Source organism: Cucumis melo, chromosome 12, assembly GCF_025177605.1.
Source record: "Cucumis melo cultivar AY chromosome 12, USDA_Cmelo_AY_1.0, whole genome shotgun sequence".
Classification (NCBI taxonomy): Eukaryota; Viridiplantae; Streptophyta; class Magnoliopsida; order Cucurbitales; family Cucurbitaceae; genus Cucumis; species Cucumis melo.
In genome coordinates this window covers 14,078,360-14,222,538 of record NC_066868.1, presented here as the reverse complement: position 1 = coordinate 14,222,538, position 144,179 = coordinate 14,078,360, and the positions used below count along the sequence as shown (strand labels likewise).

The following is a 144,179-nucleotide window of genomic DNA, read 5'->3' as shown; positions in this document are numbered from 1 at the left end:
GAAGGTAGCGGAGCGGGAATTCATTATTGTCGAAAGTGTTGGAAGGAATGGGAAATGATTTATGGGAATGGCTTAGGGGGGATGGGTTTAAGGGTTAATTTATAGGGGTTGTTAAAGGACGCGGAAACCGGAGGGAGCACTATAAAATTATCGCACAGGATTAAAACGACTTTCTTCCTTTCCTTACCTACCCTTCATTTTTGATCCAAATCCATTTATTCACAACCCTCCTTTTACTTCCCGTCAAATAAAAAATACCACTTTTTTCCCCCCTTAGATTTTGAACTTAGGATGCATTTATGGTCTACCTGCCATCCAAATTCGTTTTTCTCCTAAACTTCCAACTCAGATGATTGAAATACAAAGGATATATCGGTAAAGTATCAATATATATAAATCACCAAATTTATAAATTTTCTCTACATTTTAAAATATGTCGGAGATATTCATGTAGACACATATTTTGAAATTTATGTATTTACAATAAGGAAGTTATTGAAATTTAGGTACTACCTAGGGTTTGGTCAAGTGGATGATCTAGAAAAAATTTATACATATAATATAATAAACCACAGCCACTACACTACAACTATTACAATATATTATTATATTTATAATAATTTTGATGTTTTAGCTATTAAAATTTTTAGTTTATTTTTAAAAATTGGGGTTTAACTTAGGCAGACCGGTTGTGGTAAAAAATAAACTATTAACTTGTGGTAAAACTTAGGCAGAACGGAAACATGGTTATAGTTAAAAAATAATATTAAAATAAATAAAAGAATAATTTTAAAAAATGGTAAATTTGACAAAATATTTACAAAATATAGCAAAATTCATATGCTTCTATGAGTCATATTAATAGACAATAATAAAAGTCTATTAGTGTCTATCATTAATAGAATCCAAAATTGTAAATATTTTATTTTATTTTACTATATTTAAAAATATCCCTAAATATATAATATATAAATAAAATAAATAAATAATAATTAAGAAATTAAGAAAATATAAAATCCTCCAAAAATTCCACTCTTAAATTTCTTTGGAATTTAAACCAATATAAATTTATTACAAAATTCGTCAAATGTCACTACTTATAGATAATTTGGCAAGCATAAGGTGGATTATGACATAGCTACTAAGGATTGGTACCTTTTAAGACACGATGCAAAATAGTTCGATGTGGAGGGGAGTGACACATGACAATGGACACTAAGCATAATGGGGCATCTATTTTTAGTAATATTGATACTACTCCCCTTTAGAAACTCATTACATATACGCAATATGTGATAACTTGTAGAAACTTAGAAGCTCATTACATATATGAAATATGTGATAACTTGTAGAAATTCAAGCTATTATAGACTTTTAAGTAGAATAGTGATTTTGCAATATAAAGAAGAATAATGCATGATAACGTATGTGAAAGTAAGAGTCATGCGATCTACAAGTTACAAAAGACAAAACGTCTATTTATCACGGATTTTCATGTTTTGATGCAAGATTATAGCAAAGAGAGGTGAAACTCGATATGAAGAAACTATCTTAGGCTAGCATTGCTCACATCAACAAACAAGGGGATATAACAAAAAGACATCTAGCGATATGAATCGCTAGAAGACAAGTGAGTTGATGAGACTGGCACAAAATGACATCTTCAATGTTGCATGACAGTGTTCAAAAGTCAGAGGAATTAATGGCACATCATGTGCAATCTCATCACAAGAACGCCTATAAATAAGACAACATTTCCTTCATTTTGTGTGTGTGATTCCCCTCGTGAAAGAGCTTCAACTTCATTTCCAACCTTTCTTATTTGTACTTAATAAGAGCTTAGAGTGAGAGTTGTAAATACCATGCTCCATTCTCTCTCATTTTGTAATAGGCATAAATGGAGCCAAAGAACACAAGAGATTATGTTCTACGGCTTGACACATTTCTTTTCCCCATCATTTGTAATCTTTATTTTTGTTGTTTTGATAATATAAACTACATGGCCAAGAAGTCTAAAGCTTTTATGATGAATGCAATATTATTTCTGTTCATTCACCATCTCTTCACTTGTCGCATACATTAGTTCGCTATATTATGAATGAAGCACAAAAGTACTTAATTTCTTGAGAAATTTGGAAGGTTGTAATATTTATTAGCTTCATTCAACTCCTAATTCTATACAAGAGAATGAATTAGGTATTGAGAATTAACTATTCGAGAGAGCAAGTAACTGAAACCTCACTAAACAAGCGTTGAAAGGATTTTAGGTATAAAATCAATTCTACAAATTCCTCCTTAACATACTTATCAGAAATGCGAGTGTATGTGGCAACAAGACGCTGAGAGGCTGCTTGCCTTGAGAAAATGGTGGAACATAAATCTTACGACCTAAAAGGTTTAGATCTGAATTAATGTCATGATTTTAGTATTTTCATCCTAAAAGACGAACAAGTACGCCAAAAGCACTGATAGGTTGTCTGCCTTAAATTGGAATTAGTTATGAAGTTTATATTGCCTCAAGAAATTGCAATTGTTCTATGTATTGCATTGTAATATAAAGAACTTTCCTTCATATTTTTTGCCCTTGATGAATAGAGTTTAATATTATGCATGACTTTCACGTGCACTCCCCTTTCATCACACACCTTTAGTGTACATAACAATAGAATTAAATAGATGATACGGTAAATATAATTTACTTTCGATACCACATAAGATCCTTATAGGCGTTTTAATCTAAAGTTATTTAGAAATCTCTGTGTTTGACCCTGTCTTACCCAAAAAACCTTTCTTTTCTCCTATAGTACTTGGGTAGGAGAGAGGAAAACTTATCCGCAATTGACATATTCATAGAGTTAAGCAACAAAGAAGATTAAGTTTGCCCCTTTTATTGCATGACCTTAGTCTTGTCACCTACCTTAGTCGCAAACTTAGAGCCTAATTGTTACATTAACGATAGAACTAAAACATATTATACAAATCAGCAAGCAATATGCATTGTTAAAACCTTACTAGAAAAAACCCACTGGAAAAAAAAATTCCAGCTAATGAAAGAAAAAAGTACATATTTCATATAATGTATACACTTACAAAAGTACAATTTACTCTCCAAATGGAAACATCACTTGAGATCTCTGAGTTGCTGCATTCCAATGTTGTGCATTATTTTTTCAAAGACTGCTGTAGGTAATGATTTTGTAAGTAAGTCTGCCAAGTTATCCTTCGAACAAATTTGTTATACTATGATGTCGACATTTTCTTCAAGATCATGAGTGTAGAAAAGCTTTGGTGAAATATGCTTTGTTCTATCTACTTTAATATAACCTCTTTTTACATGTCGTGTTGTCTTCATATAGTATCCTTAAAATATTTTTTCTACAAGATAAACTACATGTTTCACGAATGTATGTTGAGTCATTGATCTTAGCCATACACATTCTCGACATGCTTTGTGCCTTGTAAGAATTTCAACATGATTTGAGAAAGCATATGCTATTATCCATTTCATTGATTACCATGATATAAGAGTTCCTTCACATGTGAGTAGATAACTTGTTTGAGATCTATGTGAATTAGATAAATATCTAAGTCTAAATTTGGTTTATTTGAATAAAACAAACAAATATCAATTGTTTCTCGAAGATAAAGAAGTACATTTTTAATTTCATTCAAATATCTTTTTGTTGGAGAGGAACTGTATCTAGCTAATAAATTTACTAAAAATGTAATATCTGGTATTGTATTGTTAGCAAGATAGATAAGTGCACCAATTGCACTAAGAATATGGTACTTCTAAACCAAGAAGTTCTTCATTATCATCTCGAGGTTGAAATATATATTTCTTCACATCTAATGAACAAACTTGCGTCCGAATGTTCAATGGATGTGCATTATCCATATAAAATATTTTCAAACATTTTCCTGTATTAAGTTGACTGATGAACAAATATCTCGTCTGCTAAATACTCAATTCACAAACCAAGATAAAATTTATTTTTTTGAGAACTTTTATCTCAAATTCTTTCTTAAGATATTCTATTGTCTTTAAAAGCTCTTCAAAAATTTCATTTTCTATAGGTGAATAAGAGAGCTAAAAAGTTTAAGAAAAGTGGTTGCCCACATTATGAAAAGGTTGTGAGGATTTTTGGAGATACTACTACAACAGGGGTAAATGATTGCCCATTAACAAGACTTATTTTAAATTATGAAGATGAAAATAAAAATGATGTTGTCAGCAATACAAACTTTGGTGTTCAAGAAAATGATAAAGAAAAAGGCAAAAAATAAGTTCAAAGAAAGAAAAGCAAATTTGCCAAAAACAATTTCTACATTCATAGATGTATATGCTGAGAACGCAAAGAGAAAAAATGACATCCTTGAGAAAAGGTCTTTTGATTGTAAATCTAGTCAAATTGATGAGAGCCAAACATCAAGCAAAAAAGATAATTTCGATGAAGAGTTGATGGAATATTTCAACATTTTAAATACAATGGAGGATGTTGATGGAGAAGCTTATTCCAAAATACTTAAACTCTTGCATGGAGATCTTGCTTGGAGAAAACTATTTTTTCACTTGTCCAATTCAAGGAAGAGAGATTTCATAAATAGTCTCTAGATGTCACTTAGGTATGTTTTACGATTACGTCATTTACTTTTTAATAATAGACTTGAACATAGATTTTGTATGTTAGACTTTATGGTTTTGTGTTGTTTTTTAACATGGTTACTTTTTTTATGATGAAATGGATTTGTACGTTTTTTGTGTTTAATTTAGGGATATACTAGTGAATTCAAATGGACTTGATTCAAACCAATCATTTTGAGGATTTTGATTCTGACGACAATGACGGTGCAATTTGCATCCTTTTTCATTTAATTCTACATGAGCTTGCACAAGATACAACCTTCTATACAACCATGTAGAACCTCTACACTTAGAGGACATGATTATGTGATCAGTTGTTAAATGAAAACGATAGTAGATACTTTGATTGTTTTAGGATGAAAATAGTTACATTTATAAGGTTTGTGAAGATTTAAAATCCAAGACAAATTTGAAAGCATCTAGGTACCTCACCGTTCAAGAAAAAGTTGTTATGTTCTTATTAGTCATATCACATAATGAAAGCAATTGTATAGCAATAGAAAAACTTCAACATTCAGGTCATACTATTTCTCTAGCTAAACCTTGTTTTGAGGAAGGTTTTTGCAAGCTTAGATTAGAAAATTATTAGTCCACCCAATATCAACACTGTACTTATGGAGATTGTATCAAATTCAAAATATTACACTTTCTTTAAAGGTAATGTGTTTGTGTTTAAAATTATCCTTTAGGATTGTATTTGTGCTATTGATGGCACTCACGTTGTTGCAAGTATTTCCTAAAATGAACAAATATTGTTTCTTGGAAGAGAAACTAACACAAAATGGAATATAATGTGTGTCTGTTCATTTGATATGTTATTCACATATGTCATGTATGGTTAGGAAGGATCGGGCAACGATTCTTGCATACTTCTAGAATGTATCAAGAATCCCGAGAATAAATTTCCTATACCTAAGAAAGGTAAATAATTATGTGTTTTTAGAACTTTAAATGAAATGGATGACTTTATGATAATTATTTTATTTGCTTTATTATATGGAGATCAATACTATCTTATCAATTTAGGATATTCAAATATACCAGAATTTTTAGCATTGTTTCATAGTCAAAGGTATCATTTACGAGATTTTAGAGAAAGGAAACATCGCCCTCGAGGTAGATAAGAAGTGTTTAACTATCGACATTCTTCATTGTGAAATGCCATTGAATGTTGTTTTGGTGTGCAACATTTGAAGGATAGATGCAATTTTACATTTATGTTATTATTTTTATATTTAATGCAAGACAAGTATTTTGTTTAATGTTTAATTGAATTCAATATGAATAAAATAAAATTAATAAAATAAAAAATAAATCTTGAAGAAAAACAAGAAACAGTTTCAACCATATTTTCTGTTTCTGTTTTTTTTTCTATTTCTTTTTTCGAAAAAAACAAGAAACAAAAATAGTTACTAAACGCATTCCTGTAATTCCTTTTCTTGTTTCTTGTTTGAGAACAAGAAAAAAAAAAAGAAACAAGAAACATGGAACGGTAATGAGAACGGGAACATTACCAAACGGGCATATTGATGTTCGATTTTTGTTTTTCGAAATATTCTATTTAATTAGTAGAATTTTAAAATATAACTCTCCCTTGAATATAGATTTCTAATATAAGAGGTGAAAATTAAAGAAAAAAAAGTCTGAGATAGATATTTTAAAAGATGAGAGGAAAAAATGGAGTAAAATGGTGTCATATACTTAAAATTAAAATAAAATTTAAATTTAAAAATCAAATGATGAGATTTAAATCTCAAAATTAAATCTAGGATGGGAGGGTAGTATTAGTCCAACATAACTCATTTAGCATAAATTATGCATCACATCATCGATTCACTTCCGTTTGTTGTTGAATTTTAAAAATAAGGAGAGAATGGCAAGAAAGGGAAACATAGATATGATACTCACACTTAATCGTATATGGGGTCTTTTCAAAAATATAAAAAAGCGATAAAGTATTTATACTGTATAGAATAATTTCGAAAATTGAAAAACCTCATAGGCCACTATGTAAAATACCAAAAATGCGCCGTCACAATGCGCGTAATATATTTGGTAACGCGATTTGGTACACGATCGTGTAGATTTGACTATTATTTGGTACACTATCGTTTAGATTTATTTTTTCAATTCTATCATTTAATTTGGTTACAAGATTGTTTAATTAATTAGGTTACACGATCGTTTAGATTTGATTTTTTTTCAAAATTTGGTATACGATCGTTTAAATTTATCTACACGATTGTTTAGATTTAGCTATCATAAATCTAAACGATTTTTTTTTTCAAAATTTGGTATAAACGATTTTTTTTTCAATATTCTTTATACACAATTATTTAGTTTTGGTTACCCTAATTTAAATGTGTAACTAATTTTTTCAAGATTCTTTAATTTGATTACCTAATCTAAACGCTAAAAAAGAAAAGAAGAAAGACGATACGATGCATGCAGTGAATGAAAAAAAAAAAGAAAAAGAAGAAAGAGGAAGAAAGACATGCATGTAGCTAAAAAAAGAGAGAAAAACAAGAAATACGATATAAAGAAATAGATTTGGTTACCCAAATCTAAAAAAAAAAAAAAGATGGAAGAAATCGCATCAAAAGTAGAGAGGAAGACCATAAAGAAATAGAGAAAAGAGAAAAAGATGGAAGGGCAAATCTGAAATACTTAAAAATGGCTAAATTTATGGGATTTGTTACACGGGCCGTAAATATTTCAGTTATATTTAGGAAAGTTTCCCATAATATAACATATTTATTCAAATAACTAGGTAGAAGACACATGCGATGCATTTCATTAAAAATCTATCGATATCAAAATTTGGAAGTTGAAATTTCAATATTATTGGATGTAAATATTGTGTATTCATTTTAAATAGTAATATCTGAACTATTTAAATATCAGTTTGAATTATTGTTTACACATTCGTTTTACATGGTTGTTACTACTTGAAAATGTATAGATGAATATAGACTTTTCATTCTCTATTAAATTTTTAAGTAACAAAAGAGACAAGAAAAATGAGAATAGAATTAACATCCGTATATGATGTAATTACAACTAAAGCTCTAAAATGATTTCATTTTACATAGTTTTGTTATTACTTAAAAGTTCTTAATCTAAATTACATTGAAATTTCTCTTGATAATGCAACATAGAGTTATCCAAAAATTTAAATGAATCTCACAAATATTTTCAAAAACTAAGGTCGTGAAATGTTAACTTTACAGAAAACCTCTACAAAAATATATCCAGAGAAAAAGCCATTTATGAATATTTAAAAGAAAATTGTAAAAAGTTTTGAAATTGTTTTTCAAAAAATCGTGGAGAATACCTATTTAAAATTAAATTTGTAAAACCTATTCTTTGTTTCCACAAAAAAAAGTTCTAAGCTCTAAAAATGAAATTGCACAACATTAATAGTCAAAATTTAAAATTAAATGCAATAATATAACATTGTTGAACAAGAAATTTTGGCTAATTAAATCGCGCCACATCATCATAGCAAAATTGTGATAATTATATTTTGATTGTATTTGGATAGTCAAGTTTTCTCATATCCAAACCTAAACCCAACAAGCAAATGGGCCCAAGCTCACCTAAAACCCATTAAATTTCTCTATAAATAGACACCTTTGCCATTCATTTGGGGATCTTTGGTTGAAGGAATAATTGAAGCTATGAAGAACTGAAACTCTGAAGAACTGAAGCTCTAAAGAATTGAAGACAAACTTCAAAAAAGTTCTCGTAAGTTTTTTATCAACCTCGAGATCATCATCTTCTGAAAGATTGAAGACTTGGAAGATCAAACTTTCCTAGAATTCCAGAAGATTGAAGCTCAAGTTAACTTGCAACTACAACTTCCTGAAGATCAAAGACCAAGAAGTTCTAAGTTTAATTTGTATTTGAGAGAAAGAATTACAGAAGTAAATACTAGAGATTGTATCCACAACACCAGATAAATCAATACACAAGGTTCAATTCCATGAATTACATTTCTTCGAAAATCTCATGTGAACAGTTTGGCACACCCAGTGGGACCGTCTTTACCTTTCATCTCTTTCTCTTTCGAAAAACATCTAAAGAAATCATGACATCTCAAGGTTACACTTCCAAAACTCTAAGTGACATCAACAAGCAGTCGAATACTCGCAGCCGCTCAAGAGAAACTCAATCATTTGACGATATGTCACCCTTTGAGGTCGCACGAAATATTTGGAAACAAATGTCCAAGCCACCAAAAGGTGGAATTGTAATAAAAGAAAACCATGAGATTGACAAATACAACTCGTCCTCTAAATGTTCATGAGGAGGTACCTCATCCAAATATAATGTTCAGTTATGATGATTGACGTGGATACGAGCAAAGACAAAATGGCAGAGCTCGAAAAGAAGGTTATCATGGTCAAGAAGATGGTTTAAGAAAGGGATTACAAGATTGCATCTCTTAAAAATCATATCAGGAGTCTTGATGCTTCTGAATCAAGTCATGTACATACTATCACGAATGCTAATAAAGGGAAGACAATTATGCAAGAAAGTCAACCACAAAATTCGACCTCAATCACATCGTTGTAGGAAATGATAGCAAATTCCATCAAAACTCAATATGGTGGACCTACCCAAACTTTCACTTTGTATTCTAAGTCATATACGAAGAGGATCGACAATACGAGAATCTCGAATGGGTATTAACCACCTAACATTGCTCACTTCATCGAAACATGTGAAACTGCTGGTACGTAAGGAGATTTGTTGGTCAAGTATTTTGTTCGAACTCTCAAAGGAAACGCCTTCCATTGGTACATCGATCTTGAACTCGAATCCATTGATAGTTAGGAGCAGCTTGAGAGGAACTTCTTAACCACTTCTACAGCACTTGACGTATCGTCAGCATGATGAAGCTTACAAACACAAGACAACAAAAGGAAGAGCCAGTCATCAACTACATCGATCAATAGAGAGCTTTGAGTCTTGACTGTAAGGATCAACTCATCGAACTATCTATAGTGGAGATGTGCACCCAAGGCATGCATTGGGAACTTCTCTATATTCTGTAGGGAATAAAACCCCGCACATTTGAAGAGTTGGTGACTCGTGTCCATGATATAGAATTGAGTATTGCCAACAAATGAGCAAAAGATTTCTTGGTTCCAAAAATTTGGAGTGGCAAGAATGAAATCAATGACACTAAAAAGATCACAAATAGAACAATAAATGAGTCTATGGTTGTTCATGAGACTCTATCACAAATAGTACCATAAATGAGTCTATGATTGTTCATGAGACTCTATTGAAATCTTTCTCCAAAAGAAAAGAAACAAAAATTGAAAGAAAGCTTGATAACGAAGAGAAGCATCGTCCAACTCTTAAAGAAAGGCAGGAAAAAGTATATTTATTTTCTGACTCCGATGTTGCAGACATGTTAAAGCAGCTACTAAGAACCAACTTAGTCATCTGCCAAAATGTTAACAATCGGAACAAGCAGTGAAAGTAGATGATCCTAAATACTACCCATCGGGTCATTAGTCACCAGCTTGTTGAAAAGTTTTCATGTTGAAGGAGTTGATTCTAAAGTTGGCTCGTGAAAAGAAGATCGAGTTGGATATTGATGAAGTAGCTCAGACGAATCATGTTGTGGCCGAGATGACTTTAAGTGTTCTACCATCAACACACAATTTTATGATTAAAGAAAAAGCTTAATTCAGTTTGGGACTTTCGAATCAATAGTTATCTAATTATAATAAAGGATTGTGATGATAGGCTCCCAAAACAAAGAAAGGTATGTTAAGAATGATGGCAAATGATGGATGGTCGTGACTTGTCGAAAAGGGAGACAACAAAATTTCATTCAAAATGAGTTGTCATTCCATCAAAAGCATGCAAAAGAAAGCATCTCTCATAAAAAGAAGGGAAAAATGAACAAGAAGATGTGGAAGCCTAAGCCTATCAAAGGAAAAGACAAGAACTTCATTTGAGCTCGACGGTCGATAACTTTGACAAAATTTCTCCCAAGAAGCTTCTTTGATGATCATCTAGAAGAAGTATTAGAAGTCACAACATGTCATGCTACCAGTATCGTAGAAGTCGACAACAATTATGCATCTTCTAAAGAAGTCGATAATTCAAATGAAATTAACCAAAGGACATCTGTCTTTGATTGTATCAAACCTTCTACTACTCGATCGTCAGTCTTTCAAAGATTGAGTATGACCACGAAAGAAGAAGAAACCAATGTCCAACGTCTACTTCCACTTCCACTTAAACTTCAACTTTCAAAAGGCTAAGTATCTTCACATCGAAGAAAGATCGACCTTCAACATCTACTTTTGATCATCTAAAGATGACAAACAACCAACATCAAAGAGAGATGAAAACTTTGAAGGAAAAATCATTTCATGAGAAAGAATGACAATAAGATTCACAGTCATATCTTATTACTCATGAAGAGGAAGTTGTTTGTTGACATAAATATAAAAGGCTCCTTGATCGTGAAGCCAAGATTTATTATATTCACCAATCTTACAAACAAAAGAGATGATCAAATCCTTGATGAAAAAAGAGTTGCTAAATATGTAAAGCTCATTACCACAAGAGCCTAAACTGCATAGTACTCCTAGCCCACAAGAGCTTAAAAGGTGAATAGCAAAAAAAAAAAAAAAAAAAAAGTTGAACTACATTATGACTTAATCCTATGTTATAAAAATGATACGTAGGCAGCTTAAAATTTACTTTAAGTTCAGTCGAATGCAAAAAAGAAAAAAAATTATGCTTCATTGTGATCTCTTAGTAAAGAAAATGTAAGCAATACATAACGAAATTCATGAGTAGCCACACTAGAATAAAAAAAAATTATCTTGCATTTACAAGAATTGCAATGAAAGAAAAAAAAAGAATGAGGGCAAAAAGGGGGCAAAAAGGGGCAAAGTCAAAGCTTCCACTTGAAGTTCTTAAATTCTTCGCATGCAGCCTCCATACTCTTATGAACCATAGCTAGGGCTTTGGTGGCTTTTCAGGCAATAGCAAGGGTGTTTAATTGTCTACCCTCTTAAGGTGGACACTTAAATATTCTGCAAGGGGATCAAGTCTTCCTAATTCCCAAAGGCACCGTTATTAATTCTAGTCTAAGTCTTGGGATATTCAAGGTCAAAGGCTTCGTCTTCCTCAAGACTCCAAAGCTTCATCGATGTTTCCTTATATTCATACTAAAAGGTTTCGTCTTCCTTAAGCTCAAAAGGTGTCTTTACTTCTTCAAACTCAAGTTCGAAGGCTTTAGGCTTCATTGAGGGAGCAAGTTTTGCCTAATCTCTAATGTGTTGCAACCGAGATGACCATCATCTTCATCTTTAATGTGTTGTAGCCGAGAGGACCATTATCATCATCTTCAGTGTGTTGCAACTAAGAGGACCATCATCATCATCTTCAATGTGTGGCAGCCCAAATGATCATCATCTTATCTTTGATGCATTGTTGCCGATAGGATCTTTAATTATCTTCATATTGATCTTCAATGCGTCGTTGTCGAGAGGATTTTCATCTTTTGCCATATGTTGCAGCCAAGAGGATCATCATCATCATCTTCATCTTTAATGTGTTGCAGCTAAGAGGATCATCATCTTCGTCTTCAATACTGTTGCAGTCGAGAGGATCGTCTTCATCTTCGTCTTCAATATAACCGCAGTCGAGAGGATCATCTTTATCTTCGTCTTCAATGTTGCCACAGCGGAAAGGATCATGATCTTCATTTCCGTCTTCAATGATGTCGTAACCAAGAGGATCATCTTCATCTTCATCTTCAATACGGAGGAAGTCGAGAGTATCATCTTTACCTTCATCTTCAATGTTGCCGCAGCCGAAAGGATCATCTTCATCTTCGTATTCAATGTCACTGCAGCTGTGAGGATCATCTTCATCTTCAATGTGGCTCAGTCAAGACGATCATCATCTTCATCTTCGTCTTCAATGCGACCACAGTCGAGAGAATCATCATCATCTTCATCTTCAATATGGTGCAACCGAGACAATCATCATCGCATAGATGATCATCATCTTTATCTTTAATGCGGTCGCAACCGATAGGATCATCATCTTCATCTTCAATGCGGTTAAAGTTGATAGAATCATCATCTTCATCTTTAATGCGATTGAAGTCGATAGGATCATCCTTTTTTATGTGCTGCAGCCGATATATTGGTGTAGTCTCGCTTCTCCATCTTCAAGTTTGTTCAAGCATTCCATCTGCATACTATTATAGCTTCACTCCTATAAAAAAAATTAGAATAAGTTATTATTAGGAAAAAAAAGAAAAGAAAAAAATTGGAGAGTAAAAAAAATGGGGTGAAAGAATTGCAAAAAAAATGAAAAAAAATTAGCTTGAAAGTAAAGGTGGGATAGAATAGTTTAAAAAAGAAAAAGAAAGACAAAGAATGAAAATGAAAGAAAAGAAAACTTTTTTTTTTTTTTTGAAAAAAGGAAACTAAAAAAATGTGTAAATGAGAAGAAAAAATGAAATAAAAAAGAGAAAAAGAAGTAATCGAGAAAAAAAAACGAAAAAGAAAAGAAAAACAAACAAACAAAAAAAATGAAAAGAAGAAAAGAAAAATAAAAGGAAAGAAAAAAAGAAAAGAACTCTTTTAGAAATTTAAGAAAAATATATATATATATATATATATATATATATATATATATATTTGGCTCTTGCAAATATGACAATTATAGTATCATAAATTAGGCCAATAGCACATCATTTTCACATTTGCAAAAATAGAAAATTGAAACTCAGCCCGCATTTTAAAAATATGAAATTACAAAGCTATCCTTCAGTCATTACTGATACCAATATATACGGTTGATAACCCAGTATATACGGTTGATACACCAATATATACCGTTGATACACTTGATTTGTTTTGCTGATGTACTGCTCGTACACTTTTTTTTACTCTCTAATACTTCACTTATACACATTATTAGTTTAAAACACTTGATATGTTGTTGATACACTCAATCAGTTAAATACACTTGAAGCACTAAGAATGATACACTTTATATATTGTTAATACACTTGTTATTGTTTCCTAATACACTCGATAGATTTAATACACTTAATCACTTGCTAAACTTCATTGATGCATATTATTAGTTTGATACACTTGATATGTTGTTGACACAGTTGCTCAACTGTTGATATGCTCAATCAATTAAATACACTTTGATGCACTAAGAATGATACGCTCTATATATCGTTGATACACGTTATATATCGTTGATACACTTGTTATTGTTTGTTGATACACTTGATAGATTTAATACACTTAATCACTTGCTAAACTTCGTTGATACATATTATTAGTTTGAATCACTTGATATGTTGTTGATTTGCTCGACTATTGATGCACTCAATCAATTAAATATACTTGATGCACTAAGAATGATACACTCTACATATCGTTGATACACTTGTTTGTTTGCTAATACATTTGATAGATGTAATACACTTAATCACTTGCTAAACTTCATTGATACATATTATTAGTTTGAAACACTTGATATGTTATTGATACACTAACGAAACTGTTGATACACTCAATTAATTAAATACACCTGATGCACTAGGCATGATACACTTTATGTATTGTCGATCCAGTTGTTATGGTATGTTTACAATCTTAATAACATGTTGAATACCATTATCGCCTATAGTCAACAAATTAAAACTGAAAGTTCAATACATGACTCAACCTGAATTTCAGTATGAATCAAGTTCACAAAAGAATCAAATGATGATATCACTCCATCAACCAAAACACAATTTGTTTTGTAATCCACGTAGTAATGTTGTTCATCCCATTGACCACTCTGAAAAACATTTACTGCCAATTTAATCATAACTACAATAAACTACAACAATTTTGGGAAAATAAAAAAAACATAGTAAGTATATCAGTTAACTAATACATATAATATAAGTATATCATACCGTTGATATAAAAAACTGATACAAATTAAAGAAAAATAAAACGAACGTAACTAAATAAAACCAAACTGATCTATGAAGTTTCTTTTGATAAAATATATTAGGAACAAATAAAAGAACAAATAAAAGATATGAGGAAAAACAAATCGTAGCCCTAATTTTAATAAATAATATATGAGGAATTCACATAAATAATATTAGGGCTTCAAAAAATGGGAAGAAATACATACATAATTCTTGTTTTTCCTAAAAAAAATGAGGAGAATAGGAGAAGAAGGCGGGGAGAAGATGATTAAAAAAAAAGAAGTCGACAAAGAGGGAGAAATCTAAAAGAACGAAACTGAAGAGAGATGAGAAGGACGATGGAGAAGAGGCAGAAGAAGACGAGTTGAAGAGAAGTAGGTGAATAGGAGAAATGGTGAAGAAGAACGATAGAGAAGAAGAAAACGAAAAATGAAGGAAAACAATAAACAAAAATGAAAGAGGAAGAGAAAACACAGAGAAGGGCAATTTTGGAATAATGAAATAATAAAATAAGAAATATCAACCAAAATTAAAAAGTTGCTATATTTGCAAAATTGAAAAGGTTAGTGCTAATATTGCTAAATTAGATTTTTATTGTCACCCAATACAATTTTCCTTTTTTTTTTTCCTTTTTTCTCTTCTTCAGCCTCTACCGCCACTCTCCTTTCTCTTTCTCCATTTCACCATTGATCCCTTCTCATCCATCTTTCTGGCAACTTTTTAAACAAAAAAAAAACACACACACACAGTAGACAAAGACATCGACCCCAATCCAAAGCATCATTTTCTCTTGAACTTATCTCCCTCTTCCAGAATCCATAACCCAAAAATCTAAATTTTAATTTTCAGATGAGAAGAAACAAAAATCAACCGAATCGATTTTCTTCATTGATTTAGGGTCTCTTGAAAAAAAATAAATAAATAAAAGAGGGACGGGAAGCATTAAAAAAAAGTTTGAAGATAATCAGATGAATAAGAATAATGAGACATTGTAATTGAGATGTATATGAAATTTCCAAGTATTATCTTGTATTTATACTAAAAAAAGAATCAAATCACACCATCTTGAACCAAATTTTCACAACAAAATTTTTAATTTTTGTTAACTTTTTTAACAAATTTTTGTTGCTAAATTTAAGTTGGAGGTTATGCAAAATTAAAGGAGATTTTCTTTTTTACTAATATGGTAACTTTAAATTATCCTATAAAAAAATCAAATTTCGGTTATATTTCAATCTTTACCTATTGAAATATAACTAATTTTAAAGCTATAAAGTTAATTTTGGCATGCTTCAAATACTATGTTAAATCAAATTTGAGAATTGAAACAAAAACCATATTCCAAATTTAAGTTAGGTTTTCAAATACCAAAAATTTTTTAGCCCAAAGACAAAACCTTCGCATTATTAAAGTGTTACCTCAAGCCAAATTAAGGGTATACTCTCATCTTCACCAAATAAAAATCGAAGGCAAGAGAAGTCTTGGAGAGGTCAAATTTCTACTCCAAATCAAAGTGGAAGTAAAGACAATAATGAGGTCAAAATTATACTTCAAATTTGCATCAAGAATCGAAAATATATTCTAACTTTGAAAAAAGTTGGTATTTGGGATGCTACTCAAAATTCAATGTGCAATTAAAATGGAGCATAAATTCTACTTTAGTTCAAATTAAAGTCCACTCTCCAACAAGAGAGCTAAAGATTAAAATTCATCCTTTGCATACTTGGAGTAAAATTTGTCAAGCCAATAAAATTTCAAACAAAACATTTTCTTGGGTTATATTCCATCAAAGTAGAGAATCAAAAGCTACAAATTATTTTTCGAGATTCACCCATCCATACACGTGCACGAATCTCGAAAAGGGAGCATTTGTTAAACAAAAAATTTTGATCAATTAAATCGCATTACGTCATCGCAACAAAATTGTGGTGATTATATTTTGATTGGATTAGGGTAATCAAGTTTTCTTACATCCAACTCAATTCAAGCCCTTGATGAAAATTGGGCCAAAGAAATAATTGGTTCAGGCCCGACAAACAAGTGTGCCTGAGCCCAAGCCCACCAAGCAAATAGGTCCAATCCCACTAAAGCCTATGAAAATTTTCTATAAATAGAGACCTTTGCCATTCATTTGGGGATCTTTGGTTGAAGTAAGAATTAACGCTGTGAAGAATTGAAAACAAACTTCAAAGAAGCTTTTAAGGCGTGCAAGTTTTTATCAACTTCGAGATCATCATCTTCTGAAAGACTGAAGACTTGGAAGAACAAACTTTCCTAGAATTTCAGAAGATTAAAGCCCAAGTTGACTTGTAACTACAACTTTCTAAAGATCGAAGACTAAGAAGTTCTAAGTTTAATTTGTATTCAAGAGAAAGTATCAAAAAAGTAAATACTAGAAATTGTATCCACAATACCAAATAAATCAATACACAAAGTTTAATTCCACAAAGTACATTTATCTGAAAATCTCATGTGAACAAACATTAATAACATTGGTGACCAAAAGATAATATAATTTGTAAACGGATTAGCACAAGTGATGGTGTCAATCATCTGAATAACAAAAAGAGAAAAACGGATTAGGGAGTGATCTTTTACATATTAAATGTACATGGTATATAAAATAAACAAATTTATTAAAATGATGAGAGGAGAAAAATATAATTAACGAATAAACAAATTTAACAAAACTGAATCACCAACTAAAATAAGAAAGAGAGAACGTAAAAGAGTTTCGTCCTAAAACAATGGAAAAAGTTGATTGAATAATGTGAGATCTTTCATAACTGTATAGATGCATTAACTAAAAAAACAAAATAAAAAGTCAAAAAATATAAAAATAAATAAATAAAACATACAAACGAATATACCAAAAAAATATGAACAAACAAACATATATTGTAGCAAAAAAACAAAAAAATGAAAAAGATATCACAAAATTTTGAGATGGTTTAAAAATTCATAAAATTTGTATATCAAATTTTCTTTAAGAAAAAATAGAAGAGTTGGAGAAATGTAGATTTGTTAATATTTCATCATGCGCGTGCCACCGTCGTCGTTCATCTGGTTGATGCGTTGAGACTTTGTAATGCAACGTGTTGAGATGCAATGCATTAAGACTTTGAGGTGTTATAAATCTCGAACGTTAATGCTCTTATAAACGTTGAGGCGTTACAAAACCTATAACTATATATAATCATTTCACTCTTCTTATTTCAATCATCTAGAAACTAATATCTTACAAAACTCTCTTAAAACTCCTCTTAGTTTTCTTGATTTCAAGCAAGGTCATTCAAAAGTGTTGGTTTTCCAATCCGTTCCAATGCAGCTTCGATTGAGTTTTCTAGTTGTTTTATCTTGAATATGATATGACAATACCAAATTGTTTATACTCCGACCAGAGCTGGGAAACGTCTTAAAGAGAATGTGACTCGCGACTCAACTTTTTATCGGATAAGTTTTTATTTTGCAGTTAAGCATTTCAATCCAAGCATCCACCATCCAAGTGATCAACCAAGTTTTGGGCGTTTTTCCCATCTAGACGTTCAAACATTAAGAGGACTTATTAATGCTTCTAGTACCTGCTTCATTGTAACTTCCAATATCAATTCCAACAATAACTGCTACAAAACCTTTTGAAACAATTCTTACAATTTGCATCTTAATATCTATAAATGGTATAAAGAATAATAACTCCTGAAAAAAAAATCGTATATAAAGAATCTTGAAAAAAATCATTTAGATTGAAGTAGCCAAATGTAAAAAAAAAAAAAAAAAAAAAAAAAAAAAAAAAAACATCGTGTATAAAGAATCTTGGAAAAAAAACCATTTGGATTGGAGTAGCCAAATATAAACGATCGTGTAAAAAAAGTAAACGATTGTGTAAAAAAATCTAAACGATCATGTACCAAAAGAATTTAAAAAATCGTGTACCAAATTTTGAAAATAATCAAATATAAACGATTGTATAACCAAATTTAAACGTAACCAAATTAAATGATCGTGTAACAAAATTAAATGATGGAAATGAAAAGATAACTTAGAGACATATCTAAACGATCGCGTATAAATTGTAGTCATATCTAAACGATAGTGTATCAACCAATAACTAAATCTAAACGATCACAAATATATTACGCGCGCGTTATTGACAACGTGGTTGGCAGAGCATTTTTGGTATTTTACATGGTGGGCTTCTGGCTTTTTCCGTTTTTAGAATTGTTCCATAGAGTGTAAATATTTTACCGCTTTTTAATATTTTTGAAAAGATCCCTTATTATTATTATTTTAAATTAAGAGATTTATTATTATTATTATTTTAAATTAAGAAAATTATTATTATTATTATTGTTATTGTTATTATTATTATTTTAAATTAAGAAAATTATTATTATTATTATTGTTATTATTGTTACTTTAAATTAAGAAATTTATTATTATTATTATTATTATTATTATTATTATTATTATTATTTTAATATTATATTTCAAAATAGAGTTGTTAGATATAATTGACGTTCATCGTTTAACTGCATTCGAAAAAACACATTTGTTTTTCGTATTTCATTTCGTTTGAATGCTATTATGTTGGTCGTCGTTTTTTTTTAAATCGATTGTTAACAATACGTAATTTCTTGATATTGCACTTACAACATCAATTTAAAGAAAATACGTGTAATTGTTTTTGCACATAACACATCAATTAATTTTTTGGCACAGAAAGCTTACGTACAAAACGTTCAAAATTGACATCGTATTTACGAAAGCTAATGAAACATGTTTTTTCGATAAAAATTCCAATTTTCTTTAAATAAAATATGAATATTTATGTATTGAATTACAATACGATTTTTTTTAAAAAAAATACATTTATACAAATTTTTAAAAAATCATAATATATTTTTTTTAAAATCGATTGTTAACGATATGCAATTTCCCGATATTTCACTTACAACATCATTTAAAGAAAATACATATAATTTCTTTCACACGTAACGCATCCATTAATTTTTTTGGCACGGAAAGCTTGCGTACAAAATGTCCATTAATTTTTCCGATAAAAATTTCATACTTTGTTAAATAAAATACGAATATTTGTGTATTGGATTTACAATACAAATTTTTTTAAAAAAAAAATACATTTGTACGAATTAAAAATAATAATAAATTTTTCTTGCCATAATCATTCCCACTTATTTCTTCCTCAAATATGAATTATAAATAATCTTCTATAATCCTCCCACTTATTCTTTCCTCCAAATAAGGATCATAAATAATCACTTATAATTCTTCCACTTATTCTTTCCTCCAAACAAGAATTATTATAATTTTTTCATTTTCATAATCTCCCTTTTCCTTATTCTTTTCTCCCTTATTTCTTTCCGTATTACTCATTTTTGCATTGCTAACTTCTTTAGAGTGCAATAAAGGTGGAAAATTTTGAGATTTTTGGTAGTGTCATATATTCATACATATTGAGTTATGTTTATTTGACGTATTTCAATTACCACACATACACATAATTATAATAATTAGTATTTTTAACTATTATAACAATATTATTATCTTAAATCTTACTTTGTTATGGTGTTTACTACATTTTGTTTTTCCCATCGCCTCTTTTTTTTTTTTTACCATGTTTACCTTTTCTTATCTTAAACTAAAGAAGTATGTACCCTAAACATAAATTATTATAATTCATATACTTCAAATATAGATTATTATATATTATTATTCACTATTATAATTGAGGGACTATAAGAAATAATTGAATGCAATATAACACTTTTGCAGTACTTTAAACAATTAAGCTATGGTCAAATGGATAGTAATTTTATATATTATATATATATGATTAGTTAAAGAAAATACAAGTTGTAAGGTGGAAGTGGAAGTATGTGCGTTGATATGATTGAGAAGAAATGAAAAGATATTGTATATTAATAATTTTGAGTGGGAATGTGGGAAAAGCGTAGTGGAGTAAAGTTGGTGAGTGAGTAGAAGTGAAAATTGGACCCACCACAAAACAGACCGAGTGAGGCCCACAGTTTTAGGTAGATTGGATAATATCATATGCATGTGCTCTGCTGGCAGAATGTTCTAGAATTAACAACATGAATCTTCCATTTTATAAATAATATTTATTGTATTCCCACGTTTATTACGCATATCTTTTAAAATCAAAGACTAAAATTTAACTAACTTGTGGAATGAGCGAGAAATTGAGTACAAAAGCACATATGAAATCATTTTTAAAAAAATTAGTGTATTACCTACCACTACCATGTACATTTTTCTTTTGACGTGAAGTTTAAGTTGATTTGTTCACAAATAAATGTTTTAAATTCTTCGTATTTAATTTGCTAAATGCTTACAAACGGTTTCAGTTAATGGAATGAGTTAAGTGTTGACATAAACATGAAGATTAATTGGAAATTAAATTAAAGTTTAAAGTAAAATATAAAGATAAAAATATTTAAAAGCTTTAGAAAATATACAAATATGTTGAAATTTTATACTTTATTGCAATTTTGGTGGTTAAGTAGATGTATGTATGTCTCAACTCATCCGGATAAGTAACTAAGAAGATGACTAATGAAAATGTTCGAACCATTTTTCTTTTTTGCTCTTGCACTTATAGTGAATGTTCTGAAAGAAAATTTCCAGTTTTTAAGACTAATATTATTCCAAATCACTCAATCCTCATTTATGCAAACAAAAAACTGAAAAATATATAGTACAATCAAGCATAGACAGATATCCTCACAAATATTAGAATTCTGAAATTTCTACCAATATATAATAATCCTTTTTAACGATCAATAACTGATTTTTCATGGAGCAGAAAAGAAATAGTGCATAAGAAAAGAAAAAATCCCACAAAGCCAAAGCCAGGCTTTCAAAGTCCAAAACTAGTGAACGAAGAAGAAGAAAAAAGGAAGGGAAGTTTCCTCAAGGATTAGATGCATGGAAGAGGATACTATATAGAAAACAACAAAAAATTTCAGGGACCTAAAGAAGACAACAACCGACGACTGGTGGAGGTAGAAGAAGGTTTCAATGTATGTCTACCACCGGTTGACCAACCAAAAACGCACAGCTTCAAGGTTCTACTGCACCTAAGGCCAGATATGTATTTCATTTTAAATTTTAATTTACTCTTCAACTATATATCTAATACAACTCATACATTCACGTCACCACTTGATTGTTTAGTAAGCTAGCATTCTATCAACTTAAAGCTAAGTTCGGAACCGTTTAGAAGCATTTAAGAAATATCATATTTACTATTATCTTTTTAATATATTTTTTCTTAACGTCACTAGAAAAATAGGTTTTAATGATACTACTAATCAAGACATTGTATCGTTAAAAATAATAAAAGGGATGGATGGATGGAGTAAAATGTATTTGAAAATAAAAAATGCAAAATTTTTCTTGACATAATTTTCGCGTCGTTAATTAACGACATATTTTTTGTGTCATTACAAATATTTTTTAAATAAAAAAATACTTATATTCTATAAAATTGTTAAATTTTCTTTCTCTCACAATTAAAATAATATAATATGATTTTAATTCCTCCTCTCTCTCATGCAAAAACGAAAAACTTCCTCCATCTGGGGTTTTGCTGTCGAGGAATAAAACGTTGTCATCGAAACAATCCTCCAGCCAAGTTAAAATCTAGCCGTTGTCATCGAGACAATCCTCCAGCCACTGCCATCGAACTTTGGAACGTCACAACGTCGTCGAAATCTTGCTTCTCTGTAATGGGATTGGGGTAATTATGTCAGTTGTGGAATTAACAAGCTTGCTTCTATTCGGCGATATGGGAAAACTCGCGATTGATTTATTAGGGTTTTTTATATTTACTTTTTATTGTGTCTTGTTATTAATTTAATTTCTTCATTTTTGACTAGTTATATTCCATTTGGAGTGTTAAAATTGCTAATAAGTCGAATAATCAGATATTTTGATTTTATCAATCTCTTCCATTTTTCTACGTTACTCGTTTCGTGTCATTTTAGAACAAGTCTTTGGAATACTTCTCCATGTTATATATAGTTTCAGCTATGTTGTTCTTGATATTTGTAGAAGTTGGTAACCATGTCTCTTTATTTGCCACACTCCTTTGAAGCCATGGATTTTTGTAATTTTTTCTTTTAATAACAGGTTATCCACAAAAAGACTGCATCAATTTTGTGTTTAACAATAGTGAAGAATGAAGATAAGATGGAGTTTAGCAGGATCCTGGAAGCCATTAAGGTGACTTACACACACATAAAACCTAGATATGATCCAAGTTTATTTTATAGCATCCGTATTAGACTCATATCTAAACAACTTATTTGTTTTTTTGTTTTATGTTAAGGCTAATTTCAACGACAAGTACGAAGAATAAAAGAAGAAGTGGGGCGGTGGAATGATCATGAGATCCAAGTCTCAGGCAAAAACTAAGGCAAAGGAGAAATTACTGGCCAAAGAAGCTGATCAAAGGATGTCTTAGGTAATCAGAGTTGTTCTTTTGTAACTCTGCTGAATTTTATTTCATGAGAAAATTTGAGATACCAATTCTTTTTGGTATGTAGTTTAACTCAAACAGTAGAATTTGGAAGTTTTGTTTACTTTTAAGAGAACTTGATGTAGTATTTTCTCCAGGTAAACCTCTACTTATTTTAGTTTTAATTTTGAATGTTTCATTGATAAGCTAGTTCTCACTACCCATTTTACTAAATAGTTTCATCAAAATTTTCGTGAAGGTTTGGGAGTGGAAAACCAAGTAGTATGGTACAATTTTAAAGCAACTGCATTGTATGGTTTCATCACTATCCATATGGTTTTATGTTTGTAGTCCGTGACACTATATAAAGTTCCGTTCATTTAGATTTTCCATTTGCATAACCAATGAATCAATGTATTTTTTTAAAACAAAAATGTGTTGGTTTTATTTGATATGTTGTTTAAGTTTTGTATTATGTCATCAAATTTAATTCAATCAAATATAAGAGTATGAAAAAAGTTCAAAATTCAAATTTTGGATTCACCTTATTGTTTTTCTCTAAACTTTCGAACATATGATTAACAGAATATATGGTTTTATTTTTGTAGTCTGTAACGCTATATTATTTAAAAGCTATTATATCGAAGTATTTTTTGTGTATCATGAATATGGTTGATCATTTTGAGAAAGGGGCAGAAGCCCTATCTTTTGGCTTTTGAGCAATGATGGAAGGCAAATTTGAGGGTGAGTAAGCAAATTTGGTGCTACTCTTTTTCGATAGGCATAAGAGAATAGTATTGGTCTTTTATACTATGTAAACAAAAGTTGATGGTGACCATTTTGAAGGAATGGAATTCCCAAAGCGAAAGCGTATGAACGTCCTGCAAATGAAATTCAATTTGTAAAACCCAAAAACAACTATTCAGAGAAAAAAAAAAAAACTCAAACCTAAGCATGCTATGGAGAAAAAAGGGTAAAGAAACTAACCTTTGTAGAACCTTAAACAACTCTGCTTTCAAGCTTTCAAGAACGCCACGAAGTCTTCCTCGTTATTCTCAAGAAAATAATCTAACAGAGAGATGTGGAGCTTCTACAATTTTGGTGAGGGAAAAGTTTGGGAGATAATTTTTTTTTCTTTTTAGAACACAGAGAATCGAGCAAAGCAGAATGAGAATACAAATATCATATATTTCAACCAACTTAAGAAAGATAAGGAAAGTTATCAAAATAACTCCTTCACTCTCTCTACACGTATTTTATTAATTAAATATATATTAATAAAATAAAATTAATATAAATTTAATTCATATTATATCTCATATAATATAAACTTTGTATTATATCATATATAATATAAGCAATGGTTTAAATCTCTCATATAATTTATAGTACTAATATGAATCAAATCCATATTACACTACAAAAGACGGGATACTCCCGACGTCAAAAAACGTCGGCAAAAATGAAAAGTACGTCGGAAAAGGTTATCCCGACGTACAAAACGGCTCGGAAAGAACGTCGGGAGAGGCTTTCTCGACGCCGTACCAATACGACGTCGGGAAAGCCTCTTCCGACGTCGAACTACGCGTCGACATAGCCTGCATCGGGAATACCTCTTTCTTGACGCAGACTATGCTGGCGCACCTTCCAGCGTCGGGAAATCCTCTTTTCCGACGTTTCTTTACGTCGGGAATTCCTTTTTATATATTTTTTTAATATTTTATTTCTACTTTTTTCCTTATAATATTTTGCTCAAACATTCACAATGATGTTATGATTGCTCAAAAAAATTTCCTGACGTTTGGATTAAATTAAAACAAATTGAATATAAATTAAAATAAATTAAGAAATATACAAACACAAATTAAAAAAATAGAATTGAAATTAATAATACGAATAAGTTCACTACAATAAATATAGTTCTCAAAATAGAAAAAACATAAACATAAGAAAAAGTCTCCCAACGAGGTGCATATGCGCGACATTCTACACCTTCGGTTCTAAAAATGATATAGAAATAACTAAGTTTAGTACATAATCATATATTTGCAAAAACTTGAGAATAATAGAGACATATACATACCGCAGAGCTAGGGATCATGTGGTGGTCCCTGTTGTGCACAAGTTAATTATTCTATCATCTTTTTCATAATGGCTATGGACATAGAAAACAAACATTCAATAAGATTGTTTGTTTGTAATGACAATGAATTGTAAAAGACTTCGATAGTGCATTTGAGTGTTACATTATGTTTTATATATAGGATAGTACAATTTTTATACGATTAAAATTAGTTTCAAATGAATAAAGGCATGTTTTTTTTAAAAATGTTAAAAATGAATTTTAACAATTTCAGACTCAAAAAATGATTTTAAAAACATTCAAAATTATCTCAATTAGACAAGGTGGGTCGAAGTGGATTGAACAAATTTAGGAGTTATAGTTTTAGATTAGATGATAGTGAAGTCACTTATTATATCTATATATAAAAAAGGGTTATTCTCTTTCTTCTTTAACAACAACACACATATCCTCAACTATTGTTATATTAATTCCACATGATTGAAGAAGGAGTGGGGAAAGAGTATTAAAAAACAACAAAACAAAACAAAAAGTTGTCTTATTGTTTCACAATCTTTTGTTACAATATAGAGATTTGACATTATACATATTGGATATTTGCAAGGTAAGGCAAATGGGATGAGACATAGCTTTGGGAAAGAGGGTAGAAGTTGGTATGGTAGTTAATTAGGGTAGACCACAACGAGAGACCTTAAACCCAATATAGGAATAATGGTGTAGTGACCAAAACCAACAGCTAAGAAAAGAGTGTTCCGTTCTTTCTCATTCCTTTCTCTACCACTGAAAGTTATCATCATTAGCACATCACAACAAAGTTGAGTTTCAACTGATGATTTCTTCATTTGTTCCTACTCTTTTTCCAACACCATCTCTATTATTATTACTTTCCCTCTTTCACCTCTACTTGGAATTGCTTCTTTACATTTCTTCAATATCTTGATGCTTTCTTCATCATTCCAATTGTGTAGAATTGACTAATAATCAAACACACACCCCAAAAGTGGAAGGCATATTAAGTACTCTCTCCCTCTAAACAATCTTATACAATCCTTACAATTTACATGACTTTCACCATGTGTGCATAAAGTTTAATTAATTTCAAAATGTATTTAATAGGTACATCATTTCAAAATGTATTCAATGGGTACAAAGATACACACATTCTATACAGAAATACATTTAACAAACAAAAATTTATTCCAAAAAAAAATCATAAAACAATTTTCCTAAAAAAAACCCTAAAACATAACTTTAAACTAAACAAATTTTAATTTTCCACTTACCTAAAGTGGAAGACGGCGGTAGAACGGCGGCGAGGGACGGCGGCAGAACGGTTTCTTCCTCTCGGCTTCGACCTCTCTTTTTCCCTCTCTTCCTCTCTTTTTTTTCTCTCGGCTTTCAGTTTTGTAAATTACAGAACTGAAACGAATAAAAAAGAGATTTCCCGACGCCGTGTCGACGCGTCGGGATATCCCCCAAATGGCGTTGGAAAAAAGGTTATTCCTGACGCTCATTAAACGGTTTTTCCGATGCCGCACAGTGCGTCGGAAAATCCCCTATTTCCGACGTCGTTCTCGATGCACTGTGCATGGCGTCGGGAATAATGTGTTTTTTAAAATTAATTTGGCATTTTTTCGACGTCACGTGGCCAACGCCTGTTTGATGCATCGAGAAAAAGGTTTTTCCCGACGCTTCTCCTGACGCAGTCTCGACTGCGTCGGGAATATCCTTTTTCCCGATGTCCGTTATGCCGACGTCTTTTTTGGCGTCGGGAATGCTCCGTTTTCTTGTAGTGTTAATTTAACCTATAGTTTATTTATGAATCTTATTCATATTATTATTATTATTTGAATCATATTCAAATATTAACTTCTCTCATCAAAATTTTATATTATAATGTGTCAAATACATTATATTAATTGTATTATATACAATTTATTCCCTTTAATCAATTTGAACAATTCAAATTAAACCAAAATAAATTTGATTCTATCCTTATTGAGCTAACAAGAGAACCTTATGGACCTACCAATTGAAGCTCCAATGAAATGAGATTAATTAATTAATTAAACTCTTTAATTAAATTAATCTCTATACTTTAATTATTAGTCATTCCACTAAAGACTAATAGTTGCACTCTTCTTACTGTAGATATATTTCTGTGTCCATTAGATATAACCAATCAATAGTGCAATGACCCTTCACAAATTGCTCATAAGTACAACTAGGCCAAAAATTACCGTTTTACCCCTGTAATTACATCTAACTTCTTAAGTACCACTGATTCCTTTAATGAATAATAATTATAGTCTTTACTATAACTGAACTCCTCTTAGGCTAAGAAAGGGTGTAGCGCCACATTGTTCAAGCCCTGGAATCAGCCCTTAAGAGAGCAATTTCTCTACTTACTCTATTTATAGAGAATGAGTGATTTCTTTCTTGTGTAGCTGTGTTCCCAGCTCCCCAATCAGACGAATCCCCAAAATGGTAAGCATATTGGGTTGGCGGCATAGGTCACTCTCACCCATGCAAATTAAAGGACTGCCTTCATAGGCAGGAGTTCACAACTCACTCAGGATTCAGGTCAAGACACCTATGGTCATCAAGGCGAAATGTAGTCTCAACTAGTAACGGTGTTAATAAGAGAGACTATTCATTTCATGGTCCAGTCTTATACAAACTCTTTGTATAGAATACCCTGCTCTAATGTCTCAACATGAATGATTAGGATCAAATCATTTATAACACTTTAGAACAATTGTAACAACTACAAAGCATGTCGTATTCGTAATGTCACCAGAATAAGGTATTTAGCCTTATCCATTTACTACAGACCATTTAGGTTATCACTTAAACATGATCCACTTGTATGTTTCCACATACATGTTTAGGTTACATAATATAACCTTGGATGTTAGTTTATTGGTTTCGTGAGTTAATGCAACTAAATGTCAAATAAAATAAAACAAATAAAAAGTTTTTATAATATATACAATTATAAACTACAAGACCACAAGATTTAGGGCATCAACCCCAACACATCTAATCTATATTTAGGATTTCTCATTTCCTCCATATTTTTCCAAATTAACAAAGGTGGTGCTAATGCAGATAACATGATATGCAGGAGCTTTCCTTTGTTGGTTTAATGCCATAAGGCTGGTGCAGTGACGTCCCTATGGTGTAGGTAAATATATGTCAAATGAAGAAATTTTCTTTGCACATTTCAATGGTTTTATCTATTTGCAAACTTACACTTCACTTTGGTGATAGCATATCTCATTTTTACGTTTATTATGAATTGGATTTATTGTTTCCTTCTAAGTGTGTTTATTTTTTCTTGTCTCATTTGATTCTCTTATTAACTATGAGGTCTAGCCATGACGTCCTTAAATAGTTCTTTTTCTAGTTGTCTATCCATAATTCACTTTCCATTGTTCTGCTGCTTCTTTTTCTTATCAAATGAGATTTCGCAGACCCTTAAATACATCAATAACAAAGTCTATGAAGCCAATAAATATGATAAATATCTCAAGAGTAAGTTTTACTTATTGAGCTGCATGCAGCATATAAGACTAAAATTTCAATTTTGTTGTAGCTTAAACATGTAGTATGTGTTTCTATTTCAATTTTGTGACCCTTATTCGTTTTTTATTTTTACTTTGGCTTCTTTTGAAAAGTTCATTTGTGTATTTATTAAGAAGGTGAAATTTGCTTGGAATGTAACTAATGAATGTTGATTAAGGTTCCTATTTTCGGTAAATTTGCAGGTATTTGAAGAATCCATGAACCATGAGATCAATCAAGTCTATTTATTCGTTAGTTTGATTAGATTAGGTCATCCATACATGTATTACAGTTAATTTATCTTTTCGATTATTGTAAAACCTCTATCGAAAATGTAATTTACATTTTCTATTATCAATATAAAGATCTTTCTAAACATATATGTGTAATGTTGATCATGTATTTCATTTTTTAGCAGTAAAATGTTGAATTATGTAAATATATGACATAAAAGTATGTGTTGTGAATTGAAAAATAATGACTATGTGTTGTGGATTGAAAAATAATGGGACTAAACAAGTGTTTCGACATATAAGCATTTATTAAACAGGAACAGTGTTGTGATAGCACATTTCTTGACCAGAATTATATGTCGTCAATAGTGAAAAATGACATTTTTTTTTATGTTGAGTTATAGATAAATGTGACACATTTAAATCGTCAATATAAAGGTATCAATGACAATATATTGATGTCGAGTTATAGATAATGGTGACACATTTAAAGCGTCAATGTAAAGGTGTTGATGACAATATATTGGTGTCAAGCTATAGATAATGGTGACATATTTATTGCGTCAAGGTAAGGATATTAATGACACAATCTTGGTGTCATTTAAGCATATTTAACGATACTTTTTCCAAAATGTCGTTAAATATCATTTCTTGACAAGGGCATCAATGACACAAAAATTGTGTCGTTGAAACTCTTTACGACGCAAATTTTGCATCGTTAAAATACAATAGTACTAATTTGGGTTTTAACGACGCAACATTTCCGTCCTAAGACATTCAATGACACAATTTTCGCGTCATTCAAGCCACTGCACAGAAAGGCTATTTAATGACACTTTGGAAAATGTGTCATTAAATATGTTTAAATGACACCAAAATTGCGTCATTAATATACCTTGACGCAATAAATATGTCACTAATGTCTACACCAAAATATTGCCATCAATACCCTTACATTGGCGCTTTACATATGTCACCATTATCTATAGCTCGATACGAATATATTGTCATTAATACTCTTATATTAACGCTTTAAATTTGTCATCGTTAACTATCACTCGACACGAATATTTGTCATTAATAACCTTATATTGACGCTTTAAATGTATCACCGTTATCTATACCTGGAAACGAATATATTGTCATTAATATCCTTACATTGACGCTTTAAATGTGTCACCATTATCTATCACTCAACACGAATATATTGTCATTAATAACTTTATATTTACTTTTTAAATGTGTCACTGTTAGCTATACCTTGACACCATTGTATTGTCATTAATACCTTTACTTTGACGCTTTAAATGTGTCACCATTATCTATCACTTGACATGAATATATCGTCATTAATACCCTTATAACGACGCTTTAAGTGTGTCACCTTTCAATATAACTCGACACTAATATATTGTCATTGTAAATGTTTTGTTACACATAATTCTTATCAAGAAATGTGCTTTGACGACACTGTTTCTGTTTAATAAAGACTTCTATGTCGACACATGTTTGATGTCGCTATTCTTCATTTATTCCTTCAAAAAAATTAAATATTAAATTTCAATATTACCCACATATGTTTAGAAAGATATTTATATTGATAATAAAAAATGTAAATACATTGTCAGTAAAGGTTTTACAGTAATCCAAAAGATAAGTTCACTGTAATATTACATGTATGTGTGACCTAATCTAAATAAACTGACGCATAAATGAACTTGATCGATACCATGGTCTATGGATTCTTCAACTACCTGCAAATTTGGAAAAAAATGAACCTTAGCCAACATTCATTACAGAACATGCAAAAACATAAACATAAACATTAAGGGTGTGTTTGGGGGAGAGAAAGAGTTATGGGGGAAAAGGATTATGATAATTCTAGGATTATGATAATCCTAGTGTTATGATAATATGTGTTTGGGGGAAGAGTTATTATTGGTAGTGTTATTATAATATGTGTTTGGAGGAAGAAATATGAAACGTAGTGTTATAATAGTATGTGTTTGGGGAAAGAATTATTATTGTAGTATTATTATAATATGTGTTTGGGGGGAAAAATTATTATTGTAGTATTATTATAATATGTGTTTAGAGGAAAGATTATTATTATAGTATTATTATAAAATGTGTTTGGAGGAAGAGTTATGAGTGTAGTATTATCTTAAAACTTGTTTGGAGTGAAGATTACGTTAATTAGATTTATGTTATTTTTTTTAAATAAGGAATGTTAATATAAGAATAAAAAATATATAATTTATTTTTTTTCATGATCAATATTCAATTATGTAATTAGAATAACCTAAACATAATTCTGTAAATAGGTTTTGAAAAAAAAAATTTACGTACCCATGTGAGTAACAAATATGCGTTTTATAAAATAATTATATTGAGTCCCATTTAATAATTTTGTTTCTTCTCTTATGTTATGTCGTCCAAAATTAATTCGTAAATCCGTAAATTCATTAGCGTATTTAAACTAAATTATTTCCACGTATACGCAACTTATAAATATTGTAAAAAGAAACTTCAACGAAAACACAACATTAATAGGATAATACAACAATTCATACCATTACATTTTAAAGCGAAATGAAAATACAAACTAATTAACTTCAACAGAATTTCAAGTTCGTTATATAATAAGACATAACAAGTTAGAAGAAGAACATATAGTCCAAGTAAGAAAAGTTTCATTAATACAAATACAACAAACAAACTAGTCATCGGTTTTCTTGAAGAATGATGCTGCAGTACGGGTACTTCATATTGTCCGGAACTTCAAGGAAAGCTTTCATGTCATCGACGTTACGCATAAGTATATGCATTAAGCGACACCTATCCATCAATGTGAGCTCAGGGATGGCCTCCAACTGTCGAACAATCTCTTGACGTGTTTGGCTAGCGTCTTGACGTTGTAGGATAGGCCATTCAGAAATGCGATGAAGTTGTTCATTTCCGTACTCAATGGCAGTACGAACTATGTCCCCACTATCTGTGGCATGTCCTGGACGTTTCCGCTTAGACCCGCTTGAAACATTCCTACGTTCACTGACCCTAGCGGTTCTTGTTTCCATCAAATCATCAGGCGACATGTTCAATCCCGAACTGTACATTGACGAGAAGTTCGTATCTGGCGTAGCGTCAGTAGGAAATGCGTCATACCCAGCAGGATGGTTTGACCCAATGTCCGCAAAACTCTTAGTCCAGCCTCCTGTTGTATGATCTTTGCCAAACACGTACGACAATTCGTCATAGTGGATAAACGACTTATTAAGGAGGCCTTTCGCCGCCGAATGACTCTGTATAAGTGCAATAATAAACTATTAGTCCATGTATTGAAATAATAGTACAAGTGTTCAAATGACTAGTAACGCACCTTTACCCAATCGTCAAAGACTTCTTTTTTAGCGACGATGCATTTTTTTCATCATTCCACCCAAAACCACTACAGTTTGGGCCACGCATCTCCGCAAGTGCATGGAACATTCTCTTCATCAATTTGATTCGGCTATCGATGGTTGAAGCATGGATATTACAACCTGGGATCTTGAAGACCATCATTCTCGCCAGCTGATTTAAGTACCCAGGGCGAAAGGTCCCATTGTTGGACCTCCACCCACCAGCATTGACCAACTCCACGAGGCCTGCCTCTTCCTCTTTAGTCCCAGTATGTTTAGTTAGTCTCGATGAACTTGTCATGCTAGAAGTAAAACACAAACATATTAGTTTCATTAAGTTTCGTATGATTAGATAACATACATATGATTAGTTTCATAGTACAGTAAACTCCTACTGAAAAACAGTTTGGCAGTAAGTTACTTGCGTAACCAATACATTCAAAATAATCATGTTACAAAAGCTATGACAAAATAAGACCTATTGCAATCACTACTTAAGTATGAAAATGAACGGGGAACATTTAATTTTTCTATTGGTTACGCAACTCCCATTCACTAAACATTTCTTCTGCAAGGTCGTCCCTCCATTGACTCCACTCATTCGACATCTCTATGTAATGTATGTCATCGGCGGCAGTAGTCGCGTGGGTGGAATCAACCTCATCTATGTTGTCTTGTATATCAAAGTTTGTCATCTCCCTATTGATAAGGTTGTGGAGGAGACAACATGCGAGTATTGTGCGACATTGAACTTCTACAGGGTAGTATGACTTTCCCCGCAGTATCGCCCATCGACCCTTCAAGACACCGAATGCTCTTTCGATTACATTACGAGCAGACGAATGCTTCATATTGAAGAACTCTTTCGACGTTGAAGGTGCATTTTCAGGGCCACGTCATTCTTGTAAGTGATAGCGTTGGCCTCTATATGGTACCAAGAAACCCTCCGCATTTGAGTACCCGGCATCAACCAGGTAGTAATAGCCTGTGATCACAATACACGATTAAAATGTCGCAGCTGTTACTTGCAAAATTGCATTCATAGGTACAATGTCATTGTTACTTACCCTTGGGCACCTTAAGCCCATTAGGTCTTGAAAGGGCATCACAGAGGATGCGTGAGTCCACAGCTGATCCTTCCCAACCGGCAAGTACGTAAACGAAATCTCCTTTCGTGTCACACATGCCAAGTACATTTATGGCCACCTCCCCCTTGCGTGTTCTATACCTAGCCCGGTCACTTGCTGGAACGTTGACTTTTATGTACGTTCCATCTAATGCACCTAGGCAATTCTGCAACGGATAACTACAAATTATTGAGAAGAACTAACGTCGTTGTGTTGGAAGTACGTAGTTCGAGATAAATGTGTACCTCAAACCACCTCCATCTTTGATCTGTGCATTCATTAGGCACTGGTTGTGGTTTTTTCAAAAGCTCCTCATGAAGTCGAATGACGGGCAACAAGACCATGTTGAAATGGCGGGAAATTGTCTCACCCGACCGCATGAACTCTCGTTGAATGACACGATTTTTCACATCGTGCGCAAGAATGTGGAGGAACATTGCTACCATCTCCTCAACATCGACGACTTCCGTCGACGTTAGTCCAGCAATGGTCCTCAGTAGGTGATACAGAATGGCGAAACATCTTCGGTACATTCTCGTACTTTGGCGACAGACAAGGTCTGAGCCATGAATCATGCGAAAGTAAGCTAACTGTCTAATCCTATGCCTAGTTTCATACGGGATATGCGTTATCCTCTTCGTATCGTTCTTCAAGAGCTCCAACATTAGTAACAACTGTCGTCGGGATGCTATGAACGCATTTACAATAGACTCCAACTCGTGTTCGTCCATTATAAATTATAGATTGAAATGGAAGATGTTCTAAAACAAATCAAAACATGTTCAATATACGGAATTCCAACAAAATTTAGCACATTAAGGGCAGAACAAGTTATGATCACATATGGACAGAAAACAAAGGAATACATGTGAAAACAGAGAGTTGGGATGAGTAAACAAATTCAGAATACATGTGAATAACAGAGAGTGCGGATGATAGAACAAATTCGGAATACATGTGAAAAACAGAGAGCGCGGATGATTAATCAACTTCACAGACGAGGCATTAAACAAAAATTCAACATAAGGCCTAAATTAAACTCATCACCGTGAACAGGAATGAATATTGGACCGATAATAAGAACAAAAATTGCACAAAACAATCAGATTGACCACCACAATGCTCATCATAGGCTGACCATACCTTTGGTGCACACCGAGAACCCCTGCCGTGCTCCACCATGCCCGTACTCAAATTCCTTTCACCGATTTAGTGTAGCATCTACCATAAAATGGCTGTTCGGTATAAAAAAAGTGTAGTAAACTCGTTCTAGGACTGGCAAGAGTGGGGAGCGGCAAGGGTTTGTTCGACATACGAAGGGTATGGAAATATGGAGAGAGGATGAGAAACGTTTCGGAGGTCACGCACGTTGGTGGCAACCGATCAACGAAACAGAGAGATTAAGAAGGGTTTTGGGAAGAGTATGGCAAAAAATGGAGCACGAAGAACACGGAAATCTCCTTCGAAAGAAGACGAAGGAGATGTAAATTAATTTCAAGATGAAGAGAGAAGAGATCGGTAAAAGGGAGATAATCAGAGAAAAAAAGGGAAGATAATGAGGGAAAAACGTAACGAAAATCGTGAGAAGAACTACGATGTCGGATCAGAAAATGGTAGGGTTAGAGAGGCGTACGACGGGAAAGGCAGTAAGAGAAGATAGGTTAAAAGGGGATTAGGATAACCCTAATCCCCTTTGAACAAAATACTTGGGACAAACAAGGTTTGGCCCAAATTCTTTTTCCTTTTCCCCCTAAACCCGAGGCCCAAACACACCCTATGCCTAATAGAAATCTCCTTCTTAATAAGCAAACCATGAACTTTTCAAAATAAGCCCCCGAAGGTTCATACAACCAAGGTTTTTAACAGAAGACCCATAAGGAACGCAAAAGATAAAAAAAACACGACATTAAGCATAAGCATACACATAGTATACAAATGTTGCAAATGTAAGTTTCGATTTAATCTTTCTAAGCCCAGCAATATTCTAGTTTCCATCAAGTTGAAACTTAAGCATAAACTTCATAAGCATAATCATGGTATAAAAATGTTGCAAATGTAAGTTTTGATTCAATCTTTACATAATTTTTCTACACATAGAGACCTCGTCTTTGTGTGTGGCATACGTGCGTGCGTTTGTGTGTGTAGTACATACATACAGGTATATATATACATACTTTAAATATTGAGTCCATATGTGATATATATCGACATGTATAGCTTATTTGAAAACTTATGAGGTTTGAAATGAATTTAAGTTGTCACATTAATTGGGAATAGAAAACTTATGTTATGAAGCTTATGTTAATTTTTATTTATTGGGATTTCTAACTACTTAAATAGAATTTATGATATGTACTAACATATAAATAAATTTTGTGATATATATTGTGATTTATGTTGACCGTTTGTAGTCAATCTTATTGGTATGTTTCATATATTAGTTAAAATATTTGCAAAGACAATGTTCCAAATTGACATACATATCAGAATATCGAGGAATATATTATAACCATAAGTGATGCCTTTGGAAATTATATGATTTGAAATGAATTTGAAGTTGAAGCTTATGTTAAGATTTAATTTTTTGGGATTTTTGGCTACTTCAACAGAATTTATGATGTATAATAGCATTAATGGAATTTATGGTATATAATGTAATTTATGTTGAAGGTGTAGTCCATCTTAACAGTATTAGTTGAAATATTTGCAAGCATTTAAGACAACCTTCCAATGTATATTGAGTTTTGAGTTTAAAACAATAGAATATATTGTCATACATGTAACAACATCTGAAATATTACAAGCACATATATATATATATATATATATATATATATATATATATATATATATATATTATATTATCTCCTCGAGAAACTCTTATTAAATATATTTTCTCTTTGTGATAAATATATTTTTTAAATACGAAAGAGATATTAAATAAATAATTATAAATAAATAGAAAAAGTGTATAATCATACCAAATTTACAATTAAAAAAGCATTTTTTAAAAAGAGATAAAATACAAAAACAGCAGACATTTATGAAATATAGGACTAAAGATAACTTTTCATGCAAAAATCTATTAATGAAAAATCATTTGTCAACTACAATTTTCGTACATGTCAACTAGAATAACAATTTTAAAATTGTCAATTTGAAAAATAGCAAAATGAAAAAAAATACAATAAATAAGAATTTGCAAAAACCCAAAATACCCCTATACACATAGAGTGTAAGCTACTTTCTTAAGCTAAAATAAAATAAATACACTTTAATAAATGTTGAAATATAATTACAGCTACATACTTATTTAATCAAAATTAGAACCCTTCATCTCCATTTTTTAGACCCGTTGCAATGATCTGCATTTTCCATTTTTGTTTTTTAATTCTCCATCTTCCTTGTCTCCCATATTGTTCAAGCGAATAAACTCTAATCTTTCCACCTTAAAGAGGGCAAACCCCAATCTCCACCTTCCTTTTTGCAAGTTACCATTCCATTTGAAGTTTCAGTTTCATCTTCAACTTCATCGATCATGCATTTTCAAAAAGAAGAATATAAACATTTGGAGCTCACAAATACTACCTTCATTTTTCATCTTCCATTTTTTTATTTCCAAGTATACAACCTGCAATCACGCTTGGGGTGGAAGAACAAAAACCAAGAACAAAGATACAAAGGTTGCATCTTCTTCATCTCTTAGGGAAAATTTAGCTTTTTTTTAAAAAAATTATTTATATTATTTAATTAATAAAATGTAGACGGAATTTGGGAGATTTTATCTAAAAACAAAATATCTTAGCGTATTTTGTTTGAATAAAATTAAAATTTAAAAAATAAATTAAGACCTTAATATGAAAATTAATTTTAATTTCTAAAATTAAATATTCAAATTTAAAAAATAAATTAAGATCTAATAAGAAAAATAATTTTAATTTCCAAATTATTAAGGTAGAAAGATTCAAGGTTATTTTGAAATAAAAAAATGGATGAGATTTAGCTAATAAAAAAATTAATATGGTTATTTTGAAATAAAAAAAATGAATAAAGTTGTTTTAATCTTCAACAAAATTGTTAAATCCCGATATATTAGGAAAATGTCATAATAGTGGTTGTATAACTTATTAATACGTCGGAATTAATTACAAACTCATAAATGTATATCACCAATTAATTACACTTGGGAGACTTTTGATAAGACCACATATATTGAAATAATTACACTTCGCAAACGTGAGTATTTTGATATTGCATAAAATACCATAAAAATGTGGCACTCTAAAATCATGTTAGTTGCTATGTTATTTCTTCGATCACATGAACATCCAATTATAGATATCAAAACAATATTGATAGAAATTACAATTTAATTAATGTTATTCAGTCAAATAAACATGTTTTGGTTTAAAAGTCTTTCTAAACACGATTAATGCAATAGTTTTCTGATTTTAATTCATTTTCACCCTTGTACGAATTAATGGTACTAAACTAATTATATAATGCTATATTTTATAATAAGTTAATTTGAAGGGAAACTTACGTAAATGTAACAAAACTATAAACTATTTACGGCCCATGTAACAAATTCCAAAAAATTATTTTTAAAATATTCCAAGTTTGTCTTCCCCGTGTTCCCCTGCGATTTGGTCTTTCTTCTTTTCGCTTTTTCTTTTCTGCGATTTCTTTCCATCATCTTTCTTATTTTTCAATGTAGAAATCTTTCCATCGTTTTTATTCTTTTCCTCCTCATTTTTTTTGCTTCAATTTCTTTCTATCGGCTTTTTACTTTTTCTCTTCTTTTTCTGCTGTGATTTCTTTCTATCGTTTGTTTTTACGCGTTTACATTTGGCTAACCAAATCTAAAAGATTGTGTACAACAAAATAGCAAAATCTAAAAGATCGTGTATAAAGAATCTTGAAAAAAAATCATTTAGATTGGAGTAGCCAAATATAAACGATCGTCTAAAAAAAGAAAAGATTGGGTATAAAAAATCTTGAAAAAAATTATTTAGATTAGAGTAGTCAAATCTAAACAATCGTGCAAAAAGTAAACGATCATATACTAAAAGAATTAAAAAGATCGTGTACCAATTTTTTTAAAAAAATCATTTAGATTTGGATTCCAAAATCTAAACGATCGTGTAATAAAATTAAACGATGGAATTAAAAAGATAAATTATAGTCATATCTAAACAAATTGTAATCATATGTTAACGATCACGTATAAATTGGAGCCATATCTAAACGATTGCGTTGTAGCCATATCTAAACAATCACATTGTAGCCATATCTAAACGATCGCGTATAAATTATAGCCATATCTAAACGATCGCGTATATATTGAACCATATATAAACGATTGCGTATAAATTGTAGTCATATCTAAACGATCACTTATCAGACAATAACCAAATCTAAACAATCGCAAATATATTATGCGTGCGTTATTGACTTCATGATTGATAGAACATTTTTGGTATTTTACACGGTGGATCTCTGGGTTTTTTTTCGTTTTTGGAATTGTTCCATAGAGTATAAATATTTTGTCACTTTTTTATATTTTTGAAAAGACCCCTAATTTGAATTTAATAAGAAATTTTGAGAAACAAATAGGCGAATTCTCACTCAAACAAGAAGGGTATGAAAAATAGAATATTGATAAAAGAAATAATAATTTGGTTATTTTGAAATTCAAGTAAGCATATTTTCAAATAAAATCAATGGTTGAGATTCTCCCAATTCAAAACAATAATTTTGTTATTTTGAGATTCCCGATTAATGTTATTTTGGTATAAAATCTATTTTTGAGAGTCTCAATTTTGAAAATTAATTTTAATTTCTAAATTAAATATTCAATTTTTTTAAAAAAAATTAAGATCTAATAAGAAAACTAATTTTAATTTCCAAACTAGGCTCGAAGGATTAAGGTTATTTTGAAATAAAAAAAGTTGAGGTTTAGCCAATAAAAAAAATAATACGGTTATTTTGAAATAAAAAAAAGAATAAAGTTGTTTTAATCTTCAATAAAACTGTTAAATCCTGAGATATTAGAAAGAGGCTAAGAGGCTATGATGGTGGTTGTATACCTTACTAACATGTCAAAATTAATTACAGACTCATAAATGTATATCACCAATTAATTACACTTGAGAGATTTTTGATAAGAACACATATATTGAAATAGTTACAGTTTGTGAATGTAGATATTTTGGTATTGTATAAAATTCCATTAACATGTGGCACTCTGAAATCATGTTAGTTGGTATGTTATTTCTTCGATCACATGAACATCCGATTATAGACATCAAACCAATATCGATAGAAATTACAATTTAATTAATGTTATTTAGTTAAATGAATATGTTTTGGTTTAAAAATCTTTCTAAACACAATTAATGCAATAGTTTTCTGGTTTTAATTCATTTCCACCCTTATACGAATTAATGATATTGAACTAATGATATATATACACAATGCTATTTTGGAATAAGTTAATTTGAATTTAATAAGAAACGTTGAGAAACAAATAATCGAATTCACCTAAACAAAAAGGGCTTGAAAAAAGAAAATTGATAAAAAAATAATAATTTGATTATTTTGAAATTTGAAAATTGTAAAAGAAATAATAATTTGGTTATTTTGAAATTCAAGTAAGCATATTTTCAAATAAAATCAATGATTGAGATTCTCTTAAATTCAAAATAATAATTTTGTTATTTTGAATTAAACTAACTTAATTGGTAAACAAATCAATAGTTGAGATTTTTGAAATTCAAAATAATAATTTGGTTATTTTGAGATTCAACAAATTAACGTTATTTTAATATAAAATAAGATTCTCCAAAATGAAAACTAATAATTTGGTTATTTTGAAATTAATAAGATTGAATAAAATTATTAAAAGTTAATCAATTAGTTGAGTCTCAAGATATTAGGAATAAGTTATGATATGAGTCATTTGCTAAAATTGAAAAGGAACGGTGGTTTTGACATTTTCCAAAATCATCCCTCCAAAGCATGCTTTATCCGTTGTCATTCCAAGGACTCATTTGAGTGGCCCAAGCATCCAAAGTGAAGTCCAATGCAGAAAACAAAACCCTGAAGATTCCCAATAAGAAGAGCATGATTCCCCTATCGGTATTTCGTGGCAATTAGAATCAGATGGTTAAGAGCTACATAACCATTTCCAAATCCTTTGCTCCAAAAGCCCTGAGCTGGATTCTTCCACTTTCATCACTTGAAGAAAAAAATGGCCATCTCCATTGCCTTCTCGACGAACACCCACTTCCTATTTTCTACAATTTGCAGATCAATTTCCTCCCTCAGTCCGTCTCCCAATGTTCTTTTCAACGCCAGGAGAGATTGCAATCGTGGGTTTCTCTCAATTGGACCATTAGACACCAAATTGCCGAAAACCAAAGCTGCATTGTCTGAAATTTCTTACCGCAAGCAGTACCCAAAAGTGGGTGCCAAGTCTATTGGACCCATTCCCCCATCCCACCTAATTCAAGTCGTTGAGAATGCTGCCAATACTGGAGCCGAGGTTTGTGATATGATGATGATATTTTTATCATAATAATTTCTTTTAGTTCACCAGTATGTTCTTCTTTCTTCTTCCTTTTCCCCCTTTTATCCCTTTGAATTTGTTCTATTGTTGCGCTAGGGAGTTTCTGACGTATGAGAACCAAACTTGTAAAGGGATGTGTTATTTTGGAAGTCAAAATTCAAGTGGGGTTGTTTTATTTAGTTTGCTGATTATAAGATCACTCTGAGGTGGTGCAATCAAAACTGTGTTCATCTTGGTCTAAAAATGTGGCGTGCAAATCTGGCTTCTGAACTGATAATTAATATGACTTGGACCAATGGGGGGTTTGCTGCTGGGAAATTAGAAGCGGTTGTTTAGGGTAGTTTGGAATTTAATTCATATCAGTGTGCGTTCTAGCTTCTGAAGTTTGCTTGACTGTGGACAGGTTATTAAGATGGTTGCGTCCTATTGATAAAATGATCATTAAAGTATTTGCTTGTTGGCTTCATTGTGTGGGTTCTGAGACCTTTACCTTGATGTTCCCAGGTGGTGATGGATGCAGTTAATAAGCCTCGGAATGTTGAATATAAAGGATTGACAGACTTAGTAACCGAGTAAGGATCCCTAGGAAAATTCAACTACAGTGCCATAAGTTTCATGCTTTGTGTCATATCAAACTATAACTCTGCAATATGGATTTAGTTTTGGGGTGTAAAATGAAATTGTTTCATGCAATTACGTTAAGATGGAGTTTCCTTGCTTGCAATTTTCTTGGATAAGAAAGAAATAGAATGAAACATATACATGATTTTTGTCAGATAAAAGAGAAGTTAACATATTGAATGAGTGGAACGAAATCTATGCATGTTCATAAAGCTGTTGATGTTTCATAGCTGCTGTAAGTCATTCTTAAAAAAAGACTTGACCAGATATTTTGCAGCCTGAGGGTTCTTTTGGTTTAGACTTTATTCAATTGGTCCATTTGTTCCTTCACTTTCTAGAAATTTCGAAACAAATTATCACAAGTCCTTTCCCTATTAATTGTAACACTTGATTGGGCTGTTCAATCTCTGTACAGAGTATAACGTTATTCACTGAGAAATCTCCTCAGTTCGTGCAAAGGAAAGATAACATATTTTTGGCTTACTCATAATTCTCACACTATCTTTTTGACAATTTTGTGTCTCGTATCAACATTCTGCTTTCAGCATGTTTCTTGATTTACTTTCAGAACAGATAAAATGAGTGAGGCTGCTATTCTGAAAGTCGTTAGAAAGAATTTTAAAGATCACCTCATCCTTGGAGAAGAAGGAGGAGTTATAGGAGATTCATCATCTGATTATCTTTGGTGCATTGATCCTTTAGGTTTGTATTGACAACTTTGTCTTTGGTGTGAAAATATAAAGTAGTCAATAAACTTCTATTTCAGTATTAGTAGATGAATCAACAATAATGTCTTTATATTATGATAGACTTTAGCCTCAATTTTATTTATCAACAACGGGGGAAAGTTCAAGAGCTTCCCTACCTCTCCCAGTTCTCCTAAGAGACCCAATATAAGATAATTGCTGAAAAGATACCCTTCCCCCGTAATCAAAGCAGTATCTAAACTCAAACGCATGCCCCCCTCCTTACTAACAATATTCCCAGGCCCACATTTACAACTTCCTTTCCTTCTCTCTTCTTATGCCTGCAAGTATGCACCTTCACTATGAGGGCCACCAATTATCTGCTGCTTTACTCCTAAGATTAGTGTGTACATCTTAATAATGGTTGCTTTACTTTTCTTCTGATCATAATTCGATACCGAACTCACCTTTTTACATTTATTTTCAGTAGCATGCTTCTTCTTCTTCTTTCTTTTTCTTTTTTCTTTTTTCTTTTTAAAAAGAACTTAGGGTCCCACATATCGTGGTTTTTGGTGACAAAGAAAGTCAATGTACTGCATATGTATTTTGTTTGATCTTTCTATACTTAAATAGTTCTTGTTTTTTGGGTAATTTGATATCCTTGCGTAAAGTATGATCCAGGTAATAAAACCAATAACTTAAATACTTGACTGTGATTCAGCCTGTTGACTTTACTTGTTAGAAAATGAAATTTAGTTTTTTAGTCTAGAACATAATTGAAAAACAATTGATTTAAAACATTTGGTCAACCAATCTCTATACATTTTAAAAGTATATTTTGTAATTAATTTCTTCAGAAAGTTATTTCTTGAAGCTCAATTCCATTTATCTACATATAAATGTGAGCTTTTTGATTTGTCATGCTCTTTAAATTGTTATAATATATATATATATATATATATAGGAGCTTATTGTCGTTTGTCCACTATTGTAATTTACTAGTCTTTAGTTAGGGTTTTCATGTATGCCTATATATATTGAACTCTATTTTATAGAATGAATTAAAAGAATTAAGTGAGTTATTTCATATTTTCCCCTAACTTCAACATGGTATCAGAGCCAAGTTAGAGAAAATTAGGGTTTGAGAATTTAGAACCTTTTTGTAACATCTAGGGTTTTGTAGAGGGGTGAGTTTATAGTTTTGCCCACTGTTGCCGACGTCGGTTTGTTTGCAGTCCATCAACTACTGGTGGAAGTTTGTTCTTTTTCAACACTGTCTAGCTAAAAAAGGAGCTCAACTGCTGATCTACCAAACCCCAAATTTTCAAAGCCATCCGACCAGCGCGTGAGGCTCACGCACAACCTCTTCCTCCGCTGCAAGGACCACGCGCCGGCGTGTGGGAGTGCATGGGAGATTTGTTTTGTGCTCTCGGCTGGGTTCATCTCCATTTGTGTTTTCCAGTTGTTCTATGTATTTGGATCCTTTAAATCGAATCGAGTGTGAGGGTCTTTGGAAGAATACGCTTTTGGTTCTTCTAATTTGTTGTTGTTTTGTTCTAATTTGGGCTGTTGTTAGTTAGAAGCTTCCAAGATCTTGGTTTTCGATTCCACAATGACGTCTCATTTGGCTTAATTACCGGCTCCATCTACCCATGATTTGTCAACTAAATTGCTGAAAGCATCTCCTTCATCATTAGCATGTGCCCTCATTACAACCATTGCTAATTCAGGTAACATGAATCATTCTCTTTTCCTCTTGTACACAATGGGTCAAAGACTTCGGTGCTACTGATTATATGACTGGTAATCCCGAATTATTTTCTACAACTTTGTCATCTACATCCACTACCGGTGTTTCCCTAGCAGATGGATCAAAGTCTTCTGTTATTGGATTTGGCACTGTAAAGACTGGAGACTGGAGAACAAGTAGTGAATATCTTTACGAAAGCTTTGAATGGAGTTCGAATAGAGTACCTATGTAACAAGCTGGGCATGATTAATATATATGCTCCAACTTGAGGGGGAGTGTTATAATATATATATATATATATATATATATATGTATCTAGGAGCTTATTAGTCATTTGTCCATTATTGTAATTTACTAGTCTTTAGTTAGGGTTTCCATGTATGCCTATGTATATTGAACTCTATTGTATAGAATGAATTAAGGGAATTAAGTGTGTTATTTCATATTTTCCTCTAACTTCAACATAAATAACCTCTGTTGTTTTGACATCTTAATTCTTAACTATGAAGGCCTTTATGTTTTAGATTGTTAATTTTCTAGCATTTTGAGGAATCTGATTTTTAAAGAACTTTTTTCTTGACATATTGACTATTGGGGTTTTAGGTTTGAGATAGTAATGTTGTTTTTCTTGACATAATCATATGTAGATTTGGTGACATTTTTATATTACTTTAATTAATCCCACTTAATGCTAATATGTCTATATTCTCCCGATGACAACTTGATGTCAGAGTGTACGTTTCATTATTTTTTGAATCAGGGATGTACTCTCCTAGTCTTTTATCTGCTTACTAGTTCTGGTCAATCAGGAAGTATATCTTTAAACTTCTTATAATCAATGGAGGATTAGATCTATCTAACAATGTTTTGATGTATTTTATCATCATTTACTTTTAGAGATGTCCCCTGACTGAATGTTTTAGCATATTCCTCTGTTTTATCTATACCATGTGCATATACATATATAATTCAATAAGTACAAGTTGTCTAATCTCGATATAAATGCAGATGGAACAACAAATTTTGCACACGGCTATCCTTCCTTTGCAGTATCTGTTGGAGTTCTGTATCGGGGAAATCCTGCTGCTGCAGCTGTGGTATTCAAACTGTAATCTTTATTTGCATGTCTCAAGCTGTGATCTACTCATGGAAAAGTAAACTAAATTATCCTGTAAAATTGGGTTACATCATTGATTATTCAAACAAATAATGAGTACGCTTTCTTCCCATAGGATAAGCTGGTCTAATATCATTTTTTAGCATCCTTAATATGTTTGATTGAGCAAGAAGTTGGATTCAAGGAAGTGGTCATTTGGGAAACATCAAAGTGGTTGGTTATCAAAGAGGTTGATTTGGATGTGTGACAACAGAAAGATGAAGTAATGATACAGAAAAATGTGCCATTTTCTTTGAGATTAGGATGTAGTCGATAATCACGCTCTTGCCTTCAGCTAATCATATATACTATGCAACTCTAACAAGGAGCTGGTGCAGCGTGTCTCAACTCTCAACTGTAGTAGGTTGAGACCCCATAGAATGAGCAAACAAGTATGTTGACATTCAGCAAGTAAGTTGACGCGTCAAGCAAGCACAATGACACACAAAGGTGCCATTTGAAAAGCCACGAAAAGGGTTGAGAAGAGGAATGTTGTGAAGCGAGCGAGGAGTATGATATGGTCATCGATGCATCGTCTGAAGCACTAAAGAAAGTACTTAAGAAATTCTAGCTAAGGCATAATCAAGTTTAGAAGTGACAATGGCATTGGTAGTGTCAGTGAAGAACTTGGTGGGGACTAGATGAGGCCTCAAGCCCTTCCCAAAAAGCTAGGGTCCCATCATGAGTTTGGATGAGCAACTTTGGGAGTTAGGTGCATGTGAGAGAAAGATGCAAGTACGCCTAGTTTCTTGTCAATCAAAACACACATGTTGGTAAATGACTTGTTGCCACTTTTAATGTGCGCCTTGTTATGGGTTTTATGGGGAGAGAGAAATAGCACAGTGTTTAGAGGGGTAGAGAGGGACCCTAGTGAAATTTGACCACTAGTTAAGTCTTATGTTTCCCTTTGTGCTTCATATTTAAAGATCTTTTGTGCTATTCTTTAGGTAACACCTTACCTAATGGACCCCTCATCTTTGATGGGTTTCCATGGGATTTGTTTTTCGTATGCCCTTGTTTTCTTTCATTTTCTCTTAATGAAAGTTGTTATTTCTATTTAAAAAAAGTACTTGATCGGGTGGCACAGGTAAACAACATTGTGCCTTCTCTTTAGGGTTGGAGGATGCAGTACATGGCTTGGCTCTTACATCGTATGTTCATTTGACATGTTATGATTGCAAACTAAGAAGTATAGACATGGATACGGTAGGACTTGGTTGGGTGCCATTAGTGTGTATGTACCGACATTATGGCTGTTCTCAAGGTCGAAGGTTGCAGTATGGGCCTTGACTTTGACACCTTATGCTATCGCAAACCTAAGAAGCATTGACACATATGGGTGCATAGGACATGAGGATACACCAATTTCTAAAATAATAGCATGCATTAATTCTTTTTAGGATATGAAGACCTGCTTATCGTTTTGCGATAGTCTTGGACTTGGGGTTATGATAGTTATGGGCTTCTTAAATGAGTTGGGTTGCAAGCTTTAAAGGGAAAAAAGAACCCAACTTGTCCTTTTCCCTTTCACGTATTTGGGAGAGGACATGCATATCTAAAAAAAAAAATGCAAATTCACGTATTGGACATGTATCCAGAGTGCATTGAACGGACTAATATAAGATATATATTCTTGGCCTCAAATGAAGTACTCGTACTTTATAAGTTACAAATGTCATAATGCTTTGATAATGCGTGGATGGATAGATATTCTAAAGGCCCTTACAAGTAAAAAGGACTCTAGGTTTAGTTTTCACTAAGCATGTTGCACATCCAAATTCATTATGAAGCTTGATGCATCCTCTTAAATCATCAAGTGATCCAAAAGCTTAAGCTGGTGGTAGGTAAAGACAAATTTAATATAATATCTAACACTTCTCACTTGTAGACTTGAAATATGAAGAAAGACCTAGTAAAAATCATTATTCAATGGGAAAGAAACAACAATGTAGGGATTTGAATATTCTCCTTGGACAACCTGCTCTGATACTATCTTAAATCACCAGAAGTTTGTCACTGACACTGTCATCTTCAACTTATTGGGTTGATACTATGGACACTGCAAAGAGAAATGCTGCAGCTTGGTGTTCTTTCAATAAGGAATTTAAGGAGTATGCCATCCAATACTTATGTTCAAATTGGGCGGCTTTCATCTCTCATCCATTTTAATGGGAGCTGATCTTCCTGCACTTCTCAAAAGCTCAAGACTTGCATTTTTGTTGTTTTCTTCTAATAGAAGACCTCCTATCCAGTTTTGTTAGCTGTAGGAGTTTATTATTTGGGGGTTTGAAACTGTGTTATTCTCCTCTGTTTCTTTCTTTACTTTGTGTTTTGTATTTGCTTTCCTTTTGGCTGTTTTCTTTCTGGTTTATTTGGTACTTATATGTTCTTTTGATGTTTCTATGGGTATAATGTTGGCGTTAAGGGGGTGTCAACCTAATTGAGATGTCCGAGTACGTCTCCTGATTCCTGTTTTTAATCTTCTTTATTATTCTCCTTGTATAATTCTCTTGTACTTTGAGTTTTTTATATTAATAAAGAAGCTTGTCTCCGTTTGAAAAGAAGGATAACATCTTAAATCACCAATTTACCTAAAAGTTTAAGCTTGTAGGTGAAGGCAAATTTAAGATAATATCCAACACATCGTAAAGTTTGGGAAGACATTCTATCGATGGGTCCTCACTAGGCTATAAAGTTGGTTTTCGATCGATTTAGTGGAAAAAATCATGCTGGTGGCAAGAGAGCAAGCATTGCCTCGAAGTGCGGTAGGAATCATTTTACAATGGTTGACTCGTTATACTAGTTGTGACCTACGTATGTGGAAGGAATGGCTTTGGAAGTGTTTGATGACCTCGATAAGCTAGTTATGACATAGTTAAGTGACAAGTCAGTTGTACTTGATGCGCCTTGTACTAGTTTTGACCTTCTTAAATGTTAGAATTCATCTTGATAAGGTTAATACATGGTAGAAGGTGGATGGCTGGGTGGATGAGAATCAAGATGGAGGAACAATGTGTTTAAAAAGACATTGCCCCAGTATAGGGGCAGGTGAATCCTGAAACTTGGCCTAGAGTGTAAAGGCAAGTATGCCAGAGTTGTGAAAGATTAATGCACGAGAGGACAACACCATTGTCGAGAGCAAGTCAAGTTGCAAATATTGAGTAGAGAACACTCAGTTGAGAGAATGTTGTCGTTGACAAGCAAAGAGATTCTCGTGTGCGACTAGTTTTGGTGAATGTTCAAGACAAGTCGTGCAAAAAAAAAAAGGTGAAACTCTATTTGAGGTTGAGAGAACCTTGCCAAAGTTCCGACAAAGAAAAAGAATAAAAAAGAGTGATATGGGGTAGAGTTGGTCTTAAGGCTAACTATGATAATGGTAAATTATGGTGCTTCATAGTGGAAAAGTGACGAACACGGTGCTTCTCTTTCTTGAACGTGCCTTTGTCAGTGTGTGGCAATATCCGTTTCAAATATTCAGCCTTTGTCATTATACAAGAAAGCTCATTGTTTTGGTCAATGCTGGCCTTTCTATCTTTTGGAATTTGGATTGTTTGGGTAATTTTTGAACATTTTGTTAATCAATGAAATATTTTTTATATATTTTAAATAAAGAAAGAGCAATTCTTGATTCCATGCTGTTGATTCCATCTCTGTGCAGCTCTCTCTAATCACAACAACAACAATAATAACAATAAAAATTTAAGAATGATAAGAAAAGGGTTTGCTAGGCAGTAAATTGTGGTTGAACAATTGCGTGGGCAACAAAAATAGTTGCATTAGATGCTCATAAGTATTTAAAAAATAATCAATTTTTTTTCTTAAATCCTGATTCCAAATTTATTATGCTCAGTTTAGTGGAAAATGGGAAAGAATCTGTCATCATATTTTCTAGAGTTGGAAGCAAAAGATTATTGGAGGACTAAATAGATCAAACTAAACAGATTATCAGCTTTAAGACCAATAATCAATCATTGTATTATTCTGTGGAAAATTAAGATCAATGGAGGTTCTTGCTTTCTTTTATTCAAAATGATAAGCCTACTGAATTGATTTGATTAGACAGCTGATTTGGTTTTCTTTGACATGCTTTATTTATATATTTTTACAAATTTCTGATATTATTGTGAGGTCTTGCTGCAATAATGAATATCCTTCTACAGGTAGAGTTTGTTGGAGGTCCCATGTGCTGGAACACTCGCATATTTACTGCAACGGCTGGTACTACTTTTATAAATTTTTGTTTAAAATACAGTTTTGGTTCTTGAAGATTATCCCTATTTTTATTTGGTCCCTAAAGTTTAAATGGTTCCATCCGGTCCCTGCTTTTATATTGGTTCCTCAAGTTATAATAAGATCCTAATTCTCTCTTTATCCTTGAAATCTTATCAAGGAATTAATGAAAAGAGTGACATGATTTGCTGTGTCGTATAACAAAGGTAAATCAAGATCTAACCCAACTCAAGCCTGTTAATAATCGCTGGGATTAGATTAGTAGACTCTGGTCGGGTAAAGATATTGAGTAAAGTCTCTATCATCCAAAGCAAGGTGATTAGGTTTGAGTTTGATTGAACCCAAATAGGTAAATATATTGAAAGATGAAGAATGAAAGAACAAAATAACTCCCAAGAAATTTTTGGTACTTGGACCTCCTTCTCTGGAGTATTCTTACTCAAGCCTAAAGCCACTTGTTGCAAACCTTCATCCTTTTCCACTCCCTCTAATATAACAAATCATTCCAACCAAACTTTACCAACCACCAACTTCTCTTTGCCTAATTACATTCATAATTCTGTTCTAATAGTATTTCTATCTGAGTTTCCAAGGATTGTGTGGTTGGACACAAACTAATAGTAATAAATATTTAGAGGTTGGATATCACCTTTGGGTGTGTTGGGCTCTGCCTGTTTTTCATTCTATCAATGAATGTTTCTAATTCTAAAAAAATATTTAGGGGTTAGAAAAGAAAAATGTCTATCATTTCAATCCTTCCATGCTAGAGGACTAGGATCAAATGGTTGACAATGTTGTTGACTATCTTCTACGTGTATTTAATAGTTTGTGTTATTTTTTGTTAAATGATGAAAAAGAGAACATTAGTTTTATGTGGAAAGCCCTAGAACAAGGAGAAAAACCACGATATAGAGTCACTTTTTATTAATTTCACACATAATGAAAGTTATAAAAAAAGACAAATTTATAGGCTTTAGCAAACCCTAATATAGAAAAGGAAATAAACTTAGGGTAAAGTCAAATACTAAAATACCCTCGGGGCTATAAACTATCAACAATGTCATTTATTTCCAACATTTTTCTATTCTTATTTTGTATCTATGAATTTCCGCACCAACTTGGTTGCCCTCAACTATTCTCATAAGACACTGCTACATTTGGTTGGTAAGGTAACCCGTAGTCTGTCAAATATTAGGTAAAAGACCACTATGGCTTGAGCTCATTCCATCTAAGCTTTTTATTACTTCCATGTCTTTATTAGTTAATAGTTCATGATCTATAGTGTTATGTAATTCATTATTTGCAAACTTGAGGGACCAAAAAGAACCGATACTTTAGCGACCAAATTAGAAATGGAGTAAATTTTAGGGTCTACAACTATATTTTACTCGTGTTTTTTTGGAGTTTCCATACAATTAGTAAGTTATTTATTTATTTATTTTATTCGTTTTATTTCACATTTGTTATGTTAGGTGGGGGAGCATTCTGTAATGGCCAAAAGATTAATGTGAGTCAAACTAGTCAGGTGAGTTTGTTATCTAGAAACAATTTGGCGACAACTGAACCTATTTTATTTTGTTTTTTGTTGAAGGAAATCTTATCAAACTTTTCATATTCCAACAACCATTCTTTCTTTAATGATCTTTCTTTTCTATTATATCGGTTTCTTGTTGAAAAAATTATTAGGATTTGTGGAGAAACCTCATCAATACTAGTCCTCTCCCAACAAAAATGAACTGACACTTTTAGAAGACCTACCATTACAGCACACACATTAGCAGCTTCTAACTACTCGTTTCCCTTGAAAGATTGTGCCAAAGTATTCAAATTGTTTCTGCCTAGGGAAATTGTAACACTCATATTGTTTAAGCAGTTTTGTTCTTTTCCAAACACTTGAGTTACTACTCTTTTTTATAAGAAACAAGTTTCATTGAAGTATGAAATTTACAACAAACAGCTGAGGCCGGAGCCAATGGAGTTACATAATAGCTCTCCAATTGGTTAAAAGGGAAGAAAGGGTGTATGATTTAAAGAAAGAGGTGTTACACCAACTCAGCATGATAGATAATGACATCAAAGTATCTATCAAAAGAGCTTCCCTTATCGTTGAAGAGGGGGTTGTTTCTCTCCTTCCAAGTGGTCCATAAGAAAGTTTGAATCGTATGCATCCACATGTGTTGATTTTATTTAGTGAAGGGGTGTCGGGTGAGAGCATATGAGTGGGCAGCAATGGTGTTGTTTGGGAGGGCTGTGTACCATCCAAAGGAAAGGAAGATTTCCTTCCAAAACCTAAGCAAACTGACGGTGTATAGCAGCGTGACTAATTTCCGAAAGGAAAATTTTGATCTTTTTTGGATAGAGATCATTCCAAATGGCAGCATGGAAGGGATGTTGAAGGGAGTTCACATTGGAACCCAAATCACAGGCAAGGGATTTTGTGATGAAGTAGCCTTTGTTGTCCAGATCCCAAATCCATTTATCTATGAACGCCGAGAGGTGTTAGTATGAAGGATGCTCGTGAGGTCAAGCCACTCATTAGTCTCATCATCCTTCAAATTTCTTCTAAAATTTAGAGACCAATCATGTCTATGGTCTCAAATATCATGAATGGAAGTCCCCTTTTGTGTGGACAGATTGTAAAGTCGGGTAGAAAACCTTGAGGATGGAGGGTTTAATCCATCTGTTGTTCCAAAATGTGGTGTTTTTCATTAATTTTGACTTTATCTTTGATGTGGGTTATGAATTTCAAAATGTCTCCCCATGGTCCCTTAACATAGTTAGGAAAGGAGGAGTTGGGCCAAGAGCCAAGAGAAGACTTCCCATGTTTTGCATCAATCACTTGTTTCCATAAAGCCTCACCTTCGTGGTAGTATCTCCAAACCCATTTTGCAAGGAGGGCACGATACTTATCAAGCAATCTTTGTAAATCAAGTGCACCCTGGGCATGTGAATTGAGCATCTTGTCCCATCTAATGAGGTGGGATCCATGTCCCATCTACTCGACATCCATGTTTATGAAATTTGTCTGGTCTTGCACGTTTGCAGAAACTAAATAAGGCTTGGTATTCATATCTCGTGCAGGGTTATTAAGTACATCAGAGAACTGTTATATTATATTTAATAGTGTGGATAGCTTTGTTTGATGGCTTAACATTATGTTTTACTTATTTAGGTGGAACGGTCTCTTCTAGTTACAGGATTTGGATATGAACATGACGATCCATGGACTACAAATATGGATTTATTTAAAGAATTCACAGATGTTAGCAGGGTATTCCTTTATCTTGTTCTGGTTTGCTATGTTGAGTGGTCCTGCCTACTCTCTCCTCATAGACATACAAGCATAAATTTCTAACTAGGAGATATAACTCTATCTACCTATTTACTGGCTTTCTTTCTTTTATTTTATTTTAAATTTTCTATGGACTTTTCAATGTGCAGGGAGTGAGAAGGCTAGGTGCAGCAGCAGTCGACATGAGCCATGTAGCTCTAGGAATTGTAGAAGCATATTGGGAGTATCGCCTGAAGCCATGGGATATGGCTGCCGGTGTTTTGGTACTGCACTGATCTTCTTAATGTGCACTGCTTTCAGCCTTTGAATTGAACATAGGAATAGGTAAATGAACCTTATTTTGGTAGGCACAAGCACAACCAAGGAGCATTGTGCGGTATTGGAAATAGAGGAATAGGAATATCATAGGTTCCTTATGATAGATATTGCGATAAGTTGAAAATTTTGTTAATGAGCTAGATACTGCACCACTAACTGGTGTAAGATATACATCCTTGACCCCAGAGGTTTAAATCCCGCTGCCATCCATTGTTAGAGACTGTGGAGGAATGAGCTAGAATAAGCACGAGTGCATAACTAGTATTTATTATTATTATTATTATTCTATTCAATTGGAAATCCTTGTTTTGAAATTTCAGGTTGATGGGTTGGGGTATCTATCCTTCATAGCTTTCTTTTTCGTTATCTTCTTTGATGTATGCAATTATTTGACCATAGTAAACCGTAACTGTCATCATTTTGTTTCTATGTTTGAACTTCAGTTTAGTTTCTCAAACTCCTTATTTAAGTCTATTGAAAGCAATAAACATGAAACCGGCTTACGTGGAAACTCGAGAATCGGAAGAAAAACCACGATGTTTTTAGTTTTATTATTTTCTGATATTCATACAATAGGTACAAGAGGAAATAAATAGAAAAATACAAAGAGATAAAAGAGGAAAGTATATTTAGGGTAAATCTTCCCAGTGGGTAAGCCCACTAAATCTAATAATTCTAACACTCCCCCTCAAGTTGGGACGTAAATATCAATGGGGCCCAACTTGCTAACGCAAAAGTCGAAGTTTGGTTTGAGAAGCCCCTTGGTAAGAACATCAGCAACCTGTCGGCTCGAAGGGATGTACGGAGTGCATATGCTTCCACTGTCAAGTCTGTTTGATGAAATGCCGATGAATCTCAACATGTTTAGTTCTATCATGCTGAACTGGGTTGTTAGCAATACTAATAGCAGCTTTATTATCACAAAAGAGCTTCAATGGAGTCTCACATTCCTGATGAAGATTAGATAGGACTTTATGGAGCCAAATTTCCTCACATATTCCCAAACTCATAGCTCTATATTCGGCCTCAGCACTGCTCCTGGCCAAAACATTTTGCTTCTTACTCCTCCAAGTTACAAAGTTGCCCCAAACAAAGGTACAATAACCGGACATAGACTTTCTGTCAACAACAGATCCTACCCAATCTGAGTCAGTATATGCCTCAATGGTCTTTTTGTCTGTCTTTCTAAACATCAAGCCTTTACCAGGTGTCGTTTTTAAGTATCTAAGGATTCTTTTGACAGCTTCCATGTGTTCCTCGTAGGGAGCCTACATAAACTGGCTGACAGCACTCACAACAAAGGAAATATCAAGATGAGTATGAGATAAGTAAATCAATTTACCCACGAGGCACTGATATTGTTCTTTATCAACTGGAACTTGATCATCAGAGTTTCCTAGTTTACAGTTGAATTCAATAGGAGTGTCAGTGGGACGACATCCCAACATACCTGTCTCGGTTAGCAAATCAAGGGTGTATTTTTTCTGAGACACGGAGATGCCTTCTTTAGATTTGGCCACTTCATTCCAAGGAAATATTTCAGATTTTCCAAATCCTTGATTTCAAATTCATTACCCATTTTCTGCTTAAGTTGACTGATTTCTGCCTATCATCTCCAGATAAAACGATGTCATCCACGTAAACTATCAGAACTGCAATCTTCCCTGTCTCGGAAACTTTTGTAAATATAGTGTGATCAGAGTGTCCCTGACTGTATCCTTGGGATTTGACAAAAGTAGTGAACCTGTCAAACCATGCTCTGGGTGACTTTCAGACCATATAAGGATTTCTGGAGTTTACAAACCTATTGACCAAACTGGGCTTCAAAGCCAGGCGGAGGGCTCATGTAGACCTCCTCTGCTAGATCTCCATTTAGAAAAGCATTTTTAACATCCAGCTGATATAGAGGCCAATCTTTGTTTACAGCAACAGAAAGGACTCTGACAGTATTCAACTTAGCAACAGAAGAAAAAGTTTCTGAATAATCAACACCATAGGTCTGAGTAAATCCTTTTGCAACTAACCTTGCCTTGTGCCTGTCAAGTGTTCCATCTGCTTTGTATTTGAGAGTGAACACCCATTTGCATCCCACAGGCTTGTGTCCCTTGGGTAAAGCACAGATCTCCCAAGTGTTATTCTTTTCAAGAGTTTTCATCTCTTCCATGACAGCATTTTTCCATTCAGGGCCTTCTAAAGCAATATGAATATTTTTCGGTATTGTGGTAGAGTCAAGGCTGGCAGTAAAAGCTCTGAACTGTGGTGAGAGATTCTCGTATGACACATAATTAGATATGGAGTGCTTTGTACAAGACCTAGTACCTTTTCTCAGTGCAATAGGAAGATCAAGAGAAGGATCATACTTATCAAGTTTCCCTGTATGACCCTGTTCAGCTTCATTGTTATTGGTTTCTGTTCTGACCTTAGTCTCATCACCACTGTTTATTTCTTCCACATTTTCAAGAACAGCAACATCAGACCTGTCATTCTCATTCATTGTATTATTAGTGCAAGGTTCAGTAGGATTTTCCATACCTTGATCTCGAGAAGGTTTGGAGTCTTGCACTGGAGCCGGCGGCTGACTGGTAGGGGACCAACTTCCTTTCTGAGATTCCTCCTATAATATGTTTTCCAAGGAACTTGGTTTGTAGGTAGGATTATAGGGTGAGGATCAATGTCAGACATGGTATTAGGGGTAGGTTCTATAAATTTAAAGGTGTTGTTAGACTCTTCACTCACACTCTCCCCCTGGAGATGGCTAACGGGAAAATAAGGTTGGTCCTCACAGAAAGTAACATCCATAATGACAAAGTATTTTCTAGACGGCGGGTGAAAACATTTATAACCACGCTGGTGAGGGGATACCCAACAAACACACAAGTCTGAGCTTGAGGGGTAAATTTGGTCTGATTAGGGCCAAAACAATTGACATAAGCGGTATACCCAAACACACGAAGAGGAACCTCTGAAATGAGACGAGTAGAGGGGTAGGACTCCTTAAGACATTCTAAGGGAGTCTGAAGGTGGAGGATACGAGAAGGCATTCTATTGATTAAATGAGTTGCTGTAAGAATAGCATCTCCTCACAGGTATGAAAGAAGGGAAGTGGAAAGCATAAGGGAATGGGCTACTTCCAGAAGGTGGTGATTTTTTCGCTCGGCCACTCCATTTTGTCGAGGAGGGTAGGCGCACGAGTTTTGGTGAACAATCCCCTTAGAGGCTAGAAATTCACTAAGGTTATGGTTTTGGAATTCCCGACCGTTGTCACTCCGAAGAATAACAATTTTTTTATGGAATTGTGTTTCAATGGTGTGATAGAAGTTTTGGAAAATAGCGGAAACCTCAGATTTATCGGTGATAAGGTAGACCCAGGTGAGACGGGTATGATCATCAATGAAGGTTAGAAACCACCTTTTCCCAGATGAGGTAGTGACCTTGGAGGGACCCCAAACGTCATTATGGATAAGGATAAACGGTTGTGTGGGTTTATATGGTTGTGAAGGAAAAGAAACACGATGTTGTTTTGCCCGAATGCACACATCAGAAGATAACGAGGAGACATCTATTTTAAGAAAGAGATGGGGAAACAAATATTTCATATACGTAAAGTTCAGGTGACCTAACCGAAAATGCCACAACATAATGTCATGTTCAGAGGTGCTAAAATAGGAAGATAGTAAACTAGTCGTAGAGATACTACTACCGTAGGTATCATCATTAAGGATGTAAAGTCCCCTGCTATGACGGGCAGTGCCAATCGTCCTCCCCGAATTCAAGTCCTGAAAGCAAACAAATTCAGGTAAGAAAGTAGCTTTACAGTGTAGCTCACGATGGTCTTATTGATAGATAACAGATTGTAAGAAAGCTTAGGCACATGCAAAACATTCTGGAGGGAGCAACCGTCAAAGAGGACTATTTGTCCTTTTCCAGCAATCGGGGCTAAAGAGCCATCGGCTATCCGGAGTTTCTCATTACCGGCACAAGGGGGTATAAGTGACAAAGTGCTCCGAGAAACTTGTCAAGTGATCTGTGGCCCTCGAGTCCAAAATCCAGAGATTCGTCTCATCAACAATAAGGCCAAAGGACTGAGACATACCTGATTGAGCAATGGCGCTTAAAGTAGAAGAGCTGGTCTGACTAGCGATAGGGCCAATGGGCTGAGAGGTGCTAGCAATCTCCCTAACATCGGTACGCCCTAAGTTCTGTTGCTCCTTGGAGGAGCGTTTGTTACCTCTTGGGGGCCGACCGTGGAGTTTCCAACACCGATCTTTGGTATGCCGTTGTTTCTTGCAGTGCTCACAAACGAGAATTGGTTTCTCATTATCATGGGTCAAGGATTGAACACTAAAGGCAACAGAGTTAGTTATATAATTTGAAGGCACGTTAGGAAGCGAAATTACCGAGTTCTTGGAATACATCGGTAGATCGGTCTGTGCCAAGGATGTACTAACTTCAAAAACAGTTCTCCTATAGGTTTGATTAATCCCGAGACCATGAACTTATGGCTGTCCATAGCCCACTTCAATCCACGATCTATTATGGTGTTGGTCAGCCCCGTTCCTATAGCAGAAAGGTTGCTATAAAGGGTCGACGAACAGATTTGTATTGTTGTACAGATTTGCACTGCTGTACAGATTTGACAGTTTTGAAGGTTGCTGTCCGGCGGCAATGGGCGGCGGATGACTGGAAGGGTGAGACGGTTGGACAGGCGACGACGCGTAGGAGCGGATGGGATGGGCGGTGAGATTAACAAATGGCAGCGCGTGGGCCCACGCGCCCGACAGAGGCGACGCGTGAATACGGTGGAATAGTTTTTCCACGGTGGTGTCCACGGCGGCGACGACGGCGGTTTTGATCCAGGTGATTCTTAAAATTTTTTCTAGGGTTTCGTTGTTGCTTCGCTCTGATACCATATTGAAAGCAGTAAACACGAAACCGGCTTACGTGGAAACCCGAGAACTGGGAGAAAAACCACAATGTTTTTAGTTTTATTATTTTCTGATATTCATACAATAGGTACAAGAGAGAATAAATAGAAAAGTACAAAGAGATAAAAAAGGAAAGAATATTTAGCGTAAATCTTCCTAATGGGCTAAGCCCACTAAATCTAATAATTCTAACAAAGTCCAATCACTTCAGCGGTGATTAAAGAAACTTGAGGAAATTGGAAATATGCTACGATTTTTATCATATTCATGAGCAGGTTGTTTCTATTTTTCAGATAGTTGAAGAAGCGGGTGGAGCAGTGACTCGCATGGATGGTGGAAAGTTCAGTGTCTTTGATAGATCTGTTTTGGTTTCTAATGGTGTTGTACATGACAAGGTAATGTTTACAATCCAAACCCGAACTCATCGGTCTGATATTGGTCTTTGTCACAGTTTGTGTAGCTTTCCAAATTGCAGCTAGAAATTGTATATCCTTCTTTAATACCAACATTAGTCTTAAATCATCATTTGACCAAAAAAACTTGAGTTGATGGATTATTATTCGTATTCTTAATAGATCTTGTGAGCATAAAATCAGCACAAAAGCCCAACAAGTGAACTATAATATGATAAATTGAAAGGAAATAACTCAAACACATGATTTCTTGTTTTGATGCCATGCTAATAAGTTGCTTGTTGTATATTTAATCTTTCAAGAACATATTATATGTGATGGACCTTTTTTTCCTTGAAAGTTCAAAACATCACGTGGTGAGATGAATTCAAACATTTGACTGTCTTGGATAAGGGTATATTCTGATAAAATCTTGATTAGAAACAAATCATGAAATCCTCTACACAAGTACACAAATTCATCTTCTATTCTCTTCTATAAATATAATAAGAAAAATTTAAGGTGCAACATAACAAGATCTAGTCCTTCTCCAGGGTCTTTCAATGTGTTGTTGTGTAGTTGCTTGCCGCATGCTATTAGATAATTTAGTTTAAAGTTCTGAATTGCAGCTTTTGGAGAAAATTGGTCCTGCAACAGAAAAACTAAAAGGCAAAGGAATTGAGTTCTCATTGTGGTACAAGCCAGAAAACTACCAGACAGATTTTTGAGTTATGCCTCTCTCAATTTCACTTCTCAAGTCTCCAAGCAATTATTGTAAGTTACGTTTAGATCTAATCATCATTTTCTCTTTTCAGACAATAGTTTCAAAGTTCACTTTACTTAAGGTTCACTTTTTTTCCTTTCAGGCTGTGAGAGTTTGACTGAGTTGTTGGGATAAATACATACATCAATATCTTTAAATAATTTGTTCATTTAGAAAAGTTAAAAAAAATTTACATTTCAAGGAAACACATGATTGAGAGTGAAGACTCATGTTTAGTGGAAAATATAGTCGATTCTCAATTCTCATATCTTAGTTCATTGCACTTGACATATATATCTTCGTTACCAAGGCCTTGCTTCTTCTGAAGCCAAAAACGTTTCATTCTAATGAGTTCTTTTTTATTTTTTGTCAAATTCTTCACTAAAATATTTTCTTTTTATTAAAAAAAAATTAAAATCATTTGGCAACGCGAACTATGATATATATTTAGTACATATTTAGTCTGTGTGTTTGAGTTTGACTTGGCAGGATTTTAAAAGTGATTAATTGGAAATTAAAAATTTTTTTTTAGCGTTTGGTAAAATTCATTATAAGATAATTTGAAGGAAACACCTTTTCGATTTTGGTGGCTTCTAAAATCTACAAAGAGTAACTTTGGAGATTAAGTTGCCAAAAATCTCATACCTCCTTTATTACAACCCCTATTATATCCCCTATTATATAATGCTTTTTGATATTGAAATCTGAAATGTACCAAAAATGATTTAGGTTATTACTTAATTAATTTATGAATATGATTTCGGTTAAAAAAGTTATTTACTTATTCATTTGTTATTCTATATAAACTATAATACATCATATTATTTGTGCTTTTTGAAAAATGAATTGTGTTTAAAACTTACCTATTGTATTTTTAGATGTTCTTTTTTAATCTTTATGTAATATAATTATGCATTTTAAATTTTAATATTCAAAATCTATATCCAAATAAAACTTAAAAAAGTTTTTCTTTTAGATGTTGCACGTTTTAGATCATATAAGTCAGAAATAATTTTCAGAAACAAAATTCAAGTTATTTATCAAATACATATTTATTAAACTCAATGAATTTGAAACACAAGTATTTAGATCCTTAAAAAATAAACCCTATTTAAACTTAGGTCAAGCATAATGAAATTTCTTTACAAACTTTGTAAACAAATTAAGAATAAGAAAAAAAAAAAAAAAAACCACTGTGGCAACGGGTAAAACTAATCCATGAGAACATGAAATCATTCTATCCAAATGGGTTTTTTTGGAAAATTCCATTACCACTATGGACTACAATATTACACTTTTCTCATTACCATCCTTAGTATATTATACAAAAGTGTTCAAACTTAGGAAAATTGTGACTACAACTTTGGAATACTAAGAACAACGGCTAGCAGTTTTTTAGGGAGCATGGTCAGTGCCATTTTCCCCTTCCCTTTTTTTTCATTTATACTTCCCTTTTTTTTCATTTATACTTTGAGTATATTCATGGTGTCATCTTCTTTACTAGTGGATTTAGTATAGGCCTAAAAGAAACTCGAATGGAACTTAACTCTATGCTCATTATATATTATATATAGAAAACCTAAAACAATACCGATATTAATGGTATATTAATAACTAGCATAGTGATAAAATTGTTATTTAATACCCTATAGATCCACTTCTCACAATTTTTTAGATTATTTTTACTTGCTTATAATGTTCCTTGTCAGCAAAATTTCCTCCATTTACCACTATTTGCAAGGATGTGTTATAGTTTCTCCTTTTCTTAAAGATAAAAGGAAATATACATGCTCTATAAGCATTTGTCAATTTTAGGAGAGAATGCAAAAAAACACAATCAGACCAATCCAATCTATATGGTTAAGGTTGAGTGCTCAAGCCAATCTCTTTTAGGATTGAGTTGTGTAAAAAGCGTTGTCTAAATTTGAAAACTTCTAAAACAAAAAGCTCCAATCAAGTGTCATCCTATGAACCAAAGTTACTATCAGAAGCATACTAAGTATGCCACCCACAGGATGGGATGTAACAAAAATGATTTAATGGTAACTAAAAATATTCCCAAGAAAGCAATAAAAAGTAGACTGATTTTGAAAAGTTCAAGGAGAGGATGATGTTTGGACTAAAAAAGCGATAACATAAATAATGCTTATACCGATTGTTGGAGAACGCAGTGTTTGATGTAATTGTGATTCAAAGTTAAACATGGTACATCAAACTCAACTCAACAGATACTCAATTGAGTCGATGAAGTATCTTTAGAAGTTGGGGGTATCTCCATGATTCTTGATTGGTTTTATTTTGGTCCTATATTCATGAATCATGGGTGCTGTCACTCGCCATACAACTACGACTAACGACCTTTTCAGTACTAAGTGTCAAAGCTGTTTTTGGCCTTTTCAAAATTTGTGGACATGATACATGAACAATATATGTTTACCTTAACCACAGTTAATGTAAACTAATGTGGAACCTTATGTATGTGTATGCCACATGAAATTATAAATTAAAAAACTATCCTCTCCTTTCCTCCCTCTATATAGTTTTGACAACACAACATCTAAGATACGTGAAAATCGATAGAGTTTAGATTTTTTACATGTATAATCCAATGGATATGAAGATGCACGTGCACGTCCAAAGAGATGGAAACAGAGGGAGAACTTGAAAGACATTTTTAGTTCTCACTAGTCTAGGAACGTAGCCACATGACAACGTACTCTATTGACGATGTCATTGGACTAGTAATGTCCTTTTTTAAACCAAACTGTTTCTTATCATTGATATATAATTCATATGCTATATTTGTATTATATTAATATGATATACTAGTAACAACAATAATAGCAATCAAATATGCAAACAATCAATGATTTGATCTATCACTATTTGGAACTCATATGCAGTAAATCCCTATCATCAATTATTGAAATTAAAATTTGGTTATTTGCAAGTAGTTATAGATTGATCTAAATTTACTATTATTTTGTGTTAATATTGCAATATATGCAAATTCTCCAAATGATACTTTACATATTACCTCCAAGAACCTACCTTTAATTATAAAAGAAATGATATGTATAAAAAAAAAAACAAAGACGGCACCAATTTCATCATTCATGCCTTGCCAACCATAATCAAAATAAAAATTATACAAGATCAGTAAAATGTTCAAAACTAGCACATTCCTCAAAACACTCAGCTAGGGGCATCCTGACCTTTGTTCTGATAGAGAGTTTCTAATCGTTCCTTGGCTCTGTGAACTTTTGACTGAAGATAAAAGCTCCCAGTTTGAGCATTCCTTTCAAACAAGGCGTCATATTTCTACATAGGTGAGAGAAGGATTGTCAAAAATCTATATATGGGTGGAACTATTTTAGTGAAAAGCAATAGATATTTGACCTTTACAACTTCTTCCCAAGGTGTTTCCTCGGTGACACCAAGAATCTGCCTCGCTTCTTGCTCTGTCATCACTTTGCTTGCTCTACGAACAGTGTTTTGCATTGTTTCTTGAGCAACACCGGACTTTGAAGCATCTACAGCACACAAAAGAAAACTTGATACTAAGCATAATCAACTACAACTACATGTGGCAAACTCTCTCCCATTAATTAATTAATGAGTAAAAGATGTGTATAAACAACCAACTTTGTTCAAACTAATAAAGTACGTGTTCAATCAAAGCATTTTCTCCAAGGGTGCCCTAAGGATGGAACTGCAGGATGCTATCATCCAGGCCATGAACAGTCAAAGTTTTTATATCTATTTGTCAACAAAAAGACTTAATGATTATTTGTTAAAAAAGAACTAATGATTATACCGCTCTGCTTGTCAGAGATAAGGTCAGTACGAAGGAGCTACGTCTAGGACATGCTGTCGAGAAGATGGATAAAAACATCTACAACAAATGGGGTGCCATCCCATCCTTCCAATGTCCCTCGGGGTTGGAGTTGGCACTCTCCTCACTACTTTCTTTTATTATATAGGCAGAAGGATTTAAGAGAGATGCTCACTAATCCACAATTAGTAACAAGAGAATTTCCATTAACAATAGAGAAGAATCAAGGATCACGCTCTAATAGGAGAAGGAGGAGAATGTAGAGTATTTAACAAATGTGAAAAGTAGAGATAGAGAGAAGATGGAGTTCCTCAATAACTGTGAAAAATAGAAAAATAGGGAAAGATGACTCAATAAATGTCCAAATTTCAATCATGTTTAGTATTGAAGTTAAGCTGTTTACACCGGACAAGAGATCCTTTTTTTTTTTTTGTTTGCAAATCGCTAGTTCATGTCACAGGATAGAAAAATAACAAATTCTTTTGACCACTTGCCGAAGATCTAAGACACTATTCAAGGTTAAGAAGATGAGAAGGATGTAATAGATTACTTTGATATCTATTTCTATCACCTGAAGCAGAATTAAACTATGTGCACACAGAACTTTGTATTGCCAAAACACTTAAACATCCCAAGTTGGCATTTGCATTATAATTATAACTTCTAATAGCTCAAGGACAAGGTGAAAGTTTCTTTTGTTCTATAAGTCAAGTTTCCATCAAGCCAGCCGTAAACATTTTACACCAATAAAAATGATATCGAGGAAAAATTGGCCAATTTGTGATAGGAGGGGGAAAAATGGTGGAATAAAAAAGAGTATACTTACTTGCAAGGGCTTGACGGTAGGCTTGAACAAAGGCCCTCGCAAGTATCCCAGAGCCCATAACAATTAAATTGGCAAGAATTTTTGCAGCCTGTCCAAAAATATATAAGCAAAGAGCTTCTCTTATAGGAAGTTCTCAAACTGAAAAAGACTAACTTCAAAAATTATGCATATCCACTCCTCTAATTCACCAACACAAAAGAAGTAAATGCACCAGTTCTAATTAGGAAGTGCTAATTCAATAGATAAAATATATATATAGCGAAGTACACAGTACATAACATGACATGACACAAGTGATATATAAATAGGATAATATGCTTAACTTTAGATACTATAAAAAGTGGAGAGGACAAGAAAATCGTATCATTTCACAAAGAACCCAACATATCTAGACAAATACATAGGAGGGAAAAAAAGAAAAATAAGATTTAATATGGAGAAAAATTCCACAAGACTTAACACTCTCTGTAGTCTTTCCCCTAGTCGAAACTTCAGCCAGAGAAAACTTAGGAACGAAATGAAAGTATGAATTATAACAATCAATATGGAAACAAATTACTGAATGGAGGAGACATAAACATAATAATTCAGATAAGATTAACAAAATATGTTAAGTTTATACTCCTTATTCCATATTTAGTTCTCCTTATCTTGGTAACCAATCCCCCATCAAGTTAAAAGAGAGGAGAGAAAGAAAGAAGAGATATACCATGATTAAGTGGCTGGCCCTGACAACACGTCCAGAATCGTTAAAGCCGCTAGAGCTGCAAAATCAACCAGAGAAGCTATTTAATCAACCATGCAAGGAATCTTAGGGGTTATTTCGTTTTATTTGGGGTTTGAAATCTCAGATAAAATATTTGGATTAGAAATTGAAATATCATTCAATATGGATATCTAACCTAGAAAAAAGAAAAAGAATTGTGGATACTTAAGGATTGGCGAACGTATGAACCCCACAAGACACGAAACTTAATCTGGCAAGATTTGAAAATAAAATTGGGGAAGATTGTTGAATTATAGATGGAAAAGAGAGAGAAGAGGAAGAAGATGAGATTAATGATAGGGAGCTAAGGAAGAAAAATGGGCAAGAATAATGAAGAAAGAGGATTGTAAAGAATAAAAAGAAAATAATAATAATAACGTAAGAAAGCGAAGAAAAATAGAACAGACCTTGGGATGGAGCTATATGCAGCAATGGAGAAGGAGAAGGAGAAGAAGAAATGAAATATGATAGGCGAGGGAGTTCGGGTATGGCTGCCACAGGGAGAAACAGAGAAAACAATGGTGGAAAAGAACCAAATTATTGGGCCTAGGGCTTCCTTTTTTTCATGGAAGAAACAAAGAAGACCATTTTAAATGTAGTAATAATAATAAAGTGTAACTCTTTATGAATTCATTCGAATTATATACAGGGATAGTCGTAAAATGTATCAATTATATTCAAAATAATTGAGTATATAACAATATTTTAAAAAAATTACAAATATAACAAAATCTGTCAAAATCTATCAATGATATGAGTCTATCACTGATAGACCATGTAGTAAATGTAGGTCTATCACTGATAAACCACAAGAGTATATCAACGATAGACTCTATCACTGATAGACTTTGCTATATTTGCAATTTTTTTAAAATATTGCTACATACTTAATAATTATTCTAAAAAATTGCTACATATTATAATTACCCTTATATATATTATATTTAAAAAATATATATATCTTATAAGGGGTCTTTTTAATAATATAACAAAGCGGCAAGTTATTTAACAATACAACGTTAAAAGCCTATAAGCCCATAATACGAAATACAAAAAATACTCCAATAAACACACGATTAATCGTCCGCGCGCGACTAATGTTAATAAACAATTATTAGACGACATCATGTAGAATAATGTTCAATTGATACACGATCTTGTAAATTATCAAATACATAAACGATCAACAATAAACGCTAAACGATAACAAAATACTTTAACGATCGCGTAAATTATCTTTAACGATTATTTCATATGTGTGTTTGATCATATTTGAAAATATAAACAATAATCATACACGATTCTGTACATTATATAAACGATAAGGTAATAAACAGTAAAAAAATTACGAAAAAGTTTAAGTATACACGATCGTGTAGAGAAATTTCAACGATCGTTTATATAAATGAACATTTACAAAAACTCCAATAACTCGTAATTACAAAAATGCCATGAAAATGAAGGGGCTATAAAAATGTGAAGGAACTTGCTCAGACTTTTTCTTTCATCATCTTCCTCGTCAATTATTTGTATCATGATAACTACTTCAACAGAACTATCGCGATCGACGATCTGACTTGCATACAAAAAGGTTTGAATCTATATTCATTTTGATCTATCTCAATCATCTACATATATCTAGCACGATCTATATCGCATACAAAGAGGTCTTAATCTATATTTATTTCGATCAATCTATACCTATCGCGATCTATCCCATATAGAAACATGTCTCTTTCTATATTGATTGTATATATTTCATTGAATATAATTTATACTATTCTTCTTTTTTACAAATAGATGGTGAGCAAGAATAAAAAAGGTCTTGAGTCTATATTCATTTCGATCTATCTCCATCATCCGCATATATTTAGCACGATCTATATCACATATAAAGAGGCCTTAATCTATATTCATTTTGATCAATCTATATCTATCACGATCTATCCCACATACAAACATGTTTATTTCTATACTAATTGTATAATTTCATTGAATATAATTTATATTAGTTTTCTTTTTTACAAATAGATGGTGAGCAAAAATCAACAAGCATCGTGTATCAAATCAATAAGGTGTAAAGCAAAGACAGAAGAAAGAAAAATAAAGAAAGAAAAAGGAATAAAGGTAACAAACTAGAATGTGAATATCTGTTTGTATAGCGTTGGATATTTGTGCATCTTTTTCTTTATAACGATCTGCATTTGTAAATTTGTTTAAACTTACCCTTGTTTGAAACATACTATTTATTATGCCATTCAACAGGTGAAACACTATCCAAATGACATTATTATGGAAGATGAACACAAAAACCTTATAATTACTGTATACTACAGTTTAGAAACATTGAATCAAATCAAGTCAAAAATAGACAAAAGAATTCTCTTTCGAGTTTTGACAAACAATCCTTTTGGCCAGTTCCTTAACATTAAAATGGCCAAAATACCAACACAATTCTTAAATTTTCTATTAAGAAAACAATGCTATAAAAAAAAAAACTAATGTCCTTGTTTTCAACTTCAATGGACATATAGCAGAATTTGGGCTGAAAGACTTTTGTTTTGTGACTGGACTAAAAGGTCACAAATTCCCTAAGTTAAATCTAGGAGAAAGAAAAGAAAATGGTCTGAAAAATGCCATTTTCCATCATGATGACTTTATAACAAGAAGAGATATAGAAAGAACTTTCAAAGCGTTGTGCAATGAGTAAGACTTATTGAAAGAAAAACTAGTTAACCTCTATATCTTAAAAAGCATTTTTAATTCCCAAGCAGCAACACAACCACATAAATCTCCTACATCTAGACATATTGGATAATGAAGAAATCTTCAAAGGCTACATGGGGAAGATTATCGTACATCCTAACATATCAGTTCTCGAAAAAAGCATCCTACAGTGACAAGGATGCTGTATACCTTCAAGGGTTTCTCCTAGCTTTAGTCTACTGGGCTTTGAGAAAATGCCAAGACTTTCCAATTTAGATGTTGGGTTTGGAAGAAAGCTTGCAATGGAAGGGCCACCAATTGTAACATGGGAATGTTTGGAAACAAGTGACTGGAGGACTCTAAACATCAACATTTTTTAATCTGAGAATGTAAGTAAACTTAGAGTATGCTTTATATATATCTATCTAGATAGATAATGAAAGATTTTCTATCCATGTCTATCTTGAATAGATGATAATATAAATCTATTACTCTTTATCAATACCTTTGCTAATTTTTCACTAATAATCTAATATTATTTTATTTGTAGTTCTCCATGACACCTTTAGACTCATCAGAAGAAGAGTCTCAAACAATTTTGAGATATTTCAAAAATATTGAGAAATAGGAAAGAAAAGAAAAAGCAGAGCAACAGGAAAAAAAAACAGAAAGAAATGGAAAAAAACAATGAAACAAATAAAATCTTAAATGAAATAAGTGAAATCAGAAAAAATAAGAAAAAAATAGAAACAGACAAATATTATTAAGACAAAGAATAAAAGAAATAAAAAACATGTTGATAATGGTTATGACAAGCTTGAATGTTCCACCACCATCAACTAAACTTCAACAACAACAGAACGAGAAAGAAATTACATATACAAAAGTCATGGAGAAAAATAAACCACCTACTTGTAGCCTTGATCTTCTTGATGATGATGAACAAGTTAATACAATGGTAAAGTATGCAACAACACATTGCCCTACGATTAGTGCCTTATTCATTATGTACTCCTTTATTTTGTTTAATGTTCCTCAATTCCAAATAAAATAAAACACGATTATGTTGTTTCTTTTTCTTTACAGGAAATTACTATTTTGGAAACACAAAGTAGTTTGAAAACAATAGCAACTACAGATTTAGAAACACCCAAAATACAAATATTGCCATAGGTTTAACTCTTTTCCAAACAATAAATATAACTCGTATAGACATATATAATTTATATGTCTGGATGTATTTTCTTCATGATGTCTCTGAACATTCTTACTTTATGTGCTTGCAGATAGATGAAGAAGATGAAAAGAACAACTGGTTTATTCATTTAGGAACACCAAAAACACATGTATTGACACAGGTTTTAATTTGTTGAATATACAAAATAAATGATCGTTAATATAACTAAACGATCGTTTAACATAACTGAACGATCGTTTAACATAACTGAACGATCGTTTAACATAACTGAACGATCGTTTAACATAACTGAACGATCGTTTAACATAACTGAACGATCGTTTAACATAACTGAACGATCGTTTAACATAACTGAACGATCGTTTAACATAACTGAACGATCGTTTAACATAACTGAACGATCGTTTAACATAACTGAACGATCGTTTAACATAACTGAACGATCGTTTAACATAACTAAACGATCGCTTAACATATACTAAACGATCGCTTAACATATACTAAACGATCGTTTATATATTTCACACGACTGTTCGTTTAGTTTGTAATTCTTTAATTTATATATTTTTTAATTCTTTGCTAATTAACTGGTTTCATGATCGTATATATATATTTAAACGATCTTTATATTGCATGACTGTCTACATTTTGTTGCACAATTATTTTGACAACACATTCTCTTTTTACATTCAGATAATTGAATTTAAAGATGGAGAAAAAGAAGAAGAAGTTGAAAATAGGAGCCATGAAGACAAAACAAAACGAAACCAGATTCAATTGAGAAATATTGTAATTGTCGAAGAAAAAAATAGAAAAACAAGGGAAAGAAAATACAAAAGATACAACAAAAGGAAAACAAAAGTTGATTGAAGAAGATGAGTTTGATAATAACGAAACTGAAACTGAAAAAGAAATTGACACTGATAGTAGTCAAGAACCACAAGAAGAAATTGACACTGATAGCAGTTAAGAAGCACAAGAAGTTGAAACAAAAGGAAACAAGAGAGAAATTAAAGAAATGCAAAAGGAAAATAATGTTAGTCAGCAAAAAAAGACAAAAGTCTCAACACAAGAAGAAAGCAGCAGAGAAACGAAAGAAGAATGTCAACTCAAGAATACATTGATACTACTCCATCCTTCGACCTACAAATTTTTTAATATTTTAGAGATGATTTATAGTGTTTGTAAAGCTTCAAATCTTTAAATTTAACATTCGAAAATTTCTTTATTTTATACTTGAGAAATCTGTATTCCATTTCACTCTTTATATTCTACACTATCTTGTAAAACGTATAAAGGGATCAATTACATTTATTACCACGATTGTTTATATTCAACAACACCATTGTTTAATCGTATAGATACATAGTCGTTTAAACAATATACTCCACGAGCGTGTAAATTATACAACATCATCGTTTAATAACATCTTATAAATGATATCCTACACGATCGTTTAGTTGTACAACATCATCGTTTAACATTATATGTTTTTCCCTTCGTTTAACAATGCGATCACTTACATTTTTTACTTAATTACACAATGCGATCACTTACATTTTTTACTTAATTACACGATCGTTTATATATATATATATATATATATATATATATATATATATATATATATATATATATTAAACAGTAAGGAATGCGATTCAACATTTTAAAAAAAGCATGCAAATTTACAATATTGCCCCTTTGGTAAAAACAACTAATATATACGTACCGCCTTCTTCATTTTTCGTCACTTCGTAATACACAAACGCACAGATCACTCAGCATTTCATCTCAAAGATTTCTTATTCCATTTTTCTCTCAGTTCATTTTTCTTTTCAACGTCAAAAGGTATTTTGCTAAACTTTTCATACTATAACGTTATGCTTCGTCTTCTTTATATTTCAAACGTTTCCACTTCTGTCTTGAAAACTATCATTTTGTTTTTAAATTCTTATTCTCAAGCGTTTAGGTTTTTGGATTCATTTAAACTTCTATTCTAGAGATTGTTAAATGTTTCAATTTATCATTACTTGCCAATTAATTATATTACGAATGTCTTTCTATTTGGATTGAACGATCTGTTACATCAAGTAAACAATAATTTAATTTTAGGATTTAGGGTTTGGTGTTTTATAAACGATCGTGTACGTAACGAAAGTATAATATGATCATGATTTTCAAGATGGTTGTACCAGCGACAAGTACTTACCTGCCACTGTCTCATGCCAAGTGCACAAGATTGACAATCTTATTAAGGATATACTGACCAAGGAACAACTACAGATGTTCAACAAAACAATTTTTGGTCAATTGCTGAATGTCAACATGGTCTTCAATGGCCAGTTGATCCACCATTTCTTGCTGAGGTAGATACCTGAAGAAGCCAACGCAGATGGAATTTGTTTTTCAGTTTTAGGGAAAAACATTCGTTTCACCCAAAAGGAATTCAACATCATAACTGGATTGTGGCCAACAAATATAACATTAGAGAAAGATTATGATAATAAGCGCCTACAAAGCCTTCTATTCAGATAAAAAAATAAGAAAATAATAACATGCTTGATAGTTGAGGAAATTTTCAAGAATTTTGAGTTAACAAATGATCACGATGCTGTGAAGGTCGCCTTGGCCATCTTTATAGAAACTGTGATGATCAGAAAGGATAAGAAAACACAGTTTGACATGGATATTTTGGGAAGAGTTGATGATGAAGAAGTATTTAAGAGCTTTGATTGGTCAACTTTCTTCTACACTCATCTGCTCAACAGTTTAAAGACAAGTCTACAAGGGAAAAAGAAGCATACGAGCTAAAGAAGACAAAAAATACCAAAACAGTGGCATACTACAACATCAAAGGCTACATGCTTGCTTTTCAGGTTATTTTTATTTGTTTATACACTTTAATTAAATGCAAATTAAACATCAAAGTTTAACATATTTGTTTAAATGTTTTAGGTGTGGGCTTGTGAAGTACTTTCAACTGTAAGTGAGCACCTGGCCACAAAAAATAATAAGGAATCAATCTCTAGAATATTGAGAATGAATTGTACACAAGCACCATCTTACCAAATGCTGCAGAAGAACATATTCAACAACAAAAATGTAAGTAAAACTTGTCAGCGATCGTTTAACACAATTACACGATCGTTTAACATAATTACACGATCGTTTAACACAATTACATGATCGTTTACATTTTAACATATACGATCGTTTAGCTTAATGCAATATCGTTTATATTGAATACCATATGTAAATATCATATTATTTTATAAACGATTGTTTATATTAACAATTCTTTGATTGTAACATTGCAGACTATTGTTAAACCTAAACTGAAGCTATCAACCCAAGAGAAAGCTTTCATGGAGAGTCGAATTCGAGGGGATGATAACATGGAAATGGAGGACGATGAATCCATTCCAGATATTAACAACAGTGATACCAATACTACTGATCATGCAATGAACAATCAATCATTGGAGCAATCAGACTCGTCTCCACGAAGGAAACAAAGTCAAACAGTGGCTGACCAGTCTGAAATGCATTCAATCACCAATAAGAAACGTTGCAGATCAAAGAAGTCCAATGACAAAAAACAATAAAATCATTTGCAATCCTATAAAAAGCTAAAGAAGGAAATAAAAGAAGTTCGTAAGAATTTCATGAGTCCTTCAGACCTGTGACTTTCTTTATTGAAAGGGATTTGACCCTCTTCTGAATTGCTTTGGAGTCTTAGGACGCGTCAAATTCTTTGAGCCTCTTGCACTCCTTTTAGTAGAATTCATGAGTCCTTCGAACCTTGGGCTCCATCTTTGACTTAGTGGATTAAAGAGGTCTACAATAAAGTTACTTCAATCATTCCACTAAAAGACTAGTCAATTGGACCTTTGTTTTGATGGAAAGCATACGAACGCAGCGAAAAACAAGATCGGATTTTTACCCTAATTGCAACTAAACATAATTTAGTGATTAACATGCATCCTAAACACAACCCTAATTACATTCAATTAGGGTTAAAAGAAACACTTACCTTTGTAGCTTCCCGAAGCTCCAAATATTCTTTCGAACTCGAACAGAATCACCACTAGAATTAACCCGCTATTCTCTAGACTTAGAATAGGGTTGTGGGACCCATTCAAAGTAGGAAATCTGAGAAAGAGATCAAATTTGGAGGTAGATTTTGGTGTGAGATTTGGGAGAGAAAAAGGTTTTTTTTTTTTTTTGTAATTCAAAAACTATAAAAAATGGCAAAAAATCTTTTTTCAAAATGAAAAATGCCCCTTAAATAGACTAATTACATGCAAAAATTGCATGTAATTGGACCACCAAAGCCCAACACCTCACAATCCACTATCCATTAGTAAATTGATTCACCATTCCATTTTCTCTTAGTGGTCTTGGTGTTATCGCCATAAGCTTCCACATAGCCCACTAAGAGTTAGTGAAATTATCCAACAAAATGTTGGATTTTCCCACTAACTGTAATCAAGGGGCAAAATGGTCATTTAACCATTCTAGTCAAAGTCAAGACTAAACATTTTGACTTTTTACTATTTTGTCCATCTTGACTAATTTCGACCTCCAAAGCATGAATCCGCATTCATTTTCTTGAAATTCAAATCACATTTGAATATAAAGCCGGTCAAAGTTAGACTTTTCAACGTCGAAAGTCAACATTTGACTTTTGACTTTTCACAACTTTGACCATTTCCATCAATTTTGAGCTTCCAAATATGAGTCCCTATTCATATTTTTAATACTTAAATCACATTTAAACATAAAGCCCTATAACTGACAACTATATCACATATATTCCTTGGTTTCTCTCTCTTTACCTAACTCGAACAATTCGAATTATTCCAACATATTGTTCTAAGTTAATTCCGTATGAGCTAGTAGGGGAACTAATGGACCTATAGATCCTTGACTCCAATGATCCGAGATTAACTGGCTAAACCCTTTTAGACCGAGCTAATGAACATTCGTTAACTAACGGGTCATTCCACTAAAGTCCCATAGTTGCACTCCTCTCACTATAGATATATTTGTATCCATTTGATATAACCATGATCAGTAAGTTAATCCTTCACAGGTTGTTCGTAATCTCGGTTGGGTCAAAATATTGTTTTACCTCCGGCACTACATCTTGTTCCTTAAGTCCCACTAATCCACTATTGAACAATTGGTTTTAGATCCAACCTATAAACTAAATCTCTCTTAGGCCAATGAGAGGGCGGGATCTCTTATTCAAGACTTGGATTCAGTTCTTAAGGGAACAACCTATCTACTAACCCTAAAGCAGGTAAGAGTGAATTATGTCTTACACCCTATGTCCCTAGCCATTTATCTGGTCTTACCCCTAAAATGGAGGCTTATTGGGCCAACGTCGTTGAGCTACCCTCACCTATGTAGATATAAGGATAATACCGTTTGAACAGAAGTTTATAGATAGCTCAGGATTAAGATTTAAGTTATCGAGATCATCATAATCGAAATAGTCAGTTTATATAGTCAACGGTGTTATAACTTAAAAGTGACTATTTCTTGGTTTTAGTCTTATGTAAACTCTTTACATAGGATGCCCCCATTTCCATGTCTCTACATGAACGATTTAGGATCAATTCGTTTGTACTAACTACAAAGCGGCCTGCATCCATAGTGTTTCCAAAATAAGGCGCCCAACCTTATTCATTCATTATAGACCGTTTGGGCTATATAATCGAACTTGATCCAAGTTTATGTCTCTACATAAAGTTCAAGTCTACACTAGATAACCTATGGACCTTAGTTTATTGGCTTTAAGATTATAATATTTTATTTTCACTAATAAGTCCTCAATAACCACTTTATTGAGTAGAATATAGTTTTAAACTACAAACTACGAGTTTTAGGATATAAATTCCAACATGTTTTTGCTTCTACGTCTGAAACCCATGTGAACCTTATCCATATTCACGAGCCTCCCCTATCTTTTTATGGTCTTTGCATGGAATAGAATTCTTGACACTACTCCTATGGAGCCTTCTACGTCTGACTTCCATCCGTATAGTACTTTCTTTGTCTTCCTTATTCAATTCCTATTTCATAACCTAGGCTTTCTCAATCTTCTTTGAGCCTTGTCTTTTATTGAGGCTAGGTCTACTTTTTGATCCTTTGAGTTAGTTACTCTTTTCCTTACTCATGAAAGAGAGAATACGACCCCTATGTTAGGAGTCTTTGGAAAGTTGTTCTACTCTGCCTCGACCTTCGAGCCTATAATATTCTAACCTTGTCAACTCAGGTAAGCCCTTTATCCCCTACTTTTCTGTGTCTTATTATGGGGAAAGAGATTTAAAAGTCAAGAGGGAAGGAGCTCAAGACTATCGATAGTTGGACTGATTTATGGAATATTCCTTTTCTTGGAATTGTTTGTGGAACTAAAACTCTTCTTGTGCATCTAGACATCCGATTAGATAAGTCAACTTCCCACACTTTCGATGCAACCAGCTCTTTCCCTACTCTTTCTTCTAAGTGATAGTTGCCTCTGGTTCTTGCTTAGTTCTATCTGCCCATAGAGCGATGAGGTTCTTCTATTCTAGAAACTGCCAATCTCATACCCTCATCAAACCTCTGAGGAGCATATGAGAACCTTCACCCATTTAGGATCTTGTCTAGCTTCGGAGAAAATACTCAAAGAAAAGATTTCTCTGATTCAACGTACTTCTTCCTCTTCCTTTTGATAAAATGTCAATTTCACATTTTCTCTTTAGAAAAAGAGAGTGATGAGCACCTTGAAGGGATAAACTTTCTTTATCTCTTATTTGGGGAATCCAATTCAATACCATAAGAACCGGCACCCAACTCTTCATCTTCGGGGATACTTCTCTAACCTCTGAGTCAACTTACAGCTGAAAGAAAGACCGTACGATTCCATTCTTCTGAGTAATAGCAGAAGGCTAGTCCAAGTCTTTACGAAGGATGCACTTTTTTTTACTACTTCAGTGAATGCACCAAGAAGTAGGTAGAAGGATTTGGGTGGTCCTCTTTTTCTTTCCTTCTCTAATAGAGCCACCTCTTCTCCCTCAGATCAGTTTAAGTTGTTATCATTAAAATCTCTTATTCTATGACCACATCTCTTTTCTATGACCACATCTTTTTTCTTTATCAATTCTATAAATAGAAGTACTCTCGTTCCCAGTAAAGGTATATGCAAACTAGTGGGCAGGAAGGCTAAACCAGTCTTTTAAAGGGGAAACAGGCAAGGCGGGGCATAAGTCAGTACCAGTTGGGGCATATTAGACAATTCGACCAGCTGTGGCAGTCGTAAGAAGAGGCTAGAGCCATTTATGTGGCCCATTACTTCTACTAAAAAAAAAAGGAGAAAGTCTAGACTGCTCGATATTATTAGAGGATGAAAGAATATTGAGATTTTGATGCCATTCAGTTCCATACCATAAATCAATCCGACTATTCTAACTAGAAAGAGTGAACTAAACTATTAGCAAGAGTCTAAAGTTTTAGATAATACCCCAAAAACTCTATATAAAAAGAATTTGCACTAACGAGCTATTTCATCCCTCTCTCTAGGTCTGTCTATTTTGACTCTCATTGTGCCACATTTCCTTTGAGAAGTTCCACCATTGATAAGAATATCTTTCTCCAGCAGACCTAGTTAAATCATAAAGAGTTCAGGATCGAGAAAAATTAGTATGATCCCTTCTTTTTAGACATAGTGGAATAGGTTGAACGAGTCAGGCAAATAGGAAAGAGATCCCCAAGACAAAGCTAGAGGTTAGAGTCACCTTATATGAATAAGCCCTTGCACTTAATTATAGAATATCTTTCATGAAGAAATATAAATCCCAAAGATCATAGATAATAGAATAGGAGAAAGACGTGCAATTTCATTTTATGTTAATGAGAAGTTTTTCTTAGTAGTCAAAAGGGTTTCAAAAATTGAGGACAGTCTTGTAGAGAGAGGGAGTCCAGATCAGTTGCAGGGAAGCTAGAACCAGCTATCCAAAATGAGTATGGGAGGTAGAATCTATCTTCTTATTAGGATAGAGATAGGGCTAAGGGCCAGCCCTTGCTGTGGCCCACTCCGCGATTATCAACAACTTTCAAGGATAGGTCACACTTTGCATTCCTCATATCTTTCTCTGATTTCAGCGTTGACCACTACGTTTTCTTTATTTTGAGGAAAAGGAAAGGATAGGTTGTTCAATATATCGAGTTAGAGAGGTATGAATATCGAGACTGGGTTGGATTTGGAGCTTCGCCATCAGTAACTTTAAGAGAAAGACTTCTAGAGTCAGCTACATCGAATCTAGATTGACCCTTGAAACTATGACAGGGGATTTCTTTATCAATTCTATAAATAGTTGATTCCTTAACCGAGACTATTTCAAGTAGTCAGTTGGCCCTTGCGAATAGCTTGATGCAATATCTCACTTCAACCCTTGAGCGAAATGCGACAAAAGGAAGGAAAATTTATGGACCGACCCCATAGTCTCCACCTCGTAGGAACTACGACATCACCCCAAGGATGCCTTCGATATCCAGGGGTCGGAGACCAACCATAGAACCCTATTCAATAAGTGGAACATGTTAGTTGTCCGCTCTCCAGTTAGGCAGTAAGGGTTAGAGAAGGGAAATCACCCATTCTTTAAACCAACATTCTTAAGACCAAAGAGCTTAGTGAAAAATGGGGGAAAGCTCTCCGTTCCTAGTTCTCCTGTAGCTCGATTCTCTAGAACCACAAGAATCCTTAATTAGAATAGGATTCCAACTCAGTATCCTTTGAGAATTTGAGAAGAGTTGCTCTTTGGAGAGCACAGTACGATGAAAGTTGTAAGTTGTGTTCAGAAGGAGAGTTATTGTCTATCGTTGGCCTTTATGGTAGAATTAGTCAGGGGCCTGAGAGGCGGTGGTTTACCCTATGGTGGATGTTAGTGGTTCGAGTCTACTTTTCTCCAGCTCGTGAGCTTAGCCAATACAAAGCTATATGATAGTACTCCATTTTTTCGATTTGGCAATTCGATCTATGATTTATCATTCATGGACATTGATAAGATCCTTTCATTTAGCAGTACCTTAGGATGGCGTAGCCTTAAAGTTAAGGGTGGGGTTCAAACGAAGAAAGGTTTACGGTGGATACCTAGGCACTCAGAGACGAGGGAAGGCGTAGTAAGAAATGAAATGCTTTAGGGAGTTGAAAATAAGCGTAGATCCAAAGATTTGCGAATAGGTTAACCTTTCAAACTGCTGCTGAATCCATGGGCAGGCAAGAGAAAACCTGGTGAACTGAAACATCTTAGTAGCTAGAGGAAAAGAAAGCAAAAGTGATTCCCGTTATAGCGACAAGCGAAATAGGAGTAGAATAAACCATGAAAATAGGGTTATGGGAGAGCAATACAAGTGTCGTGCTGCTAGGCAAAGCAATCGAGTGTTGCACCCTAGATGGCGAGAGTCTAGTAGACGAAAGCATCACTACCTTAAACTCTGACCCGAGTAGCATAGAGCACATGGAATCCCATATGAATCAGCAAGCACAACTTTGCAAGGTTAAATACTCATGAGTGACTGATAGTGAAATAGTGGGAAGAGATCAGAACTCTGACCACGTGCCTGTTGAAGAATGAGTTGGCGACTCATAGGCAGCAGCTTGGTTAAGGGAACCCATAAAGCAGTAGTGAAAGAAAGTCTTGATGGGGCAATTGTCATTGCCTATGGACCCAAACTTGGGTGATCTATCCATGACCAGGATGAATCTTAAGTGAAACTAAGTAAAGGTCTGAATCGACTAATGTTGAAGAATCAACGGATGAGTTGTGGCTAGGGTTGAAATGCCACTCGAACTCAGTGCTAGTTGGTTCTCTCCGAAATGCATTGAGGCGCAGCAGTTGACTGGACATCTAAGGTAAAGCACTGTTTCGGTGTGGGCCGCTTACTGTACCAAATCGAGGTAAACTCTTAATACTAGATATGATCTCAAAATAACAGGGGTCAAGGTCGGCCAATGACACGATGGAGGATAAGCTTCATTGTCGAGAAGGAAACAACTTGAATCCTCAGCTAAGGCCTCTAAATGACCGCTCAGTGATAAAAGAGGTAGAGGTGCAGAGACAACTAGGAGGTTTGCCTAGAAGCAACCACCCTTGAAAGAGTACATAATAGCTCTCTAATCGAGCGCTTTTACCTCGAAGATGAACAGGCTAAGCAATCTGTCAAAGCTGTGAGATGCCAAAACGTATCGGTAGGGGAGCTCCATCTTAGAGGGAAGCAACTGCGCGAGTAGTTATGGACGAAGGTAAAGCGAGAATGTCGACTTGAGTAATGCAAACATAGGTGAGAATCCAATGCCCCAAAAAACCTAAGGGTTCTCTTGCAAGGTTTGTCTACGGAGGGTGAGTCAGCAACTAAGATCAAGCTGAAAGGCATAGTCGATGGACAACAGGTAAATATTTATGTACTACCCCTTGTTGGTCCCAAGAGACGGAGGAGGCTAGGTTAGCCAAAAATGGTTATCTGTTCAAGAATGCAAGGTGCCCCTATTTTTTAGGGTAAGAAGGGATAGAGAAAATACATCGAGTCAATGTTCGAGTACCAAGTACAACGACACTGAAGTAACCCAGGCCATACTCTAAAAAAAAGCTCGAACGACCTTCAACAAAAGGGTACCTTTACCCTAAACCGACATAGGTGGGTAGGTAGGAATACCTAGGGGTGCGAGACAAATCTCTCTAAGGAATTCAACAAAATATCCCCATAACTTTGAGAGACAGGGTGCCTCCGCACAAAGGGGGTCACAATGACCAAGCCCGAGTGACTATTTACCAAAAACACAAGTCTCCACAAAGTTGGAAGACCATGTATACGGGTTGACACTTACCAAGTGCTGGAAGGTCAATGATGACAAGGTAGCCAGCAATCGAAGCTCCGATGAACAGTGGTCGTAACTATGACAGTCCTAAGGTAGTAAAATTCCTTCTCGGGTAAGTTCTGACTCGCACGAAAGGCATAACGATCTAGGCACTATCTTAGAGAGATCAGGCTTGGTGAAATAGACATGTCAGTGAAGATGAAAACTATCTGCACCTGGACAAAAAGATCCTATGAAGCTTCACTATTCCTTGGGATATGCTTTAAGCCTTTTTTACGCAGCTTAGGTGGATTTGATATCCGCTTTTAGATTTCTAGGAGTTGATTTTCAAATTCTTTGCTCGAGCAAGAAAATGAGCATCTGGACCCCTTATGATTGGGCTTTCTTCTTTCCTTTGAAATCAAAAGGTCAATGAAAGTCCTCCTCGCTCTTTGTCTTTCCCCCACTACGTGGGCATCAACTTCTTCATTGATTTTCTAAAATTTTTAGTAGTTTTGGAAATATCATATTCTATTATTATGCCACGTGGTTTTCTTGAATTTCGAGATCAACTATCGGAAGAAAAGACGAAGGAGTCAAGAGGAGGGTTGGGTTCTAGTTAAGGCTTCTATCCTATTCCAATGCTTAGCCTAATATCAACTTCAAAAAGCACTGAAAAATGAGTAAAGAAAGCACTACATCGTAGAAAGCGCAAAGTAGAGCGACTATTAAGAAGCAGGGAGCTGTCTTCCATTAGCTAAAGAAGTTCTAGGCTTTTAGTGGAATTTCATGAGTGAATATGGTAGATTTCAGACTCCGAAGCAAAAACAAAGGTCCAAATGTTCATATTTATATGGATTTCAAATAATAAAGGGACCTTAATGAACCTCAAATTCACTAATTAAGCTACTCCGGACCACTAAAAGACAGTTCTCTATTTTGGCATTTCTTTGGCAATCTCAAGTCACCTCTCTTTCTTAGAAGTGATATAGACAAAGAAAGCAACGACCTCTTCTCATTCAAAGGAGCAAGAATGGAATCGCCGACTGATGTTACGAAAGATGAGTAAAGAATTCTTGCTTATGCTGAATTTCTATGGATATCATTTTTATTCCCAATATTGAAACAAATTAGAATTTTAAACTCTCTCTGACCTCTAGGGGATAAGATGTTTTCCGGAACAAGCAAATCATAATGATTGCTGGTTTTATTTTCAATTGTTTTTCTAGGTATTGTAATGAGTTTTGCAAAACTCCTTTTATAAGGATAGCCTTTTTCTTGATATCTATTAAATTGATACTTCTTCTTATGAACTAATGAAATACCTATTCTTTGAGACATAATAAGTTTCCATCATTTTTTATAGACAGCCGAACGGGTTCCATAATAAGTATTCCATTTCTAATTAATTCTATAAGAGTTAAATCCTTCGAAGATAGCAGAATATCCAAACCCAGTTCGCAACTTTGAATAGAGAATATAGCAATTTCCCTAGGATCTAGTAGTCTAAGAAGGAGATAATATATCTTGATGTTATTGAAAATATTTTTATTGAAGGATAATGAATCATTCCATCTCCATTGAAAACGAAAATATCATTTTAGGAAGAAATCAATCTTCGCAACCATCTTTTTCATAGATTGATTTTTATTTATACGTTTTTTCACATATGCTCCCATAGAATCTTCTTGAAGATTTGTTGTGGGGTTTGAGCGAACTGAGTCAATATCCTCTTTGGCCACATATTCCTTTTCTACTTTATTTCTATTTTCTTATTCAAGAGTTTTTTCCTTCGCTGATATAAAAAGAGATCCTTTTTTCTTTTCAAATAGTTTTTTTTTACTAAAAATTGCATTTCCATTCAAATTAAAAAGAAGTGATTTGATTGGTATGATCCATGTAATCTTATATCCATTATAAAGTATCAAAAATTCTAGAAAGAACAACCAGAGTTCCAAATTCGATATGGAACCACTTAGTATTTCTTCATTCATTCTCAACCAATAAAAAAAAAGTTTGTTTTTTATTGTTGGATGGGTTGATTTTTTTATCTTGATTAATTGTTAGATAAAACAAATCTTTGTTATTTATTTTTTCAATTAGTTGAAAATTATTAACCCCAGTTTTAGTATTTTTTTTTTTGTTACTGTTCATATCAAATTTAATATGAGTCCAAGATCCAGGATCGAAGCCTAGGCAAAGGATAGATGTTCAAGTTCAAGGGCAGTAGTTAGTTCGAGTTACATAAGTTGTGGTTTACTTTTGCTTACCCATCTGTATCAAAGGTTTAGAAGACCTCTGTCCTATCCATTAGATAGGCTTTTCATTCCAATTTTAGATTCCAGTATTGACATATTTGAGGCATCCGATAAAAAGAATAGGATGACTTTCTCAGATCAATGAGACCAAAAAATAGCCGAACTCATTTTCATTAACTAAAAAACAAGTTTTTTATTCTAGTCAAGTAATAAAGAATCATAATAAGGAATCGAACCCACATCCTTAGCTTGGAAGGCTAGGGGTTATAGTCGACGTTGATTCTTTGAACTGAATGTCTCTAATTCAAAACCAAACTGCTTGAATTCGGCTCCTAAATGTCAGATGTAAACCCATCCATAACATCTATGTCGGCCTTTTCATCTTAATGCATGAAAAAGGACCCACTTTCTAGATGATCCTTATACAAGAGGAGATTCTCACCTTATTGATTTTGTTCCATATTCTAAGCTAAGCCATCAATGAAGACCTCTCTAGTCAACCAATTCTTTCATAGCTATTTTGTTTTGCTTCAATCTCCCTTATAAAAGTGAACCCTTCAGTTTGCCACACACCGACCCCATTCACTTGCTTATCATAGTGGCTTGAAGTATACAGTGCCCCACAATGTAGAATAGTAATCAAAGAGTGAATGAATTTCCTGTTGTGTAGGTATTAGCTTGTACTACACTTCTCTTCAATTTTCTTAATTTTGTAATTTATTATTTCCTTCACTGATGTTAATTTAGTCTTCAATTTTGAAATTTGCTTTGTATAGTTATAGAAACTACAATGGAAAATAATAAAGAATATATACAATAAACAAGGAAATACAATTTCCAAAAAAAGATGCGAGTTGTTCATTATTTCTAATAAAACACGACAATTGGACCACAATAGAGCAAGTGCATTACAATTAAATTGATGGCCATACATCATGGTCCCATCAAATTGCTATATAAAATAAAGTTTCCAAAAAGCTTCATATGCACAAAAGAAAGAAAAAAAAAGCCTCCATATTTGTCCTAATCCGAAACTGCACAAAATAGACTAAAAGCTTAACAAAAAAAAAAAAAAAATGCACATTCTTTTTCTCTTTGTATTTCACTGTCATTGAAGGTTGAAGCCTTCGACCTTCAAGATTCATTCCTTCAATGCATCTTCAATTTCAACCTCTTGCAAATAAAATGACAAATGAACAAAAAGTGAATAAAAAACAAGACGTGGATGAATGCTAAGTGAAGTCATACAATAATATAGGAATGTTCAATCCCATGAAGGTTTTCCCTCTCTTTCTTCTTGTTGACTTTTGTGCTAATGCCTCCTTACATGATCTTGCATTTTGTTCGGTACCTTTACATTGACTACACTTTGAAATGACTTAAATGTGTTGTTTCTTATGAGACGATGTGGCTTTGTTAACATCTCTTCTTCTTTGTTTTTTTGGTCTACTAGGAGGCCTTTGAAATTTAGGTGGTAGAAAAGGTTCCAATGTGGTTCTTAGCCACAATGGTGGATCGTTGGCTGATTTAACAAAGTAGGAGTAAATGTTCATTAATGTCTTTCTTACGGTAAGACTCACACAAACTCTCGTGGTTTTTTTTCTTATATATGTAGATACTTTGTATAGAAAGAACACAAGGTATGCCTGTTAAATCCCATGATTTACAACTACAATTTTTTTCATTCACAAGTCCACCTTATATTGAGAAATTCCCCTTTCTACCTCAAACATCATGTTCTCAGCCCATGTTGTGTGTAATTTTTAGATTGGACCTTACATTTGTCAAATTTTTTGTGCACTTGAGGTCCTAACTCTCCTTCCAAACCACTGTATAACTCATTTAATAATCTAGACATAACAAGTTTTCAAATAGTCTCAAGTATTTGGATTATTGGTTCATCCCTTGCTTGTGAAATATAAGCATTAAAGCATTCCAATGTTGTTCAACAGAAGATCACATTTAACTCGTATTGAAAATCATTGCCTAGACCAATACTTCATTGTTATACCATTCAAATATTGGCAAGCACGCACATCTAACTTACCAATTTCTTTCATAATATTGTCAAACTTTGGTTTTGTAGTTGCCTTCACAGCATCTCAAAACATGTTTTTCAAAGTCAAACCTTTAAACTGCTTTTGAAAATTGTTGTACAAATGTCTCACGTAAAATTTATGATCAATGTTTGGAAACACATTGTCGATAGCCGAAAAAGACCCTAAACAAAAACAATCAAACAGAAAACATGTAAATGGTTAAAAGTAGTCATCTTGCAGGAATGGAACAATCAAATAAATAAAGTTACCTTTTGTTGGTCTAAGATGAAAGTAAATCCCTTAGAGTGGAAATTTCCTAGGTTGTCTTGTAGGAGGGAAAGAAACCATGTCCAACTATCTCTTCTCTCGAGCTCTACCACAACCCATTTAATAGGGTATATGCCATCATTACCGTCTATTCCAACTGCGGCCATCAAATACCCTTAGCATGGCCTCTTGAGATGACATGCATCTAATCTTATAAACGGGTAATATCCTCTAAGAAACCTTTCTTTCCATGCTTTAAAGCATATATACATTTGTTTGAATATGGGGTGAGAATCCTCATGCACCCTATCACAAGTTATTTTAATGGTTGAGCCCTCATTCCACAATTTCAGCTCCTCGGCATAGTCCAATAATCGTTTGAACTTGATAATCGTTTTTCACTGTTTCAATGAATTGAGTCAGACTCCAATTAGTTGGTTTCTAATACTATGAGACCCTGATCGCATTTTGCTCTATGCAATGAGATTCATACAAAAGAAATAGTATGTGCGATGAAATTGTCATTTAGAAGTAACTTGTGTGTTGCGAGAAGGCTATGAATAAAGAAAGTATATTGGAAAGTTGCGACGCAGTGAACCATTAGACGTTTGAACTTACTCCACATGGAAGTAGTGGCATAAACACTAAAGGATGTATATTTACTAAAAATTGAAAATAAGATTTTCTAGAAAATGAACAAGGGTATTTTGAGAGTTAAGTTTGCCGCACTCTAAACCTAGAAATATTTTCATAGTGGGGATTATGCAACGAGAGTGAACCTTACTGATGAATAAGGCTAACATGCATTATGAGAAGTTTAGTGGATGCAAAGAGAAAGGTAAGTCTTAGGTGTGGAATTGTGTTTGGAGACAAGCATTGATATGAAGCTATGCTTAAGGACAAGCATTGTTCTTTGGGGGTGTGATAATTCGTAAAAATACAAGTTTTATGGCATTTTAGATAAACCAATGGAGCCTAAATGCAAGATAAAGTGTCAAAACGCGTAGCTTTTTGAAAATTCATAAAGATAAAAGAATACAACTTACATAAGTCTCCACGTCTGATTTACTATGCATGTTAGTATTTTATTGCAAGATAATGAAGAAAAGAAGAAATATAGTGAATCACAAGAAGAACGCGTTCGAAAACTTAAGTGATAGATGATTGTCTGGCAATTAACTTCACTAGTCGATAGCCACATTATCATGCAAAGAGATTCACTAAAAGACAAGAATGGTATATATATATATATCATGAAATTCAGAATTCTAACTTTGTACAACTCAATCATGTGTTTAAATCAAGAACTTTTGCACTAAGGGGAGAAAACAATGCATACCTTCTTGACAATACATCAACCTATGGTCCTTACCTTTTTTGTAGTGAATGACATATCAAAATGTCTCAATGAACTCTATCCATTTAGCATAACTTTTGTTTAACTTGGTTTTGCTTTTGAGGTGCTTCAAGCTTTCATGACCTGTGTGGATGATAAACTCTTTCGGCCACAAGTATGTTCCTAAACTTGCAAAGTTCTTACAGGTGGTCATATGTTGAATAGCTAATTTGTGCTCCATTTAACTTCTCACTAGAAAACATGATTGGCCTCTTTTCTTTCATTAAAACAGCTTCAATCCTTATTCCACTTGCATCATATTCAATCTCAAAAGATTTGTCAAAGTTAGGCAAAGCAAGACAAGGTGCATTAGTCATTTTTTCTTTTAATTCATTGGATACATTTTATTGTTTTTCTTTCCATTCAAATTTACGAGTTCATTCAAAGGAGGGACTATGCCACTGAAATTTTTAATAAACCTTTTATAAAAACTAGTCAAACTATGAAAATATCTCACCCCAGTTGCATTGGTTGGTGTGGCCACTCTCGAATAGCTTTTACATTTTCTTCATCAACTTTAACTTCATTCTTTCCAACAATGAACCCTAAGAAGTTGGTTTGTTCCAGACAAAAATTACACTTTTTGAAATTGGCATAAAGCTTTTCTTCTCCAAGTTTATGTAAAATTGTCTTAACATGCAAAATATATTCATCCAAACTTTTTGAGAAAACAAGAATATATCAAAGTATATAACAACAAACTTTCCAATGTATTCTCTCAAAACACAATTCATTAGCCTCATAAAAGTTATTGGTGCATTAGTAAGATCAAATGGCATAACAAGCCACTCATAAAGACCAAGTTTTGTTTTGAAAGTCGTTTTTCACTCATCTTCCGCATGCATTCAAATTTTATGATAACCATTTTTAAGATCAATTTTTGAAAACAAATTTGTATCATGTCATTCATCTAACATGTCATCTAACCTAGGAATAGGATGTCAATACTTTACTATTATTTTTGTTGATGGCCCTACAATAAACACACATTCTCCATGCTTCATTTTTCTTGGGTACCAAAATCACCGGCACCGAACAAGAACTCATGTTTTCCCTCACATAACCTTTGTCCATGAGTTCTTCTACTTACCTCTAAATCTCTTTGACCTTGGTTGGATTGGTTCTATAGACTCTATATTTGGAAGAGTTGCCTCGAGTATGAAGTCAATTTGATGTTTAATTCCTCGTATAGAAGGTAGACCCGTTGATGCATCTTCATGTGGAAACATGTCACTAAATTCCTGCAAAAGAGACTTAAAAGCACTAGGTAAAATATCATTAGAGTTAGGTTTAGCCACTAAACGCATTCCTTTGCACACAAGTATAAAATTTGGTGTTTAATTTGAAACAAGTTTGTCACTTCCCCTCTCTTATAACCAAGCTCACATTCTTTCTTTTTTCCTCAAAATCACTATTTTTTCCCTTTTGATTTTCATTCACCTTTTTTTTCGTTTTTCTCTCTTTCTTTAAACTTGCTTTCTTCTCTCCTCTCTTGATCTTCAAATTCTTTTCTTTTATTTTCTAATTTTATTTGATCACATTGGACTTCAAATTGGGACAATAGAAGCAAAGTAAACGTTAAATGGAGACAATGGAAGCAAAGTAAACTTCTTCCAGATTAAAGTAAATATGTATTTATTCAACAACCCATTGTAGATGACCTCTCTATTATATTGCCAAGGTCGCCCCAATAATATATCACCTGCAAGCATTGGTAATACATCACAAAAGACTTCATCTTTATATCTTCCTAAAGTAAAAGAAATAAGAACTTGGGAGTTTACCTTAAGTTCATCTTTGTTTTTCAACTATTGAAGCTTGTATGGTTTTGGATGTGGACGAGTAGTAAGTTGGAGTCTTTTTACAAGAAAAAAACTTACCACTTCCATTATCAATTTCCAAGCTACGTGAAGTTTCTTTAATCAAGCGTCTTGTGTGAAACAAGTTCTCCCTTTGATCTTTGACCTTTCTTCCTTGATTTGTACGTTAAGTACTCATCTTGCAACTAAGAATAAGGAGCTACCTCCTTTAATGTATTCATTGTCATGGGCATCGGATTCTTTCTCAAGTGGTGCATCATACTCATCACATTTGTCTTTTGAATCAATTATCCCATTTCTTATCACCATGAATTTTTTATTGACACAATCTTTGCTCATGTGTCCAAACCCTTTGCACTTCCAACATTAACATTGAATGGAACTAGACTTCTCCTTTACCTCCCTTGAAGTGTCATTCTTTTTAGTGTTGGAGCTCTCAACTTCCATTCTCTTGGCAACCACAAATTTCCCTTTTACTTCACTCATATTTTACAAAACCATCCTTGTTCCAAACTTTAGAATTTGAAAAGGCATTAGACTTAGAAGTATACCTCTTGGAATGCTCCTTTTCTTCTCTCAATTGTTCTTCAATTTTGATTGCATAATGATTTACATATCTTCCAAGTAAAGATGTGAACTTCTATCAATGGAATAAGCAATTTCTTGGTTTGAACCTCTAAGAAATCTAGACATGGTGTCTTCTTCTTCTCGGATTTTAGCTTTTTTCATCAAAGTTTTCATCTCTTGATAATGTTCTATTACACTTTTATTTCCTACTTTAAACCTTTTAGTTTAGTTTTCAAATATCATTCACAATGTTTGGAACATATATTTTTATTTTGATGTCTTCGCCGCACACACTCACATTTTTTATATGTATGTTAAGGATAAGTTTGGCAATAAGATTGTATTGTGCAATCCTTTCGTCATATGTTTAGCTAAATCTAGGTCATCACACGTCAGGTGACAGCTGTTAATACTTTATCCTTTCTTTCGAATAAAATAAGACATTAATTGTTGCATTTAACTGAACAAGACAATTAACGCAGACATCCGAATTCTCCAACATTAACTATTCTTTACATTATTTACCCCCACGAATTACTCAAACTTTGATAGTTATGAACAGTAAAGAAATGGGAGAATAGAAGTAGAAATAAATTACATTTATAAATAAAGCTTTAGGCCTTTCGACCATGGAGTTCAAATTACAAATTACAACTGGAAATACAAAATTGCATGTTAAGCTGCTAAGTATGATTTCTCATACTCATTGGCTCTGCTTTTTGTTTATACACTGATGGGAAGCAGAAGGAGGAATTCTCTCATCTATGTTCTAAGTTCTCACTTAAAACAAAGAAAAGGAAATGGAGGATGGAAGGGAGCTTGCTCTCCGGTAGATTTTCGCACACAATTCTTGAAGAAATAGCCTTCTATTTATAAGCAAGGATTAACATGACGTGTCATAATTTGAACTTCATTAATTCTCTAAAAAGGTTGCTTCACGTCGTAGACGTCAAATTCGTCCTTTTTTAACATTCGTACCAACTTTTTTTGTCCGCTAGCAATATACGACGCCTAGCTTTATGCTTCTGATTGCCTTGCTAGTCTCGTGCCTCCTCGCCTGACATTTTTCGCCTAGCTACTCTTCTCTTTTTAGCCTAAAATCTTGTATATGGACATAAAAAACACGACAAATAGGCATAAAGCTCTTTTGTAGTTTGTAGAGTGTAACTAAGTTATTTTATCTATTTTACTATGCATTTTCTTCCTTTTTTCTTGCACTAAGGCTTCATTGTTCTACCTAAAAGGCTACAATAACTTGTATTTCTACAAGTTATCACACTGGAGATTCTCATCCAGTAACAACAACTTTCCAAGTTTTGCTATCAAATGATTTAAGAAATGCAATCATGCAAGCCTTCCAACAAGCATAATTAGTGCCATCAAGGACAGGTGGTCGAGTAGTAGATTGTTAACTAAGGGTACATGGAGAGAAATAAACACTATAACTTTGATAACTTTATTAACTAAGGGTGGTGAAGTATCACCTACTTCTCAAGAGCTTTTACACTCAAATGAAGAGATTTTATTAAGATTTAAATTACTACAATATCGTAAGAATACTATATAGCACTTTATTAATCTATATATCCATATGACGCTTCCCCTAGATTGGCACATTCTTTAGTAATATTTGTTATTACTAAATGTCAAGCTCCCAGTGACTTCTATATTTGAATCTTCTGAAGATATCAGGCTTTCCCCAATTTAGATAATTGAAGCTTTCAATTATTAAAGTCTTCTTTAATCTCTTATCTTTATTGTTCTTGGATCGATCTTTACAGCAACAATATAATCTTCGTGAAAGTATTTAGATAATGAAGGTAAACACTTACCTTCCAATCAAAATTCTACTACAGTTTCTTCTTGGATGCGTCCTACTTCGATGATCTCGAAAGAGAGTGAAAACTCCTATTTATATTTAGACAGAGTAAAAGCTCCTCTAAGAGGAAAAAAAGCCACTAGGATCAACAAAAATCCCTAAAAACTTGGATCGATATTTTTAAAAAATTAGTTGTTTTAAAAAGAAACTAAATAAAATTTATCATAAAGAACGTAACATAACTTAACCTAAGTCCTCGATTTATGACTTGCATTGCATTGTTGTCCTATAGTGTGTAAGAAGATTGAGGATAATCTTTTAATCCACCCAAGAACCAAAACAGCAAAAAATAGTTACTAGAAAGTTCTGAATTTGTTATTTGACTGAAAGACATTTATGAAAAGAAAATTGTTGTGGAAAATTCGTCATCGTTCTGACTTTACTATGAGCATCAGTATCATTTAAAGGGCTTCTTTGCTGTCTAATTTTTTCAGAATTGGGCTTTGAATTGTCTTAACTGATGTTATTGTTCTCTTTGTTTCTTATATATGTCACATCTTGTCTTATTTCTTTATGAATGGTAAAACATCCAAGGAATAAAAATCTTTTCTTCTACTTCTTTTTATTGGATGTGGTAATGTGGTCGAAGTAATTAGGTGGGAGCATATGCAGAGGTGGAACTTGAAGACAGAAAACTTAGAATTGAGGATGCAAAGAATGCTGTATTTGCATTGTTCCTGGTGGAGGTGCTACCTATGTCATCTGTATGAATTGCTTCTTACCGTAAAACAATCAATGGATGATCAAGACGAGCAGATTGGTGCTGATATTGTGGGCAAGTTATTGTTGAGGCCCCTTTTCTCTATCGTGGTTTCTTTCTCTCTTCACTTTTTCGTGGAAGCTGAACTGCTATTTCTTTAGTACCTCTTTGATGGTGAAATGGAAGTTCTGATTTGGGTACCAGTTTTTTGGTAGATAATCCAAGAATTCTATAATAATGAAGAAGATGAATGGTGAATTTAAGTTCAGGCACAATATTTCGATTTTTCTTGGAATTAGCAAGGCATGTAATGCAGGGGATAACGGAATAGTTGTTGTGGAGAAAACTCGAGCGTCCGATTGGCAGACAGATGTGAAGATCTTTTCGATGCTGGTGTAGTAGCTAGATCTCCTTGCCTTTGTTTTTTTGGAATCGTTTTAACGACTCAAGCCATAATTGTAGAGAAAGCAAAGAAGCCAAAGCCACCCATCCTCTTCTTCCTGGAATATCTCCATGAATGGAAAGGAAAAGAGAACTAGATATTCCCAAAAGTTAGACACATGAAAAGACAAAAAGAGAGATCCATCGGTCGACCTCGCCATGGTTTCTCTTGGAAGCTTCTGAGCTTGAGTTGAATAAGGTAAAGAGATTAAGAAGCTTTCAGGGTTTTATGAAGCTTAAGGGAAAGCTCCAATTTCCACCTGTGGCTGATGAAGAGATGACATGCCAAATTGCTAAGCTAATATTATGAAAGAAATTAATTTATAGGAACTGGGTTTCTCGTTTTCCTCTTCTAATTATTGTAAGAAAAATACTTATTAAAGCAGAAAAGTTGTCCATGTTTACTTTATAACTACTATTTTGGTATTATTTTCAGGTTTTTCTGTTGAGCATCAACATTTTGTAATCACTGATCTGTTATCTTTCATACCCATAGAAATCATAACAGATTGGTTTGGGCCAAATTTGAGATTGAGTGGACTTGTCCCAACCCAAACTAGCAATATGAATGACCAAGTTAGACTAAAGCCTAACATGTCTCACTGAAATCAATAAAAACTTCAATAGAAAATAAAATTGTTTTTAGCTTCATTCATTTGGGCCTCTGTCAAAACTTTTGTACTTCTTAGTCTATTTTAGTTCTATGTTCTTTCTTTCTTTTTTTTTTTTGGTCTCTTTAATGTTGAAAACAGATTGTGTTCGTGTTGGTCCTATCACTTTTTTTTCCTGCCTATCACAGATTTTAGCTTAATGCTATCTTTTCTTTTTTTTTTTTTTTTCTCTCTCTTTTGAAAGGTAAGAATAACTTAAAGACTTTTTTTAGGTAATGAATCAGTATTATACTTTTGCAAATAGGAATAAAATAGTTGTTTTCTTAAAAATAGTCATTTACAAAGGGTAATTTTCATGGATGTAACGAAATACCAAACTATTTACGGTCCATGTAACAAAATCCATAAAATTAGTCATTTTTTAAATATTTCAAGTTTGACCTTCCGTCTTTCTTCTCTTCCTCGCTGCAATTTATTTCATCATCTCCTCCTCGATGTGATTTCTTTCCTCGTCTTTCTTCTTTTTCAATTCTTTTTTACGTCATTTAATCTTTTTATCATCTTTCTTCTTTTTCTCTTTTTTTCTGCGATTTCCTTCCATCGTTTTTCTTTTCCATTTTTTTTTACGTCGTTTAAATTTGAGTAACTAAATCTAAACGACACGTACAAAAAATAGAAAAATCTAATATATCGTGTATAAAGAATTTTGAAAAAAATTATTTAGATTTGAGTAACAAAATGTAAACGATCGTGTAAAAAAAGTAAACAATCGTGTACAAAAAATCATCTGTAGATAAATCTAAACCATAGCATACTAAAAGAATAAAAAAAAAATCGTTTATCCAAATTTAAACGATCATGTACCAAATGTATTACGCGCGCGTTGTTGACGAGGTATTTTTGGTATTTTACACGGTAGGTCTATGAACTTTTTCCATTTTCGAAATCGTTATATAGAGTGTAAATATTTTAGGGTTTTGTTCTATTTTTTAAAAAATCCCTTTACAAAATATATGAATTAAAATAAATAAAAGTTGAATGTGCGTGGATTAAAATAGACATTTTAACGGCACATGTTCTAAAAAAAGATTCTAGGTATAGTTAATTTTGCAATTTTTTTTGTTAAAAGTTCATTTCTTTTCTACGCATTGAATTTTATTTTATTTTCGTGTTTCTATTTTTAATTTTCTCAATTTAGTCCTCAAAAAAATTTAAGAGAACTTAAATTTAGTCTCTAGTGTTTGATTTTTCTTTTCAAAAAATCAGTCTTTAATAGCATTTTCTTTTTTATTTTGAAAATATCTCTCATAATGTCTTTTACCATATGCATATTCTTATTATCCTTAAACAAATTTCAAAAAAAGGAAATCAACTTTGAATAACTAAATTCAAACTACTAAATTTAGATAATTGAAATTAAATTAGCTAAAATAAAATAATACTCAAATAGTCAAATATAGTAACCAAAATCATATTTCTAACATTTTCTCGATATATTAATTTGAAGACGGAGACTAAAGTCTTTGATACCAACTTACATTAGATATTAAATATACTGAATAGTAGGAATGTAAGGATAACTAGAATAACCCGACAATTCAGACTACCCAACCTTATAAAGATTGAGTTTGGTTAGTTTAAAATGTGTGCTGAATTAGGTTGAAAATTTTGAATATATATATATATATATTATTTATTTAATAAAAGTTAAATAATATTATGAGTTTCGAGAGTCTTTTTCTTTCTCTTTTGCAAACATATTTGATTTATACTTGTTGGTTTCTCTTTACAAACATTAAAATCAATAAACAAAAATTAATAATAATAATAACCCCGACAATCTCACCCAACCCAACCCATATTTTACGGATTGGATTGAGTTGGATTGAAAACTTAATTTGAGTTACAACCCAACTAACCCAAAAATATTGGTTGGGATGAGAATGTCTCACAACCCAATTTATTTACGTCCCTACTAAATAGCAAGTAGCAATAGCTAGGGTTGCCTCAAGGAAAGTATAATCCAAGTTGCCTTACCAGCCTACTTTAGATTAAAAAAAAAAAAAGGTAGGGAAGTTTAAATGTCAAATTTGGGAAATAAAAGACAAATTTATGGTGCATCGATGATCAAACTGTGTTCGAAAATATTTCAAGATGAATTCAAATTGAAAGTGTTTAAACAATAAAAACTAGATGACACTTTTAAAATAATAATAAAAAAAACAAATTTAAATTAAGTTCAAATCATAGACGAAATTAAATAGTTTAAAAAGATAATAAAAAAATGTTTAATAGGGAAAGATTATACTTATATTTCTATGACAATGAAGTGGTAAACTATGCGAACCATCAACTCAACAAGTTTCAAATTGCCCACTTGTATAGTAAAAAAGCCCTCGTAATGGTATGAACTCAAGACTACTGAATCGAAGTTATGACTTCACATCACAATCTCTGCATACACAAATCCTCTAAACAAAGAAAAATTATCCGATTGCAGAGATATTTAGAGTGATGAAAATTATAGCCCTAAATATTATCATTACGTTACAGAAGCTAAAAATAGTTTGGGCAACAAATTTCACCAGAAAGCAGTGCGCAGCAGCATAGTCCCCGTCCAAGTTTCCAAACTATGTTCAATGTGACAATTGATTCTACAAATCAAACAAAGAGATTAGTAGTAGGAAGCTTCCTTTATAACGCGGATTTCAAAGCTTCTCATGCTCATTTCCTGTTCAAGTCCAGGTACATATTGTCTAGAGGAGAAATTAACAAAACTAATTCGGTAGTTACACGCCCTATCTATTGTTGTCGTTCATATATTTGCATATAAGCCTCAGAGAGAGCAACCATCTGAGGAAGTGTTTCAGAGACATGAAGATCCTGCATCTCGTACCTGTTACATGGACGTTGGTTCGCAATGGATCAGACAAATTATATATAGATCATAAGATACCATTTACTGAAAGGAAAGAAAATTACCATAATTCTTCGGACTTCCTCTGTACAAATACCCTGTAGCACCCTTCATTAGGTTTGCCATCATGAACAACATTCGCAATCAAATCATACTTTGAGCGCAATTTATCGTTATCTTTAGGTGTTGGCAAGGGGATGTAATCCTTCAATTCTAGATTCTTGACAGGAAAGTTCACTGAGACCAAAATGTCAAAATTATTAAATTACCTAAAGATGGCACATTAAGAAGGCTTTTCATTACGCAGTAGCAATACTTCTACAAATATAATGCAAGTAACTACCTAATGTGGGATTCTTTTCCACAAAAAAGTTGTTCTTCGTAAATCGCCGCATATGAAGAATTAAGTACTGAGGCAATCGAGTAACCCGGTAACGCATCCTTGCTATATGTGGCCGTACAACTTCTGTGATAGTTTCACCATCAAATTTTTTCAAAATGTTGAAGAGTGGAACCTAGAAAATAAAGAAATAAATAGACATTCAGAAAATTAGGTCAGAGATATTCTCTGACCGAACACAATTCGTAGTTAAGGGAACCTATTAACAGAGAGTTTAAATATGAAACAATAGGGGCCGCAACCCCTACATAGGACCAGGGAAATTAGAAAAAGCTGCCTAGTTTTCATTAACGTTTTTAGAAAAGTTTACAAAACTAGAAAATACAAAGATTAGAAGAAGCTTCAAAATCGATAATATCCAACACATTTATTAGGAGGAAAAGAAGAATACAACTTCTCATATTTTAAAAGTTATCAAGCCATCCTCTTCAATTCTCCCAACTAGCAGCAGCTATTGAAACAACCTACAATTTTGGATCCCTTTGACAACGATTGCCTCCAAAAAGAAGGCACTGAAAGGTCTTTGATTCTCAAACCCATACCAGCCACAGATTCTCAACCATTTTAAGTCAAGCACAGGAAAGAAAAAATTCCATTTGAAACAAGGGAGGTGGTTGTCATTTACGACCTTTTTGTAACAAGAGTGGAAGATAGTAATGACATTTACTAAATCATTCCATCCTATTCTTTGACCTAAAATTGGAATGAGTACTGTGTTTTCCCTCCATTATAGCCACGCTTAACCAACTCTATAGAGTAGCCCTTTTAACTGTGGGAAGTTTCTCTAACCAAACGACCAAAGAATTTATCTAGCTCTTGTACCTTTAAAGAACTTCAGGTTCAGAGATAAACTCAACAACTTCTGGCTTTTAATGAACCATCATAGATAACTTCTGTGAATGAACTGGAGAAGGACTTACCCCTAGCAGCTTCGGTTATCCAGACTCTGGAGCACTAGATCTAGAGTCAACTGGGATAGAGAAGGTTTTCCCCCTCAATGATAATCAAACAGATTGGATAAAGCAAACGCATGGTGAACAGGACTGGACGGTCAACGGGGATAAGGGTTTTATGGTTTGGAAGTCTGGTGGTAGAGAGTAGAAAAGAGGAGAAAAAGTCATGGCATACATTGTCTTAAGTAATCTCAAAATCAAATAACTATCCAATATTGAATAATGCACCAAATGAAAACTTTTAAAAGACAATGGAAACTATTGGTTGAATGGAATCTTTCTGCGCAGAAGGCACTAGAAACAAAACTACACCTACCTGTGGTATTATGTTTTTCTCCATAACATCTTTGAAAAGAGGTGGTGGCGGTAGATCCAATCCAAGCATTAAGAATGGCATTCTTGAAGTTTCCATTACCACACTGCTACCTTGAGTTCCAGCATCCTGCTCATCACCATTTTCTTTCTTCTCAATGAGAGCTTTGGAGTGAATCTCTTTCACAACCTCCAATTCCCCCTATCCAAAATATAAATATAAGTTCCAGTTTACTACTAGACCAAACAGACTATAATTCACAATATTACTTTAGGAAATTGAAGAAAACCTGGAAACACTCGTAGATTATACTGCTACTTTTCTTTGTAATTCGCAGTTCTGAATGAAGTGTGTTAAGAAACCATGACATAAACTCAACAGGATCCGACTGTGCTCCTATTCGAAAACGTTTTTTACTAGCCTTCATAACGGCTTGCAGGAATTCATGCGGGCTTACCTGTAAAATTATTAAAAAATTCAAAATCTTTGAATCTAAAACTTAACCCAGTCAAGAAGAATATCAGTGAACAGTAAAAAAGTCAAACCTGTCCTTTGAAGTTTCTTGCATGCCAAATCTTACGTGTGAGCTCACCAAACCGGTGAACAAGTGGAGATCTGCAGTGCTGATAGTTCTCAGGTATTAGGAAGAAGTTCCTGAGTGGTGTAACTCTCATTAAGGACTGAATTGTTACATTTACAAAATCAGTTTCTTTAATGTTGTTAAGGCCCACCTGGTTCCACAACAAAAAAAAATCCAGAAATTAGGCCTAGTTGCAATTGCAAATCTAACAAATAAATGATAGAACCCGAATATATTGTAGTATCCAAGATAATAGAAATAAAAAATAAACCAAGTGATTCGAGACACTTGGCCCCTCCCGATCTTGAGACTACTCCCAAGCCCTAATTCACTTACTACAATATTGCCTATCTCCTCCATTCCTCACTCCCTCTATTTATAATCAACCACTATAAAACTCTCCAACTAATTGCTAATATGCCTTTCATACCCTAATAACCCCTAATACAAATCCTATCAATAAGACAACCCAAATTCAATGAAAAATATAATTACCATTCCAGGAAGGTAATCAGAACCATCGAGTGCCCTAGACCACTGCTTGTTCTTGTCAAGCTGCTCCACCTGCTCTTTGGCAAACCTACAAGAAATGCCAAAACAATCGTTAAAGCAAATTTCGTTAAAGACGACGTCATATCTAGTAGTCAAGCACAATAATTTCATTATATTCTTTCATTTATAGTGCTTAACGTTACATATTCTGCTCAAGTTTGAAGATAATTAGTATCATTTAAACAAGCCTAGTAGTCCCTTCAACATCACGCAGATGTAACATTATTGTATCATGCTCTAATAACGTGTAAACCAACCTTGGATTCAGAACGTATCGAATATCATCTAACGAGGGGTCATTAATCTCATATCCATCGGGAAGGCAGTAAACTTTCTCTGTCCGAAGGTTGATATACACATGATGTCCAGCTTCAAGACTATGAGTGTAAGCATGAGATTTCTTCCCCCTCCCTTGATAGTATTTACCACATACCAGGCAGGCATAAACATTAAGATTTGACAGAGAGACAGAGCAAAACTTCTCAAAATCAAAATCCAAAACCTACAAAGTATGAGCAGATATAAATTAACAAGAGGTAAAAAAACTTACTAAATAGTTAGCAGAAGATAACAAACTCATTGCAATAACAAACGGGCATAACCGTAAGATGCATAAATGCAGAACAAAAACACAAATAAGAAACAAGCAATGCACCTGACGGTTTACAGTATCAAGATAAGGACAATCTTTTCGAACTTCAACATCACGACTTCGCTTAACTTGATTTCCATGATCGTCGTGTTCTTCATCATCTTCCTCATCATCATTGTAATCCCCTTCATCTGCATCATATTTACTTCCATTTTGTTTAAATTTGAAATCTTCTTCTTCATCATCATCGCCATAGTTAAAACCCGGAAGCTGAGGATTCTCTGATGCAGGTGGAGAAGACGAAGGTGACACCTCCCCAAGTAATTTATGCCTCTTTAAGTCCGGACCCAACTCTTCCTCATCTAGAAGACTATTGTTCCGCCTCTTTGATCCCATTCTATCAACTCTTTTCTGATATTTTAGATTATTTGTGCCCTGTGCAGTCTAGGTTAGTCTTATATTCTCACTAAATGCTCTTATTTACATAGGCAAAAATAATCTAAGCGCACAAATAATCTACGCACATCAATTTCATCTAACTAAAGATGAAGGCAAGATTCATATATCATTTTCTTCCATGCTCTCTCGAATACACTTGGATATTGTGCTGTTATTGTTGGATATCTTTCAAGGGAAGAAGAAGATCCAGGGCTCTTATACCCGAAGGTCACAGACTCACAAGCCAGTAGATTTTATGGGTCTGTAAAATGTCAGCCAACCTAAACAAACACATCATAACAAAATGTAAATATAAAGAGTAAAGATTGTGCGGAGATTCTCTTCTATAGTTGAAAAAAAACTAGATTACAAAAGGATTATGAAAATGATAAAAGAAGATTATAAAACACTTGTTTAAGTAGAAGAAGAATGTGTTAGAAAGTTCGATAAACAGAACAGAAAGCAGCTATTTGTAAGAAACCAGATCAACAATACATATGAAACTAATCTAACTATAGGTAGGAGGAGTCTGGTAGTCACCTTGTCGGGTTAGAAAAAAAGCTCAATCTTTCAAGTACGTAAAAGCTTTGCCCCCAATAAAATCACTCTACATAATAATATGGATATCTAATCTAGAAAAAAGAAAAAGAATTGTGGATACTTAAGGGTTGCCGAACGTATCAACCCCACGAGACAAGAAACTTAATCTGGCAAGATTTGAAAATAAAATTGGGGGAGATTGTAGAATTATAAATGGAAAAGAGAGAGAAGAGAAAGAAGATGAGATTAATGAGTGGGAGCTAAGGAAGAAAAATGGGGAAGAATAATGGAGAGAGAGGATTGTAAAGAATAAAAATAATAATGAAAACGTAAGAAAACGAAGAAAAGTAGGACAGACCTTGGGATGGAGCTGTATGCAGCAATGGAGAAGGAGAAGGAGAAGGAGAAGAAGAAAGAAATGAAATGTGATAGGTAAGGGAGTTTGGGTATGGCTGCCACAAGGAGAAACAGAGAAAACAATGGTGGAAGAGAACCGAATTGTTGGGCCTAGGGCTTCTTTTCTTTCGTGCAGAAAAAAAAAAAAAAAAAAAGCAAACAAGACCATTTTAAGTGTAGATAATAATAAAAGTATAGCTGTTTATGAATATATTCATTCAGATTATATATATTTATTTTTAAAATATATGTATTATAATTAGATGTCTTATCAGCTCACAAATTGCATTTCTTCACCTAATTAATATTTTAACTCTTACCTCAACTCAAACTTTAACATGGACTCACGATTTAATTTACAAACATTCATTTATTCTCTATGTTTTCTTCTTTCCGTCTCTAGTACATTCGTAAGTTTGTCTTTTTTTCTCCCTACTTTATAATAAGTTGTCAAAATGAATCTCTACTACTTAGAGATTCTGTTAAACTCATAGTTGATTCATTGGAATACCAACAACGATAAAAATCCTATTATCGAAGTATTTAAAACTAAATTACGAAAAATGTGAGTACTAGCTCTATTAAAACCATATATATGATGTATTTATTTTGAAATTGATTATTAAGATATATTCGATATTAGATCTTACATTGTTTTGATCAAATTGTAAAGTTCACTTGTGTGAGCATTGAAATTAAAATCTTTAGGCGTGAGTTTAAATTGTGCTTAAAGTACGTGTGAGTTTTCCAACAGTGTTTTCACTTTCAGATTTTAATTAATCTTCATTTGCTAATCGAATTAGAAATTTAAAGAAGATGTGATTTTATAGGTAAGAGATTTAAACAAAACTTGTGAGTTATTATGCAAACCTCTCTGACCTATATCATATGCAGTTAAATACATTCCAAAGTACACTGAATTCTATCCTCAATTCAATTTGTTACTTTGCAAACTATTTGCATACATATAATTGTATATGTTCTCATCTTATTTTCAATATTCGTTCTTTGAATTCAATTTAATTTTTAATAAATACTTCAAGAGGCATTTTTAGGGCTTCTTTGTTAGGCACTTGAAGTTATAGTTTTGTTGATGAAGTGTATCAAAAGATGTTATCAATGTTTTTGTTACGGTAACATTCAACGTGTTGTAATTTGTTATATTTTTATTCATTTGTTAGAAGCCTAGATTTTTTTATTTGTGAGTTCTAAATATGTTTTTAAAATATATACAAAAAACCAATATTTATACTAAAATTTGAGGATGGTGTAGTGATAATGAGATACCCTTGGTTCATGTGTCACCCCATTCCACACGCACCCTAACTCGTCATGCGAGATGCGATGTAACTTCGAGTATCTTGATGTGTTAAAATGCCAAAATATTCATTTTTAGCTCCTCATGCCTTTTTTAATCGCCTAGCCTTTTAAATACAAACTTAGAAATTATATTTTTGGGCGATAAGAATACTTTACACAAAAAAACAATGAATAAAATCCTTTATTAAACTCAAGCTAAGTGTTTTACAATATGATACAACATAATACAATAACACAATTTTTTAAACTTAGAAAGTAAAAGCCTCGGTAGCCTTCTTGCCTAGTAAGTCCTCTAACTTTCCAAACTTGGCTTTAACACCTGATTCGTCGAAGATAAAATTTGAAAGCCTCACTAAGTCTAGACTTAGTGAGGTTTTTAAGAAATTCTTTTCGCGAAACCTTTGCAAACATCATTTCATCAAACAAACGTAAAACATAAAATATCAGCTCATATCATTTCGCATAAATGCTTCTCCTTGCATGAACACACATTAGTTACCAAATATTCCTCTCGCCAAGGATCCCGAGTTATTCTCTACGCTAGATCTTATTACTTTGCATTTAGACTACTGTAACAATAGCATCCGAGAATATACAGATTCATCCTTGCTGCTCATTTCAACTTATTAGCCAACTTCTCATCACCAAGTAGCCCCTTTCACCTCATGGTTGCCTTGACTCATTATGTGGACATAATAGTTAGCTCATCGACGGGAAATAACTAATGGTTTGAACACCATTTCATAAACAAATCATGTTATGATTAGTTTTTCATGTAAATCTCTCTTAGAAACATTTAAATTGAAATCCTCTTTTCAAACCATCAAAGAATTTATAAGATTGCTTAAAATCATTCAAATACTTGTAGTCTTCTCGCGTAGACACTTTGGCTGCACTTGAACACTTGACCTTTTCTCTTCAAATTCTCAAAATAATCATGACCAATAATTTGGCTGAAGACCCTTAGTTATACTAATCCTTAAACAAGCTTAGTCACCCTTTAAATACATAATAAGTCATTAACTTCTACTTCTTCATGCTTAACTTAAACCTTCCACGTAGCCCATTAAGTAAAATTTAGGAAATTTTTTAGAAGTTTCTTTGTTTCTTCTCGCTAAGTTCCATTTTGAAAAAATCTCTAATCGCTTAACCTTTCAAAAGTCTTCTCGCATAACCTTTCACGCAGAGTAATTCACCTCTTCTCGCGTAGACTATCCAAATGCCTAATTTAGGACACTGAGTCAAATTTTATTTCTTATCTTAGCTACGGGTCTTACAGTTGAAATCTGCTTCTTCGCATTTTAAATTTTTGAATTATGTGCGAAGTCATGCTTATTACCACTATAGTGTAGCCTATTGTCAGAAAAAGTTGTCTTTAACATAAAATTCTCCTTAAAAAATAAAGAAAAGAGGAGAAAATTAATAGCAATTTTTTTTCATAAGTACTTTTTCTTTTTTTCTTTAATTTTCACTCTCAAATCTGTTTAAAAAAGTTATCGTTTATTTTTATTTATTTAAGTTTCAGATTTACATTACTTAGTATGTATTTATTTTAATTAACTTTAAAGTTATAAGATAACTTTTCTGTTCATTGTCAATTATATCAGGTAAGTTTCGAACTTTCTTAACATTTTTTCAATTTCCATTCATTCTAAGTTTGTAATAAACCATAATACTCTTAGGAAGTATTTATAGTTTAGGGTACATTTGATTTCGATAGATCTTATACATAAATGAATTTAGGAGAACTATTTATAGTTTCTTATATAACAACTAATCTTTTTTAATATAATTACGATATTTAGGATCAATTTATAGAGCTACTAATGCTTCTTTCTACATTTTATTATTACTAAGTGCCTCTATAAAAGATTTATAGATCCTCCACTAATTATATAACCTATTAAATACAAAGTTAAATTATATACATATGATATAACATCAATTTTACATTCTCAAGTATATACGTATAAGACCTATCAAAAGCACAATAAAAAGATTTTAGAGGTCTCTTATATACATTAGAGTTTCAAAACCATATACAGATTCAAATTTAGAAGTGTGTATGTAACCTAAACTTTAAATTTTCGTCCAAATTGTGCTCCTTATAACATAAAATGTTGACTACGCCACTGTCAGATGTTGCAATTGATGTTATAAATCATGCATGCATCAATTTTTTGTGTAATGCATGTCGAATTAATCTACCATAGATTACGCAACATGCGTCTTAATTTTCTTATATTTGATTCTTACAAAAAATCTTCTATTGTCAACACGAGCTTAGCTCAACTAGCACCTATATGCATCCATAATATCTATTTAGTTTATATTTTTTTATATATGAGCTTCTCTGAAATGGAGTCTGAAGAATACTGATATTTTGAGAGAAAATCTTTCCCACTTTTCTTGTATTTTATTAAGTATACAAGGCAACAATTTATACACCCTAAATCCTTAATTTAGGGATGAAATAAATAAATAAAATAGTAAATTGTAAAAATTGCAATACAAGTGGAAGAGAATCCTTGGTTGTGGTAAATTCCTTTTAACCAACAGATGCTTCTGAAATTACTCCCTACTCAAACGAGAGGGTAGATTAATCACTTCGAGTTTGGAACGAAGGCATTGAAACAGCAAATGTGTGAGGGTCTTTGTGAGGCAGTCAACTAATTAGTTAGAAGAAGGTACATAGTGAATTGTGAGATTACCTTGGAGAACTTGATCGTGAGCAAAATGAACATCAATTTCGATGTGTTTTGTAACGCCCCAAAGTTTGAGGAATTTAATTTTATTATCTTAAATGTAATTTTGAGATTTTTGGTGTTATTTAAATGTTGAAGTATTTTACTTTATGGAGATTGGATTCTATTGGATATTTGAAAAATATCAAATTGTTGTTAAGTTGGAATTTATGTTTGTTTTGGTTATTTATGTTAGGTATTATTTTGGCTTAAGGATTAATAATTGTATTATGAAATAATATAGTTATTATGAAAAGATAGTTTGATAAGATAAAGATGATTGGTTGGTTGAGGAGAGAGAATATGTGATCCGAGCCGCGCCTCCAGCTGCGAGCCGCGTCTACCATCCAGCTGAGCCGTCAAGCTATTTTTGAGCCACAAGCCTATTTTGGGTCATTTTTCAACTATTTTGGTAAGTTTTAATTGGGTTTTGGAATAACTAACTAATATTAAAATTTTTGGATCTTAAACAATTTAATTTTGGGTTAAATTAAATTATTTCTATTAAAGGACAGTTTGGATCAAGTGATTTTGGAGCGTGGGATTTCTCCAATTAAGGGCTTATTCGTTGCAACCTCGACCTCGGGTAAGTTATTTCGACTGCATTCTTGGATCTTTGGTCGTTTGATGGATAAGTTGTGTAAATTGGTGTTTTCTAACTATTTAGGACGTCGCTGCTTGGAAAGCGTGATTTTACTATTAGAATTCGTTTGAGCAATTCTCTAGATAAGAGATTCTACTACTAAACCTTCGAGTTACATTCAAGAGATTGCTATCAATGATAGCTAAGTGCATGACTCAAGGTTATTGAGAGAGAGGTAGATATTGTAATTGCGTCTACTGTTTGATTTTATGGTTAGCGCTGATAGTATGTCGATGCTATCGCCTACGTCCTAATGACATAGTTTTGTGGTTGAGGATGATACGATATGATATGTTATGGCATGATTTGTTATAGTATGACATGTTATGATATGATACGTTATGATGATGATATGTTATGTGCATGCTATGGATAGGGTGTATGTTAGCTTTACCTATTAGAGTCGTACCCACACGAGTGTCCTTCGGGATCACTACTCTTTTTTAACGATTGTGTAGTCCAACGGGATCACCAGTCTGACATTGACATTGACACAGACATGATTTGAGTGATTCGACGGGATCGCTCACACTTATGACTGCGTAGTCCGACGGGACCACAAGTCTGACATTAACATTGACATAGACATGATTTGAGTGATTCGACAGGATCACTCACAGAACGATCGTCTTAGGTGTTTCCTTGGGTTCACTAAAGACCAACTTGTTCCTACGAGATCACAGATTGCACGTGTTCGGGAACGTGCTAGTTCAGGGGTATCACTTTTCGGGACTCTAATAGGAAGTTAACAGGCATCTAACGAGACTAGTAGTGGTTCCCTTACTGAGTATTTTTTTTATACTCACTCTTTCCATTTCTATTTTTCAGGCAGAGGCAGAGGTAAGAGCAAAGGCAAGATGGCGAATGACCAGAAGTGACCGTGGCGAGCCATAGGGATACGTTTGCTTCCGCTTTATGTCATAGTTCGAATTTTAGTATTTACATTTTTATTTTATTCTTTATTTGTTATTTTATTCTTTATTTGTTATTTTATTTCTTTAAAATTAGATAGGACCCGAGTTAGGATTTTATTTTTTATACTTATTTCTAATTACATTTGTTTATGCTTTTAATGAAAAATTCGAGGTTTTGTTTTATTTTATTTTATTTTCTATTTTAATTTTACAAATTTTATTGATCTTTTAAATTAGTAATGACTTCGGCTTAGTATAAGGAGTTTGGTCATTACAGTTGGTATCAGAGCCTATGTTCTAGGTTCTGTAGACTGACTTACGATGTAACTCTTTGTTTTTTTTCGTTTTACCCCTATGGCTATACGGTCCTTCGTCACTCGCCAGGTATGTTTTAAGACTTTGCTAATGTTATGGTTATAACCTTGCCTTAATAGAATAATATAGATAGTATAAGTGTTATGACTGTTTGTGAAATGTTTCTATTGGTGAAACTTCAGGAAAGATGCCGCCACGTAGAGGTACACGTCGAGGGGGTGGTAGAGGAGGTAGAGGAGCTGGACGTACCAAGCCGGAGGAGCAACCTATTGTACAGACAGCCAACCCTACTACACCGGTCACTCAGGCAGATCTCGCCGTGATGGAGCAGTGATACCAGGACATGCTACGTTCTACTTTAACACCATTTCATGCTGCCCAACAGACCTAGGCCGCCCCTGTTCAGACCCAAACCGCCCCTCCTCTAGCCTTAGTGGAAGCTTAGCCCGTTCCAGATCAACTGTCGGCAGAGGCCAAGCATCTAAGAGACTTTAGGAAGTACAATCCTAAAACATTTGATGGGTTCATGGACAACCCCACCAAGGCCCAAATGTGGTTGACCTCTACAGAGAAAATCTTCAGGTACATGAAATACCCTAATGACCAGAAGGTTCAGTGTGCAGTTTTTTTCTTGGAGAACAGAGGCACCATCTGGTGGGAGACTGTTGAGAGGATACTGGGGGGGATGTTAGCAAGATAACCTGATAGCAGTTCAAGGAGAGCTTCTATACTAAGTTCTTCTTTGTCAACATGAAGTACGACAAGAAGAAAGAGTTCCTGAACCTGGAGCAAGGTGACATGACCATGGAGCAGTATGACACCGAGTTTGATATGCTATCCCGTTTTGCCCCTGATGTAGTGAATGATGAGGAGGCCAGGACCGAGAAGTTCGTTAGAGGTCTCAGGCTAGACCTCCAGGATATCGTCCGGGCCCTTAGACCAACCACCCATGTTGATCCGTCCAAGGCTGTAGGCAGAGGGTCAACCATTGATCAGAAGAGGAAGGCTGAGTCGCATCCTGCTTTGGCACCGCAGCAAAACCTGAGGTCAGGAGGTGTCTTCCAGCGGCATCGTCAGGAGCTTGTAGCAGCTGGGAGAACCTTGAGAGAGCTACCTGTTTGTCGTAGGTGTGGGAGAGTTCATGGAGGTCGTTGCTTGGTAGGAAGCGGAGTTTGCTTCAGGTGCAAGCAACCAGGGCATACCGCTGACATTTGTCCTCAGAAACTCATTGAGAGTACCCCGCACCAGCCTCCCACTTCCCAGCAGGGAAGAGTTTTTGCCACTACTCGTCAGGAGCCCGAGCGAGCTGGTACTATGGTGACAAGTACGCTCCCAATCTTGGGGAATTATGCACTTGTATTGTTTGACTCTAGGTCATCCCATTCTTTCATATCTTTAGTATTTGTTCGACAAATGGGTTTAGAAGTTGAACTGTTGGGTAGTATATTATCTGTTTCTACCCCATCAGGAGAAGTCATGTTATCTAAAGATAAGGTAAAAGCATGTCAAATTGAGATAGCAAACCATGTGTTAGAGGTAACCTTACTAGTGTCAGACATGCGGAATTTTGATGTGATTCTAGGCATGGATTGGTTGTGTCTGCCAACCATGCAAGTATAGACTGTTCTCACAAGGAGGTAGTTTTTAACCCTCCTTCAGTGGCTAGCTTTAAGTTTAAAGGGTAGGGATTGTAGTCCTACCCAAAGTCATTTCAGCTTTGAAAGCCAGTAAGCTACTCAACCAGGGTACTTGGAGTATCTTGGCCAGCATGGTGGACACTAGAGAGCCAGAAGTTTCTTTGTCATTTGAGCCGATGGTGAGAGAGTACTCCGACGTTTTTCCTGATGAGCTTCCAAGACTCCCACTCCTAAGGGAGATTGATTTTACCATTGAGCTAAAGCCATACACTACTCCTATACCTAGAGCTCCTTATAGAATGGCCCTAGCTGAGCAGAAAGAACTGAAGGTGCAGTTGCAGGAGTTGCTGGACAAGGGCTTTATTCGACCTAGCGTGTCACCTTGGGGAGCGCTAGTGTTGTTCGTAAAGAAGAAGGATGGAGCAATGCATCTTTGTATTGATTATAGAGAGTTGAATAAGGTGACAATCAAGAACCGCTATCCCTTGCCTAGGATTGACGACTTGTTTGATCAGCTCCAAGGAGCCACTATTTTCTCTAAGATCGATTTACGTTCAGGCTACCACCAGCTGAGGATTAGAGATAGTGATATTCCTAAGACTGTGTTCCGTTCCAGATACGGGCATTACGAGTTCATTGTGATGTCCTTTGGTTTGACTAATGCTCTTGTCGTATTCATGGACTTGATGAACAAGGTGTTTAAGGATTTCTTAAACACGTTTGTTATAGTTTTTATTGACGATATCTTGGTTTACTCCAAGACAGAGGCCGAGCATGAGGAGCATTTGCATCAAGTTTTGGAGACTCTTCGAGCTAATAAGTTGTATGCCAAGTTTTCCAAGTGCGAGTTCTGGTTGAAGAAGGTATCCTTTCTTGGACATGTGGTGTCTAGTGAGGGGGTTTCTGTAGACCCAGCAAAGATTGAAGCTGTTACTAGTTGGCCTCGACCGTCTACCGTCAGCGAGGTTCGTAGTTTTCTGAGTTTAGCAGGTTATTACAGGAGGTTCGTGGAAGACTTCTCTCGTATAGCCAGTCCCTTGACTCAGTTGACTAGGAAAGAGACTCCCTTTGTTTGAAGCCCAACATGTAAGAGTAGTTTCTAGGAGCTTAAGGAGAAGCTTGTGACTGCACCAATCCTTACAGTACCAGATGGATCTGGGAGCTTTGTAGTCTACAGTGATGCCTCCAAGAAAGGACTGGGTTGCGTGTTCATGCAGTAGGGAAAGGTAGTTGCTTATGCCTCCCGTCAATTAAAGAGTCACGAGCAGAACTACCCTACCCATGATCTAAAGTTGGCAGCAGTGGTATTTGCACTAAAGATATGGAGGCACTACTTGTATGGTGAGAAGATACAGATTTTCACTGACCACAAGAGCCTGAAGTACTTCTTCATCCAGAAGGAGTTGAACATGAGACAAAGGAGATGACTTGAGTTAGTGAAGGACTATGACTGTGAGATTCTGTACCACCCAGGTAAGGCAAATGTGGTAGCTGATGCGCTGAGTAGAAAGGTTGCTCATTCAGCAGCGTTTATCACCAAGCAAGCTCCTTTGCTCAGAGATTTTGAGAGAGCTGAGATTGCAGTCTCAGTAGGGGAAGTTACCTCACAGTTGGCTCAGTTGTCAGTGCAACCGACCTTGAGACAGAGGATTATTGTTGCTCAGGTAAATGATCCTTATATGGTCGAGAAGCGTCGTTTGGTAGAAGTAAGGCAAGTTGAGGATTTCTTCATATCCTGTGATGATGGACTTACTTTTGATAGGCGTTTGTGCGTGCCAGAAGACACTGCAGTCAGGACAGAGCTTTTGACTGAGGCTCACAGTTTCTCATTTACTATGTACTCTTGTACGAAGATGTATCAAGACTTGAGGCGTCTATTGGTAGAGAAACATGAAGAGAGAAGTAGCAGACTTCGTCAGTAGATGTTTGGTGTGCCAGCAGGTGAAGACACCTAGACAGAAGCCAGCAGGGTTGTTGCAACCCTTGAGTGTGCCAAGATGGAAATGGGAGAGCGTGTCGATGGACTTCATTATAGGTTTGCCTAGGACCCTGAAGGATTATACGATCATTTAGGTCGTGGTCGACAGACTCACGAAGTCAGCTCACTTTATTCCAGAGAAATCCACTTACACTACCAGTAAGTGGGGCAGTTATATATGACCGAGATAGTGAGACTACATGGAGTACCTGTATCCATCGTTTCTGACAGAGATGCTCGTTTCACATCGAAGTTCTGGAAAGGACTTCAACTTGCATTGGGCACGAGGTTAGATTTCAGTACAGCATTTCATCCTCAAACTGATGGTCAAACAGAAAGGTTGAACCAGATTTTGGAAGATATGCTGCGAGCTTGTGTTTTGGAATTCTTAGGGAGTTGGGACTCTCATTTGCACTTGATGGAATTCGCCTACCATAACAGCTATCAGGCTACCATTAGCATGGCACCATTTGAGGCTCTATATGGTAAGTGTTGTAGATCTCTTGTTTGTTGGGGTGAGGTTGGTGAGCAGAGAATGCTAGGCCCCCAGTTAGTTCAGACTACCAACGCAGCCATACAGAAGATTAGAGCTCATATGTTGACAACACAGAGCAGACAGAAGAGTTATGCTGATGTACGGCGTAAGGATCTCGGGTTTGATGTGGGAGACATGGTTTTTCTGAAGGTAGCACCTATGAAGTGTGTTTTGAGGTTCGAGAAGAAGAGAAAGCTAAGTCCACGTTTTGTAGGGCCATTTGAGATACTGGAGCGGATTGGCCATGTAGCTTATCGTTTGGTGTTGCCCCCATCATTTTCTACAATGCATGATGTATTCCATGTCTCCATGCTGAAGAAGTATGTCGCATACCCGACACATGTAGTTGACTTCGAGTCATTGCAAATTAATGAGAACTTGAGCTATGAGGAGTATCCTGTTGAAATTTTGGCAAGGGAGGTCAAGATGCTCCGTAATCGAGGAATTGCTCTGGTCAAAGTTCTTTGACGAAACCATGGAGTTGAAGAGGCCACATGGGAGAGAGAAGAGGACATGAGAGCCCAGTACCCTGAGCTGTTCAAGGATTAGAACTTTCGAGAACGAAAGTTTTTCAAAGGAGGGAAGATTGTAACACCCCAAAATTTGAGGAATTTAATTTTATTATCTTAAGTGTAATTTTGAGATTTTGGGTGCTATTTAAATGTTGGAGTATTTTACTTTATGGAGATTGGATTCTATTGGATATTTGAAAAATATCAAATTGTTGTTAAGTTGGAATTTATGTTTGTTTTGGTTACTTATGTTAAGTATTATTTTGGCTTAAGGATTAATAATTGTATTATGAAATAATATAGTTATTATGAAAAGATAGTTTGATAAGATAAAGATGATTGGTTGGTTGAGAAGAGAAAATATGTGATTTTATTTGGGAAAAGATAAAAAGAAGATAAAAAGAGACATTTGATGGGTTTTAAATGAAGAGAGAGAGTGTGTGAAGATTTTGGGGAAAGAGAATAAAAAAATAAAAATAAAAGGAATTATTTTTATTTAAATAGGGTATTGGAATGTGAGCATTTAATGCTCCATCATCTTCTTCACCAAGGAAGAGAAAAGAGGAAAAAAAACCCTAACCCTGATCCCCCGCCGCCGCTCGACTCGTCTGTCGGTCACAGCAAGAAGCATGAGCCGACTGACCACCCTCTACACTGTGTATTTTCGGCCAGTTGATCGCTCGAACCGACCCCTCCGCGTAACGTAGTTGTTCACCAGGCAGCAGCACCGTTAACGGACCATCTTCGGTCGTACATCGTTATGTAGCCGACCCGCTCTGAAGCTGTCAATCGTGTGTGCGTCGCCGCTTAACCGAACCTGACCCGCACCCTTCTCTGCGAAACCGAACCCGACCCGCGCCCCTTCTTCGTGAACCGAATCGGCACCTCCGCCCGTGCTTGGACCCAGCCAGCCGCGCCTGTCTTCAATCGAGCCGCGTTTACTATCCAGTCGAGCCGTCAAACTATTTTTTAGGCACAAGCCTATTTTTGGTCCTTTTTCACCTGTTTTGGTAAGTTTTAATTAGGTTTTGGAATACCCAACTAAGATTAAAATTTTTTGATCTTAAGCAATTTGATTTTGGGTTAAATTAAATTATTTCTCTTAAAGGACAGTTTGGACCAAGTGATTTTGGAGCGTGGGATTTCTCCAGTTAAGGGCTTATTCGTTGCAACCTTGACCTCTGGTATGTTATTTCGACTGAATTCTTGGGTCCTTGGTCGTTTGATGGATAAGTTATGTAAATTGGTGTTTTCTAACTATTTAGGATGTCGCTACTTGGAAAGCGTGATTTTACTGTTAGAATTCGTTAGAGCAAATCTCCAGGTAAGAGATTCTACTACTAGACCTTGGAGCTACATTCAAGAGACGCATGTATGAATATATGGTTGCGTATCAATGGTAGCTAAGTGTATGACTCGAGGTTATTGAGAGAGAGGCATATATTATAATTGCGTCTGCTGGTTGATTTATGGTTAGCGCTGATAGTATGTCGATACTATCGCCTACCTCTTAATGACATAGTTTTGTGGTTGAGGATGACACGTATGATATGTTATGGCATGATTTGTTGTAGTATGACATGTTATGATATGATACGTTATGATGGTGATATGTTATGTGCATGCTATGGATAGAGTGTATGTTAGCTTTACCTATTAGAGTCGTACCCACACAAGTGTCTTTCGGGATCACTACTCTTTTTTTTACGACTGTGTAGTCCGACGGGATCGTTCACACTTATGACTGCGTAGTCCGACGGGACCACCAGTCTAACATTGACATTGACATAGACATGATTTAAATGATTCGAGGGGATCACTCACAGCCCGGTCATCTTAGGTGTTCCCTTGGGTTCACCAAAGACCAGCTTGTTCCTACGGGATCACAGATTGCACGTGTTCGGGAATGTGCCAGTTCAGGGGTACCACTCTTCAGAACTCTAATAGGAAGTTAACAGGTATCTAGCGGGACTAGTAGTGGGTCCCTTACTGAGTATTTTTTTTATACTCACTCTTTCCATTTCTATTTTTCAGGCAAAGGCTGAGGTAAGAGCAAAGACAAGCTGGTGAATGACCAGAAGTGACCGTGGCGAGCCATAGGGATACGTTTGCTTCCGCTTTATGTCATAGTTTGGATTTTAGTATTTGCATTTTTATTTTATTCTTTATTTGTTATTTTATTTCTAATTACATTTGTTTATGCTTTTAATGAAAAATTCGAGGTTTTGTTTTATTATTGTTTTTTTCTATTTTAATTTTACAAATTTTATTGATCTTTTAAATTAGTAATAACTTCGGCTTAATATAAGGAGTTGGGTTGTTACATGTTTGGTGCGAGCATGAAAAACAAGATTAACCGCAAGTGCCTTAGCGTTGAGATTATCAAACCACAAATAGGTTTTTGTTTTAAGGAGACACTAATTTCTTCAAGAAGTTAAGTGAGCCATATGACCTTAGATGCAACATGAGTAAGGGCCTCGTACTCTAACTCAGTACTGGATTTAGCAACTACTGTTTATTTCTTGGAAGATCATGAAAACAGATTGAGTCCGATAAATACACAATAAGCAACAATGGATTTACGATCATGAGTATTCGATTCCCAATCAACATCAGAATAAGCAAATATAGATAAGTCAGCTCTTAGTTGAAATACAAGTCCAAAGGACTTTGTGCCACTAATGTAATAGAGTACACATTTGATTGCTTGCTAGTGTAACTCGATTGATTTCTGTAGGAACTGACTAAGGTGGGTTTGAAATGTAGGCTATATCACGACGAGTGGTTGTTAAATATTGTAGTGCTCCTATTTTACTTCGGTAAGTAAAAGGATCTAGAAGGGGGGGGGGGTTCCATTGGAGATGGATAAGTGTTTTCCAAGAACACTAGGAGTCGGAGTTGGTTTAATATCAATGAGTTGTAGCCTCTCAAGTAGATCATCAACATATTTAGCTTGATTAACGATAAACTCATACTTAAGATAATGGACTTGCACACCAAGAAAATAACCTAGTTTTCCAAGATCTTTGAGAGCAAATCTCATATCCAATGATTTAGCCAATGTATCAATAAGTGGCAGATCATTTCCAAACATCATTAAAATAAACCAAAAGCAGTATAATGGATGAATGTTGTCGATAGATAAATAGAGAGGAATCAAACCTGGAAAATACAAAGCCCTAGTTAATCAAATTAAGAGGACAACGTTGAGTTCCACGAACGTGGGGCCTGCTTGAGTCCATAAATGGTACATAGAATATTATTGCAGTTGTTTATTATATAATATAATATGTACATATGCGTAATAATTAAATATAAATGTGTATATATGAGAAACTACATAAAATAAATATTTTAATATTATGTAACTTACTAAAAATTTGTAATTGCTACAATTATATTTGATATAAACATGATATATATTTGAAATTAATAAAGAAACTAAATAAGTGGACGGATACAATCATTTTATAGTTTGTCATCTTATATACCAAATAACATATGAGATATATATTTTCATTTTTCAATATTTTTATCAACGCAAAAAAAAAAAAATCACAGTATATTTTTGAAAGAACTCTAGAATTTGTAAAAACAAATAAAAATGATAAAAACACGTACGTATATTTGTACAAAACTCGAGCAACATAAAATCATAAGAATTAAAAAAGAAAAAGAAAAAATGACATAAAAAACCATATAACAATGACAATAAAAAATGAAAATAAATAAAGTTTATATGGAAAATAAAAAATAAACCAAATATTTACAATTAAAAAATAAATATGTACTATCTCACATTAAATAAATCAAATATCATAAAATTAAAAAAAAAATATATGTATCATCACATTAAATGGTCAAAACTAAAATGAATAATAAATTCTCAAAGCCAAATTTGAAATTAACACAATAAGGAAACTATTTAAAATTTTTTCCATATTTATGTCATTATGAATTTCTTCAATTTTTTTAAATAATATTAATCATAATAATGGATAGTGTTCATTTGGATCTTACTTTTGCATAAATTTGAAGTTCAATATGCCTTTTATTTAGGTTATATGAGTTAAAAACCCCTAAGTTCTAAACGGTGGTAAATGGGCTTCAAATAGCAATGTGTAAAGCCCAGTAAGCCTAGGTACAGGCCTAATCCACTTCTTTGTCTTCACTGTTCGCTTGTCATTGCATGAATGCTGTTTTGAAATGTCATTGCATTACTGTTGTTTTGAAAAAAACGATGGTTTACAGAAATGTTGATTCTGCAAGACACTTTTCTTATGATGATTGTCTTTTCTGTATATCTTATCGATATCTTCCTTTATTCAGTGTCTGATTTTTATGGAAGTTTAGGTTGCTCATTGTGGTTTCGTTGTACATATTCAAAGGACACTTAGTCCTCTAGTTAAGGTCGACCATTTAGGTTGTCTTATAAACAAAATTTATATTATCTTGTTGTAGCTATTTCAGCTTGTGTTAGAAGAAGAGTATGTTACATGTTTTAGAGATATACTCCATTATTTTTACTACTGTACATTGTGATTCATTAAGAAATTATTCTGTAAGTTTAGGGAGAGCCTAAGTCATTTGAACAAAGGGATTTTGTTCAACATAAAGATATACAACTATGTGAAAAGGAGTCTCATAAGGGAGCTCAAATTCTTCAGAAAGGGGGTCTGTCTTAAGGGAGCCTAAGATATCTTCACTAAAAAGTAAATAACAAATGAAGAAATTTGGGGTGGAAGTAAAATATATTTTAACCAATTAAGCTATCTTTTAAAACGTAGGCCAAAAATTGATTAAAGCCATATTTTACTCTTCATGATAGATATTTAGGGGCTGTTTCGGCCCCAAGTTTATTGTAGGGTTGGGTTATTATAACCCTAACCCACGTTTGGGGCCCAATTTATGGAAACCCTAGTTTTAGGGTTTCCATAATCCCTATTTTACCCCCTTAAGCCCTCCATTCTTCCTTCCTCAACACTTCATAAAAATCCTCCATCTTCTTCCCCTTAATCCGTTTTCAACCTTTCATCAACCCGTCCTCAACCCCTGCATTTTTTGTCCCTCAACTCCTCTATAATTCGTACGCAAAATCATGGGTTCATCTCTTTAATTGGTTGTGTCATTCGTTTTCTTGCCGAAAAAAAATGGTGTTTTCGCTTCCACCCTTCTGTGTTATCTTCGTATTCGAAGATACAATCGGTTCCACCTTCTCTCTCACTCTCTGAAATCATCCTTTGTTTCGTTGAAGGTTTCGTTCCACCGCGTTGCCTCTGGCGTTTTGCTTTCCCCTTTCAGTTTCGTTGAACGACTTGGATGAAACCTTACCTACGAAATTGTGGCTTGCATGTTCGATGAATCTTTTTGGTGAACATGCAAGTCCTTTGTTCTTGCCACTACGACTTTCCCTTGCCGCTTGGACTTTGCTTTTGTCACTCAAACTTCCCCTTGCCGATTGGACTTTCCCTTTACTGAGAACGGACAGTTGCTACATAATCCTTGTGGGCATTGGTGATTTTCAAGCAAGGTAGGGATTGAGTTCTCGGTTTGAATCCGATTTTTAGTAAGATGAAGATGAGATCTAATAGCAATCCATTCTGGTTTTTTTATGCATATTTTAGATTGTTTCAATTTTCCTATACATCATTCCATTCTGCATGATCTCAGTTTCACTCAACCATGTTTGGGCCCTCTATTGTTTCCTTATTTTTTCCATGATTTGATTGGTAATTTTACATGATCTCGGTTTCTTGCTTAAAATTTGTTGAACTCGTCATTCTATTCTATATGTATATGCATCTTTTATATAATTTTTTATCCTCTGTTTTTCGTATTTTTGTTTTCTTTGCACTTCATCTTTAAAAAATGTTGTTTGACATTGTTTGTGTGCTGCCTATTATTGTAATTTCCCATCCATTGCTTTATTTTCTTTATTTCCATATCTGTGCAATGTATCTTTGTTCAATCCTTTCGGTCTGTGTCTGCCTTTGCTGATTGTTTTGTCTCTTCATAATTTATGACAATGTTTTTTTTTGTACTTAATATGGTAGGTTTCATGGTTAGGGTTTGACTATCTTCTCACTTTTCTGCTTTTTATTCTGTCATTTGCAGAGGTTCTTTTGCATTTTTAGTTTAGGGTCAATAAAGGCATCATTTATTTTACATCTCCCCCTTTATAGATACATGCTTCCTCTTTTGTCTTATTGTGTGCATTTTCCCCCGTTGTCGTTGGTGTGTCCTCTATTCCATATTCTTTGGTAGGTCACTTAATTTTGCTTTCTTATTTTCACGCTTCATCCTCTTCTCATACTTTTGTTGTCATGATAAACAATTGTGTGTGTCTATCAATGCAACCTTTCTTCTTCTTTTAAAGGCAGTCTGATAATGCATCACTTGCTTTATTTATGCAGTGCTTTACCTTGTTCTTATTTGCCCTATCACTGTCATTTCCTATTGAAATATATGTGGCCAAATCTGTATCCAATGATTGTCCACTCCATTACTGTGCTCATTTGCTCTATACTACATGTTTCAAGGTCATTTTGTATGCATTTCCATTCCCATAGTGTTATGTATTTTCTTTTGTTGCATACTTTTAATTGATGTTTCCACTACTAGAAATTCGGGTCAACTTATTGAATGAACTTTTTTCATCTAAGGCTAAATTTTTGTTTTTGAAACCATTGACATTTTCCTACATAATGTTAACGAGTTTTGTTTTAAATCTTGAGCATCGTGTATAATCTCCGAAGTACACGGTACTTAGTGTTTACTTTTATTATTATTATTATTTGAGTCATTTACAAACGTTTGTCTTTACCCTTCTCCTCCTTTTTTTTTTTGCAGGATGTCTGACTTCATACTTTCCTTATAAGAGGTACTATGGTTTAGCCGTTTGCAGTAAATTTTTTCCTTTCTTTTCGTAGCATTTTTTTGTACGATTTGTACAGTGTAATTTGAACTAAAATGTTGCCATGAACTCTTGCTTTTGTAATAACATTTGCTTGGACATGTAATTATTTTTTTTGCAAACGATATTATATAATATTCTTTTCTTTTATGCATTATGAACTTCACTTCTCTGATTCTTAACTTCCATCTTAAAGTCCGCAAACTTTTTTACTAAGTACATTGCATTTCACTTTTCGCTAGCACGATAAGATAATTTGCACATGCACTTGATGAAAATCATGAACCCAAAATTTTTTAAAAGTCTGACACGCTGATGATTTACAAAACACACCATGAATTTAACCATCAAAATGACGAAACCAAAATTTTTTAAAACCGTGAACGTGTTTTATAGAAAATATTTTCCACACATCTTTAAAATTAAGCGGCTCGAAGCACATTGGGATAGGGTTTACGCATTTGAAAGAATCTTACTGAAGATAGTTTATTTTCCCAAACGTTATACATGCTATTTAAAAAACATTGGTCACATACACCTTTGACACTTTTAACGTCATACGTTTTATTAGATAAAAAAGTACATAATCGACGTTGGTTTCATAATCGGTAGGGGTATTTTGGTTTTAGTTTAAGAAAATAATGTTCAATACATGTACACTATATCACTTGAACAAAACTTACCTACGATGGTGGTATTTGTATAACGTGTATAGTTTTGTAACCCCACTTCGTACAAGGGTGTAGGCGAGGAAGAAAGTGTGAACTTTTTTAAAAAAAATGCATTACTTATTCTATTCTAACACATGCAATGTGGGTTTTGAAGGGATAAAATCCTTTACATAGCGGAAAAATTAATAGAGACCATAACTCAATTTAATTGGAACCTAAAAAATACTAATACATTGGCAAATTAAATTACAAAATTCTATGGCTAAGCATGCTTTCGAAAAAATATAGAGAAGCATAACTTACGCTCGTTGATGACTCTGAATCTACCAATCACCAATTTGTACACCACCACTTGGAAACCTTCCTATTCTCTGATTGAGACGGTTTGAGGGAATATTTCCAGAGAGAAAAAAAACTTTCTAGAGAGAATGCGATGATTTTTTTAAAAACATAGAACTTCTTCTGTTTTGTCCCTCTTCTTCAGACGGAAGAAGTGGGAAGTTCATAGAATAAATGGGAACGTGGGAAAACCACCCACGTTCCCTATTAATTTAATAAATAAATATTAAATTAATATATATTAAAATAATTAATTTAATTAATTAATTAAATTAATTAATTAATTAAATTAAATTAAATAATTAATTAATTAAATCATATTTAATTAATATTTCATTTAAATCAAATTAAACTAAACTATTAATTAATTCTCCAATTAATTAATTTTTAAATTAAATATATTATATTTAATTTAATTCAAAATTTGAATCATATTCAAATATAATAACCTATAGTTTTAATATATATCACATACACATTAAATTTTAACCTATAGTTTTAATATGAATCATTAAACTAATATTTGAACTTATTCAAATATTTTATTCTCTCGTAATTTAATTTTGAATCATATCCAAAATTAAATTTATATAATAAAGTCTAATTAAAATATAAACTTTATATTATAATGTATCGATATACATTATATTAATTCTCAAAGTAAATTTGAACACAAATTACAACCAATATAAATAAATCTCATTACTCTTTACGAGCTAGGAAGGTGACCTAATGGACCTACAGATCAGAAGCTACAACGATATGAGATTAATTAGCTAAACTCATTAACCACATTAATCAATATTCGTTAACTATGTGTACACTCCACTAAAGACTCACAGCTGAACTTTTCTCACTGTAGATATATTTCTGTGTCCATGGATATAGACCAATACCAGTAAGTTAGTCCTTCACAAGTGTTCGTAACACCAAATGGGTCAAATTACCGTTTTACCCCTAGGTTACTTCTAGTCCTTAAATACCAGTGTTTCTCTAATGAACAACCTGTTTATGGTCCAACCACTAAACAGAAACCCATCTCGTGCCATAGAGAGGGTAGGACCCTTTGTTCAAGTCCCGGAGACACCATTTAAGGGAACATTTATCTACTTACCCTAAAGGTGGGAAGGAGTGAATTCCATCTTATGTGATTATGTTTCTCGGTCTTGTCCCCAAAATGATAAGCATATTGAGTCGGCAATCTGGCCACTCTCACCCGTACAAATCAAAGAACAATCCCTCGTAAACAGGAGTTCATAATACACTTAGGATTAAGACTAAGTTACCTAGGTCATCCTAAGTTACCTAGGTCATCCTAATAAAATAGAAATCCAACTAGTTAACGAAGTTACATCTAGTGATTACTATTTCGTGGTCCGGTCTTATGTAAACTCATTGCATAGGATACTCTCACTCGCATGTTGCATACATACATGAATGCATTGGATCAATGTGTTTGTATCAAATACAAAGTGAGCCGTATCCATAGTGTTAACAGGATAAGGTACCCAACCTTAACCCTATACTATAGACCCTTTAAGCTGATCTTGAACATTGATCCCCATATGTCTCTACATACTGTTCAAGACTCATCAAACAGCTTAGGATGCTAGTTTATTGGATTTAGGTTATTAGGACAAAACTAATAATATAATCAATAACACTTATTGAAATTATAATAATAAAACACTTTATTAATAACGGTCAATTGATTATATTTACTATCTACGAGTTTTAGGACATAAAACCCAATAGGTTTAATAGCATTCTAATTATACATGTGCTTCATCAGGTTGATAGTGGTTACCTTCCCATGGATTCATAAAACATTGTTGCAATATTAACTGTATTCACAATTTTCCAATGTCAATTACTGCTAACTTTGGAAGCACTACTGAACGACAACAAGAGGCTACCGCATACACTGTATGACACTGGGCATAGAATTAGGCAACTTGCATACTTTCGTATGATCCACACGTCTGACCTAGTATGTCGTCAAAGTACTAGAATGGACAGAAGAACTTTTACCATTCTATGCCACTTATTGAGGAGTACTGCTAGTCTGACGTTGGCAGAAATCATTAATGTCGAGGAGATGGTGACAATGTTTTTGTATGTACTGGCGCATGACGTGAAGAATCGAGTCATTCAAATTGACTTTGTTCGGTCCGGTGAGATTGTTTCCTATCATTTCAACCTCGTGTTGTTGGCTATGATATGATTGCATGACGAGTTTCTAAAAAAACCACACCCAGTAACTAACACATGCACTGATCCATGATGGAGGTGCTTCGAGGTTCACTTATTCGATGTAATCCATATGTCACGTATCCGAAAGTCCTACTACTTATTTGCAGTTCGTTTTACTCTGCAAAATTATTTTGAATCATTGGACAGGACTTACATAAAGGTGAACGTGTCGTAAACCAATCACCGTAGGTATAGAACACGTAAGGGTGAAGTTGTCACAAACGTCCTCGGAGTATGCCACACAAAAGGTGATTTTGTATTTGTCATGGCTGGTTGAAAAGGATCCGCAGCTGATTCATGCATTCTTCGAAATGCTATTTCACACCCCAATGATTGTAGGTTCTAAAGAGTAACTACAACTTCTACTCCTATCGATATTTAAAATTTCTTAAATCATAGCATTTAAATCATTCGATATCGTAACTGGGTTTTACTATCTATGCGATGTGGGGTACCCAAACGCGAAGGGATTTCTGGCTCCTTATAGAGGACAAAGGTACCACTTGCTGAAAATGTACCAACAACTGCCAAAGAGCACTTCAACATGAAACATTCCTCGACACAAAATGTTATTGAACTAGCGTTCGATCTGTTGAAGGGTCGATGGGCAATCCTTCGCAGCAAGTCCTACTGCCCCATGCAAGTTCAATGTTACACAATCTGATAAACAAGGAGATGATGAATGTCGATGATTTAAAGGACATTGATGAGGGAGACTCGGCCTATGCAACGATCGCAGGTGACGACATTCACTACATTAAGAACTCCAACGTGGACCAAATGGCGGGATGATATAGTTGCAGAGATGTACAACCAATGACAGTTGCGTAATCAATAAACCCATTATGTGTAATTAGTAGTGCTTTATTTTTATTATTTTAGTACCTCTTTTGTCTTCTTATATATTGAATGTATGCATGCATAAACGAACTTAATGGAAAACTATCCCTTGATACGATACATGATGAAAATTGCATTGATTTCTATGTGCTTACTTTTGCCATTGTACATAATTCACTTACAAATTTTTTATCGTTTTTTCAATTATCAGTATGGCCAGTTTGTCACGTGCATCGAAGCATGTGTGGACGAAGGAGGAGAAGGTCACCCTTGGTGGAGTTGGTGTCTATTAGTGGATGGAAGTCAGACAACGACACGTTTAGATCAAGTTACTTGGCACAACTGATCTGAATGATGGCAACAAAGTTGTTGGGCTCCAATGTCCAAGCTACTACTATTGTTGATTGTCGTATAAAGATGTTAAAGGGAACATTCCAGGAAATAGCACAAATGTGGGACCTATCATGCAGTGGGTTCGGTTGGAATGATGATGCTAAGTGTATAATTGCTAAGAAGGACTTGTTCGACAGCTAGGTCAGGGTAGGCAAAAAAAATAACTATAAACTATTTTTTTTAGTCGAAGAGAAAACTGACAAATACTTTGATTTTTTTTACGCAGACTCATCCTGTAGCTAAGAGCCTCCTCAACAAGGCTTTACCCTATTAGGACAAACTATCATATGTGTTCGAAAAAGATAGGGCAATGGGAGGACGTGTGGAGACATTTGCCGACGTCAGATCGAACGCGCCTAGTGGGTACGAGGGATTTCCACCTCATGATTAAAACAATATAGACATGCCTACTGTGTACTGCCAAGGCTTTAACATGCCACACGAGGATGTACGAGCCCCATGACCTGATCAAGCAAGTGACTGTAGGACAGATTCAAGTGGATAAAAAAGGAAGCAGGAAAGGCAGAATGTAAAATTGTTAACCCCATTCATGATGCGATGGAATATGCAAATGACCAGCTGAGGACCATTGTCGAGTGGCTGAAGGTAGCACTACAGGATAAAACCACAACCAGCCAAGAAGTCGTTCGACAGTTGCATGTTATCCTTAAGCTGAGTACATTGGGCAGGGTGCGCTGAACGCGAATACTGATGTGCAGAAGGTTTCCTTGAAGTACCCAACGACAAGAAGATGGACTACTGCACGATGCTTCTATGAGAAGACATTTGAATATTTCTGTAGTTTCAGCACCTGACCTTATTATTTTTTTTTTACTTTAAACTGTTCATTGTATTTGACTTTTGTATATCATTTTCTTGCACCAAACTGTTTTAGTATTAATTTCTTTTTGTATTAATGAAGTTATGTTTCATGTAATTCACATTTCTAGTTGTTATTTGCATTAATTTCAATGTTTATAGGGTGCGTGTAACAGTAAAAAGAAAGGCAATTTAATGAAACGTAACTACTAATTCAATAATGTTGAATATGGACGTCAGCGTTAAAGAAAGTAAGGCAAATTATTTCACAAAATGTAGGACGATTTGGTAAATAAATAATATACAATTTGTGTATTGAATTTAGAATATGAATTTTGAAAAAAAAAAAACCCATCATAACCCTACCTACATAACCCTTCTCCCAAACACATCTTATCACAACACTATCATAACTCTTCCCTCAAACACATCTTATCATAACACTATCATAACCATACCTACATAACCCTTTCCCTAAACACATATTATCATAACACTACCTTCCTAAACCCTTCCCCCAAACACATTTTATCATAATACTAGTTTTATAATAACTCTAACCCTTCCATAACCCAACCATTCCCTCAAAAATCTCCTTATATTTAACGTTTAAGAGAGGTATAAAGAAATACCTTTTTGTTTAGCTAAAAAATTTTAGCATGATTTCTAGAAATAGAGTGTGAGAGAGGTTGCTCTAGATCATCAGAACAAGAGGGTCATTTCATTATCATATCTTGCTATAACACCTTACAATTACAACAGTTCAGCGAAAGCCAAGACTTGGAAAAGATCATGAAAGCTCTAAATTTTAGCCTTGGATAGGGTTCTTCTAATAAACCTTTTGGTGAAGGGAAGACTTCAATTACTTTTTCCCTGGTAGAAAAAAGGAACATAATACAATTGAATTTGAGAAATGAAAAGTGAAAGCTAATTGGAAATTCAAATTTAGTAATTGTTTTGAGTCTCTGTTTAGAAATCCGTTACTAATTCGATGCATGTGAGAGAGATTGTTCTGCTAATAGTAAAAATTGAGGTCTATACAAAAATTAAAACCTTTTTATTTGATGATCTAGTAGTTCTTCTGCCACTTTTTTCCAATTGAGGGACATTGAAATCTGCACCAGTATGTGCTTTATCTTCAAATTTAATTGCCTCGCTTTTACCTCCGGATGGAATATAGTGGTTTTTCTGCCACTTTTTTTCATCTGAGGAATGTCGGAATCCTCATCATTGTCTGCTTCATCTTCATATTTATGTAGCCTGGTTTTTTCCCCTGATAATTGAGTGTTTTTTTTTTCACTTCTTTCCAATTGGGTAGCATCAGAGTCCTCATTGGTATGATCTTTGTCTTCTGAACTGTATGCCCCGATGATATAAACCTACGAATGCAAGGCTAAGTTCATTGGTAAAGATATTTTTGGATAACATTATATTTGAGTAGGGATGCTTACAAGTAGAGCAAAAAAGGTTTTAGTAATTTCTGTGGGATTTCAAGATTAGTGAAATTAAGATGGAAATCTTTGTTAGCATTTCATCAACCTAAACCTAAAAAAGAATATGCTCTCTGAGACACCTTGAATCAAATGAAGATAAAAAATGGTTAGCCAATTCAAAAGCAGAATCTTTCAATCAGGCAATAGATTTTTCCCCTATGTAATTACCTTGAATTTAGTTGGGTTAGTTAACTAAAACACCAAAGCATCCCCATCTACTAAGCTGTGATCAATGGAAAATCCTCTCCAACCCTTACTAAGACCTGTCTTGTCAACAAGGTATTTCATTTGGAACTCATTTTCATCCTCATCCACCAAAGTTAGCATTTCATCGGGAAGATGTGTCATGCAAAATTGAACTAGGAGACCCTATGGGACATGTATATAAAGAAGATAACATCGTCAATACTACTAATCCAACCATTAAATATAATTTGTCCTATTATAAGGTTTATATATATAACCAATAAAAGTTGAAAATTTTCAGTAAAATGATATCAATTCATAAACTGACCAACCAAAATCCCCATGTAACATGTGATTGAAGCATTGGCTTCACAAAATGGGGTACTTATATTCGAGGCTTGATTGAAGGTCTAGTGCTCTATTAATAGCATATTGCCTTTCTTCATATGAAGCATAAATCCTATTCAACAAATCTCTCCTTTGATAAGTTCTGTTAGTCTAATCATCCTCACTTTTTTAAAGTGAAAAAACACCAGATAATTTAAACTCAAAAGTAATTAGAAACAAGAACTTTTTTTTGCATACCTTCTGTTAGAAATGACATTTGGGCCTTTGGAGCATAAGCAAAGTTAATATACTTTGTCCCACATTGATAAATTTTGAAGAGGTAAATGGGTTTATATATCAAAGACATGAAATGGGAATACAAAAATATTGGTAGTGATAGTTTAACCTTGTCACTACATGTGCGTCGCCATCGTTCATCCAATTGGGCAAGTTTGAGTAATTGCACTTGCATGAATAATGGATGTAATTTTTATTTCTTGTTTGATTAACTTTTGAAAATTATTTTTTATTCCCATTTTTATCTTCATCATACACGTGTTCGGTCCATCTGAGTCTCACTTTCACTCGAAAACTTTCAACGTGCACAGGTCACTCGGTTGTTCTCCAGCTGTTGTCGACTTATGCGCTCGTCCATCTGACCGTCGTCTTTTTCAAAATGCAGTTGGAGCTCTTCTCCTATAAATTGAGCTTCACTTCCCATTTCTTTCATAACAAAAAAAAAAAAAAAAAACCATTTATCCTCTCCTCTCTACTAAATTCTCTCTTCTCACTCACTTACCTTTTCTGAGTTTTGAGTCTGGTTCTTGTTTCTATTCCTAGTTTCGGTGAGTGCATGTCAGAATTAGGAAGTTGTTTTAACCTTGGGGACCAATCGACAACACGATTAGCACCATGGTCGATCGAAATTGCTTTCAAGGCAGCAGTTCGTAATGGCACAGCAATTTCTTATTGATCGACATTCGCATATATTTCCAACAATCTAAAAGTAATTCCATAATGTCAATCAATACCTCCAACAAAGTTCTACCCGATCTGTCCAAGCTAGAGCCACTTGATGGAACAAATGACAGTCATTGGTCCCAAAAACTATTGATCTTCCTTAAGCAGCTAGATGTCGACTATGTCCTTACCATTAATCTGCCATCTGATCCTCCAGCAATCACTCCACCACCTTCTAATCCAGAATCATCCACAAGACCTTCAGCTACTGCCACTAACCAAGTGAAAAAGGACCAAGTGATCGATCCTAAGAAGTATGCAAAGGGCAACAAGACTGTTCCCGGGCATATGTTGAACCACGTGTCAGATCCAATGTTCGACCTATTTGTAGCTCAAAAATCTGCTAAGAGTATCTAGAGCACCCTGGAATCTCGATATGGAGGAGATGATGCTAAGTGGAAAAAATACGTTGTTGGAAAGTGGCTACAATTTCAGATGACAGACGACAAGCCAGTTGTGGAACAAATACATGAGTATGAAAACCAGGTGGCAAATGTTCTATCTAAAGGCATGAAGATGTGTGAAATACTCCAAACAAATGATCTACTCGAGAAGTTTCCTTCCTCATAGAATGACTACTGAAATCACTTGAAGCATAAGAAGAAGGATTTAAAACTTCAAGAACTGATTAGTCACATGCGCACAGAAGAAGCCAACAGACTGTAAGATAAGCTAGCCTCTAAAAATTTAAATTCAGTTAGTGATAACTTAGTTGAATCTTCTGCTGTTAACAGAGACAGGACCAAGCAAGATAGGCATAATGGAAAAAACTCATAAAAGAGACAGTTCAAGACTCTTGGGAGGAAAATCAAGAAGTAGAAACCAGCACCTCAAGCCAATCTTGCAGAACAAGACGACGATGTTGTAACCACCTAATTTTATCCTACATTTTAAAATATATATATATATTAATTGTAATAATCGTTAAGATTTTTTATTTGTTCATTTTGTTAAAAAAAGAAAAAAGGTAAATTTTATTTTTGTAATAATATAAAATTTTATGATAATTGTTATTATTATTATTTTAAAAATATTTTATTAAAAGGAAAAATAAAAACCATTAATCAGAATATCTATTATTTAAAAAAAAATCAAATCAATTTTGACTTATCACTTTAGGAAGAAAAATAAATTTATTTATACAAATTTTTTTTTTTCGATTTATCATAATAAGAAAAAACATATAAATTTATTTTGAACAAAATCTTTCAATATCACATTTTTAATATTTAAAAAAATTTAAAAAATCACATAATATCTATTTTGATTTTATACTTATTAAATTTTTCTAATTTGTGGTGCACCCGGGTCTATAAATAGGCACCTTTGATCATTTGGAAGGGGGAGAAAAAAAATTATTTTAAAGAGAATCTCTACGAGAAAAAAAATTGTTTTAGAGAGAATCTCTACGAGAGAAAAATTATGGCTTAGAGAGAATCCCTAAAAAAAATGTTTAGAGAGAATATCTGAGAAAAAAATCTTTAAAGAAACATATTCCTCTACAAAAGTGCATTCTTAGCTTTTTCGCTTTATTGTTTTTATTTTTATCTTCATATTGTTTCATTTTTTACACTAAATCTAATCCCATAATGAAGGAAAAACTTAGTTGGAGGTTGCATTAGGTAGGACTTACTTCCAATGATCCGCACCTCATACAACAAGTATAAGGAAAATTTCTTATCTTTTTGCCATTTTTTATCATTATTCTATAAGAAAAAAAAGTTCTTTAACCTTTTTCTTCTCTCTAAAAAATTAAAAGAAAGAAAAGAGAAATAAGAATGAATCTATTATTCTCATTTATGTATTTAATTCTTTTTCTTTTATATTTTCTCTTTATTTATTTTGTTTTTCTTTTATTTATAATTTTGAAATGGAAACTATTGTAAATGTAACAAAACACCAAACTATTTACGGCTGTGTAACAAAACTCATAAGTTAGTCATTTTTTAAATATTCCAGGTTTGCCCTTCCATCTTTCTTTCTTTCTTGCGATTCTGTTCATCCTCTATTTCGTCTTCTCCGTTCTTCCCCTATGATTTCGTCTTTCTTCTTTCCTCTTTTTCTTTTCTGCGATTTCTTTCCATCATCTTTCTTATTTTTCAATTCTTTATTTACGTCGTTTAATCTTTCCATAGTTTTTCTTCTTTTCCTCTTCTTTTTTTTTGCTTCGATTTCTTTCTATCATCTTTCTACTTTTCCTATTCTTTTTTTCGCTGCGATTTCTTTCCATCGTTTTTCTTCTTTTCTTTTCTCTTTTATGTGTTTGCATTTGGGTAACCAAATCTAAACGACTGTATATAAGACTGTGTAAAAAATAGCAAAATCTAATGTGTATAAGACCGTGTACAAAAAAATAGCAAAATTTAAAAGATCGTATATAAAGAATCTTGAAAAAAAATTATTTAGATTGAAGTAGCTAAATGTAAACGATCGTGTAAAAAAAGTAAACAAATTGTGTAAAAAAAACAAAAGATTGTGTATAAAGAATCTTGAAAAAAAAAATCATTTAGATTGGAGTAGCCAAATGTAAATGATCGTTTAAAAAGAGTAAACAATCGTGTAAAAAAAAAATAAAAGATTGTGAATAAAAAATCTTTGAAAAAAATTCATTTGGATTGGAGTAGCCAAATGTAAACGATAGTATAGAAAAAGTAAATGATCATGTAAAAAAAGTAAACGATCGTGTACCAAAAGAATTAAAAAAAAATTGTGTACCAAATTTTTTTAAAAAATCATTTAGATTTGGGTCCCCAAATCTAAACGATCGTGTAACAAAACTAAACGATGGAATTGAAAAGCCCATATCTAAACGATCGCATATAAATTGTAGTCATATCTAAATGATCGCTATATAAACTGTAGTCATATCTAAACGATCGCATATAAATTATAGTCATATCTAAACGATCGCGTTGTAGCCATATCTAAACGATCGCGTATAAATTATAGTCATATCTAAACGATCAATAACCAAATCTAAACGATCGCAATTATATTAGGCGCGCGTTGTTAACGGCATGGTTGACAGGGCATTTTGGTATTTTACACTGTGGGCCTCTAGGCTTTTTCCATTTTCGGAATTGTTCTATAGAGTGTAAACATTTTGCCGCCTTTTTATATTTTTTAAAAGACCCCATTTTTAAACTTATTATTATTATTATTATTATTATTATTATTATTATTATTATTATTATTATTATTATATTTATATATATATCTTTTTCTTCTCTTAAGGTGGCGGTAACCTTGCCCCACCCGACCCTCTGTTTTTTTCTTTTATTTTTTTAATTTATTCATTTAATTATTTAGTTTACTTATAATTATTATTCTTTTTTACTTATTATTATTATTATTATTATTATTATTATTATTATTATTATTATTATTATTATTATTATTATTATTATTATTATTATTATTATTATATATTCTTTTTCTAGCCTTCTGTTTGTTTTTAAAAAATTATATATATATATATATATATATATATATATATATATATATATATATAACTTTTATTTATTTAGTTTTTTATATTTATAATTTTTTTAACTTTTTATTATTTTTATTATTATTATCATTATTATCATTTCATTTCCTAAATCTTTTATTTTTTAACTTACTATCATCCTTACGTGCTCTATTCTTTACTTATTTATTTAATATTTTTTTATAAATCTATGTCTTTGTTATTTCATTTATTTTTTTTCTTTTATTTTATTTATCGTTATTTTGTACCTTTTCTTATCCTTTTCTTTTAACTTATTTTTCATTACTATCGTTATATTTAGTATACGCATGCACTAATATCCTAAATTATTTGCCTAATTTATTGTGTGGTATATTTGATTTGGTTTATGATGTGTTACTTCTATTTGAACTTTATTAAAAATTTCTTGAAATTTTTTAAATACTTTTAACCATAATTGTATGTAATATTGAAATCTTTTTTTAAAATTTTCTCTTTAAACCATTTACAATTTTTTTTTGCTTTAAAATTATTTCTTTTAAACTCAAAATTAAATATCTATTTCATAAGGTTTCCTAATCAATTTTTTTGTAATAACCCATGTCGATTTCGCTAAAAAAATCCTACGATGGAATCTAGAAATTTCTGGGAGTCCGTTATTTATAGATTCTTGAGGTGATGGATCAATATTTTTGGGAGTATAAGATTTGATCCCAAGAAAAAATAAATTTAATCAATGTTTTAAAAAAAAAACTTTATTTGAAGACTAGCCTATGATAAAATTTGAGAAATTGTAATAATTTCTCATTCTCTTAAGGTGAGAAATTTTTCCTCAATATAGTCTAATTATAGGATCATTGCTTCAAATATTGGAGTGTTGAGCAATGAAATAAGACATATTTTTTTAAAAAAAATGAATTTTATTCAAGACATTAAATTTGGCCACCGTTTTCTAAACGGGTGTTAGCACCTCGTAACACCCGTACACAAATGACTCCCGAACTCAACTATAATTTTTTCGCAAACCAATTTTTATTTTATTTAAAATGATTTATTTCATTTCAATGTCTAATTGCACCGTAAAAAAGATTGGTGGCGACTCCCCTTTTTTTCCTTTTTTAAAATTAAACCCTTTTTAAGGACGTAGGCCGCTCCACGTTGTCTTGGGTACGTGGCGACATATGTTATAGCAACTGTTGTGGAGGTCAACCTGATAGAAAATAAGACTGACTAGATTCTCGATACTGGAGCCTCAAGACACTTTTGCACCAATTGAGAACTTCTCCATGACTACGAGGATACTGCAGATGAAGAATGTGTATTCATGGGAAACTCAACTACTGCAGGAGTAATCGGGAAAAGGAAGATTATTTTAAAATTAACTTCTGGAAAAACTTTATCTCTTAGTAATGTTTTGTATGTCCTTTCCCTACGTAGGAACTTGGTATCTGGGAGTCTGTTGAACTGGGAAGGTTTTAAGATTGTACTGGAAGATGACAAGGTTGTCCTCACCAAAAACGGAGAATTTGTCAATAAGGGGTATCTGTCCAATGGTCTGTTTGTACTTAATATTGTTTCCATGAATGCAAATGTTTCTAGTTTCGCCTACATAGTTGAATCTGTTGATTTATGGCATGGTAGACTAGGACATCTGAATTTTGCATCAATTAGAAAGCTTAAGGACTTAAGACTTATTCATGCATCTGAATCACATGAAATTGGTAAATGCCCACTCTTTGTAGAAAGTAAATTCTTTAAGAAACCTTTCAGACTAGTTGAAACTAGAAGTACCAAACTATTAGAATTAATTCATTCTGATCTAGCAGATTTCAAAAATACTACTAATAGAGGTGGTAAAAATTATTATGTATTTTTATTGATGACTTCTCTAGATTTACTAAAATTTATTTAATAAAAACAAAAGATAAAGTTGGTAGCATGTTTTTAAAATTTAGGGCAGAAACTGAAAATCAGTTAGGTAAAAAGATAAAAAGATTAAGATCAGATAGAGGTGGTAAGTATTCTGATAAAACTCTTAAAAAAATTTGTGAGTCAAATGATATTATTCATGAATTTACTGCTCCTTACTCACCACAACAAAATGGCATAGCAGAATGAAAAAATAGAACTCTTAAAGAAATGATGAATGCCATGTTGTTAAGCTCTAACCTATCTAATAATATGTGGGGGAAGCCGTGTTATTTGTATGTTTTGTTTTTAACTGGACAAAACTCCCTACGAACTCTGGAAAGGATATGCACCAAATCTCTCATACTTGAAAGTCTGGGGATGCTTGGCTAAGGTACCATTTCTTGCATTGAAGAAATCTACGATAGGGTCTAACCTTTGACTGCATATTTATTGGTTATGCTCAAAATAGCACTGCATATAGATTTATGTGTCTAAATGATAAAACCATAAATGAATATAGGGTTGCAGAATTCTTTGAGCATGTGTTTCCTTTAAAGAAATCTGTGTCTATTCCTTGCCTATCTAGAAGTATGCATGATCTTGAAAACCCCTCAGTTGTTAGTGAAACACCTGTTTCTAAAACTATTAATACTTCGAACGTAGGATGTGATTAGAACCTAGGAGAAGTAAAAGATAGAGAATTGAGAAAAGTTTTGGACTAGATTTCTTAAGCACTTTTATAGTAGAAAGACACGATGAAATTGATAGTAATTTCAAAAGTTTAGTTTTAATACATGAAGATCCTAAAACTTACCAAAAGGCCTTAAACTCTATAGAGTTAAGTATGTGGAAGGAGACTATTAAGATTGTACTGGATTCACTAACCATGAATCAAACATGGGAGTTAGTAGACCTTCCTATGGGAGGTAAACCAATTAAGTGTAAGTGGATCTTTGAAAGAAAAACAAGATCAAATGGGTCAATAGAAAGATACAAGGCTAGATTAGTGGTAGTAGGGTATTCTCAAAAGGAAGGTATTGACACATACTCCCATGTAACTAAAATCACCACAATTAGGGCCTTGATTGCACTAGCTGCCATACATAGTCTTCTTCTTCATCAAATGGACGTAAAAACTGTTTTTCTAAATGGTGATTTAGAAGAAGAAATTTATATGACACAACTAAAAGGGTTCAAATTCCTAGCCATGAAAATAAAGTATGTAAGCTTAAAAAGTCTCTCTATGGTCTTCAACAAGCTCCTAAACAATGACATAAAAATTTTAACAATACTTTGATAAACAATAGATTTAAAGTAAATTCCTTAAATACATGTGTTTATTCAAAGTTGTCTGGAGCTGGTTGCATAATAATATATCTATATGTTGATGACACGTTGATCTTTAGAACAAATTGGAATTGATAAATGATACCAAGTTGTTTCTTTCATCACACTTTGAAATGAAAGACCTAGGAATAGCAGACATAATTTTTTGTGTTAAAATCAGGAAAAATGAAAACAATTCTACGTTGAGAAAATACTAAAGAAAATTGATTCCTTCGATGTTTCTCCACAAATAACTCTGTATGACACTAGTAAACATCTTAAGAAGAATAAAGGAAACAGTGTGTCTCAACCTAAATATGCAAAGATCATAGGTAGTGTTATATATTTGATGAACTACACTAGACCTGATATTGCATATGTTGTCAGTAGATTAAGTAGATATATACATAATCTTGATAGATACCACTAGGATGCTCTATGTCACCTATTGAGATATCTTAAAGGGACAATAAATTATTGTTTGTACTTTAACAAATTTCCTACCGTATTAGAAGGATATTGTGATGCAAACTAGGTTACAGATAATGATGAGGTCAACTCTACTAGTGGGTATGTATTTTTGCTCGGGGGTGGAGCAATATCTTGGAAGTCTACGAAACAGACTTGTATAGCTAGATCCATTATGGAATATGAGTTTATAGCATTAGAGTTGGCAGGACGAGAGGTTAAGTGGATTGAAAGCCTACTAGGAGATGTACATTATGGGAGGCATAAGTGCCTATATCTATACACTGTGATTCACAAACTGCCATAAGTATTGCTAAGAACAGTGTCCATAATGGCAAAAGAAGACATATGTCTAAGGCATGGAGCTGTGAAACAATTGCTAAAGGAAGGAGCTATTTCCTTAGAGTTTGTTCGATCTGAGAAGAACCTGACTGATCCTTTAACCAAAGGATTAACAAGAAAAGTGGTTCTAGATTCCTCAGTAAACATGGGTCTGAAGCCCTTCGATGATCCATAGCACTTGGTATTGAGTGGTCTATTGTGATAGACTTGATGGTCCATAGCCTCTTATTGGGTGGTCTGTTGTGATAGACTTGATGGTCCATAGCCCATTGTATGGACAGTCCTGAATTGGGCTTGATGGATGATATTAGAACCTTTGAGTGATCCATAATTTGTGTGGATAATGATGAAGTCTCCATAGCTCTTTTTGAGTGGTTTGTTTTGGCAAACTTGATGGAGCATATAACGTGATATTGAAGGTGGGGTCGCCTTTGATGAAAGAATTTAAAGGTCTCTTTCTAGAGCTTTCACGATGACCGAGGTTCATTTTATGTGTATGGCCATAAGTCACAAATCTATATTGCAAAAACAAGAACCAAAACCAGGTACAAAGCCTGCTGTAAGGATCTCAACCAGTGTTATTGAAAGTTCAAGATTCAGTTCACTCTCTCTAACAAGGTTATTGCCTTACTTCATTATGCATCAATTCAAATATTCGAATATTGATGTTTAAACTTAATATCCTTTCCTAGCTCAAAACTCAACTGTTAAAATCTCGTTCTCCCTCCTCTACGTATGCAATAACTTTGTTGTTGCAATCATTTGTGAAGGATTGTTAGAAATGACATTTGGGCCTTTGGCCCATAAGCAAAATTAATATACTTTGTCTCACATTGATAAATTTTGAAGAGGTGAGTGGGTTTATATATCAAAGACATGAAATAGAAATACAAAATATGTTGATGGTGATAGCATAACCCTGTCACCACATGCACGTTGCCGTTGTCTGGGCGACTTGGGCTCAGGTTTGGGTTCGAGTAACCATGCTTGCGCGAATAAACAAAGTAATTTTTATTACTTGCCTGATTATCTTTTGGAAATTATTTTTATTCTCGTTTTTTATCTTTGCCATACACGTGTTCGGTCCTTCTGAGTCCGACTTGATATTCCAACATGTGCCAACGTGCGCGCTTGTCCATCCATTCGACAACTTTTTCGAAATGCAGTTAGAGCTCCTCTCCTATAAATTGAGCTTCACTTTTCATTTCTTTCATCATTAAAAAAAAAAAAACCATTCATCCTCTCCTCTCTATCAAATTCTCTCTTCCCACTCACTTATCTTCTCTGAGTTCTGAGTCTGGTTCTTATTTCTATTCCTAGTTTCGACGAGTGCACGCTAGAATTAGGAAACTATGTTAACCTTGGGGACCAACCGGTAATACGATTAGCACCACGGTCGGCTGAAATTGCTTTCAGGATAGTGGTTCATCACAGCACAGCAATTTCCTATTGATCGACATTCTCACATATTTCCAACACCTTCTTATTCTTATACCTGGACGTGGTTCAATGGGCACCTGCAAACACCAATTTGATATGAACATTAAGCTTCCACTAACATCAAAATAGTACTTCATTTAAATGCTCAAATTCAAAACTGGTCAATGATATCAAAAACTACATTGTTTTTCATTGTAACACCTTAAATAAATGTCTTTTGATTCAAAATCGCCACTGTTTGAAGCCTACAACATTTGTTTTTATTATAAAAAGTGCCTCCAACTTTCCATTTTGTGTAAAAAAATACCCATAAACTTTCAAAAGTTTCAAAAACACACTCAAACTTTCAAAAATGTCTCAAAAATATCCTTACAACGTTAAAGTTTTATTTCAAAAATACTCCTAAACTATTGAAAATTTTCTAAAATAACTTTGAACTAAAAAAAAAGTTAACTACTCTCACAATTAATATATAAATTGAATCCGTTTATATCTCGTTGCAAAAATAGCTCTAAATTAAAAAGATCTCTATCTTTAGTATAGTGATAAATTTATTTGAAATTTTCTTGAGCTCGAAAAGAATCAATTTATAAATAGATTATATTGATCTCGTTAGGCAGTGATGTGATTTGATTTTTGAGTTCTTTTTTAAAATTAAGCTTATAAGCATTATATATAATTTTACACCAACATCCATGCCTAAAGGTTGAACACAAGGAAGAAGGAAAGAAAGGAACTCTCTACACTGATATCATTACGTAGAAGGGTGCCGTATGAAAGATTAGAGACAAACTTACTAGGCGCTGTGGCATTTAAAACGATGCCTTCAAATCGTAACTTTTGAAAAAATTATGAGATAATCAATAAAACCTTTAGTTAATTCTAAAGTAATTAACTGTTGTAATAGCTAGAGAGACAACATAAGTAAATAACACAGAGAACTTTGGTAACCCAGTTCGGCAAATATCACCTACGTTTTGGGAGCTTCTAGCTCAGATAAGAAATATTATTAAGATTCAAAGTTGTCAATATAAATCAATACAATAAGGAACACTCTTCTTATGTATATGATTATCTTTAAGTACAATATAACTTAAAGGATTCAAGCTCTCCTGAATTTATGGATGAATCTTCTTGAAGATAAATTCAGACTCCCGCTGAATTCATTGACCGCAGTTCAACCATTTCAGTCTTCTTTTATATTTCTTATCAACTCGTACACAGTAAGATCACCAGTAGATCTTCAGTAATTTGTCATCTCAAAGAAGGTAATTGATGTACCTTCAAAACCTTTCTTCCGAAAGAATGCTTTCAAATTGAATGTTCAGTAATACCTCCACGAACCAAGCATAGAGCTTCAATATATAACCACTCTATCAAATCTTCGAGATCTTCTTTAAAAGATATAGATAAAAGATTCCTATTTATGATGAAGATCTTTTATCTTCTAAAACAAATTTTTTTAACCTCTTTTTTAAATAATCTTTAAATAATAAAAAGAATCTCATTAATGATTTTTGACAAAAATCTCAACAAGTTTAACTTCAACCTAATCGAAAGAGAGAAAATAGTAATAATAATAATAATCAACTAGTATGAAACATGCCTAAGTGTGTATTGTTTAACTATAATCTGCGAGTATATTTTCGTTTGATGTCAGAAGTTCAGATCTCTAAACCTTTGCTGTTACTAGAAGACCTAGCTTGCAATATGAGAGCTTATAAATGATAATTTATGAGGAGAGTACATAGATAGAAACTATACTTTTTACTCAATGGCTTGTTCTCAATATTTTTGAAAAATACCCTGTTGGTTAAGGAAAAGAGGGAGAGCATGGTCAAAAGAAAATGATTAAAATCACTCAAATCTCACTCGACAAAGTTAAATTTGTAAAACCAGTTAATTTCATAATCAAGAAACTACAAAAAGTAGTAAAGAAGAAGTTCCCAATTGAATCCAAAGGAATTTTGTTTGGGCAATTAAATCTTTGGTGAAGAAATGAAGAATTCTAAATAGGAATGATTTTTTTTTTTTTTTTTTTTTTTTTGTGAAATCTGGCAATGAATGCAAAAGTAAGTATATATATTTTTTTGGGTTTTTAATAAACTTGGGCACAAACGATAATCGTTTCTCTCAATCAATAGTAAAGATGGAATTAGTATTTTTAGTCAATCTTTCTATATTGCAATCAAAATTAATCCACAACTAGTTCGTTCAAGAAACTCATTAACCTCGTATGAACAAGATTTGCATCAACTAGGGGTGAGCATCAATTCGTCGAAATTGATTTTTCGATCGAACCAACTATGGTTGGTTTAATAAATGTTCGAATCGGTCCCGACTACAAAGAAGTATAAACTGATCAATTATAGTTTGATCGGTCGGTTTTTATTAGTTTAAGCCTTTGAACTTTTTAAAAATTGTTATCTATTTGGATTTTTTCCCAAATTGACACCAATTGAACCTCTCATTATGTCCAACAGATCTCCTTCAATTAGGTTGGTTTTAGTCGGTCAACTCAGTTTTTCGATCTATCATGTTCACCCCTAATTCCTATTAAATTTATTAAGTGCATTTTCAACCTAGCGGTTTTCATGCATTTGTTAAATTTGCTTTAAGTTTTAAGGCTTCATCGTTGTGACATTCAAAAGTAAGAAAAACTTCTATCTTGAGAATGATTAATTAATTGAATTCAAATTAGACTATGCATGAAAAGATTAAAAGAAAAAGGCATGCTTAAAATTAACTTAAGAATCACCCATTATCAATCTTTTGATTCAAAAACTACGCTTAGTGCCATTAGAAATTGAACAAAGATTCATGCTCTCGTGATTGATCAAATTATTTAGACAAAACTCATAAATTCAAGATTGGAATTCAATTCTAAGATTGAAATTAATATGCAATTAAAACTTAAAAGTCTCAAGAAAGATTAAACTAAAATCTATTGAGAAGTATCTTTAGTTTTTCATCGATCTTTTAGTAGCACCAAGAAGAAAGATAAACACCAAAGGTATCTTCAATAAAATGATGAAAGAAATTTTATTTATGAATTTGGAGAAAATTTACAAGAGAATACACTAACTATTAAGGATTAAAGTGGGATGAATTACGAAGAAACACAAATAGATGAGGGATTTATACACTTTTGCCAGGCAAATGCGTGCAGAGGTGCGTGAAGATGTGCACACAAAAGTTTGTAGTGTTGCGATGCTACAATTGGGCAATGGGCTAACCGTCATCGGCACCATGATGCTCGAAGAGGAGCTGTAGTGCTGAGTTGGGCGTCGCGGTGCTGCACGAAAATAGAGCTCTTAGGTTTTGGCGCTGTGACACTGTAGGCGACGCCAACAGGGGCAAACTTGCAAGTTTGATGTTTTGCTTCGTTTTTGCTCTCTTTAGCTCGTGATTGAGTTGTTGTCCCTTTGGAGTTCTTTGCTTCTCTAGGTCATATTTTCTTCAAAATAGAGGATTTGATGCATAAATAGGACTATCTCAAGTATTTTTAGCCTATAAAAAATGATATTTTTTTTATGCTATCATACCCATAAGAAAATATAAGACTATTTCGAATATAGATATACTAATGATAAGATAGGAACATTTTTAAAAATAGCAAAATAAATTAAAATATTTATAAACTATAGTAAAATTTTTTAATTCTATCAATCATAAAAACTAATAAGTTTCTATCACTGTCTATCAATGACACTGATATTATCAGTATCTATTAAATGTTTGTCATTGATAGAATTTGAAATTTTGTTATAGCTTATAAATATTTTGTTAAATTTGTTATTTTTTACAATTCTTCGATAAAATATACAACTTATTTAATCTTTGAAAAGAGAAGGCTGAAGGTTGCTCTAAAACACACCTACTCGTTTAAGCCCTCTTTTGAAGGAAAAAAAAAACTCAATAACGCAATTTATTACATATTTTGAAGATTTCTTGTATGGAAGATGTGTCTCTCAAGTGGTTCTTTTATAAATCAATCCAACCTTTTTATTTAAAAAATTATCTTTAAATTGTTCTCTAGTCCTCCCTGTACTCTTTTAAGTCTCCTTCAAATCACTCTCCTTTCGATTAATCTAAAAATGTATTAAAAAGTGATAATTAGAGTATTGATTTTAGAAAAAAAGATTTAAGTAAAATTGATTTTTAAACAATCAAATTTATGTTTGGACTCTTAAAGGTGATTTTCATATTTTAGAATTAATTTTCAATTGTTATGTTTGGTTCCAAAAGTTAATTTAGACTTACCCAATTAGTTATTGTACTTTTTATTTGAGAAATATTATTTATGATAAAGATCTATTCTATTTGTTTTACCGTTAAATTCCTACGTGCATCGTTGGTATATGTTTGTACATAAAAATTAAAAAAAAAATACTATTGTTTGTTTTATTAACCGTTTATAAATTATGGTGATTTGTATAACAGCTCTCACATGCCAAGGTTGTTCACTACTCGTGCATATAATAATGCTCTTGCATACTAGGGTTTTTCTCCTCACTCATTTGCACGCACACTTTTTCTCGCTCTTCCATGTCTTTTGAGCTTGCACTCCTTCTCATGCTTGTTACTTTGAACTTCGATTAATTTAATGGTGCACAAGGAGTATTATAGATAATTAAGATGTTTTTCTTTTTTTTTTGTTTGCCGGAATGTAAAAGCCTTTTTCCTTCGAAAATAAGACTCGAAAAAGAAAGAGCTATACTATCACAGTCGACCCTTTCGTTTGGAGAGCTAGAGACAAACATGGAACACACACCTGCTTTATGAAAAATAGAAGGGACTGAAAAGAGCCTATATCTGAAGGAAAGAACTACCTTCAAGTAAGTTTGAAATAATTAAAATTACTTCTGTCATTCAAAACCATTCTAGAAATGTTTTTAATCATTCAAGGTGAATTTCAATAATGCGAGAACTTTTAAAAGTGTATAAATTAGACATTAAATTGATTTAAAAGGATTAAATATATGTTTTAATGTGATTTTTGAACGTGAAAAATATAATTTTAGTAATTTTAAAATTACTTTCAAATATACTTTTTTATTTTTGTAAACTCAAGTAAATGACATTGGCTAACCAAAATGTCTGACCATCCCTATATAATTTTAAAAAAAAAATCTTAAAAATATATTTAAAGTCAATCTTCAAATATGAAACTTGAGTCATCCCGATGTTGCGTAAGATGTTTACCTCTTATTTCTTCTAAAAATGTTAAAAGTGGTTATTGCAAATATAGCCGATCCAAAATATTAGTAAATGTAATGCAATGTCAAAAAATTTGCAATGTAATAAAACTCTCACAATCTATTGGATATCCTAAATTTAGTCTCTACCAATAATTGACTCACTCACCACCAATAGATTTTTGCTATAATTACCATTTTTTAAAATTATTGCTATATAATTACTTATTAGTACGATTTAGACATTTTCCGATTAGAAATGTCGCCTCGGGGCTGTCGGGCATTATCACCTCCTCCTTCTTCCAAGGTACGAACTATTATTATGCGTCTAAATCTTCTTAATAATATGTATCTTGGCGGGAAAAAAATTCTTAATTACCGTTGTAAAAAAGAACTTACTAACATGTGAAAAAAATACTTCAAAAACTCTATATTTTAATGCGACTCGATGCTTAAAGAAATAAACATTTGCAACATTAAACACTCACTTATACTCTCAAATTATGTTTTTTTTACATTGTGCTTTACAAATGGTAAACACATATATATACCAATGCCTACCACATTTCCTTTCCTTAGAGGCCATCTCTCTACACATATTTTGGAAGAAGAAACTGATGCTCCTATATAAATGCACAGGTGTTTACTTTAATTTATATATAAACTTGAAAAAAATAAATAATAAAACTGAATAACAAAAAGGATATATGTATGTATATATATACATATATATATATATAAGGTGGTTTCTGATTCCATGGGTAAATAACTCAAAAATCAACAGCAAGTACCTTCAGATTTGGCAGTCACTGCATTGGCTTATTTGTCTCAAAAACTAAGCTTCCTGCAAATTCCAGTGGCCAATTCAATTTTGTATTAGAACTAACAGAACTGTATCAAACTATATCAGTTAAATATATACCCCAAAAAGAAATGCAGACTAGATTACATACAAAATGCTGTTAAATGTCTTTTTTTAGTGAATGTGTAAACTTTTAAAATGGTGGGGTGGGAAGAAATCGAAACCAAATACTTCAAAGGACTGTTTGATAAGTATTTATTCTTAGTTGAGGATTTATATCTTTCAATATAGTTTTCATCTTTCCTAGGTAAATATGTGAATCCTTAAAGTCAAATTCTAAAAAGAAAGAAATAAGTTTTGAAAACGTCTTTTAGTTTCATAACTTGATTTGGATTTTGGGAGCACTTCTAAAAACTAAACAAGAAAGTGGAAATAGTATACAAAATGTTGTGAATCGTGGCATAAAGTGATAGGCGAAGTCAAACCAGATAAAAGTGTACAAAATGCCATGAATGTAGTTCATTTCAAATTTGTCCTTAATATCGGAAAAGTTTCAATCCAACCCCAAATCTTTAGCTTTCAACTTTAAATATATATATATCATAGTATTTTTTTTGTTATTGGTAAATAAGAGGTATTTTCACTTGTATTATTAACTTAATGAATATGGTATTTATACAAGAAAAATCAAGAATAGAAATGTAATTTCTTTACGTCAACTGATTAACAAATCTTTAACTAACTAACTGATTATATTAACTAATATGCCCCCCTCAAGATGGAGTATGGAGATTACGGATTCCCATCTTGAACATAAACTCGTGGATAGTAGATGAAGGCAGTGGCTTAGTGAACATGTCAGCTAGTTGATGTGAAGATTTAATGGATAGAAGTTTTTGTTGTCCTTGTTGAATTTTATCACGAATGAAGTGGCAGTCTATTTCAATGTGTTTGGTACGCTCGTGGAATGTCGAATTAGAAGCAATAGATATGGCTCCACGGTTATCACAGTATATTAAGGCTGGTTCTTGATGAGGAATTTGCAAGTCTTGAAGGAGGTAAGTTAGCCATGTAATCTCACTTGATACACTTGCTAAAGCTCTGTATTCTGCTTCTGCCGATGAGCATGAAACCGTGGCTTGCTTCATGGTTTTCCATGATACAAGGGATTTTCCAAGAAAGATGCAAAAGCCAGTGATAGATTTTCGAGTGTCTAAATAACATCCCCAATCTGAGTCAACAAAGGCTTTGATGTTATAGATAAACGCAGACTAGGCACCATTGGGCATTGGGTGGGTTTTGCGGCCAAAAAACCAGAGTCTTCAAGTATTTGTAGACAGTACTTCCTCTAAGACAAATAAATGTCTGTTGTTGATCGGGACAATTCAAGGCCTAAGAAGTATTTTGCTTGTCCAAGGTCTTTAAGTAGGAAGTGTGACCTAAGTAGTTCCTTTACGGAGCTTATTTCTTTGCTTGAAGGGTCTGTGATTAAGATGTCATCTACGTATACTAAGAGAGCGACAAATGAGGTGCCTTGGCCTTTGGTGAATAAGGAATAATCTGCTTTGGATTGGGAGAATCCATTTATGAGTAATACTCCAGAAAATTTTGAGAACCACTGTCGGGATGCTTGCTTTATGCCATATATTGATTTGTGTAGCTTGCAGACTAGGGGGTGGAAGAAGCTTGTTGCTCTTTGGAATAATAGCCCATTGGTAATGTCATGTATACTTCTTCAAATAAGTCGCAATTAAGGAATGCATTATTCACATCCATTTGGCATAGGGACGACCCAAAGGAGGCCGTTAGTGATAGAAGTACTTTGACAGTGAATTTTAGCCACAGGGGAGAAGGTGTCAAGGAAGTCAATGCCTTCTTGTTGACTATAACCTTTTGCAACCATCCGGCCTTTATGCTTATCAACAGTGCCATCAGCATGGTATTTAACTTTATAGACCCATTTACATCCAACAACATGATGCCCATGGGGAAAGGGAACAATGCTCTAGGTATTTGTTCTTTCCATGGCAGCTATTTCTACATCCATAGCATTTCTCCATGACTGTGACTTTACTGCTTGGTGAAAGAAGGATGGCTCATATTCTGTAGACACATTGCATAAGAAGGTACGGTGTGTTGGATTCAATTTTTCATAGGATAGGGACTTATTTAAGGGGTGATATGAGGTAGTGTCTTTTGGAGAGGAGCCATGGGTTAGTAGGTGGCAGTGGTAGTCTTTTAGGAAGTTGAGAGGTTTATGTTGCCTTGTGGATTTACGAGGCATGGGTAGGTTACAAGGCACGGTGGTATGTTTTGTATTGGCCATATTTGGTATGCTGTCTGCATTTGTAGCATCCTGTTCAGCTTGGATTTCAGGTGAACTGTCAGTATTTGGGTTTTCGATGATAGGTTCAGCAATGGTTTGGGTGGTGATGTGGGTGTCAAGTATTGGTATAGGTACGACAAGGTCGTGGAAGGCATTTTCAAGTTCTGAGTGGTCATTGGTGGATATTGAATGAAAGGGGAAATGTTGCTCAAGGAATGTCACATCTCGTGACATAAAGATGGTTTTTCTTTCAATATCGTATAAGCGGTATGCTTTCATGCCTGGTGGGTAACCAATGAAGATACAAGGTGAGGCCTTGGAATCAAATCTGGATCTTTGTGATGAGAGGGTGGATGCATAGCAGAGACAGCCAAAGACTCTCACGTGAGTATAATCAACTGGTTTATCATGGAGAATGGTAAATGGACACTTGTTTTTCAAAAGTGTCATTGGGGTTCTGTTTATGATATAGGTTGCTGTTAGGATGCAATCTGCCCAAAAACGGATTGGAACTCTTGAGTGATAAAAAGAGCACGGGCTACATTGAGAAGGTGTTGGTGTTTCCGCTCTACTACTGAGTTTTGCTGAGGTCGTTCAACACAAGAGAATTGGTGGACAGTTCCCTTCTGAGCAAAGAATTCAGTAAACTTTAGTTCATGGGCATTATCAGACCGAAAACTCTTGATGACTTTTGAAAACTGAGTTTCGATGAGCTGAAAAAATTTAGGTACAATGTGAAGAACATCAGACTTTTGCCTTAGCATATATACCCATGTGAAGCGTGAGCAATCATCAACTAATATCAAGAAATATTTGTAGCCACCATAAGAAGGTATTTTAAAAGGTCCCCATATATCAGCATGGACAAGATCAAATGGAGAAGAAGCAACATTATTATTTGAATGAAATGATAACCTTTTTTGTTAGACTAATGGGCATACATGACATGATGAATGATGTATGGAATGATTAGACAAACATAAGGTTGAAGACAAATAAGAGAGACATTTAGGTGATAAGTGACCTAAATGTTGATGCCATGTATCAACTGAAATGGCATTGATTTTAACTCCAGCAGCAACACAGTTGGTATTAGCCTCTTTATTGAGAACATACCGTCCATTTTGGCAACTAGCATTGCCAATCATCATTGGTCGGGAAAGATCCTGTATGATGCAACAAGTACTTTGAAAGTCAAGTGATATATTTTTAGTGATCAATAAGCAACTGACCGAGATGAGGTCGTATGCAAATTGAGGCACGAACAATACATCTTTCAATAGCAGGGACCCATTTATTAGGATATCTCCAATAAGATCAACAGATATACGATGGCCATTAGGTAGCATTACAAACATGTTATTTGTATGACTCCAATTTCTGAAAAGGGACTTATCATGACATACGTGTCTAGATGCTCCTGAGACTATGATCCATTCATCATGTGACTGATTATTATGTGAAGTTAAGGAGAAGATACCTGGAGTGTGAGTTATGGTAGTTGTCAGAGTGATAGGTGCTGTAGTGGCTGCTTGGAGATGGTTGTTGAGTAGAGTCATCAATTGACTGTATTGTTCTGAGTTTAGGCTTGAGAAAAAATCAGGAGAATGATTGGCAGCAGTTGAATTGGTATTGGCAACTTTGTTGGTTTTTGAGGTATCTGGTGCAGTAGTAATGGGGTTTGAGTTTCTTGGTTTGTAACCTGGAGGATATCCATGCTTCTTGTAACATTTGTCTGCTATGTGTCCCTTAATTCCACAGTAGCAGCAAGTAGGGCGCTCCTTTTTGCGATTTCGATCAGTTGAGATAGCCATGGTTGGAGCAATATTTTGAGTAGTAATTAAAGCCACAGGATCAATGGGAGGGGTTAAAATGCCAGCAGATCTTTGTTGTTCTTCTTGAATCAGCAAAGAAATACAGTGTTGATTGAAGGAAAATGTTGCATAAGGAGGA

General features: G+C 33.5%; 8 protein-coding genes and 1 long non-coding RNA gene across 14 annotated transcripts in view; 3 read left to right on the top strand and 6 right to left on the bottom strand.

Moving 5' to 3' along the window:
- Window positions 1-24, bottom strand: part of LOC103501752 (cysteine proteinase inhibitor 5) — a 354-nt gene extending 330 nt beyond the window's left edge. The window contains exon 1 of the mRNA XM_008465438.3: window positions 1-24. This exon is cut by the window's left edge and continues 330 nt beyond it. Within this exon, the coding sequence (XP_008463660.2) occupies window positions 1-24 (24 nt within the window).
- Window positions 25-12,093: 12,069 nt separating this feature from the next.
- On the bottom strand, window positions 12,094-18,305 carry LOC103501754 (uncharacterized). The gene is made up of 4 exons (XM_051079722.1): window positions 18,227-18,305; window positions 12,662-12,778; window positions 12,277-12,558; window positions 12,094-12,182 (listed from the first exon to the last, which is right to left on the bottom strand). The coding sequence occupies exons 1-4, from the start codon at window positions 18,303-18,305 to the stop codon at window positions 12,094-12,096; spliced, it is 567 nt and encodes a 188-aa protein (XP_050935679.1).
- A 22,264-nt stretch (window positions 18,306-40,569) lies between these two features.
- Window positions 40,570-59,633, top strand: LOC103501726 (phosphatase IMPL1, chloroplastic). The gene is made up of 11 exons (XM_008465401.3): window positions 40,570-41,102; window positions 41,631-41,698; window positions 42,316-42,449; window positions 45,192-45,280; window positions 49,500-49,557; window positions 51,042-51,094; window positions 52,742-52,840; window positions 53,011-53,124; window positions 58,398-58,499; window positions 59,126-59,270; window positions 59,363-59,633. The coding sequence occupies exons 1-10, from the start codon at window positions 40,809-40,811 to the stop codon at window positions 59,222-59,224; spliced, it is 1,110 nt and encodes a 369-aa protein (XP_008463623.2). The 5' UTR covers window positions 40,570-40,808; the 3' UTR covers window positions 59,225-59,270; window positions 59,363-59,633.
- A 2,587-nt stretch (window positions 59,634-62,220) lies between these two features.
- LOC103501727 (mitochondrial import inner membrane translocase subunit PAM16 like 2) lies at window positions 62,221-99,111 on the bottom strand. 4 transcript variants are annotated; one of them, XM_051080263.1, is made up of 5 exons: window positions 99,055-99,111; window positions 64,630-64,684; window positions 63,921-64,008; window positions 62,659-62,792; window positions 62,221-62,580 (listed from the first exon to the last, which is right to left on the bottom strand). In XM_051080263.1, exons 2-5 carry the CDS (start codon window positions 64,630-64,632, stop codon window positions 62,455-62,457), a joined length of 351 nt encoding a protein of 116 aa, XP_050936220.1. In that variant the 5' UTR covers window positions 64,633-64,684; window positions 99,055-99,111; the 3' UTR covers window positions 62,221-62,454. The 4 variants fall into 4 exon arrangements, with proteins under 4 accessions (XP_050936220.1, XP_008463624.2, XP_008463625.2 ...); XM_008465402.3 differs by lacking the exon at window positions 99,055-99,111 and adding an exon at window positions 65,094-65,290; XM_008465403.3 differs by lacking the exon at window positions 99,055-99,111 and adding an exon at window positions 64,823-65,273.
- On the bottom strand, window positions 93,774-99,200 carry LOC103501728 (uncharacterized). 3 transcript variants are annotated; one of them, XM_008465406.3, is made up of 11 exons: window positions 99,055-99,200; window positions 98,243-98,437; window positions 97,782-98,153; window positions 97,384-97,628; window positions 97,070-97,154; window positions 96,540-96,725; window positions 96,284-96,451; window positions 95,998-96,195; window positions 94,672-94,843; window positions 94,394-94,565; window positions 93,774-94,307 (listed from the first exon to the last, which is right to left on the bottom strand). In XM_008465406.3, the coding sequence occupies exons 3-11, from the start codon at window positions 98,112-98,114 to the stop codon at window positions 94,214-94,216; spliced, it is 1,653 nt and encodes a 550-aa protein (XP_008463628.1). In that variant the 5' UTR covers window positions 98,115-98,153; window positions 98,243-98,437; window positions 99,055-99,200; the 3' UTR covers window positions 93,774-94,213. The 3 variants fall into 3 exon arrangements, with proteins under 3 accessions (XP_008463628.1, XP_008463630.1, XP_008463629.1); XM_008465408.3 differs by lacking the exon at window positions 98,243-98,437 and having other exon boundaries at window positions 99,055-99,188; XM_008465407.3 differs by having other exon boundaries at window positions 97,782-98,437; window positions 98,697-99,055.
- Window positions 99,201-105,778: 6,578 nt separating this feature from the next.
- On the top strand, window positions 105,779-111,760 carry LOC107991992 (uncharacterized). Its single transcript, XM_051079721.1, has 7 exons — window positions 105,779-106,625; window positions 106,723-107,630; window positions 108,330-108,545; window positions 109,176-109,316; window positions 110,799-110,874; window positions 110,956-111,014; window positions 111,725-111,760. Exons 1-7 carry the CDS (start codon window positions 105,779-105,781, stop codon window positions 111,758-111,760), a joined length of 2,283 nt encoding a protein of 760 aa, XP_050935678.1.
- Window positions 111,761-114,553: 2,793 nt separating this feature from the next.
- On the top strand, window positions 114,554-116,764 carry LOC103501730 (uncharacterized). The gene is made up of 2 exons (XR_540383.3): window positions 114,554-115,220; window positions 116,540-116,764. It is a non-coding gene; the product is annotated as an uncharacterized LOC103501730 (long non-coding RNA).
- Window positions 116,765-139,550: 22,786 nt separating this feature from the next.
- LOC103501731 (tonoplast dicarboxylate transporter) overlaps window positions 139,551-144,179 on the bottom strand; it is a 9,588-nt gene continuing 4,959 nt past the window's right edge. The window contains exons 6-7 of the mRNA XM_008465411.3: window positions 139,890-139,942; window positions 139,551-139,721 (exon numbers count right to left, since the gene is read on the bottom strand). Of these exons, the coding sequence (XP_008463633.2) occupies window positions 139,905-139,942 (38 nt within the window). The 3' untranslated portion in view covers window positions 139,551-139,721; window positions 139,890-139,904. The remainder of the gene's footprint in view (window positions 139,722-139,889; window positions 139,943-144,179) is intronic.
- On the bottom strand, window positions 142,962-144,040 carry LOC127144423 (uncharacterized). Its single transcript, XM_051080335.1, has 2 exons — window positions 143,707-144,040; window positions 142,962-143,392 (listed from the first exon to the last, which is right to left on the bottom strand). Exons 1-2 carry the CDS (start codon window positions 144,038-144,040, stop codon window positions 143,358-143,360), a joined length of 369 nt encoding a protein of 122 aa, XP_050936292.1. The 3' UTR covers window positions 142,962-143,357.

Coding starts and splice junctions, on each gene's coding strand:
- LOC103501754 (XM_051079722.1), bottom strand. CDS start 18,305: ATGCAAATTGTAAGAATTGTTTCAAAAGGTTTTGTAGCAGTTATTGTT. Junction 12,559..12,661: donor ATGCGATGATGATTGTCTCG/GTTGCACCATAT, acceptor GCCACATTGAAG/ATGAAGATGATCCTCACAGC. Junction 12,183..12,276: donor CGATCCTCTCGACTGCAACA/GTATTGAAGACG, acceptor ATATGGCAAAAG/ATGAAAATCCTCTCGACAAC.
- LOC103501726 (XM_008465401.3), top strand. CDS start 40,809: ATGGCCATCTCCATTGCCTTCTCGACGAACACCCACTTCCTATTTTCT. Junction 49,558..51,041: donor CATATTTACTGCAACGGCTG/GTACTACTTTTA, acceptor TTGTTATGTTAG/GTGGGGGAGCATTCTGTAAT. Junction 58,500..59,125: donor ATGGTGTTGTACATGACAAG/GTAATGTTTACA, acceptor TCTGAATTGCAG/CTTTTGGAGAAAATTGGTCC.
- LOC103501727 (XM_051080263.1), bottom strand. Junction 62,793..63,920: donor CTACCGTCAAGCCCTTGCAA/GTAAGTATACTC, acceptor TGTGTGCTGTAG/ATGCTTCAAAGTCCGGTGTT. Junction 62,581..62,658: donor CTTGGGAAGAAGTTGTAAAG/GTCAAATATCTA, acceptor TCACCTATGTAG/AAATATGACGCCTTGTTTGA.
- LOC103501728 (XM_008465406.3), bottom strand. CDS start 98,114: ATGGGATCAAAGAGGCGGAACAATAGTCTTCTAGATGAGGAAGAGTTG. Junction 96,452..96,539: donor CAAGAAACTTCAAAGGACAG/GTTTGACTTTTT, acceptor ATAATTTTACAG/GTAAGCCCGCATGAATTCCT. Junction 96,196..96,283: donor TAATCTACGAGTGTTTCCAG/GTTTTCTTCAAT, acceptor TATTTTGGATAG/GGGGAATTGGAGGTTGTGAA.
- LOC107991992 (XM_051079721.1), top strand. CDS start 105,779: ATGAAGTACGACAAGAAGAAAGAGTTCCTGAACCTGGAGCAAGGTGAC. Junction 109,317..110,798: donor GGTTTGATGTGGGAGACATG/GTTTTTCTGAAG, acceptor TTTCTCTTAAAG/GACAGTTTGGACCAAGTGAT. Junction 110,875..110,955: donor CGTTGCAACCTTGACCTCTG/GTATGTTATTTC, acceptor CTAACTATTTAG/GATGTCGCTACTTGGAAAGC.
- LOC127144423 (XM_051080335.1), bottom strand. CDS start 144,040: ATGGCTATCTCAACTGATCGAAATCGCAAAAAGGAGCGCCCTACTTGC. Junction 143,393..143,706: donor TACCATAACTCACACTCCAG/GTATCTTCTCCT, acceptor TGCATCATACAG/GATCTTTCCCGACCAATGAT.